The sequence below is a fragment of the Heteronotia binoei genome, chromosome 13 (genome assembly GCF_032191835.1).
Source record: "Heteronotia binoei isolate CCM8104 ecotype False Entrance Well chromosome 13, APGP_CSIRO_Hbin_v1, whole genome shotgun sequence".
Classification (NCBI taxonomy): Eukaryota; Metazoa; Chordata; class Lepidosauria; order Squamata; family Gekkonidae; genus Heteronotia; species Heteronotia binoei.
Window position 1 is genome coordinate 361,558 of NC_083235.1, and position 139,870 is coordinate 501,427.

The 139,870-nt window shown below is 54.9% G+C and overlaps 2 protein-coding genes across 2 annotated transcripts; both read right to left on the reverse strand.

Annotated features, from left to right (window-relative positions):
• Positions 1 to 26,691: 26,691 nt before the first annotated feature.
• Positions 26,692 to 116,638, reverse strand: DOCK6 (dedicator of cytokinesis 6). The gene is made up of 49 exons (XM_060253224.1): positions 116,583 to 116,638; positions 109,024 to 109,114; positions 107,445 to 107,620; positions 104,355 to 104,423; positions 103,188 to 103,320; positions 100,247 to 100,444; positions 99,738 to 99,823; positions 98,458 to 98,524; positions 97,926 to 98,075; positions 93,507 to 93,587; positions 91,753 to 91,909; positions 90,411 to 90,535; positions 89,476 to 89,569; positions 88,354 to 88,516; positions 86,254 to 86,371; positions 84,816 to 84,886; positions 84,533 to 84,671; positions 83,229 to 83,330; positions 82,466 to 82,552; positions 76,359 to 76,590; positions 73,858 to 74,016; positions 72,286 to 72,470; positions 71,223 to 71,330; positions 69,819 to 69,908; positions 68,364 to 68,459; positions 67,434 to 67,574; positions 66,977 to 67,090; positions 66,655 to 66,825; positions 65,713 to 65,852; positions 61,707 to 61,876; positions 61,281 to 61,432; positions 60,463 to 60,645; positions 59,756 to 59,882; positions 57,615 to 57,699; positions 55,439 to 55,535; positions 55,150 to 55,284; positions 53,923 to 54,075; positions 53,544 to 53,702; positions 52,637 to 52,737; positions 50,673 to 50,865; positions 50,173 to 50,316; positions 49,288 to 49,419; positions 37,852 to 37,977; positions 35,283 to 35,372; positions 34,260 to 34,496; positions 33,044 to 33,187; positions 30,930 to 31,036; positions 29,885 to 30,052; positions 26,692 to 26,742 (listed from the first exon to the last, which is right to left on the reverse strand). Exons 1-49 carry the CDS (start codon positions 116,636 to 116,638, stop codon positions 26,700 to 26,702), a joined length of 6,345 nt encoding a protein of 2,114 aa, XP_060109207.1. The 3' UTR covers positions 26,692 to 26,699.
• A 5,554-nt stretch (positions 116,639 to 122,192) lies between these two features.
• RAB3D (RAB3D, member RAS oncogene family) lies at positions 122,193 to 128,648 on the reverse strand. Its single transcript, XM_060252286.1, has 4 exons — positions 128,410 to 128,648; positions 124,039 to 124,157; positions 122,947 to 123,071; positions 122,193 to 122,816 (listed from the first exon to the last, which is right to left on the reverse strand). Exons 1-4 carry the CDS (start codon positions 128,635 to 128,637, stop codon positions 122,620 to 122,622), a joined length of 669 nt encoding a protein of 222 aa, XP_060108269.1. The 5' UTR covers positions 128,638 to 128,648; the 3' UTR covers positions 122,193 to 122,619.
• Between the last annotated feature and the right edge of the window lie 11,222 nt (positions 128,649 to 139,870).

The window sequence follows — 139,870 nt, forward strand, 5'->3', positions numbered from 1 at the left end:
GGATTCCAGCACTCCTCCCCAGCGCCTCGGAGTGAGTCACTCCTGGACCGCACTCCCCGCCCCCCACATGTCAGGGGGGCTTTTCCCACAGGCTGGATGGAGAGGACTGCCTGGGAGAGGTGGGGGGGGGGTGCAGGCAGAGCTGGACTCTTGCCTGGTCGGAAGTCAGGATTCCCAGGGGAGATTCAAGCCAGTCACATCAGGAGTGGGTAACAGCCCCCTCGGAACTGAACTTGAATTGCTCCCCCCCTCCACCCATCCACAGGGATCTGGTTCCAATGTTCTGCAAAATGTCAGTCAGCTGGCAATGGCCATTTCCCCGTGGGGTGGGGATGAAGGGACCCATCTCAAACAGCAGTTTTCTTTCCCTCCACCCTCAGACCTCGGCCTGGTCAGTTCTCCCACAGCCTTGCTGCCCATATTGGGCACAATGCAAAAGGTTAAAGTGCCTACCCAAGGAAACCCGTTGGTTTCTTGCCCATAAAACCATTAACTGGACACCACGTGTAAGGTTCACGAATGATGAAGTAAAAGGGCGATTTCTCTTTAGCAAATGCCTTTAAGTGGGGGGGGGGGGAGCCTATGGGACCCAGAATTGGCAATAGACAAAAAAAGTCTGCGGTGTTTCTAGGAGTGGCTTTTCCATTATACCTAGGGTGTAACATCTGGCCCCTTACTTAGATGCTACTGGCAGCAATCCATGCTCCCACAACTCCCACACGGGACAACTGTGACGCACTCTCTGTGGGGCCGCCTTTGAAGACATCTTGGAAGCTGCGTATGCTCCCAAAGGCTGCAGCAGGACTCCCATCTGGGGCAGCCACTCTGGAAACGCAATGCCAGGGTGGGCTCCCCGAACAGGTCGCTTGCCCACTTCCAGCCCCAGTTGCAAGCACGGGCTGCCCCCTTTCAAGGCCTCCGTGGCCCTCAGGCGCAAACAAGCCACGTCTCCCCATGCACAAGTCATAGCCCCATGCACAAGTGATGTTGCCTTAAAGTGTTTTGAGCTGGAATCTTCCATAGTGGGTGTGATACAGCAAGAAATCAGAAAGCCCATTGTAACGGGCACCCTTGCTCAGTTTAAAAGGCATAAAGACGGGCAGTTCATTGGGCTTGAAAATGCCTGTAGCATATTTCTGAATTCCACTGTCTAGCAACTTAGTAATATCCTCCCTAGAAAACGCATAACTAGAGCATGGCCTTTTATAGTTATGAAACTAACCATATACCCTATTCTTTGGCCTACAAAAACACATTAAATTGAATTCCATAAAGAAATGTTGAAACTCTCACAACACCCACATTTGGCCCAAGAATTGCTTCAGTCTTCTTTTTAGCACTCCTTGCATAAGTTTTTCCCACCTCCCTGGCTGGTACGAGGCAGCTGAAATCAGGGCCTCTGCTCTGCACTCAGTGGTGTTCTTTGGACCGAGCCAGACCAAGCAGGGGGGGGGGGGGGAGATTTCATCTCTTGGAAGCTTTGCATGGCCAAGGGATCTCGGTCAGCTGATCTCTCAGTGCCTTTTTGCAAAGCAGCTGCACAGAGCAGGAAACCTGCCTGAGGAGACCCCCCCAGGCCCAGCATCTGACTCCCCCCATGCCCCCCCCCACAGGCACATGCAGATTTAGATCAAGAGGATGGGGAATGTGGGGGGGGGGAGTGAAACCAGCTCCAGACAACGCAGCGCTGCTCTGATCCAGTTGGGAAGCCCCTCCTCCAGTTTTCGACTCTAAACAGAACCCTGCCCCTCCCCGCAGCAAGACAGGCAGAAGAACCAAGAAGGGCTGCCCTGCGTCAGTTCAGAGGAACAGGCAGTGAGGACAGGACAGGCTGGGGCAGGAAGCAGCACAAGGAGAATCAGAGAGCAGGAAGGGACCTCCAGGGTCATCTAGTCCAACCCCCCTCACAAAGACCCCTTCTCCCCCCCAAGGAGGGGCTGGGCTGACTGGAAGGTGCAACCAGCAATGCAAGCAGAGGCAGCCTGCAGAGAAGGAGATGCTCACAAGGAGGGAAATTCCTCCCTTTCTGGAATTCTCAGATTCTGGCTTGAGTACAGGTGTGTCCATCTGCTGCTGGGTAAGGAAAATTTCTACTAAATTTGAGCCTGACTGTATGACTACAAAGTTCTCTTGCCACAACAGGCAGGTTTGCCAGATGTCTTCCTGGTTTTAGAGGTTTTCTGGCTCACCTGGAGAGCATCTGCCCCCAAATTCCAAGTACTGAAGACGTCTGCTAGCAGGATATGGGAAGAGGCAAAGAAAGAAGACCTGCCAGCCCATCCCTGCGTGAGTCTGTTGACCTCCTGGAGATGTTCCAAGTTCCCGTGATCTGTATAAACTGTGATGCAGCCCTGGAACCCTTACGATGGCACCAGTTGGGAAAGGTAGCTTCTACTGTCAACATTTCCTTTCCCGGGTGGTCGCTTTTGTTCAGCAGGACTAGTTGTCAGAGAAAAACAGGAAGGGAAGCCAACGTCGCTTGGACCTGCAGCTTCTGGGCTACGCTGGGAGCCCTCGGGGTTCAGGACTGGCCAGGAGGGAGGGAGGGAGGGAGGTGGTGCCCAGTACCTTAAACGCTGTCAGGGCCTCAGGACATTATCAGACTGAGGTCTGAGTCTCTGGTCATCCCATTGGAAACTGAAGGAGGAGAAGGGGATATGAACCAGCAACAACAACTGGCAACCCCCCCCCCCTCTAAATCATGGCAGGTTGTTCACTGTTTGAGAGGAGAGACTAGTCCAGCAGTGTGTTGCTTTTACTTGGATCCATCTGAAGAGTCCGAGGAGGGAGGCTGTGTCCAGGAACTCCACCTCCCATAAGTCAAAGGCACACTTCTCTAACTTGCCCCACAGCGGCTGCAGCACCCAATGGACAAGGGAGAGGGGCCAGCCGGGGGTTTCCAAGGAAATGAGGATGCCAGCAAGACAGTCAACAACAAAGTGGCTGAGAATGTCACGTGCTGCACTGTCCATTGAATCCGGAAACACAGAGGGCTTTGCAGAGGCCAAATTGCACCATGGTCTAGTCCAAGGGATCACCTGGGTCTGGAGAGCGAGTTTCCCACTCATTCGTCTCCTCTGCAGATCCACGTTCAGTCGCAGGACCCGGGGGTCCCAATGTAATATCAACCATGGCTGTCCTCAGCCAGTCCAAGAAGTCTGGGAGGAGAGGCAGTGGGGACTGACGGGGCGGAGCCTGGTGATCACGCATCCCCTGCTGTGGCCCCCATCTTGGGGGAAGAAGAAGAAGAAGGCTCCGCCTCCCCCACGCTGCTGTCATCCCACCAAATATGGGGGCGGGGGGGGGGGCTGTGGCTACATTGCAATGGAAGGGCCTGGGAAGGACTGAGGACTATGCACTGCTGTGTGTTGTCTGTTGTTCCCCGTCACCCTGCCCTCACGGTGCCTGAGGCTGCTTTGCATGGCTCGGCCATCAGGCAGGCTGGTAAGAAAGGAAGCCTTTGTCCAGGTGGGCGGAAAGTATACCCAGTTGGCCCTGCGAGTGACAGCAAGAGGAGGAACAGGCCAGCTGCACCTTCCCCACTGAGGGGGCGCAGGGCAGCATCTTCCTTTGGTACCTGGAGGACGTGGGGGGGGGAGCTTGTGGTCCGGAGGCTGCTGGGCCATATCCTGAGGCAGAGAACCTCTGAAAGGCGGGGAGGCAACTTCAGGAAAGGCCTTGTGAGGAAGAGGCAGGATTTTTGGGGTGCACTTTGTGGAGAAACGCCATTTTAGTCAGTGGTGGTGCTTCATTTGGCAGGGGTCAGTAAATCCCTCAGCAGGCTTTGTAGCCTTCCCCTCACTCCCCCCCTCCCTTCCAGAGCCAAACCAACAACGCTAGGGGGAAAATCTCCTAGAGAGGCAGGAAGTGCTTTTGTTCTTGGCATGTGTGTTAGCAGGAAGAGAAGGGCAGTTGGAAGCCAGCGCTCGAGCGAGCATGTGGTGAGCAATGGAGGCTCCTGCCTGGGAGGCCCCCAGGCAGGCAGACTAAGTAAGTAATTCACAAGACAGGGCAAGTTTAGATCAGGGCCAGCAGGATGCGTTTATAATCAACTTTTCTTTGTTATGCTGTTTGCTGTGCTGTGCTGTGCTAATTTTGTAGATGCAACTGTTTTTGTTTTGTTTTTCTTTTCCTATCTGTTTCTCTTTTTAAATAAATATATTTTTACTGTTTAAATGCTGGCAGTCAATCTCTGTACCACATAGATCCCCAGACCGCTTTAGACCACGCTGTTTTTAGGAAGGGGGCCCCAGGAAAGGGGGAAGGCATGCAGTTGGATAAGGTGCCAATCCTCCAGGGGTGCCCCAAAGAAGTGCTGAGGTCTCTGTGAAACCCAAGTACAGGGTGGCAGAGGACCTGGAGGCCTAGCCTCACAGCTGGAGAGGGGGATTGGGAGTCCTGTTCCTCTCAATCTGAACCCCGGGACTGAGCAGGTGGTGGCAGCGCGCCCAAGGGGCAGGAGGAGAAATAGCTCCCTCCAGGAGTTGGCGACTCAATAGGGAGCTGACGGGACCGGGCCTGAAGGCAGAATCGGGCCGGTTCCGCCACACACTTAAAAGCCACCAGTCTTGAAAAGGGCAACGAAATGTTTGCGCCCAGCTAATGTGGACTGGCTTTATGTGGGTGACCTTATTCTTTATCCCACCCCTCCCTCCCTGAAGCAATAGTGGACTGAACCCACCGGACTGTGAAGTGGGGTAATTGGCTTCTGAAAGTGGAGGAGAGGATTCACTGCAGGCTCTTTTCTCATGAGTCAAAAGCAGACTCCTAACCTTTAAAAAGTGCCTGTGTGCACTTTAGGAGTGCCTGTGTGCACTCTGGTTTATTTGTGTGCAGACTGTTTGAATTCATTTTAGCGCAGACTGGTTGGGAGAAGAAGTTCTGTCCAAATGCCTCTGGGCAGTCTTGGGCTTCATAGCGCAGCTTGCTTAAGGTAGACACTTCGGAATACTAAAGTGCCTTTTGTGCACATTTATATTGTTCATCTTAGATTATTTAGGCACAGAGTCTACTCAGAAGTAGAGGCCAAAAGCATTTTCCCCATTACATACATATGTTTTGATAGAATAGTTTCACCCTGACGTTTCTTCTGTGATAGTCCTTCCAGAATAAGCAGCAGGACTGGATGGACGAAGGGCTGGATCCAGCAGGACTCCACTTCCGCCCTCAGAACTCAGAGACCGATGGCCTCTGCATCCAATGAGGAGGAGGAGGAGGAGGAAAGACTGGCTGTCTGCACTGAGGCTGCAAAAGGGTCCTCAGGGAGAGAATCCCCCCCCCACGGAATGCCACTGCTACTGATTTAGAACCAGGACTTCCCCCCCCCCCTCCGTCCTTCCCTCCCTCCGTGGGCTTCATTCAGGGGATGCACCAGCTCCCCCCACAGTAGCTGTTTGGGGAGCAGAAATGGACCAGCTCTGCCCTCCGCAGTTCCCAGCATGGGGAAGGCACAGCCTCAGAACCACAGAGTTGGAAGGGACCCCCAGGGTCATCTAACCCAGACCCCTGCACAAGGCAGGAAACTCATAAATATCCCCCCACACACACACAAACACACCCAGTGCCCCCTGCTCCAAGCACAGGAGATGGCGAAAACCCTCCAGGATCCCTGCTCAAACCAGCTTGGAGAAAAAATGCTGCCTGACCCCAAAGTGGCAAATAGCATTTCCTTTGGGCATGTGAGAAAGGGCCACAAGAACTCAGCATGGATGCAACCCTTCCTACCCTCCTCCTCATGATCTGCCAAAGTTCACAGAATCAGCATTGCTGTCAGAGGGACCTCTAGCCTCTGCTGAAAAACCTCCAAGGAAGGAGAGCCCACCACCTCCTGAGGAGGAAGCCTGTTCCACTGAGGAACCGCTCTAAACTCACAAATACCTCCCCTTAAATTCACAGGATCCTCACTGCTGTCAGATGGCCATCTAGCCTCTGTTGAAAAACCTCCAAGGAAGGAGAGCCCACCACCTCCCAAGGAGGAAGCATGTTCCACTGAGGAACCGCTCTTAACTCACAAACCCCTCCCCCTAAATTCACAGGATCCTCATTGTTGTCAGATGGCCATCTAGCCTCTGCTGAAAAACCTCCAAGGAAGGAGAGCCCACCACCTCCCGAGGAGGAAGCCTGTTCCACTGAGGAACCGCTCTAAACTCACAAGCACCTCCCCCTAAATTCACAGGATCCTCATTGCTGTCAGATGGCCATCTAGCCTCTGTTGAAAAACCTCCAAGGAAGGAGAGCCCACCACCTCCCAAGGAGGAAGCCTGTCCCACTGAGGAACCGCTCTAAACTCACAAACCCCTCCCTCTAAATTCACAGGAACCTCACTGCTGTCAGATGGCCATCCAGCCTCTGTTGAAAAACCTCCAAGGAAGGAGAGCCCAACACCTCCTGAAGAATCCTAGTATTGGAAGGGACCTCCAGGGCCATCTAGTCCAACCCCCTGCACAATGCAGGAAACTCACAAACACCTCCCCCTAGACTCACAGAATCCTCATTGTTGTCAGAGGGCCGTCTAGCCTCTGTTGCAAAACCTCCAAGGAAGGAGAGCCCACCACCTCCCAAGGAGGAAGCCTGTTCCACTGAGGAACCCCTCTAAACTCACAAACACCTCCCCCTAGACTCACAGAATCCTCATTGCTGTCAGATGGCCATCTAGCCTCTGTTGAAAAACCTCCGAGGAAGGAGAGCCCACCACCTCCCAAGGAAGAAGCCTGTTCCACTAAGGAATCGCTATAAGGGTCAGGAAGTTCTTCCTAATGTTGAGCCAGAAACTCTTTTAATTTCAACCCATTGGTTCTGGTCCTGCCTTCCAGGGCCACAGAAAACAATTCTATACCATCCTCTATAAGACAGCCCTTCAAGATGGTGATCCTATCACCTCTCAGCTGCCTCCTCTCCAGGCTAAACATCCCCAGCTCCTTCAACCTTTCCTCATAGGACGTAGTCTCCAGACCCCTCACCATCTTCGTCACCCTCCTCTGGACCCGTTCCAGCTTGTCTATATCCTTCTTAAAATGTGGTGCCCAAAACTGAACACCATACTCCAAGTGAGGTCTTACCAGAGCAGAGTAAAGCAATACCATCACTTCATGTGATCTGGACACTATACTTCTGTTAATACAGTCCAAAATTGCATCGGTCTATTTAGCCACCACATCACACTGCTGATGTATGTTCAATGTATAGTTCACTAAGACCCTATAACCATGCATTGGATTTTTCCTACCTAAATGCAGAACTTTACATTTATCCCAGTTAAAATTCATTTTATTGTCTTTAGCTCAGTTTTCCAGCCTGTCAGGGTCATCCTGTATCCTGTTTCTGTCTTCTTCTGTGTTTGCAGCCCCTCCCAATTTAGTATCATCAGCAAATTTAATGAGCATTCCCTCTATTCCTTCATCGAAATCATTGATAAAGATGTTGAACAAAACAGGCCCCAGGACAGATCCTTGAGGCACTCCACTAGTCACTCCTCTCCAAGAGGACGAGGAGCCATTCACAAGCACTCTTTGGGTGCAGTCTGTCAACCAGTTACAGATCCAGCTAACGGTAACAGGATCCAAACCACATTTTACCAACTTGTCAACAAGGATAGTATGTGGAACCTTCTCAAAAGCCTTACTGAAATCAAGCATTGCCTTGACCCAGCAAGGAAGAACTTGGAGCCCCCCAGTGATAAAGGGAGGGAGGGGGCCCAGAATGACACAAACAGGAGCCTCAGACAGCCTTATGACTCTCCTCACACCCTGGTTTCTCCTGCTGACTGTCCCTTCCATTTCACCAAGTTCTCTGGCCAGAGGCCGGTGTGCATAGGACTCAAGTGGTTTCCAGGCCACTGCTGAGGGGACCCAGTGCCCCAGAGATCCTGGCCCCACTCTCAGCCCGTCCCTATGCCAGGCAAAGCCCCTCCACTGTGCCAGTCAATCACGGCTACTCCCCCCTCATACTAGTGGCCCTTCTTCACCCGGCCTGAGAGACCCCCGCAGCCTCCCTGCCTTCTCCTCACCCCAGAGCTCCTCCTCTCTCTTTCTGAAGAGCCACAGCAGAACATTGGGGAGGGGCTGGGGGAGCCAACAGAAGACCTGGTGTGGATCCCCACTCAGCCTGGCTGCTCCTCTCTCTCAGCCTCGCCTCCTTCCCAGGACAGCCCTCAGGAGGGGGCAGGCTGCCCTCCTCTTGGAAGAGAAACCCACCTGCCCTTGGCTCCAAAGAGCTGGAGGCAGCAGTAGGACACAGAGGGGATGTGGCTGCCTGCTGGGGACATGTATGCTCCCCCCGCCCCCGCCTGCCTCACCCACCACTTCTGGCAAATGGGACTGTATGTCCTTCCCAGAAATGCAAAATCTGAAGGCCATGGAGGAAGAGTAAAACGCTGCACAGGCTGCCCCTGGAGGGATGCTCCTCTCAAGCCCCTGGCAGCTCTCGACAAGGCTGCAGTCTATTTCCAGCCGCCCAAGAATTCCGAGCTCAGGGCAGCATCAGAACACACGTACCACGAGGACAAATGCTCTTCAAAGGCACAAGGCTCTCTCTTCCGTCTGCAGCAGCTCCAAGGAATCAGGCACCTCGGACTGACAGCAGGCAAAAGGCCTCACTGTCCAGACATGGCGCAGAAGCAGGGCTCGCTCCCTTCAGCCGGGGTTCGGGTGGTGCCAGCAGCAGCAGCTCCTCCTACGCAGTCCCTGGGACGACCCCTCCTTGGCTTCACCCACAGCTGCCTTCAGTCCATAGCCGGGGAGGGGTCCCCAAGGAAGAAGGCCAGATTTCTGAGCGTGCCCACCCTACACAGCCAGCAACAATGACGCAGCGTCAGGCCCCGGAGCGGCCCATTCCTCCTGCTTTGCTGAATCCGGCCCCAGTCCTGAAGGGAAGGACGTCTGTCTGCAGAGTTCTGCCTGCTCCCTGCTCCCCTCTCCATCCCCCGGCCGGCCTCCTGGCCTAGTCCCCAGCCTGCCTCTCCTCCTCAGCCAGCTGCAGCCAGGCACACATGGGCCCAATTAGGCCCAGCCATGGGCTGGGTGGGCTCTCCTTGGCAAGCAGCCTGAGCCGGCCCTCCTGCCTCTTCGGCTCCACTCCCAGCAGCCCTCGCCTCCTCTTCAGCCCAGCCCAGCCGCCTCCATGCAGGGAGGGAGGCAGTCAGGCAGGGAGGGAGGGAAGCAGGCAGGGAGGGTGGGAGGCAGGCAGGGAGGGTGGGAGGCAGGCAGGCAGGGAGGGAAGGAGGCAGGCAGGGAAGCAGGCAGGGAGGGAGGCAGGCAGGGAGGGAGGGAGGCAGGCAGGGAAGCAGGCAGGGAGGGAGGGAGGGATGGAGGCAGGCAGGGAGGGAGGCAGGCAGGCAAGGAGGCAGGCAGGGAGGGAAGCAGGCAGGGAGGGTGGGAGGCAGGGAGGGAGGGAAGCAGGCAGGCAGGCAGGGAGGGATGGAGGCAGGCAGGGAGGCAGGCAGGAAGGGAGGGAGGAAGGGAGGCAGGGAGGGAGGGAGGCAAGGAGGGAGGGGCCCTTTCTAGGTCCAGCATGGGACGCGGAGGGGACAGCCTTGGAAGGCAAGGGCTGCTGCTGAGGAAGGACAAGGAGGAAGAGTTTTTCGGGGGGGGGCTCAACGGATGAGCCAGGGGGCCCTCGGGGGCCCATTTCCTTCCCCACTCCTCCCATCTCAGTACAAAGGGAGGGAAGCAAGCTGGGTGCCCCCAAGGGCTGGAGGGGGGTAATACTGCTGCCAGCCCCACCTTTGAATGGACTATTGTCCTCGACTGGCATGAAAGGGCCGGTTGTGGGGTCTCACCAGCACAATGAGGTCCTTCAGCAGAGAAAACAAGGCCTCCTGCGGCCACCTGCTGCCTGCCTTCCCCAGCTGGGAGCTCCGGTCCATTCAATCGTGTTGCCCTCTTCGGGCCTGGGGGTCTCAGGCCCCATCTGGGATCTCCTCTCTCTGGGCAGGGGCCGGACCGCGGGGTGAGCCCCACCCGTCTCCTTCCACGCTGTGCTCCCACTCAGGGTGAGAAATCTTGCTTGGGGGGAGCAGAAAACCTCCGTGGTGAGTCTTCATCTGGACTGCTCCGCCCACTCCCACAACACCACCAAGTCTGCTTGCTCCGCATTCAGAAAACCTCTTTCCCCCATAAACAGCCTCCAGGGAGGGCATCGAGAACCTTCTGCACTTCAGGCGGGAGCTGCGATCCTCCTGCATCCCCAGGGAAGGGAGGGCTGAGCAAGGGGCAAACCCCGGAGGATCAGGCAGGGTGGGGCCACTCCCAGGAGGCCCCAGAAGAGACCCAGCGCTAGCTGGGAGCCCTAGGGCAAGGTCCCTGACTCCTGCCCTCCAACCAGGCAGCAATGGGGGACGGGGAAGGGGACTTCATGAACTTGGCCTGGCACATCTCATTTCTGGCTGCCCTGGCCAAGGAGGCATTTGAATAGCCCTCTCCCCTGCCCCAGAGGGGGGCTAAACTCATCACCTTGGCAGCTCTCAGAGCCAGCTTCCTCTGTGACCCTCTGTGCCACCTCTCAGAGAAGATGGCGCCCATGCCTTGTCCACAGGCAATTCCACTCCCAGCAAGAGCCTCAGCCTTCCATACCCAGAAGAAGTAACTAACTGACGCGGTTGTTGTTGTTAACTATTCTGTGGGCCAGCCCTCTCCACATTTTCCTCATCTTGCACAGTTTCTTTGAGCTGTTCCAACTTCTTAACTGGCTCACTCCCCCACCCCACCCTCCACCTCGGCTGTAGACCTTCTCCACCACAAACAGCTGCTCCATTGACCCCAAAGACCCCCCCCCCATCTCCTCAAACAGAGATTAAGAAGTTTGGGAACAAGCCCAAAAATATGGGAGCCACGGCCTCACCTCCTGGCATCAGACTGTGCTCTACACAGTCATCATGGCACACTGGCATGCCACAAAGACACTCTTCCTAGCAGGAACCAGCCCCACACCTCACTGGGCTCCTTCTGCCCTGGGACACCCCCCCCCCCCCACCCAGTGACACAGACACACAACAAGGATGCAGAGGCTCTTCCCAGCCACGGGCACAAGACCCAATATGGGTCAGTCCTGCCTGGCCTCTGCTTCTTGCTCCAGCGGAGACCTCCCGCCCTGGAAGAGCCAGTGGGGCCTGACTGTCATCGCATGGGGCTGCAAATCCCACTCAGCCCAAGGAATGCGCAGTCTCTGGAAATCCTTCAGCTGGGGGGAAACTCATAGAACAAAACAAACGTTGGGAGGAAACTGAAATATATGCAATGCTTAACACTCAAACCTAAACCTATTTGCTGATTTAACACAAAATGCATAATTTATAATTAATCAGCGCACAAAATTGTACTAATTAGCATATTAGTGGAATTTAGAAGTATAAATGTCTTCATTTTCTGCCAGCAAAATTTCAAATATACCCAATGCCAGAGAAAGAGCTGCAGAAGGCGCCATCTGATGCTATTTCTGCCCTCCTCCTAGGTGGCCACATTAACATTTTATGATTTATCTTAATTTTTGCCACCTAAGAGGTTCAAAAATATAAAAGTTGATGTTTAAAAACAGTATTTTAATGAAGAAAGGGGAGTCTATTATCTGGATAGATACAGTCCAGGACAGTCACCACCAGGAGGATTCCCAGCACATCAGAATCTGCAATTAAACTTCCTCATGCCAGCCTTTTGAATAGCCTATCAGAGACATTCACATCTCCTACAGACCAAATTATTCAAATGTCAACGAGATGGCCTGTGTCCCAGGACACAGAGGAAATTCCAGTAACCAATTCTCTAAATTGCCTTAAACAACTTTTTTTTATTCTATATATTTAAAGTGTCTGAATTCTGAAAGAAAACAAATATTTCACAAGAGTTTTCTTCAGTATTTCCCCAAAGGGATTCTCTCGCCCCCCCCCCCCCCGCCCCGCTGAGCGTTCCTATTTCTCGTCTGCTGGGGAACTGGCTGTGCTTTGCGGGGAGGCGTCCTCCGCCCCTCTGGCCCACCTGGCCTGGTTGTTGTGAGGCTCAAGCGGAGGGGAGGAGAGCCACGAACTCTTGGCGGGGCTGCCGGGCTGGAAGACAGATTGGGAGGGAGCGGGGGTGGGAGGAGAAGGCCCCAGCACTAGCCCCATCTGCCTAGGGGGAAGGTGGCCAGGCCCGCCCCGTCTCCCCTGCAGCAGCAGCAGGGCCTCCATCGTAGTGGGGAATGGCCCCTTCCAGCAACAGCGGCAAGACTGCCGGCCGCATCGGGCTTCCTTCCCGCCGCCTTCCCGGCCTCTGCTGCCCTTCCTGCCGCCCCCCTTCCCACCCAGAGCCCCTTTTGAGTCTCTGCGGCCCCTGCTCCACCCCTCGCCCCCCTTCTCCTCCGGGGCCCAGACCAGGCTGGCAGGACCTGCTGCTGGAACCCCCCCCCCCCAGAAGCCCCCCAAATGCGAAGGCGGCGGCGGCGGCGGGGGTGGGGGGGGAGCCGAGAGAAGCCGCCGCCAGGAGCGCAGCCCCGAAGGAAAAGCGGGACGGCGGGGGGGGGGGGGTGCGCAAGCAGGCCAACCTACCTCCCCGGAGACGCCTTCCCCTGCTTCCCGGACGGCCAGGACTGCAGCCCCCCGCAGCAGGCAGGCAGGCAGGCAGGCGGGCGGGGAGTCCTCTTGAGCCCCGGCTCAGTCCTGTCGCTGGAGGGCTGCTTTGTGCTCCGCGCCCCACGACAGGCAGGAGGGCGAGGCGGGCAGGCCCCGCTAGCTGGCCCGTCGGAAGCCGCAGGAGGGCGGGCGGGAGGAGGGTCCCGGTCCTGCTGGCGCTCCTCCGCAGGGCGGGCGGGCGGCTCCCCTCTGGCTCCGTCCCGGCGGCGTCGAGGGCCCGGCGGGGAGTGCTGGGCTGGGCCAGCGGGTCGCGCCTCCTCCTCCTCCTCGGGCCTGGAGGGCTCCTGCCCGCCCTCCTCAGCCAAGCGAGCGGGCAGCAGCCGCCCACGGCCAGGCAGCAGCGCGGGAGGTTGGCACCCGGGGATCCACCCCCTCCCCCTCCTGCTGCGACCCACCGAGAGGCCACGCCCCCCCCCCTTGACCACCGGCAGCAGCCCCCCTCCTCGGAGGCGGCAGCAGCGTCCCGCCCGCCCCGTCGGAAGTGAGGCCGCCCCCAGCCCAGCCGGCCCCTGGACTCCCCACTCGGAGGCTACCGGTCCTTTGCGGGGCGTGGGTGGGGGGTGGGAAGGGTGCGGGACTCCTCTCGGCCGCCGGGCCAGCGCCCCCCCCCCCCCGCCACCAGAGCAAAGGTACCGCGTCCCCCTCCCAGACCTGGCTGAAGGCGCGGGGGGGGAAGGAGGGCTGCACCTCAGCTGCGCCTCGGGCAGAGGGTGGGCGGGCGCCCCGTCGGAGGGGCTTCTTCTTCCTCAAGCCCGGCCAGCCCCCCCCCCCCTCGCCTCCTCCTCCTTCTCTTCCACCATCCCCTCTCCGCCTCCACTCGCCGGAACGCTGCAGAGGGACTGGGGGGGGGGGAGTCAGAAGGGTCCAGCCTTCTCCGACATAGATGGACACCCCCCCTCCCCTCCACCAGGAGCAACCTTTCTGCTATGGGGGAGGGGAAGAGAGAGAGTCCCCCCCACCAACTAGTCCCAGGAAGGAGGAGGCCCCGCTGCCCAAAGGGGTGTCTGCCTCCCCCCTTTTTATTTTTTTAGTTTTCAAACGTTTTTATTATTTTCAAAAAAGTTTGAGAAATAGGAAACAGAAAAGAAGGGAAGGGTAGAGATACCCTACATTCTGGTATTATTGTGTAAATACTTGCCAGAGTCCAAAAGATATTTCTACCATATTTTCTTAAAAATATTCTCTCTTGTTATTATTTTAATCTAGACTATATATATATATACATTCCATTTTAAAGTTGTATAATATAAATCCTTAGTTAAATTTGATAATTTACCAATTTTTCCAGATTAAATTCAAAAGTTTGCTTATGTGTATATGATGTTATAACTAAGCACAAGAAAAAAGAAATCACACCAGAGAATCTCAAGAGTCTTGAGTGTCCAACCAAGCATAAAATTTCATCCAATTTTTTCTCGCATCTTCTTTAGATTTCCCAGCTATCAGTTGGGATAGAAAGTCAAGTTCTGCGGTTTCCAAAACTTTCCCCACTATGTCCATTTTCGAAGGGATTTCCTGACATTTCCATCTCTGCGCCAAAAGGATTCCAGCTGCAGTGCTGCAGTGTCTCATTTCTTTAGAATAATCCTCTGGAAATATATTTAATAAAAAAGTTCTGGTTTAAAATGTATCTGGGTTTTCATGATCTTCTGTAACATTCCTTGTACCATTTTCCAATAGCCTTTCACCATTTCACACGTCCACCACATATGGTAAAAAGTACCAATTTGTTTGGTGCACTTCCAACATTTATTGGACATGTTGGAATAAATCTTGCACAATTTCTGTGGAGTCAAGTACCATCTGCAAAACATTTTATAGACGTCTTTTTAAAGAAAGAAGAGCCCAATACTGGCAGCGCTGGCCCTAGACTGGCACCCTATATAATCCTAGAATTGGAAGGGACCTCCAGGGTCATCTAGTCCAACCCCCTGCACCATGTAGGAAACCCACAAACCCCTCCCCCTAAATTCACAGGATCCGCATTGCTGTAAGATGGCCATCTGTTGGAAAACCTCCAAGGAAGGAGAGCCCACCCCATCCCGAGGAGGAAGCCTCTTCCACAGAGGAATCACTCTAACGGTCAGGAACTTCTTCCTAATGTTGAGCCAGAAAAATTTCAACCCATTGGCTCTGGTCCTACCTTTTGGTGCCACAGAAAACAATTCCACCCCATCCTCTAGATGACAGCCCTTCAAGTTCTTGAAGATGGTGATCATATCACCTCTCAGCCACCTCCTCTCCAGGCTAAACATGCCCAGCTCCTTCAACCTTTCCTCATAGGACTTGGTCTCCAGAACCCTCACCATCTTCGTCGCCCTCCTCTGGACCCGTTCCAACTTGTCTATATCCTTCTTAAAATGTGGTGCCCAAAATTGAACACAAGACTCCAGGTGAGGTCTTACCAGGGCAGAGTAAAACGATACCATCACTTCATGTGATCTGTTCACTTGATACAGCCCAAAATTGCATTTGCCTTTTTAGCCACCGCATCACACTGTTGACTCATGTTCCGCGTTTGATCCACTAACACCCCTAGATCCTTTTTGCACATACCACTGCTATGCTTCCCTGTGGAAGGCTAACTTCCAGTGCCCCCCCTGCCCTGCACTGATAATGTAACCAAGTCACATGGGGGACACCTAATTCGGCACCCCCAGAAGGCCAGCGCCCTAGGCAATCACCTAGTTTGCCAAGTGCCAGGACCAGCCCTGGGTACTGCTCCCCCTCAGTCAAGGTCACAGAGGGTGGGGTGTGTGGGGGAACAACCAGGAGATCCTGAGATTGTCCGGTAGCCGGAAGCCCTAGTTCTCTTTCCGCCTTCTGCACCGCAGTGGGCCAGCCAGACGGCTTTTCTAGGGCCCAGAGGACCAAGACTGGCCAAGGGCACCCAGCGGGCTGCAGGCAGAGGAGGGGGGGCATGCAAAACAAAATCTGAAAGGGGGGGAGGCAAGGGAGTTTCTTAAAAGCCTTCAAGGAAGAGAAAAGAAAAGGGGATTTTGTGTTGTAGACTTTGGGGCTGCCTGGCAACGAGCATAAACAATGGTGTGGCCTGTTGCTGCGGGGGAGGGGGACTTGTGGGGGTGGGGGAGACCACACAGGCAGGGGGGAGAGGAAAAGATGGCTGGGAGGGCAGAAGACAGAGGATGTGGCAGCAGTGGCAGAGACAGAAGCGGCATGGGAGACTCAGAAAGTGGAGGTAGAAGCTCTCCCCCACCCATTTATTCCTGCTTTCACTCCCCCCACCCCGGTTGCTCCAAGCCTCTTTCTGAGGCCACCCATAAGAACAAAGGAGCCCCACTGCTGGGTCAGACGAGGGAGGGTCCACCTAGTCCAGCCTCCTGTCTCACACAGTGGCCAGCCAGTTCCTCTGGAGGGCCAACTACAGGGCAGAGAGGCTGAGGCCTTCCCCTGAGAAGAACATCAGAAGAGCCCTGTTGGGTCAGACCAGGGAGGGTCCATCTAGTCCAGCCTCCTGTCTCACACAGTGGCCAGCCAGTTCCTCTGGAGGGCCAACTACAGGGCTGAGAGGCTGAGGCTTTCCCCTGAGAAGAACATCAGAAGAGCCCTGTTGGGTCAGACCAGGGAGGGTCCATCTAGTCCAGCCTCCTGTCTCACACAGTGGCCAGCCAGTTCCTCTGGAGGGCCAACTACAGGGCTGAGAGGCTGAGGCCTTCCCCTGAGAAGAACATCAGAAGAGCCCTGTTGGGTCAGACCAGGGAGGGTCCATCTAGTCCAGCCTCCTGTCTCACACAGTGGCCAGCCAGTTCCTCTGGAGGGCCAACTACAGGGCAGAGAGGCTGAGGCCTTCCCCTGAGAAGAACATCAGCAGAGCCCTGCTGGGTCAGACCAGGGAGGGTCCATCTAGTCCAGCCTCCTGTCTCACACAGTGGCCAGCCATTTCCTCTGCAGGGCCAGCAATAGGGCAGAGAGGCTGAGGCCTTCGCCTGAGAAGAACATCAGCAGAGCCCTGCTGGGTCAGACCAGGGAGGGTCCATCCAGTTCAGCCTCCTGTCTCACACAGTGGACAACCAGTTCCTCTGGTAGCCATTAATAGGTCATAGGCTTCTCTTGATGAGAACAGCACAGCAGCCCTGCTGGGTCACACCACTGAGGGTCCATCTGTTATTTGTTTATTATTTCGATTTATACGCCCAGGGCTATTTTTGTAGGGAAAGCCCAGCAGGAACTCATTTGGGTATTCAGCCATACCCTCTTACACCAAGCCAGCTGGAACTGCGTTGCTGAGTGTTCCTGCTCAAAGAAAAGGCCCTGTAGATGCCACCCTTCTCCAAATGCCCAGAACTCAGGGCAGTTAAGAACAGAAAACTGTGTAATTTAAAATCCAGAAATTAAAAAGGAAAAATAACATCAGATGGTGGCAAAGCAATCGTTTAATGTGCACTACTGTCTCACAATATGCAGGAAAAACTGGGTGCTGGATGGGAAAGAAGTGTCAGGTAAGGATGTATGTCATTGCTTGTCCTCAACCAAAAACCTGGCAGAACATTTACATGCCCTGCAGAACTGCATCAGGTCCCGAAGGGCAGGGGTGTTACTTGGCGGAGACTTCTACCGGGGCGGGGGGTAGGGGGAAGTCAGGACTGAAAAAGGACAGCCGACTGTCTTTAGGACCAGGGATCAGCAGGAAGTTGTTCTCAGCGGAGAATAAAGCTCTTTGGGGGACATACCAGAAGAGAGGTGGTCCTATAGATAAGGACATGAGAACATAAGAGAAGCCATGTTGGATCAGGCCAGTGGCCCACCCAGTCCATCACTCTGTGTCACATAAGAACATAAGAGAAGCCATGTTGGATCAGGCCAGTGGCCCCTCCAGTCCAACACTCTGTGTCACATAAGAACATAAGAGAAGCCCTGTTGGATCAGGCCAATGGCCCATCCAGTCCAACACTCTGTGTCACATAAGAACATAAGAGAAGCCATGTTGGATCAGGCCAGTGGCCCACCCAGTCCATCACTCTGTGTCACATAAGAACATAAGAGAAGCCCTGTTGGATCAGGCCAATGGCCCATCCAGTCCAACACTCTGTGTCACATAAGAACATAAGAGAAGCCATGTTGGATCAGGCCAGTGGCCCCTCCAGTCCAACACTCTGTGTCACATAAGAACATAAGAGAAGCCCTGTTGGATCAGGCCAATGGCCCATCCAGTCCAACACTCTGTGTCACATAAGAACATAAGAGAAGCCATGTTGGATCAGGCCAGTGGCCCCTCCAGTCCAACACTCTGTGTCACATAAGAACATAAGAGAAGCCATGTTGGATCAGGCCAACGGCCCATCCAGTCCAACACTCTGTGTCACATAAGAACATAAGAGAAGCCATGTTGGATCAGGCCAACGGCCCATCCAGTCCAACACTCTGTGTCACATAAGAACATAAGAGAAGCCATGTTGGATCAGGCCAATGGCCCATCCAGTCCAACACTCTGTGTCACATAAGAACATAAGAGAAGCCATGTTGGATCAGGCCAACGGCCCATCCAGTCCAAAACTCTGTGTCACATAAGAACATAAGAGAAGCCCTGTTGGATCAGGCCAATGGCCCATCCAGTCCAACACTCTGTGTCACATAAGAACATAAGAGAAGCCCTGTTGGATCAGGCCAGTGGCCCCTCCAGTCCAACACTCTGTGTCACATAAGAACATAAGAGAAGCCATGTTGGATCAGGCCAACGGCCCATCCAGTCCAAAACTCTGTGTCTCATAAGAACATAAGAGAAGCCCTGTTGGATCAGGCCAGTGGCCCCTCCAGTCCAACACTCTGTGTCACATAAGAACATAAGAGAAGCCCTGTTGGATCAGGCCAGTGGCCCATCCAGTCCAACACTCTGTGTCACATAAGAACATAAGTGAAGCCCTGTTGGATCAGGCCAATGGCACATCCAGTCCAACACTCTGTGTCACATAAGAACATAAGAGAAGCCCTGTTAGATCAGGCCAATGGCACATCCAGTCCAACACTCTGTGTCACACAGGGGCCAAAAAAACCAAAACAAAACCAGGTGCCATCAGGAGGCCCAGCAGCCCTCACTGTTGTCCCTCCCAAGCACCAAGAATATAGAGCATCACTGCCCCAGACAGAGAGTTCCAACAATTCCCTGTAGCCACTGACGGATCTCTGCTCCAGACGTTGATCTAATCCCCTCTTGAAGCTGGCTATGTTTGCAGCCGCCACCACCTCCTGTGGCAGTGAATTCCACATGTTAATCACCCTTTGGGTGAAGAAGTACTTCCTTTTATCAGTTCTAACCCAACTGCTCAGCATTTTCATTGAATGTCCACAAGTTCTTGTATTGTGAGAAAGGAAGAAAAGTATTTCTTTCTCTACCTTCTGTCTCCCATGCATAATCTTGTAAACCTCTACCATGTCCAATGTTCCCTCTAAGCTGCAGAGTCTTGTGAGCAAAAATTCTACATTGTGAGCTGCTGGCATTAAAGTGGTGAGCTGCTGCATAAATTATTGTGCTCTGCGGCCATTTTTCCTGAACTAAGACAAAAATGTGTGAGCTGGAGGCTGAAAATCTGTGAGCTAGCTCACACGCACTCAGCTTAGAGGGAACACTGATCATGTCACCCCGCAGTCGACGTTTCTCTAAGCTAAAGAGCCCCAAGCTTTTCAACCTTTCTTCATAGGGAAAGTGTTCCAAACCTTTAATCATTCTAGTTGCCCTTTTCTGCACTTTTTCCAATGCTATAATATCCTTTTTGAGGTGCGACCAGAACTGTACACAGTACTCCAAACGAGGCCGCACCATCGATTTATACAGGGGCATTATGATACTGGCTGATTTGTTTTCAATTCCCTTCCTAATAATTCCCAGCATGGCGTTGGCCTTTTTTATTGCAATCACACACTGTCATGACATTTTCAGTGAGTTATCTACCACAACCCCAAGATCTCTCTCTTGGTCAGTCTCTGCCAGTTCACACCCCATCAACTTGTATTTGTAGCTGGGATTCTTGGCCCCAATGTGCATTACTTTGCACTTGGCCACATTGAACCGCATCTGCCATGTTGACGCCCAGTCACCCAGCCTCAACAGGTCCCTTTGGAGTGCCTCACAATCCTCTCTGGTTCTCACCACCCTGAACAATTTAGTGTCATCCGCAAACTTGGCCACTTCACTGCTCACTCCCAACTCCAAATCGTTAATGAACACTTACTTGAGGCCCAGACCGCTCATGGCCTCGGAGGTCCGTACCAAGACCTTGAACCTGACATGGCACTCTGTTGGAAGTCAGTGCAGCTGGCACAGCAGAGGCTGAATGTGTGCGGTCTATGGCATTCCTGCCAGCACCCACACTGCCATTCTGGATCAGCTGGGATTTCCGGACCCCTCTCAAGGGCAAGCCAGAATAGAGTGAGGTGCAGGTGACTGTTGTGTGGATTGCTGTGGCCAGGTAAGGATGCCTAGCACAGATGAGAAATTGCCAGGTAGACAATGTTTGTTATTTGGGCCTTCATAAACAACAGACCTTAGAGAGATGGGAGTACCAGACCACCTCACATGTCTCCTGAGAAACCTGTATAAGGGTCAGGAAGCAACGGTCAGAACGGGATATGGAACAATTGATTGTTTTAGAATAGGAAAAGGAGTTCGACAAGGATGTATATTGTCACCCTGCTTATTTAATTTATATGCAGAGTACATCATGCGGAATGCTGGCCTGGATGAAGCACAAGCCGGAATTAAGATTGTCGGGAAAAACATCAACGGCCTCAGATATGCAGATGACACCACTCTAATGGCAGAAAGTGAGGAGGACCTAAAGAACCTCTTGTTGAGGGTGAAAGAGGAGAATACAAAAGTAGGCTTGAAACTCAACATCAAAAAAACTAATACATGGCATCTGGCCCCATCACACCTTGGCAAATAAAAGGGGAAGACATGGAAATTGTGACAGACTTCACATTTCTGGGATCCAAGATCACTGCAAGGTGATCCAAGGTGACTGTAGCCATGAAATCAAAAGACGTTTGCTCCTTGGGAGGATAGCTATGGCAAACCTGGGCAGTATAATAAAAAGTAGAGCTATCACCCTGCCAATAAAAGTCCGTATAGTCAAAGCAATGGTATTCCCAGTAGTCATATATGGCTGTGAGAGCTGGACCATAAGGAAGGCCGAGTGCAGAAGAAGAGATGCTTTTGAGATATGGTGCTGGAGAAGAATCAAAAGTCCCTTGGACTGCAAGAAGATCCAATCAGTCAGTCTTAAGGGAAATCAACCCAGACTGTTCCCTGGAAGGTCAGAAGCTGAAGCTCAAATCCTTTGGCCACCAAATGAGAAGGGAGCCCTCACTGGAGAAGACCCTGATGCTGGGAAAGACAGAAGGCCAAAGAAGAAGGGGGCGGCAAGAGGAGATGGCTGGACAGCATTATTGATGTAACACAGACTTCGGAGGATGGTGGAAGACAGGAGGGCCTGGCGTGACTTTGTCCTTGGGGTCGCAAAGAGTCGGACTCAACTGTGTGACTGAACAACAACAAACAACAGACACCCTGTGAGGCAGGCGGGGCTGAGAGAACTCTGTCGAGAACATCTCCGAGAGAACTGAATGACGCAAGGCCACTCAGCAGCTGTGTGTGGAGGAGGAGTGGGGAATTCTTTTCTGCCCGTGTTCTGCACCACTCTGAGTCTAGCTTGCTGAGGGAGGGCAGTTGAACAATCTGATCAAATAAATAATTCTGACTGCCTGAACGGTGGTGACTATTCCTTCTGCTGGGGCTTCTCCACAGCTCTTTAAAGACAAAACGGTGAGCAGATCCCACCGCCACTATTTCCTTTGGATTCAGACCATCCTCAGAAGTGTGTTTGCTGACACCCCCTCCCACACACAAAAAAATCTTTGGCACTGTTGTCTGAATTTGCCAACATCCATTATCAGTTGCTGTCCCAGAATGGTCCTTTGCTTTCTTGCTGAGAATTCCTCTGCTGAGAGCTGGGAGAGGCAGCTCCCCCACCCCCCCAACTCTGGACAATGGTCCGGCTCCAGCAGGTGCCTCACCTCAGCCAACAAGAGCCCCTCCCAGGCAGACCAGGGGCTCTCAGCAGGCCTGAAACTCAGCCTCAGCCTCAGCACTGGCCAGCCCCAACGCAGAAGGCCCCTGCCCCAGGTGCTCCACGCTGATCTCCCTCTGCTCATCCACTGCACAGCCTACTCTCTTTCTAGAGCCCCCCCATCACCTCCTCCCCACACAACATTGGCCCACATTTTCCACCTGAGTGCTGAGAAAGGCCTTGAATGTGGCCAGTTCCCACCTCTTGAATGTGTCCCAGTTTCCTATCACAGCTGGAGAGCTGCAGGGGCAGGGTGGCCAGAGGGGGGGAAGGGGAGGGGGGAGGCTCTGTATGACTTCACAGCGTTTTGCAGGTCTGCCTGCACAATCAAAGCTGCTCCCTTCGATTTAGCCTTTGCTGCTGCTGCACAACAGGCATGAGTCCGTCCGACACGGGCTGGACTCCTTCACAGCAGCAGACTCGGCCTACAGAGCTCCTGCTCCCTCTGGGCGTCTCTCCCAGTTCAGCTTGCGGCTGCTGGGTGCCCCCTCCCCACCGGCACGCTTGGGCCTTCCCCAACACCCCCCCCCCGCCAGGCTCTCTCACACGTGTTGCTGAGACAAGAACAGCCTCCTCTCATAAGAACATCAGAGAAGCCATGCTGGATCAGGCCAATGGCCCCTCCAGTCCAACACTCTGTGTCACACAGTGGCCAATACACACACACACACACTGTGGCTAATAGCCACTGATGGACCTCTGTTCCATATTTTTATCTAACCCCCTCTTGAAGCTGGCTATGCTTGTAGCCGCCACCATCTCCTGTGGCAGTGGACCGCACCATCGATTTATACAGGGGCATTATGATACTGGCTGATTTGTTTTCAATTCCCTTCCTAATAATTCCCAGCATGGTGTTGGCCTTTTTAATTGCAAACGCACACTGTCTTGACATTTTCAGTGAGTTATCTACCATGACCCCAAGATCTCTCTTGGTCAGTCTCTGCCAGTTCACACCCCATCAACTTGTATTTGTAGCTGGGATTCTTGGCCCCAATGTGCATTACTTTGCACTTGGCCACATTGAACCTCATCTGCCACCCTGAACAATTTAGTGTCATCTGCAAACTTGGCCTCTTCACTACTCACTCCCAACTCCAAATCATTTATGAACAAGTTAAAGAGCATGGGACCCAGTACCGAGCCCTGCGGCACCCCACTGCTTACCGTCCTCCACTGCGAAGACTGCCCATTTATACTCACTCTCTGCTTCCTATTACTCAGCCAGTTTTTGATCCACAAGAGGACCTGTCCTTTTACTCCATGACTCTCGAGCTTTCTAAGGAGCCTTTGATGAGGAACTTTATCAAAAGCTTTCTGGAAGTCAAGGTAAACAACATCTATTGGGTTCCCTTTGTCCACATGCTTGTTCACCCTCTCAAAGAACTGTAACAGTTCTGTCTGCTCTGGGACTCTGCTTAGGATGACTTACTGATGACATTTAGATCCCATCTTCTTTCTTCCCGCATGGAGCCCTCCCCCCCACCAATTGGGGTTCCTGCTACTGATCCCTCTCCTCCCTAGGCACTGAAGAAGACTGCAGATTTATACCCTGCACTTCTCTCTGAATCATAGTCTCAGAGTGACTCATAATCTCCTTTACCTTCCTCCCCCACAACAGACACCCTGTGAGATGAATGGGGCTGAGAGAGCTTTCACAGCAACTGCCCTTTCAAGGACAGCTCTGTGAGAGCTATGGCTGACCCAAGGCCATTCCAGCAGGTGCAAGTGGGGAATGAAACCCGGTTCTCCCAGTGCACTTAACTGCTACACCAAACTGGCTCTGTAAACCTCAAAAGGAGGTGTTCTCGATTATGTCTTCAGCAGCTAAGCATTCTATTGCAATTAAATGGAAGACACCTGATTCACCTTTGATTAAAACGTGGCTGTTAAAGTTATGGGAATATTTCTTGCTAGACAAAATAACTGACAATAAACTTGTTTCTGACACCCCTCAAGCCCATTCTTTTTTTCTCCGCAAGTGGGAACCTTTACTTTCTTGGAATCTGGGCTCTCCAGTTCAATGTGGTTTGATATCATCTACGGACTGTCTTTCTCTACTAGCATTGCACTGATTTCCTCTGTCCTTTCATTCCTATTCCCCTCTCTCCCTAACCCCCTTCCCCCCTTTCTTTTTCTTTTTCAGTTGTGTTTGTTTGTCTCTTGTTTTGTGTGTGTGAGGTTTTTTTTAATGTGGGCACCTAGCACTATTTATATGGTCACCAGAATTGATAATATTCATTTTGTTTGAGATTTTGGAAATGTACTCTGTACTTTACTCTTACATTTGCCAATGTTTGGTATACAAATAAATACATATATATATTGGTGTTGATTTTTTAAATAAAGCTGTATTGTATTTTTTAAAAAAAACTGGCTCTGTCCTCTGCCCTTTCAAGGACAACTCCTGCCAGAGCTGTGGCTGACCCAAAGCCATTCCAGAAGCTGCAAGTGGAGGAGTTGGGAATGAAACCCAGTTCTATCCCACCCTTCTCTCTGAATCAGAGACTCAGAGCGGCTTACAATCTTCTATATCTGTTCCTTCCACAACAGACACCCTGTGAGGTGGGTGGGGCTGAGAGGACTCTCACAGCAGCTGCCCTTTCAAGAACAACCTCTGCCAGAGCTATGGCTGACCCAAGGCCATTCCAGCAGCTGCAAGTGGAGGAGTGGGGAATCAAACCCGGTTCTCCCAGATAAGAGAGCTATGGCTGACCCAAGTCCATTCCAGCAGGTGGAAGTGGAGGAGTGGGGAATCAAACCCGGTTCTCCCAGATAAGAGAGCTCTGGCTGACCCAAGGCCATTCCAGCAGGTGCAAGTGGAGGAGGGGGGAATCAAACCCGGTTCTCCCAGATAAAAGAGCTCTGGCTGAGCTAAGGCCATTCCAGCAGCTGCAAGTGGAGGGGTGGGGAATCAAACCCGGTTCTCCCAGATAAGAGAGCTCTGGCTGACCCAAGGCCATTCCAGCAGCTGCAAGTGGAGGAGTGGGGAATCAAACCCGGTTCTCCCAGATAAGAGAGCTCTGGCTGACCCAAGGCCATTCCAGCAGCTGCAAGTGAAGGAGTGGGGAATCAAACCCGGTTCCCCCAGAAGTGATGTCCTTCCTTCCCCGGTCAGCCCTTGAGGCCTGTCAAGGGAACTGCTCCACCCCACCCCTTCTGATGAAAAGCTCCACCGTCACAGCCAAGCAAGCCTCCACTCAGCCTCCTTGGAAGGACTGTGATGTGTCCCCTGCCACACCTGAGTGGGATGCACCCACCCGCCCTGAGGATCTGCTCCCCCCGCCCCGACTGCAGGCTTCGACTTCCTCTCTGTGGAGCAGCAGCAGCAGAGTGAGTCTGGATTTGGCTCTAGCTGCAGAAGCAGATTTCCTCTCCATCATCACCTCGGGGCGGGGAGAGGGAAGGTGGCGCTGTGTGCAGTGGAGGCAGCCCTTTGTGTCTGGATGCAGGGAGGTGGGCAGGGCCCCCCACTTCTCACTGCTTTGGAAGGCACTGCTGTGTTTGCATGCTGGGTCCCACCTTGGGAGGACTTCACAAGAGGCAGAAGAGGGTCTTTGGTTCAGTGCTTCAGTTGGAGAAACAGTGGAACTCAGAGTGGAATTAGCAGAAGGCCATTGGTGTGGTCCTGGTTGCAAGTGACAGAAAACCAGCAGAGAAGATCATAAGAGAAGCCATGCTGGATCAGGCCAGTGGCCCCTCCAGTCCAACACTCTGGGTCACACAGGGGCCAAAACAACCCAGGGGCCATCAGGAGGCCCAGCAGATCTGAGGAATCAGGACTCTTGACTTTCTGCCCAAAGTCAGGGCAGGACCCCAGCTGTTATCTCAAGGGCTGCCCACCCTGCGAGGCCAGGGAGAGAATGCAGCTCCCCTCTTTTTCTGCCTCAAGCTGGAGCAGGGGCCAGAGCTTAACCCAGCCCTTCTGGCTGTTCCGAGGACATCTGGGAGTTCCAGTCAGCTGGCAGCCAAGGGAGGGTCACCCGCAGAAGCAGAGAAAGGAGGAAGCCGGTGCTTTGTCTGACCCTGGCTGGGAGGCAGAGCACACAGCTTCACAATGGCCAGACCTCCAAATGCAGCCAGGACCAAAGCTCTTTGGTGAAACATGAGGAGAACATCGTGGCAGTGAGAGCTGTTCCTCGGTGGAACAGGCTTCCTCCTCAGAAGGTGGTGGGCTCTTCTTCCTTGGAGATTTCTAAGCAGAAGCTAGATGGCTCAGTGGCAGAGCATCTGCTTGGGAAGCAGAAGGCCCCAAGTTCAATCCCCGGCATCTCCAACTAAAAAGGGTCCAGGCAAGCAGGCGTAAAACACCTCAGCTTGAGACCCTGGAGAGCCTCTGCCAGTCTGAGTAGACAAGACTGACTTTGGTGGACTGAGGGGGGTCTGATTCAGTAAAAGGCAGCTTCATATATGTTCATATATATATGCTCATTTACGGCCACCTGACAGCAATGTGGACTCACTGTGAGTTTAGGCAGATCGAGGGAGGGAGGGAGGCCAGAAGGGGAGAGCTGGCTTCCTTGTCTGCCCAGGATAATACTGCTGACCACCACTTGGGGGGGGCAGTTATGGATTTCCCTCCAGGCCAGGGATCCCGGAGTCTTTCCACCTTTCTCTGGTGGGGCGGGATGGCTGCTGGACCAGATGACCCCTGAGTGTTTCTTTGCTGCCAGACTGGGCTGCTCAGTGTGGGGGTGGAGAGTCCAAGGACCATGCATACAAGGCAGCACTCTAGTTCAGTAGGGAAGAAGATTGACAGGTGTCACAGAGGAGGAGGGGAGGGGTCTGTGTGCTAGGCAAGAAGCAGCGCGTTGAAAAGCTTTCAGTAGTCTTCAGCCAGTTGACTCCCACCATCGTGTTGCAGAGATATTTTCTTTCCCTTTGTTTCCTGGAGAAAACCTGGCTGGTCCAACTCAAGGTCCTCCTCCCAGCTGAGAGCAGGGGTGGGCACAGGGGAGGGGCAGCGGATCCCTCCAGCAAGCGGCTCCTTCCAGGTGGGAGGCTGTTCCTCCACCTTTCTAGGCTTCCACCTTCCGCATACTCAGCCTGCTGAAAGAGTTTCTGGAAGAGAAATAAGGAAAGCAGAGGGGCTTTAAAGCAGGCTGTTCCCTTGGCCAGAGGACGGCAGACATGAATGACGGACAGGAAACAAAGGTGCGGTTTGTCCCCTCTTGCCTCAAGGGGAATTGATGAGGCAGAATGCCACTCGCCCAAGCCCGAGTCTTTGGAGGGACACGAAAAGACATCAGTCACAGGAATTTAAACCCACAGACAACTTCTTCAAAGAGAAGCTGCCAATTAACCCCATCAGAGACCTTTTTTACATCAATGAAATAAAAGGTCACAATTTTTTTCTGACATCAGATTATACCCATCATACTAATCAGCCATCTACTTCTATTCGTTGACTCTTTGTAAGTCCCCATTTGATCACGTTTTATATAATTACATAGAATCCACCCTAGCCAGTTAAGCCATAATCACTGCCCGAAGCCCTGTCTACAAATATAATAATAATAATAATAATGTAATCTGAATGTATCCGTCGTCTAGGGAGATAAGAAGCTATTGTTTGTGGATCTTTGTTGGGCTTCGCAACTTCCCCATTATCTGGCTGCACCCTGGATATCAGTTGTTCACAAAAGTTTAAGTAAGCAGGGAGACCCTTCTTCACAACAGAATTCTGAACAGAACCCATCAGGCTCTAGAGCTTCCCCTACTTTCATTGCACAGGTTGTGTTTTTAGCTCCATCCAAGCTAATTGAGGCATCTAACTTTTTTTTAATGTTCCTGACTTAGCTGCAGCATAAATGTTTTTGTTAGTGTTCAGATATTTCAGTCTCTTGAACATAAAAAGAGATTTAAATTGCTCTGTAATCTCTTTATAAGGATAAATTCCTTTACCTTTGTGATTTCTAATAAGGATAGGTGTTTTTGTCTACTAAGCAAGCAATCCAACCAAGGGGCTCCCATTCTTACATCTCAAACAATACCTGTCAAGCGTCCATCAAAGATTTTGCTGAAAAATAAGCAACATACAGCTTTAATTTCTCTTGTAATGATGCCTATTTCCTTTCATTCTCCGAGCTACCGGATGTTTAATGTTGTGGTGTATTTCCCAATGTTTAATATCCTCAGGCATTTCTAATCTTATCGTTTCTCTTTTTGTTTTAAAAATGTCATCCCCAATTTATGCCTTAAAGAGAAGAGAAGAAGAGATTGGATTTATATCCTGCCCTTTATTATCCAAAAGAGTCTCAGAGCAGTTTACAATCTCCTTTCTCTTCCAGAAAGAGAGCCAGTTTGGTGTAGTGGTCAAGTGTGCGGACTCTTATCTGGGAGAACCGGGTTTGATTCCTCACTCCTCCACTTGCAGCTGCTGGAATTGCCCTGGGTCAGCCATAGCTCTAGTAGGAGTTGTCCTTGAAAGGGCAGCTGCTGTGAGAGCCCCACCCACCTATCAGGGTGTCTGTTGTGGGAGGAGAAGATATAGGAATTGTAAGCTGCTCTGATTCAGAGAGAAGGGCAGCATATAAATCTGCAGTCTTCTTCCTCCCCTGCCCCCAACAGACACCGAGGTAGGTAGGGCTGAGAGAGCACTCCCAGAAGCTGCTCTTTCAAGGACAACTCCTCTGAGAGCTCTGGCTGACCCAAGGTCATTCCAGCAGCTGCAAATGGAGGAGTGGGCAATCAAACCCAGTTCTCCCAGTTAAGAATCTGCACACTTAGCCACTGTACTAAATTGGCCTCCCATACAACTGGAAATTCTACTTCTGGAGTTTCATTAATCTCAAATAAAGGTTTGAATTCTTTTTTTTTACCTGTTCCAATTTTATTAGATAGCTCTTCAGTCTCCAGCTTGGTTTGTTCTAAATTTGTTCACAAATTCTCTTTGAGCCATTACTGATGATGAAGAAGCAGATATTGGATTTATATCCTGCCCTGCACTCCGAAGAGTCTCAGAGTGGCTCACAATCTCCTTTACCTTCCTCCCCCACAACAGACACCCTGTGAGGTGGGTGGGGCTGGAGAGGGCTCTCACAGCCTGCCCTTTCAAGGACAACCTCTGCCAGAGCAATGGCTGACCCAAGGCCATTCCAGCAGCTGCAAGTGGAGGAGTGGGGAATCAAACCCGGTTCTCCCAGATAAGAGAGCTATGGCTGACCCAAGGCCATTCCAGCAGCTGCAAGTGGAGGAGTGGGGAATCAAACCCGGTTCTCCCAGATAAGAGAGCTCTGGATGACCCAAGGCCATTCCAGCAGCTGCAAGTGGAGGAGTGGGGAATCAAACCCGGTTCTCCCAGATGAGAGAACTCTGGCTGACCCAAGGCCATTCAAGCAGCTGCATGTGGAGGAGTGGGGAATCAAACCCGGTTCTCCCAGATAAGAGAGCTCTGGCTGACCCAAGGCCATTCCAGCAGCTGCAAGTGGAGGAGTGGGGAATCAAACCCGGTTCTCCCAGATAAGAGAGCTCTGGATGACCCAAGGCCATTCCAGCAGCTGCAAGTGTTGGAGTGGGGAATCAAACCTGGTTCTCCCAGATGAGAACTCTGGCTGACCCAAGGCCATTCCAGCAGCTGCAAGTGGAAGTGTGGGGAATCAAACCCCGTTCTCCCAGATAAGAGAGCTCTGGCTGACCCAAGGCCATTCCAGCAGCTGCAAGTGGAGGAGTGGGGAATCAAACCCGGTTCTCCCAGATAAGAGAGCTACGGCTGATCCAAGGCCATTCCAGCAGCTGCAAGTGGAGGAGTGGGGAATCAAACCCGGTTCTCCCAGATAAGAGAACTATGGCTGACTCAAGGCCATTCCAGCATGTGCAAGTGGAGGAGTGGGGAATCTATCCCGGTTCTCCCAGATAAGAGTTCTCTGGCTGACCCAAAGCCATTCCAGCAGGTGCAGGTGGAGGAGTGGGGAATCCAACCTGGTTCTCCCAGATAAGAGAGCTATGGCTGATGCAAGGCCATTCCAGCAGCTGCAAGTGGAGGAGTGGGGAATCAAACCCGGTTCTCCCAGATAAGAGTCTGCACACTTAACCACTACACCAAACTGGCTCTCTTGCACGATCAGCATAAACAAGCTGGTCCTACATCAACCTTGACTAACTCACTTAGACGGGTAGCAAACATTTTTTTCTGGCGTAACGTGGCGGAACAGAGTTCCGGAACCTCTCCATGGCAGCAAAATGGCCACGAGAGGAGCCTCACCTGTGCATGGAGTCGGGGGCAATGGGGGTGTAGAGCTGAGGGATTCTGCGGTTGAGGAGGGGGTGCAGGGCTTCCTTCAGGCGCTGGTAGTTCCTCTCCAGCTCTCGGTGATAGTCCCGCTGGTCTGGCCCAATCAGGGTCTTGTTCTTGCGGAGGGCGTCTTCGCACCTAAAAGGAGTAGCAGAAAAGACGCTGCTGATGAGACTGGATGGGGGGAACGTTCTCACCTCTTTTCAGGCTCACTGCCTGGAATTGTGGGCAGAACGGCCAAAAGTCTCTTGCTGAAAAAGCCCCCCCTGATGAAGCAGTCCCTTTGGATAGAGGGGGCCAGGCCTCTTCTTGGACCACCTTGCCAGGACCCTCATGCCTCCATTTTGTTGTCCTGATGAATCCAAGAAAGCCTGCCCTGCCCTGCCCTGGTGGAAGCCGCCAGCTGGACACAGGAGGCGGGTCAGATGGTTGCCTTCAGCCAGGAAAGACGAGGGGGGGCAAAGGGGCAGTCCTGCCACAGAGGCCTGGAGGGGAATGACCAGCCAGGCTCACTCAAAGCACTGAAGCCCAAGAAGCTGCAGGAGTCTGGCATGCTGGGGGGGGAGGGGCGGGGGACAGTGGCCACTGGCAGACCCACCAAGGGCTCCCAGCTCAAGCCAAGCCTGACCCCCCCCCCGAGAAGCGAAACGGACCAAGCGGAGGCTCTCCCACTTCGGCCACGTGATGAGAAGACAAGACTCCCTGGCCAAGACCAGAGGCAGGCCCAGCGTGAGAGGGAGGGTCTCCATCAGCGAAGCCACGAGGGGGCCCTCCTCAGGCTGCTCCCCAAGGTGTTTGGAGGACATGAATTAGCACGGGGGGGGGGGCACTTCACAGCCACAGCCACAAATGAACAATGAGCTTTCAGGAAAATGGTCTGTTTCATTAAAAGCACTGAAACATCCGAGCCACGTTCTCTGCCCCAAAATGGCACTCGAGGCACGCCTGTTTTGTGCCTGGGGCCCCCCCCCCGGTGGTGGAGGAGAGGGGGCTTAGTGGGCGTGTGCAGGAGTACCTTTTGGCGAAGTCCTTGAAGCAAAGCCGGAGCTTGTTGTGGTGCCGGTAGAGCTTGGGGTCGTCGGGGATCTCAGCCAGAAAGACCTGTGCCACTTCCAGAGGCCCCTGCGGCAAAGATGGGGAGAGAGAGAGCCCAGCTGGGCTCAGGAGTCCGGGCACAGCACATTCTATGAGCCACTGTGTCCATGCAAGGCCCAGCTTCTTGGGCCACAGGACTGCCAGCCCAGCAGCCTCTGCCACCCCCTACAGGCTGTTTGGGGCCACTCAACAGTTCTCCTTCCCACGTAGGAGAGAAAAGGCCCTTCTCAGGTCTGCCGAAGAGCATCAGCTCAGAGCAGCCGAGAGCAACCCAGACAGTCTGTCTTTCAAAGCCGAAGCACAGACAGGACAAGATTTATTCCACTAAACCCCCCTCCCATTATATTTTAATGGATTTTTTTTCTAACGGCAAACTAGAATGAGGTATATATTTATGTTACATGTTAAAAGGTAAATTAGCGGGACAGGAAAATCTTCCGGGAAAGAAATGCCCTCATTTTGACCCAGCAAAAGAATAATTAACAGGCATTCTCGCATTCTGACATGTGACTGTTTTATTGGTTTCCCACGCTGGTGCAACCCACATCAAAGGTTTTCTGAATTTGTTAATTTTACTCTTCTGCTATTGGGTTTTAACTTTGTACCACTTTGCATTCTAAACCCCACCAGCTCTATGTAGCTCTGCTCACTGTACCCCATTCCTTGTCTGAAGAAGTGTGCATGCACAGGAAAGCTTACGTTCTGAATAAAGGTTTGTTGGTCTTAGAGGTGCTACTGGACTCCTGCTTTGTTCTGCTGCTTCAGACCAAGACGGCTGCCCCCCTGGATCTTTCTCCCCTGTGTGGGTCCAGACTGGCTTACGTGGTTGCCTCTGTTTTACCCTCAGAACAGCCCCGTGGGGTGAGTTTGGCTGGGAGTCCGAGATCTTCACCCAGCAGAGAAGAGCCAGAGTCCGCAGCTCCTCCATGAGACTAACAACACTTAGGGCAGGGGAGGAGCTTCAGGCCTCCGAGGAGGTGAGCAGGGACTCCTCCCTGCTAGTCTTGGAGGGCTCCTGGACTTTGCCCCCCTCCACAGGGAGCTTCCTGGGCAGAGCAGAGCGGGCATCCACGCAGCCCTGGGAGGTAGGTGGGGCTGAGCGTGTGGGAACTGGGCGCCCATCCAGCTTCCCTGGTGGAGCAGAGATTTGAATCTGGGTCTCCCCGTTCCTAATCAGACATTCTAGCCACCACACCACCCAGCGTCTTTCTGCCCGTGTGCCCGCTGCCAAGGACTGGTGGTTTTGCTGGGTGGTGCCCAGCACTCCTTTGGCCTCAGCACTCACTGTGCGGACCAAGCACCAGCACGTTTCCCAGGGCTCCCGCATGGTCTGGCCAGCCCCACATCACCTGCCGTGGGAATGAGGAGGCTTCCCCAGTTCAGCCCCCGGATGCTGCTGCTGCTGCCAGGATGAGTCTCTGTTCTCACCCCACCCTCGAGATGCTGCCTCTGCAGTTCCCACAAGTTGCCCTTTGCTGATCCTTCTTTGCCCAAAGGCAGAACTTCTCTCCCTTGAGGGCTGCGAATGGCTCAGGAACTGGTGACAGATTTGTGTCCTCCAGCGGGGTGGCCTCGCAGGCAGGGAGTGCCCAGTGGCCTCTGAAGCACCAGGGGAGGCCCGCGACAGCCCTGGCAGCACCCTACTTCTTTCACGGGGCCCTCCTCAGCTATAGGGATGCATCTTCCCTGAGGCATTACGCCCTTCCTACACCTGAGGAGACCCAGGGAGTGGGAGATTTGAGGGGGGGAAAGAAGGCTGAGCCGCTCTGCTGCAGTCTTCTGGACTCGCGCATTTACATGCAGGTAACAAAAGAAACAGGGCAATCCGAAGGGTTGTTACCAACTCTACAGTGTGGCATTTTTAAAAGCCATGCAGCACGCAAGATAAATGGGGATGTTTTAGCTTCAGTTCCTTGCTGGGTAGCAAGGCTCAGCTCTTATGCTCTGAGTGCACAGGAAGGGAAGAAAAATCTCCGTGCTCTGCCATCCTTCCAACGTCAGCAAGGGGGTCACTTCTTTCCACTCCCCCAGTACCTGGTTGACTGTGGTGCCCACGCATCCCTGCAGCACCATCTGCAACATCTTGGCATCAGCCGGGTCCTGGTGGGTGGCAAAGGACAGTTCCTGCGTCTTCTTCTGCATGTCCTCAATGGCCACCTCAATTGGTATCAGAATAATCTGCCAAAACCAGAAGCCCAACAGTCAGCAGAGACCCTGAAGCCCAACAGTCAGCAGAGACCCTGAAGCCCAACAGTCAGCAGAGACCCTGAAGCCCAACAATCAGCAGAGACCCTGAAGCAAAACAGCCAGCAGAGACCTTGGCTGCTCCCACGGCAGGCGCAGCTCAACGGCGGCATCAAAAACAGCTGCCCTGTGCCTTATGTGAATTAGCCTTTTTATATCATCATCATCATTACATTTGATACACTGATGACAAAAGAATGTTGCCATTCCATTCACTCATTAGAACTATACCTATATATTACATCTACACTTATTATATGTCTATTACATATTACACGTTAAAATCAAAGAAGAAATTAATATATAAGCCCAGTTTTTTATTATAAAAATATAAAAAGGGCTTCCAGCACTTAAGGGGAGGGAGAAATATTGTTTTTGTCTCCCAACTTCATTTGGTCAGTCCGTTTTATCAGACACCTCATTATAATATTAAGCTTTCTAAAACTCTCCCTGTGCTTAGCTATTAACTATTTGGCAGCTGTCAATAAACCACAAACCATATTTCTACTGACCAAAGGAACTACATCATTCATTCAACCTTTGGAGCGAATGGAGCTGTGCACGTCATCCCTGATGTGACTTTTTGGCCAAAGGGAGTTAATTGCAGGGCAAGGCCACCACATGGGGCTAAAATCTGTAGCCCCCCCTCTCCTTCCAGCTATGGAGATCTTGTTCCGTTTCAGAGGACTATAATGCCATAAACAGAAAAGTTTACAGGAGCTCTCAATAATACCAATGCTTATTTTATAAATTATCCAACTGAATACATTTGAATGATGGCTTATTTCAAAAAAACACATTCTGAATTTTTTTCTGCTTTGGCCAGTCATTTCTGGTTTTGCCAGCCATGGGCCAGACTGCTGCCAGACACGGTTGCCTTCTCTCCCCCCTGCTTTCTGCTCCACCCCCTGACCAGTGGGAATGTTCTCCAGCCGCTCCCCAGTTTCTGAGTGGCCCCCCTTCCCCACACGGCAGGGGCATGCGACCCCCACCCACCCCGGAGTACCTCCTCCTTGCGGATGACATTGATGCGGGTTCTGATGTAGGGAAAGGCATGGGAGGTGGTGAGCAGGGTCTTGCGCTTGAACTGTTCGTGGAGGTCCCCGTGCGCTCGGCCATCCAGCGTGAAGGGAGTGCAGAACATGAAGGTGCGCAGGTTGTAGTTCTTGTCAAAATACGTGATGCGGTCCTTCAGCTCATACGTGTCAAAGAATGGCTCCACATAGGTTAGCTGGATATATGCCTGGGGTTGGGCAGATCACACCAGGAGGAGAGGTCAGGAGCAATCTTCCCTCTCAGCTATGGAGACTTGTGAGCAGAAATTCTGCTTCAAGAGCTACTGGCATTCAAGTGGTAAGCTGCTGCATCCATGAGTGTGCTCTGGGGCCATCCTTCCTGAGCTAAGACAAAAGTGTGTGAGCTGGAGGCTAAAAACCTGTGAGCTGGCTCACACTCACTCAGCTTAGAGGGAACGCTGGCCAGGAGAGAGCCCGGGGAACCTTGCCCACCCCCTCTGGGGGTCTGCTTGCCACCATGGCTGGATCCAGAGCTGAAGTAGCAAAATGCTGGGGAAGCAACTGTGGGGAAAGAGCACCTGTTGCCCATCCTACATTTAAGCTAGGTTCCAGGGCAGAGGAAGGGAATGAAGCCACTCAGATGTAAACTTCTTACAACCCTACTGGACGCTTGTAGCTCAGTGCCCCCAACTTTCACTTGCTTCTGTGGCCCTCTCTCACTCCAGCTGCCAATGGACAAGCGGAGGGGAAAATAAGAACCAGAAGCTCCTCACCATCGTGGGGTGTGGCTCAGAGGAAAGGGGTGTGGCTATTCAGCTGTCAGTCAGAATGTAGTGGAGGGCCAATCGTAAAGACTCTACCCCCTCCAACTCCACCCAGTGTATCCCTCCTGGTGATGTCATGAGGCCGCTGGAAGCAGCTGGCTCCTTTCCTTAGATCTTCCCACTCTGTACAGGTTGACTTGGCACCTTGGCTGGTCGCGCCTGGCTCGCCACGAGTGAGGAGAAGGTTACCTTGTTTGGATCTAGCTTGTTCTTGTGCACAGGGTTAGAGTCTTTGATGATTTCGACCACTTCATCCCCAAAACGCTCGGCATAGAACTCCTGTGCAGAAAGACACCGTTCCTCAGGGCAAGGCAAAATGGACAGGCAATACCTCATGAAATCATAGAGTTGGAAGGGTCATCTAGTCCATCCCTCTGCACAATGCAGGAAATTCACAAATACCTCCCCCCCACACCTACTGACCCCCTAAAAATGACCTCCACGCCCCCCTAAAAATCCCTCCAAGACCCCTGGCCAAACTACTCTGGAGAAAACTAACTATTGTTGCAACTGCATTTTCAACCAATGATGAGTGAAAATTGATCACTTCAGCAGGTTCAATGTTCCATCCTGGAAAAAGTAATGGGAAACAGACCACAGGGCGATGGATTCATTGGCCAGGACTAGAAGATCTCTTGGGTGCCTGCCTTATGGCAACTGGAAAGCATGGATTATGATTTTTGAAGGAGTTTGACCAGAGGACATACAACTGGAGTACGAAGATATTCTTCTACTAGGATCATTGCATATGAATTAATCAGTGGTTGCATAATTGAAAAAAATGTATGGGCTTTAAGGACTTATTTGTGACTTATGATCTGAAGCATTTTTATGGACTTATGATACGAAGTATAAGATAAAAGCACATTTTGGTATATGATATTGTTGGTGACATCATTAGTGATTTGTGTTTGTGACAGCCTAGCGGTTTAATTCTATTAGTAATTCACAGAGTCAGCATTGCTGTCAGATGGCCATCTAGCCTCTGCTTAAAAACCTCCAAGGAAGGAGAGCCCACCACCTCCCGAGGAGGAAGCCTGTTCCACTGAGGAACCACTCTAAACTCACAAACACCTCCCCCTAAATTCACAGGATCTTCATTGCTGTCAGATGGCCATCTAGCCTCTGTTTAAATACCTCCAAGGAAGGAGAACCCACCACCTCCCAAGGAGGAAGCCTCTTCCACTGAGGAACTGCTCTAACGGTCAGGAATCATAGAATCCTAGAGTTGGAAGGGACCTCCAGGGTCATCTAGTCCTTCATGATGCAGGAAACTCACAAACTCAATGCAGGAAACTCACAAACCCCTCCCCCTAAATTCACAGGACCTTCATTGCTGTCAGATGGCCATCTAGCCTCTGCTTAAAAACCTCCAAGGAAGGAGAGCCCACCACCTCCCAAGGAGGAAGCCTGTTCCACTGAGGAACCGCTCCAAACTCACAAACACCTCCCCCTAAATTCACAGGATCGTCATTGCTGTCAGATGGCCATCTAGCCTCTGCTTAAAAACCTCTGAGGAAGAAGAGCCCACCACCTCCCAAGGAGGAAGCCTGTTCCACTGAGGAGGAACCGCTCTGACTGTTGGGAAGTCAGAGGCCAAAGGAAACTCTCTGCAGCTCCTATGAAGTCCCAGAGTCAATGGAGGGGGAAGTCCTGAGGACCTGTACAGCTCTATGCAGAAGATGGCCCTTGTTAATAAAAGGATGCCAGAACCTTTCCCTTTATACTAGCAGTTCCCAAGCTTTGGGTCAGGGCTCAAATTCTCAGAACGACAACTGACAAGGGATTCTCATCCACCAGGTCTTGATGCTTGGCCTGCCCTTTGCCTAATCTCTTGTGATCCCCCATCTTCCCCGCACGTGATGCCTTCTATGTGTTGGAGGATGTGGAGAAACGCCATTTTAGTCAGTGGTGATGCTTCATTTGGCAGGGGTCAGTAAATCCCTCAGCAGGCTTTGTAGCCTTCCCCTCACTCCCCCCCCTCCCTTCCAGAACCAAACCAACAACGCTAGGGGGAAAATCTCCTAGAGAGGCAGGAAGTGCTTTTGTTCTTGCCATGTGTTAGGCAGGAAGAGAGTTCAGTTCTCAGCTGCAGCTCGAAGGAAGAGGTTGCCAGTGGGAGAGCTCCTGCCTGTGCATGCGGCCTATTCAAAAGAGAATGAGGCCTCCAGGCAGTAAGACAAAGTAAGTAATTCACAAGACAGGGCAAGTTTAGATCAGGGCCAGCAGGACGCGTTTATAACACATTTTGTTTGTCAGGCTGTTTGCTGTGCGTGTGCTGTGCTGTGCTAACTTTTTAAATGCAACTGTTTTTGTTTTGTTTTTCTTTTCCTATCTGTTTCTCTTTTAAATAAATGTTTTTTCTGTTTGAAATACTGGCAGTCAATCTCTGTACCACATAGATCCCCAGACCGCTTTAGACCACGCTGTGTTGAGAAGGGGGCCCCAGGGAAGGGGGAAGGCATGCAGTTGGATAAGGTGCCAATCCTCCAGGGGTGCCCCAAAGACGCGCTGAGGTCTCTGTGAAACCCAAGTGCAGGGTGGCAGAGGACCTGGAGGCCTAGCCTCACAGCTGGAGAGGGGGATTGGGAGTCCTGTTCCTCTCAATCTGAACCCCGGGACTGAGCAGGTGGTGGCAGCGAGCCCAAGGGGCAGGAGGAGAAATAGCTCCCTCCAGGAGTTGGCGACTCAATAGGGAGCTGACGGGATCGGGTCTGAAGGCAGACTCGGGCCGGTTCCGCCACAGATGACAAGTCACCTCCAGTCGGTGAGAGATCTCCGCTAACTTGGTGATGGACGGTTCCTTGTACACAAACTCCTGCTCCTCAAGGTCCCCAAACTTGGAGCCGTAGAAGCCGACCCGGAAATACGTTCCAAACATCCTCTGAGAGACACCTAGAGGGATGGAGAGAAAACAGCGACAAGAAGATTCAGGCTGGCATTTTGACTCCTGGCATGACATTTCACACCATCTCCAATAAGGTAAGTAGACCCTCCAGAAGGAGAGCCACATAAACAAACAGGATTTAAAAGGGGACTCTATATTTTTGAAAAAAGCTATAATGAAGGTAGAATGCCAGCAGGGGGCTGGGGGTCTTCTAGTGTTTTGCACTGAGTGTCACATGTATGACTGTCTGCCCACAGGACAGAAGTCTTGGGTGTGTGCTCGATGCAAAGAGCTCTTGGTCCTCAGGGAATGAGTAGTTAGGCACTCGGAGAAGACTCTCGGGGACGTGTTAGATGAGCCCCACTCTGAACATGGCAGCCTCGTTGCTGCCAGAGAGCGTGAGGGTAAAGAGGGAACAGGGCACCGTGCTGAGGACAAGGGGAATGTGCCCTCAGAAGGGACCTCTTCTTCAGTTGGTGAGCGGGAATCCTTTCGCGCCAAGGAACCATCCCTGGGCAGGAAGAGAGGGGGGAGTCTTGGTAGTTGGTGATTCAATCCTTAGGCAAATAGACAGCTGCGTGGCAAAACCGTGTACTGACCGTATGGTGACTTGCCTGCCTGGTGTGAAGGTAGCGGCCATTATGCGTGTTGTAGATAGGCTGATAGACAGTGCTGGGGAGGAGCCAGTGGTCGTGGTGCATATTGGCACCAACGATGTGGGGAAATGCAGTCGTGAGGTCCTGGAGGAAAAATTTAGGCTGCTAGGCGGGAGACTTAAGGCCAGGACCTCCAAGGTAGCCTTCTCAGAAGTGCTACCTGTTCCACGTGCAGGGCTGGAGAGACAGGCACAAATTAGGAGTCTCAATGTGTGGATGAGATGATGGTGTAGGGAGGAAGGGTTTACATTTGTTAGGCACTGGGTTGCTTTCTGGAACAAGCGGGAGCTGTACAAAGAGATGGTCTCCACTTGTCCCCAGATGGAACCAGGCTGCTGACACTTAAAATCAAAAATGTGGCAGAGCAGCTTTTAAACTAAATCTTGGGGGAAAGCCGACAGGAGATGAAATGTCTCTGGTTCAGGAGGACTCATCTCAAAGAGATGAAGGGTTAGCTGTTACTTTTCTACCGGGTAATGGATCAGAGTTGTCCACTGAGATGGTGACAAAGTAAGAACTGTCTGCCAAAGTCTCGAGGCAGCAGGAGGAAGGTTGCAGGCATAACTTGCCTGGGAAATTATAGATGTTTGTATACAAATGCTAGAAGTCTTCAAAGTAAAATTGGTGAGTTGAAATGTTTAGTGTTGGGGGGAAACATAGACATTGTGGGAATTTCAAAAACTTGGTAGAATGAGGAGAATCAGTGGGACACAGTGATTCCTGGATATAAGTTATACCGGAAGGATAGGGAGGGAAGGGTTGGAGGTGGGGTGGTTCTGTAAGTCAGAAAGGGTATACAGTCCAGTAAAACTGAGGTCAAAGAATTAGATTCCCTTCTAGAAATGTTTTGGGTCAAAATAGAGGGCCCAAAAGGAAATTTAACTATGGGATTCCGTTATCGCCCACCAAATCAAAAGATAGAGGATTATTACAATATGATGGAAGGATTAAAGATAATGGCTAAATGTAAAAACTGTGTCGTAATAGGTGATTTTAACTACCCGCAGATTGATTGGGTCAATATGTGTTCAGGTCAAGAGAAAGAGACTGAGTTTCTAGACGCTCTCAATGACTATGCTATGGAGCAGATGGTCACAGAACCTACCGGGGGTGGGGCAATCCTGGACTTGGTCGTAAGTAATGCCCAAGACTTGGTGAGAGATGTAAAAGTGATTGCACCGCTTGGGAGCAGTGACCATAACGTTATTGATTTCACCATTTGTATAAATATGGAGTTTCCCCAAAAGATCAGCACAACCACTAACTTTAAAAGGGGTAAATTCTTTGAGATGAGGAGGCATGTGAAGAGGAAACTGAAAGGAAAGGTAAATACAGTCAAAACCCTTGGGGAAGCTTGGAGGCTATTTAAAACTACAATCCTAGAAGCTCAGATAAAATATATACCACAAGTTAGGAAAGGTACAAACAGGTATAAGAAAAGGCCTGCATGGTTAACAAACAAAGTAATGGAAGCTGTAAAAGGTAAGAAGGACTCCTTTAAGTGGTGGAAAGCTAGTCCAAGTGAGATTAATAAAAGGGAACACAAGCTGTGGCAAATCAAATGCAAGACTGTGATCAGGCAGGCAAAAAGGGACTACAAGGAGCATATTGCAAAAAAACATAAAGACCAACAATAAACATTTCTTCAAATATATTAGAAGCAGGAAACCAGCCAGGGAGGCAGTGGGGCCCTTGGATGACCAAGGGGTAAAAGGATTACTGAAGGAGGATAGGGAAATGGTTGAGAAGCTGAATGCATTTTTTGCCTCTGTCTTCACTGTGGAAGACGAGAAGTGTTTACCTGCTCCAGAACCACTAATTTTGGAAGGGGTGTTGAAAGACCTGAGTCAGATTGAGGTGACAAATGAGGAGGTCCTACAACTGATAGACAAATTAAAAACTAATAAGTCACCAGGTCCGGATGGCATACATCCAAGGGTTCTGAAAGAACTCAAAGGTGAACTTGTGGATCTCCTGACAAAAATATGTAATCTTTCATTGAAATCTGCCTCTGTTCCTGAGGACTGGAAGGTAGCAAATGTCACCCCCATCCTTAAAAAGGGTTGCAGAGGAGATCCGGGAAATTACAGGCCGGTCAGTCTGACTTCAATACCGGGAAAGTTGGTAGAAAGCATTATCAAGGACAGAATGAGTAGGCACATTGATGAACACGGGTTATTGAGGAAGACTCAGCATGGGTTCTGCAAGGGAAGATCTTGCCTCACTAACCTGTTACATTTCTTTGAGGGGGTGAACAAACATGTGGACAAAGGAGACCCGATAGATGTTGTTTACCTTGACTTCCAGAAAGCTTTTGATAAAGTTCCTCATCAAAGGCTCCTTAGTAAGCTCGAGAATCATGGAGTAAAAGGACAAGTGGATCAAAAATGGCTTATTGATAGGAAGCAGAGAGTGAGTATAAATGGGCAATCTTCGCAGTGGAAGATGGTAAGCAGTGGGGTGCTGCAGGGCTCAGTACTGGGTCCCATGCTCTTTAACTTGTTCATAAATGATTTGAAGTTGACAGTAAGCAGTGAAGTGGCCAAGTCTGCAGATGACACTAAATTGTTCCGGGTGGTGAGAACCAGAGAGGATTGTGAGGCACTCCAAAGGGATCTGTTGAGGCTGGGTGAGTGGGCGTCAACATGGCAGATGAGGTTCAATGAGGCCAAGTGCAAAGTAATGCACATTGGGGCCAAGAATCTCAGCTACAAATACAAGTTGATGGAGTGTGAACTGGCAGAGACTGACCAAGAGAGAGATCTTGGTGTTGTGGTAGATAACTCACTGAAAATGTCACGACTGTGTGCGATTGCAATAAAAAAGGCCAACGCCATGCTGAGAATTATTAGGAAGGAAATTGAAAACAAATCAGCCAGTATCATAATGCCCCTGTATAAATCAATGGTGTGGTCTCATTTGGAATACTGTGTACAATTCTGGTCACCGCACCTCAAAAAGATTATAGCATTGGAAAAAGTGCAGATAAGGGCAACTAGAATGATTAAAGGTTTGGAACACTTTCCCTACGAAGAAAGGTTAAAACGCTTGGGGCTCTTTAGCTTGGAGAAACGTCGACTGCGGGTTGACAAGAGAGAGGTTTACAAGATTATGCATGGGATGGAGAAAGTAGAGAAAGAAGTACTTTTTCTCCCTTTCTCACAATACAAGAACTCGTGGGCATTCAATGAAATTTCTGAGCAGTCAGGTTAAAACAGATAAAAGGAAGTCCTTCTTCACCCAAAGGGTGATTAACATGTGGAATTCACTGCCACATGAGGTGGTGGCAGCTGCAAGCATAGCCAGCTTTAAGAGGGGATTGGATAAAAATATGGAGCAGAGGTCCATCAGTGGTTATTAGCCACAGTGTATTGTTGGAACTGTCTGGGGCAGTGATGCTCTTTATTCTTGGTGCTGGGAGGGGGGGCAAAGTGGAAAGGCTTCTAGACCCACTTGTGAACCTTCTGATGGCACTTTTTTGGGGGGGGGGGGCACTGGGTGACACAGAGTGTTGGACTGGATGGGCCACTGGCCTGATCCAACATGGCTTCTCTTATGTGACACAGAGTGTTGGACTGGATGGGCCACTGGCCTGATGCAACAGGGCTTCTCTTATGTTCTTATGTGACACAGTGTTGGACTGGATGGGCCACTGGCCTGATGCAACAGGGCTTCTCTTATGTTCTTATGTGACACAGAGTGTTGGACTGGAGGGGCCACTGGCCTGATCCAACAGGGCTTCTCTTATGTTCTTATGTGACACAGAGTGTTGGACTGGATGGGCCACTGGCCTGATGCAACAGGGCTTCTCTTATGTTCTTATGTGACACAGAGTGTTGGACTGGAGGGGCCACTGGCCTGATCCAACATGGCTTCTCTTATGTGACACAGAGTGTTGGACTAGATGGGCCACTGGCCTGATCCAACATGGCTTCTCTTATGTTCTTATGTGACACAGAGTGTTGAACTGGATGGGCCACTGGCCTGATGCAACATGGCTTCTCTTATGTTCTTATGTGACTCAGAGTGTTGGACTGGAGGGGCCACTGGCCTGATCCAACATGGCTTCTCTTATGTTCTTATGTGACACAGAGTGTTGGACTGGAGGGGCCACTGGCCTGATCCAACATGGCTTCTCTTATGTTCTTATGTGACACAGAGTGTTGGACTTGAGGGGCCACTGGCCTGATCCAACATGGCTTCTCTTATGTTCTTATGTGACACAGAATGTTGGACTGGAGGGGCCACTGGCCTGATCCAACATGGCTTCTCTTATGTTCTTATGTGACACAGAGTGTTGGACGGATTAAGACGGATAAAAGGAAGTACTTCTTCACCCAAAGGGTGATTAACATGTGGAATTCACTGCCACAGGAGGTGGTGGCGGCCACAAGTATAGCCACCTTCAAGAGGGGTTTAGATAAAAATATGGAGCACAGGTCCATCAGTGGCTATTAGCCACAGTGTATGGAGCACAGGTCCATCAGTGGCTATTAGCCACAGTGTATGGAGCACAGGTCCATCAGTGGCTATTAGCCACAGTGTATGTGTGTATATAACATTTTTTGCCACTGTGTGACACAGAGTGTTGGACTTGATGGGCCGTTGGCCTGATCCAACATGGCTTCTCTTATGTTCTTATGTTCTTATGGACTGGAGGGGCCACTGGCCTGATCCAACATGGCTTCTCTTATGTTCTTATGTGACACAGAGTGTTGGACTGGATGGGCCACTGGCCTGATCCAACATGGCTTCTCTTATGTTCTTATGTGACACAGAGTGTTGGACTAGATGGGCCACTGGCCTGATCCAACACGGCTTCTCTTATGTTCTTATGCTCCTCTGCTCCCAACTCCCTGGGGCTTTCCAGATGCAGATATGGTCCTACAAGTCAGCTGAGGGCTGGGAACAAGAGGCTCAAATTCTTAAGAATGTAAGAAAGGTCATGTTAGATCCAAGAAAGAAGGCCCATCTAGCCCATCATGCCATTCACCCAGAGGCTCACTGGCTTCCTCTAAGAGTCCACAGACAGGAGGACTGCAGCCGCCGCCGCCTCCTCCCCATCCCTGTGACTCCAAGGGGCACACGGCCTCTGGTACTGGGGGGAGGAGAGCCTTCAGGATTAGCAGCCATTGGCTGTCCCATTCTTCTAGAATCTGGAGTCTTCCAGGTGGCGGCCAGGACAACCACATCCTGCGGCAGTCATTTTTGCCAGTTAACTATAAGTTGTGGGAAGAAGCACTTTCTTTGGTCTGCCCGCCTCAGTGCAGGACCCCAGGGTCCAGTATTATGGGAGAAAAAATTCTCCCTGACCTCTCTCTCTTTGCCATGCATAATTTGATACACCTCTGTCATCATCACGTCTCCCCTTACTCACCTTTTGTCCAGGTCAAACAGCCCTCAGCATTTTAACCAATCCTCAGAGGGCAGTTGCTCAAGCCCCTCCCCCACCCCCTTTGTCTTTTCTTGTGTCCAGTGCAGGGATCAAAGGCAGACTACCCCCCCCCCCGGAAGAATCACTCCCTTCTACTCATGGCCATGGCCAGACTGCGCTGACCTGCAACTCTTAATGCCCCCTCCCCACACACACCCATGAAGCCTCTTCTCCTAAGCCTCCTCCAACCCTTCGTGAGTAGGAATCAACCAGAGGAGCGAGTGCGAAATTTCAAGAGACATGCTCCAACTTACCAGATCAGGTCAGGGCCGAGAGGAAGATGAAGAGTTAGGAAAGATGAAGGGGAAACAGAAGAAGAAAGAGAAGTTAGCAAGAGCCCAGCAGCCATTAAGACCCTATGATGGCTCAGGCCGTGGGGGCTGAAGTCCTTCTTTAACAAATCCCTGTGGGGCTGGGACCCCTCAGCCTGCAAAGCTCATCCCTCCTCCTCTGGCCTTCCAGAGACCCAGTCTGAAGAGCCCTGTGGGGCGACTGTCACTTGTGGGCCAGAGGCTGGGCTTCCTCTCTCCTGTCAGGCTCTGTAGTCAAACTCGCTGCACAGTTTTCTGTCGCAGGGTGGATCAGACCATCTCCCAGCAGCTGGAGAGGAGCCTTTCTGCAAATTGTGGCTCCCCCTCCAATGGGCAGAATGGTCCCACTTAACTTGAAGGACGTCTCCTTAGAGGGGAGGGACGCTTCCAGCTGGAGCCAAAAAAGGTGAGGCAGGGTACAAACAGCACAATAAACAAACCTAATGGATTCAGGGGAGTGGCAGGATCCAGGGAAGGGCAGCCAGTTCTGTGGTGTGTGAACGTCTCCTTGGTCAGCACTTTCAGGATGGTGCTTATGTGTCAAGGCACCTGCACACCTTGCAGGTGACACCAGGCTGCCCATTTTGCCTTTAAAGCCTCGGATTGGGGGGAGGGGCAGGTGCAGATGTTTATCATCAGGGGTATCAAATGGACACACCCAGCATTTTATTACAGAGGCCTGGATGTGCCAAATGCAATCTCATTAGATTATAGAACCACCTTTACATAGAACACAAAGTACCCTTATTTCAAATGACTACATGAATAGAAATCAGCCAATGTAACAAGAACAAGCAGCCTCAGCACATTACAGTGGAGGGAGAGCCCATTCCACCCCCCCCCCCCCGCAGACACTTGACTGCAGCTCTCTTTGCTGTTCCCCGTTGTGTGGAAAGTCAGCCAGCCCTGTCTCTGCTCACACACACCTGTTCTGCTCGCTAGCAAGAGTCAGATTCATTTGCACTACCAGGAGAGTCCACAATCAGCTCTTCTGGTGTCTCTCCAAGAGCTCCAGTCCAGGGATGACCACACAGGCAAGAGAAAGACAACCCACCCAGATGCAGTTCCATTCACCACAACTGCAAGCAAGTTGTTTGGGGCAAGGGCCTTCACGTTGTGAGTGGCTGTGAAGCCTCAGCCCCCCCACCCTCCTCCACAATTCACGGCACTCCCTTCACCCAGAATGAATCCTAGGCTAGGAGCAAGATAACTTCCACACAGTTAGAAACGCATCAAGGATCTACACCGAGGGAAGGTGCAACACTCAGTGCTTTGGGAAGGGAGCTGCTGGGAGGCCTCAGTTCACAGCTGAGGTGTCCCAAAAGTTCACCTTCATTCCAACCACAGCAACAAAAGGCATTTGTGTCAGTCTGGCTGCTCTTGTGGGAGGGAGAGAGTGGATGCTGCTGAAGTCCTGCTTCCCATTCTCATTGGCCAAGCAGTGGGGAGGCACTTTCAAATGACACCGCAAAGACAGCGCGCTGATGACGTCAGAATCGTCCCAGAACTCTGAGCTCCATCAGGGGGTGGGGGTGGCGGCAGAGGACCTGCTTTGCATCCCGAAGGCCCCCGGTTCAATCCCCGGCAGCTCCAGCTAAAAGGATCGGGGGTGAGTGACAGGGCTTCCATCTGAGACTCAGACCGCCTGTGCCAGTCAGAAGAGGTGGTCTAACGCAGCATGAGGCAGCATGACGTGTGGTTATGCATTGCTGAGGAATACGCGTGCCCACTGCAAAGTTCCATGGCCTCAACAGCTCTTGCTGAAGCAGACACTGGATGCACTCAGCAAGAGATCATGAGGATGGAGAAAAACCCACCCGGAAGCCAGGCCATCAGTGCTCTGCTTCATGAGTCATGCCAATAAGTGCTTGGCAGGCATCACGGAGAAATTGCTCTCAAATTTAATCCAGTGATTCAGGCCCTGGATTGCCCTGTACCCAGGCTGTGGGAGCCCCGCTGCAAATCTGTAGTTGGCAGAGAGGACAAGTTCTGGGAAGGCCCGTCTAATCCCCCCAAGGCTCCCAGTTAAGGACACGGCAAGCCAGAGAAAGAACAGGTTTGCTCTCTCACCCCTTGCTAAATGTCACACCTCAAAAGACAGGAGACGGCCAAAGAGCTAGAAAGTCCCTCTTCTCTGGAGACAGGAAGATCAAACTGACCAAGGGGATTCTCCGAAGGGAGCTTATAAATTCCCAGGGCATGAGAAAGGAAGTGCTCCTCAGTCTTGCTCTTCTCCTTCGATGGAGACCAGATATAACAGGCTCCATCTTCACCTAAGGACCACGTGGTGGGGGACAAAGGGGAGAAGGTCCCGCTCCGAGAGCGAAGGGAATGCTCAGCTTTAAACTGCTGCTGCTTCAGGCTCTCCTCCTCAAACATCATTTGGGAGAAGTGCCCAGTGGGGGGTGAGAGGACTCCATGCTTTTGCCTGATGCTCAAACCAACCAGCTGCCCTCTCTGGGTAGGCTGAATAAACTTCCCTATATGACTTCCCTATATGACTTCCCTGGGTAGGCTTAATAAACTTCCCTATATGTGTGTATATATATATATATATATATATATATATGTGTGTGTATATATATATATTTGGCCGCTGTGTGACACAGAATGTTGGACTGGATGGGCCATTGGCCTGATCTAACATGGCTTCTCTTATGTTCTTATGACTTTCACCAGGCTTATCTGCAGACTTTGGAATTCTGCATAGAAATGCCACCAACGACCAATGAAAATACAAACATGGACAAGTCCAGCTGGTTAAAGGCAAATACTGAGGCAGGGGAAATGTGCTGCTGGGTAGGCCCAGAAGGGCAGCCTCCATCTTGAAGCATGAAGGCCCTGCAGCTCAGAGGGTATCGTTCCCAAGGGAGGAGCTCTGCTTGTCGACATGCAGCCCTGGCGGGAGAGGGCAGCAGTGCCAAGGACTGAGGTGGCCGCTGTCCCCCTTCAAGAGACCCGCTGACTGTTCCCACGGGACTCTCCTCTGACCCCCACGCCACAGCCACGTTCCTGGCCTGGAGTCTCCCCCACAACGCAGAGGCCCCACTGCACAGGCAACAAGCCAGCCGCTTTGCTCATGTGGGGCGCAGAGATCCCCGGGCCCTCGGTCGGAGCAGGCCACTCGGACCCCTCACCTTTGCTGTGGAGAGCTGTACAAGACTGCTGAGGTGCGCAGCCAAACGGAAGCAAAGTTAACAGGGAACTGAAATCCACAGACTGCTGTCTACATTGTTTTCCAAAGGTGCAGGGAAGGAAAAAGCAAAGGTCCTTGTGCAAGCACCAGTCGTTTCCGACTCTGGGGTGATGCTGCTTTCACAATGTTTTCACCGCAGACCCCTTTATGGGGTGGTTTGCCAATGCCTTCCCCGGTCATTATACTTTCCCCCCAGTAAGCTGGGGACGCATTTTACCGACCTCGGAAGGATGGAAGGCTGAGTCAACCTCGAGCCGGCTACCTGAACCAGCTTCCGCTGGGATCGAACTCAGGTCGTGAGCAGAGGGCTCCGACTGCAGCACTGCAGCTTGACCACTCTGCGCCACGGGGCTCTTTTTAAAGGTGTAGGAGGGCCTCCTAAAGGCGACGTGTGGATGTGCATCCGTATGCACCCCTTCCCCCGTGGATTCCGCCTGCACAGGGAAGAGCTGGGACTCTGTTGGGGGGCTGGTGACTCCACAAAGAGTGCCGTGGGGAGGGAGAGGGGGAAAGCATAATGATCCACACAGAACCTACGAAGAGGAATGCAGGCGACATGCACACAACCCACAAGCAAGAAGAAGAAGAAGCAAGACATGATGTGCCTACCTCCCAGCCTGAGGCCTGACGGGAAGAACAGGGGTGGTGGGGAGGGACAGAGAAAAGAGAGATGATTAATTTTTTTTAACAACCTCAGCACCTTATCTTAAACTGACCACAGGTCCACAGCCTGACAGTGGCACAGCATAAACAGCACTGCCCCCCCTCCCTTGAGCAGGAGGAAATTCCCCTCCCCTTCTTGAGGCTCTGGAGGACGCAGGCTGACATCCAGTTCTGTCCATGAGAAGAGTCCTGTGGGGAGACTCACAGGGCCGGCCATGTCTTCTTGGGTGAGTCTGAGATGCGGCAAGCTGCCTGGTGTGTGAGTGTGGGGGGAGAAGATACATTGGATGCCATCGGCATCTGGCTAGCCTCTTCCTCACCTTCTCCCATCCCCAGCTGGCCTCACTCAAGCCTCTCTCACCTTCCAGTTCTGACACGGCCATGAAATGGCACACACACACACACACACACACAGAGTGGACTCTGTGCTCAGCTCTAGCTGCCATGGCAGGCCCCGGGCCCAGGATTCCCATCTAGCCGACAGGGCAGATAGAACCTATGGACTCCTTGCCACATCCGTTTCCCTAGGCGGGTGGGCGGGAGGGGCAGAGGGGGTGGAGGCTCATCAGCAGATGTCCTTCTGCGCCTGTCACGGAAGCTGACTTCAGGAGCTCCTAATCCGGCCTTTGTGGCAGGACAGTCAGCTGCACAAGTCATGGTACCTTCCCTGCTGTTGTGGTTAACCACAAGCCTCCTGTGGCTGCCTGCTGGAGCGGTGAGCAGGGCTGGAAAAGGAGCTCCATGCAGACCTTCCAGACAAATGAGCCTGGCGACATGTTCATCATTCAGGGGCCAGAGGGTGACGGCCGACTTTCTAGCTTCTGACTCTTGTGCGCTGAAGGCAGCTTCGTCTGGCTCCCTGTCTGATTTTAGCAGCCTCCAGTTTATCAGAGCTGCCTCACACTGATGTCTTCTTTGGACCCTGGTGGGGTTGGGCCATGCCCCCCCCCCGGATTCACACGGGCCGCCTGCTGCTGTGCGTGGAGGCCCCTCCCCCTGGTGCCTGCGCCCCCTCCTGTGAGCAAGGTGCCCGGGAGATGCTCTCACCTGGTTGGTGATCTTGCTGAAGGCATCCTGCAGTTTTCCGTGCAGCGTGGCCAACTTCTGGGAGTCCCGGTTGGCTTCATGGATGGGAATCAGGATTTTGTAGACCTCATTGACAGCCTCGTAGAGCCCGCCCTAAGGAACGAGACCCCGTCTCTCAGCAACTCACCTGGGGCCACACCCCAGAGCAGGCTCAGAGGGGCAAGAGGAAGGATGCCTGCACTCTTGAGAGCTCCCGCCCCCCAAACCCGGCTGGTCTCTACGTGCTCCTGGACTCCTCTTGAGCCCTTCCGGGGGAGGGCTCTCATCTTGATGACTTCTCTCTGGGCCCCGCTTGCAACTGGAAACGTATCGTGCAAATTGGCATCCATCTCCCCCAGCATTTGTGCGCAGTTACACCCATCTAAGGCTTTGACCACGGAGGGCTGGAATCCTGCAGCTGGGGACATGCATCTCAGCATCGGTGAAATCAGTGGGGCTGATCTGCCTATAGGGAAACTGCAAGAAGCCTTGAAGAGAGTCCAGGAAAGCGACGGTGCTTTTGCTCTCTTCTCAAGACTAAGAATGTGGCTAAACTCCTCCAAGTGCACAGCTGAAGCAAACGGTTTTGGCAAGGGCAGCAGAAACACAGCAAGGGTGAGAGAAGGATGCCGAAGGAAGGGAGGAAGTGCTGTTTCCCCCTAACCACTCAGAGCCACCCCATCACTACAAGTCCCCATTCCCTCTCTTGAAGAGAGAAGCCACCTGAGCGTGTGCTGCGCCATCTATAGGCAAGGCGTTTCCATGGCGCTGAATTCCGCCTTTGACCAAGCAGCAGCCAGACTCCACCCTCAGGAACCGCCCCGCCAAGTGTGACCCCTCCCTCGCACGCTCCATGACATTTCTCACCATCGTGAAGGAGGACGCTGCCTGCTCCAGCAGCCCCACCAGCCCCTGCTCGGTGAAGGACTTCCCAGAGCAGATGCCCTCTTCATCAGGGGACAGGACGTCATCGGAGACAGCCGACTCTTCCAGCACATTGGAGGAGATGTTCTTTGAGAGGGACAGGAGTTATTACAGGTGCAGAAACGCTGGTCCTTCTCACCCTTCCCTCCCCAAGAGCAGGAAAGAACGCTAGCTAGGCAGAGCCTCTGCAAAATGAAGCGAAGCGGCTGGAAGCATTTCTCCCTCTCCACTGGAGGAGGAGGAGTGCTGGGAGCCAGGGACTCTACCCGTTGCCAAGGCCTGCCCAGCTCTCTCGTGCAAAGGCAGGAAAGGGGGGAGAATATGCACATTAAGAACAGAGCAAAGGAAGACCTGGAAGAGAGCGGGACAATCCTTGGGTGCAGCCCTGGAGAACAGGAGCCTCTCCTTGGCTAGAGATGTGCCGCCTTGTCCCCCCCTCTCACCTGGAAAGTGACACAACCCACGGGCAGGTAGGGGCAGTCCTCCAGCATGCTCAGGTATTCGGCCACCAGGGCAGCAGAGTGGACCAGGCACTGGGCCGCCTCAGCATGGTTCCCGCGCTCCGAATGTTTGGCCGCCATGTTCTTCAGCCAGGTCAGCCGCAGGTCTGGGGATGCCTGGTAGCCCTTGGCTATCCTGAGAGACAAGCAACCGTCAGAGGCCAGCCCCCTCCTGCGCTGGGCTGGCAGAGGCCGGGAAGAGAGGGCCATCGATGCTACCAGCCACGGCAAAGTGTCAGACATTGGAGAGTATTACTGTGACATTATGCTGAATGTATTCTGTAACTTGTTCCTTGACATGACTAACTCCACTTTTGAACTCCTGTTACTAACCATGAAGCAGAAGACCTTGCATATCAAACCGTCTTAGAAATGTTACTAACCCCGGCTGTGAATTCCTCTGCATAACACTAACAAAGCAATAGCTCTTTGAAGATAGCAAGCCTCAAGGAGAGCCAGCAGGGCTCCTCAGTGAGAGAGGGCGCCGCAAGCCATAAGAAGTAGGGAGAGTGTTACTTGCAACATTAGAGTGTGAGAATGTAGGGTTGTTTATGAATGCTTTGATGTAAGGCCTTAAAACCCATGTATGTTTCAATGTTTGCTATCAGTTCCAATGACTGCCTATCAGAACTTTGAGATACCAAATAAACACTACTACTTTTGCAACAAAAGATGGTCTGTTTACTTTGAGCTCCAACATCTGACAGGAAGAGAGGGCCATCGATGGCTACCAGCTGCTGGGAAGAGAGGGCCATCAATGGCTACCAGATGCTGGGAAGAGAGGGCCATCGATGGCTACCAGCTGCTGGGAAGAGAAGGCCATCGATGGCTACCAGCCGCTGGGAAGAGAGGGCCATCGATGGCTACCAGCCACTGGGAAGAGAGGGCCATCGATGGCTACCAGCCACTGGGAAGGGAGGGCCATCGATGGCTACCAGCCGCTGGGAAGAGAGGGCCATCGATGGCTACCAGACGCTGGGAAGAGAAGGCCATCGATGGCTACCAGCCACTGGGAAGAGAGGGCCATCGATGGCTACCAGCCACTGGGAAGGGAGGGCCATCGATGGCTACCAGCCGCTGGGAAGAGAGGGCCATCGATGGCTACCAGACGCTGGGAAGAGAAGGCCATCGATGGCTACCAGCCACTGGGAAGGGAGGGCCATCGATGGCTACCAGCCGCTGGGAAGAGAAGGCCATCGATGGCTACCAGCCACTGGGAAGGGAGGGCCATCGATGGCTACCAGCCACTGGAAAGGGAGGGCCATCGATGGCTACCAGACGCTGGGAAGAGAGGGCCATCGATGGCTACCAGCCACTGGAAAGGGAGGGCCATCGATGGCTACCAGCCGCTGGGAAGAGAGGGCCATCGATGGCTACCAGACGCTGGAAAGAGAGGGCCATCGATGGCTACCAGTCACTGTGAGGAAAGGGAACCTCCACAGACAGAGGCAATAAGGCTCTGAAATCCGGTGCTGAGAGGAAGGGGAAGTGCTGGCCTTTTGGGCAACCTCTTGGCTGCTGTGTGAGACGGGAGGCTGGACTAGACTAACCACCAGCCTGAGGCAGCAGCAGGGCTCTTCTGAGGTTCTGCTGGCCAAGGATGGGGCTGAAGGGACTGAAAGCCAACGACCAAACTCAACGTTGCCCAAATGACTCCTCCTGGCTCACTGACCTTGATTCAGCCCCTGCAAGGAACTGAGGTGGGAAAGCAAACTATCCAGGTTTTGTATGTATGTCTGCACCCTTCACAAGCCCCCTTCCTAACACGCCTCCTCCCGACTTCTCCATCTCTACTCTGGTCTGATGGAGAGAGCATCTGCCTGGGCATTTTTGCGGGTCTCTGAGGTGTGGCCCTCCCGCCCCACCCCCGGCCTTCCCTGCTGCTGAGGCTCCTCCTCCCGCCCCACCTGTACATCAGGTCAATCAGCATCTCAGGGTCCTCCTGATGCTCCTTCATCTTCACCGTGTCAGTCAGAATCATGTGCAGATTGAAGACGAGGTCTTGGACCTGAGTGAAGGGAGGAGGAAGCAGCTGCTGTTGACCTCCCCTCCGTCCCCACCAAGCCCATGGGGGGCAGAAACAAGAACTCAGACCCACCCAGAAGCCCCACACACAAAAGCCAAGCAGACGCCTGAAAACCTGCCCTTCTGCAAACACCCATGGAATTCCTTCCCTTTGACCAACCCCCAGAGAAGATCCACTAACAGCACTCCGCAGAGGCCACCCATCAGGCAGGCCACAGTCCTCAGGGACATTCTGGAGGGGGCGGAGTCAAGGAGGGGAGGCGCACAAGGACCCCTGTGCCCACCTGCCTGCCAGCACACAGCCGCCAAGGGGCATTCTCCTCCCCACTCAGGGGTCTTATTGCCAGAGCATCAGCTCAGGAGGCGGAAATCTAAAGTCTTCCACGACACACACTCCACACACACAGAGCCCCCTCCCAACAGGCAGCAGGAAAGAGGAATGGTCACTGCAATGCCACAGGGAGGAGCCTGCCCAAGAGCCAGCCTCTGAGCCCCTCCAGGGCCCCCCCCCAGGCCTGAGCACCACACAGGGAATGGAGGACGTCATCTGGGAGCTGCTCAGTCCCTGCCCGAAGGAACTCCTCAGCCGTGGACTCCACAGTTGGGGTCCCTTGAGAGAGGTGGGTGTTCAGCGGCCTTGCTGGGCGATCCCCTCCCCAGGAGCAGGAATGCAGGGTGGGGGAGAAGAGGGCAAGCGGGCGATACTGACTGTCCAGCCATGCAGAGCAGGAGAGGAGGTGCACCTCCGGCCCCAACAGCTGGCCCTGCCTACCCTCTGGGCAAGGATACCTGCTCGGCAAAGGTAGTGTCCCGCAGTTCCAGGTCCTCCTCCGCGTAGGTCAGGATGGTCTTCAGAGAACGCCGCAAGTGCTCCTCATTGAAATTCGGGGACGTTCCCACCAGTGAGGAGAGAGACATGGTGACCTGCATCTTCACCCGTGCAAAGTTCTGCGTAGGGCGGGCATGAGAGGAGAAGAGTCACCCGGGCAGGCCGGGGAGGGGGCGGAGATCAAACATACAGCCAAGGAGGGCTGTGCCCAGACTCAGCCAAGCATGGCACACAAGTGATGCGGGGGGCCGTCTGGCCCCGCCTCCTCTGCTGAGCAGCCTCCTGGGAGAGGAGACGCAGCACAGCCAGGCGCCAAGTCTGACGGCCGCTCACACTTACATTGCCAATTTCAAAGTTCTGCCGCATGAGCAAGTAGAGAGAGGCGCTGGCGTGGGCGCGGATGGTGGCCACCCTACTGCTGCAGTGCCGCAAAAGCCTCAGGCACAGGTCGGCACACAGCTCCGTGTCCTCCTCGAAAAGCATCTCTGGGAACTGCAAGCAAGAGACTCCGCTCACTCCTCTGACCTCCTGCTCAGTCCAGACATGATCCATGTGGGCACCCCATGCCCCCCCAGGCACTGAAGAGACCAAAAATCTTCTTTGCTCTGTCTCGGCGGGGGGGAGGGGGGCTGCAGCATGTCCTGCAGGATGTCCCGCCCTCAGGCAACCCAAGGAGGGGGTGGAGCAAAATCCCACCTTTGAAATGGTAGAGCCAAAGAAACCACCTTCCTCCCTCTTCGCACCCGATATGTTTCTCTTGGGTTTCACTCCACTGGCACTCCGCTCGTCTCCCTCGCAGGGACCCAGAGTGGCTCATAACATTCCTTCCTCCCCCCTCCACTTTCTCCTCACAAGAGCAGCAGCAGCAGTAGCAACGGCCCTGTGAGGTGGGCTCAGGTGCAGCAGGGCTTCCTAGCTGGGAAGAGGGCAGGCAGGGCCCCCGCAGGGGCTAGTGAGGCTTTTGGTTGGTTGGCCCTGATGTGATGGGGGGGTGGGGAGAAGGGTGCTGCTTTTATACCACGTGGTGCTGCTTCTGTGGGGGAGGCACCTTGTGCCCCCTCCACACATGCTGATGGAAATTAAAGCGACAAAAGCTAGAAGCATGAAAACCAACAGCTCACCCAGATATTGAAACAGAGCGGCAAGATTTCATATTAAAACGCCTCTTGGAGCTAAACCAAATGGGAGGCTTCTAGAGGGAGTCTCCTCATGAAAATATTCCTCTCACACCTTTCCTCGTGGCTCAAAGCAGCTCACATTTAAAACATCCAAGACACAGCCCCAAATACCCACCCTCCACCAGGAGATGCAGGCAGTCGGCCCCCCACCCAGTTCTCGCATGTGCCTTGGGGGTGGGGAGACACTGGCCCTCCATAGCAGGTTAGAAAGAGACCAGGAGGTGGCAGAGAACGTTGCCCTTTCCTGCCCAGTCGACTCCGCCCCAAGGGCCAGCAGAGATGAGGAAGGCTGCCCTCCTCCGGCTCCCTCTCTTGTTCTCGGCACAAGCGGCCAAGGCCTGCTGCTCCAGAGCCCCTTTCTGCGGTGGGAGGAAGTGCAGAGCCTCACCTTGCTGACCAAGGCTCTCTGGCTGGCAAAGCAGTGCTGCAGAAAGGCGGCACTCGGGGTACACGCCATGCTGTGGAGAAGCACCCTCAGCACCCCACTCAGGACGCTCTCCTTGGCTTCCGATAAGATCACCGTCTGCAGGGGGAGAGGGAGAGAGAGAGCGCGAGGAGTGGCACCCACCACAGGGAGGACGCGCATCGACCGCGGATGGCGCAAGAGCTGCCTCTGGACCACTCTGTGTTCGGGCCTCACGGCAAGCTCTGACGGCCAGGCTGCACAATGGGCCTACCTGCACGATGACTTCCAGAGTGTCCAGCACCACCATGTTGGCCTCCGTGGCCAGATTCCCGTCCACCAGTGCCTCATGCTCCATCTCACCCTTCGACCTGGGGACAGGCAAGGGTGCTCTCAGCTTTGGCCTGACGACCAGCTCATCTGGCAGTTCTCTTCTGGACAACCTAAAGGGGGCTTCTGTCTTCCTCTCCCTACTTTTTGGCCTCCAGGAAACTCCGTGTTTCCATGGCCAGCCCTGGCCACCGGCCGCTGCAAGGGGTGAAGCATCCTCCGTAGAAGGGGACGTTTCATTTTAAAGGTGGGGTCGGGAATAGGTCCGTATAAATTAGCTCCTTATTAAGCCCTGTTTGGAGAAGGTGATTCCTCACGGGGAGGGAGGTGGGTTTGGTGAGAATCTGAAGCAGCAACGGCAGAGACTCCTGAAAGCTCCTCCCCCCGCAGCCACAAATGTTGGACTCTGGCTCTTTTCTACCGAAAAGGCTAAGACCGACTTCCCACTAGCCTCAGCTCGCTTTCGCTCTCCTCTTCTTCGGTCAGATTTCACACTCTCTGCCCCAAGTTGCTCCGCTTCTTTTGCGCAGCAAACAAGATCCTCTAAAAACCAGTTTTTGTTTGTCACATGACAAAGGTGAAGCTAGTTGCAGCCCCGGGGCAGACAGGGTGAAATCTGATGGAAGCCCCGTGGAGAAGAGGCGCGTGAGAGGGGCGGAAGGTGAGTGGGGAATCGGTCCACTTGTCTTCTACTGCTTGGGGGAAGGCGAGAGAGCCTTCCAAATGCTAGTGGGGAGAGCAGAGAAAAAGCACTTGCCACTTGCATGACTGCAGTGCAAAAAAGAAATGTGAAGCTGTCTCCTCTGTATGAGGAACAGCAAGGAGGCCCAGGCAGCTCATGGTGGGAAAGCGGAGAAAGGGGGGAAGGGGGTGCTTCCTTCCCAGAACAAGGTCTCCCTTCAGAGGAGAAGGCACAGGGAAAAGATCTTCCCAACTATACCATTCTGAGAAAGATCTTTTCACAGCTTTTTTTAAGCAGAATTTTTACTGGGACAGATGGGCTGTTCATGATTTGCGAAAGACTGGAGGGTGACACCAGATGGAAACAAATGAAGTGCAGGCCAAGAGTCGCTGGAATGGAGAAAAGCCTCCATGTGGAACCAGCCAGAAACAATTTCCTCTGGAAGAAACGAGACAAGCTCCCTGGGGGGCTTCTGATTCAGGTGTCAAGAAGCAAAGGATGGGCTGGTGGAGGGGCTATTTTAAGAGAAAATGGAGGAGGAGAGTTCAAATCTCCTCTCTCCTCACTTCACTGCACTCCTGGGCTTTCCAAATGATTCTCCCTGCCGAGCTCCAATCCCATGGCCGGGCCTGGTCAGAAAGCAAGCCCTGGAGCTCAAGCAGGAGGTGGTGGGAAAGACCAACCTCTGCTGCGACCCTAGGCAGCCACAGCCGGCCTGGGCAGATGGACCAGGCTTCCGCCTCAGCATAAAGCAGTTTCATATGGACAGGTATGTCCAAGCCAGGGGGCCGTGGTGGGGCAAGGAAGCAGTCCCCATGCTCAGCAACATGCACCATTTCCTGTTACAAAGAGACCCGCCTGGTGCCTCTCCCTGCATCTCTCCTTCCATCTGACATCAGAGCTCAGCATCCTTCAAACAAGATCAACTGGCTGCAGGAAGCACACTTGAGGTGGGCATTCAGTGCCCCCAGAGGTGGGGGCTCACAGTTCTAACGATGTTTTCTGAAGAGTTAAACATGATCACAAAGGATCAGCCCCTGAGCTCAGGCAAACAGCAGGTACATTCCGGAATACCAGCTCTGAAGGGGAGTGGCTCCCACCCACTAGGAAAATGGAAATACAGGCTTTCTGCTCTATCAGGGCAATTTTGAGATGCTTAATTAATCCTTGGCTTCCTTTCCCTTTCAAGGAATAGCTTCTGGTCTGGGGTGCACATGACTGCTCTCTTTTCAGGAGGGTAGACCAAAAAGGCACCCCGCTCTCCAACTGCACTTTCTGGACTTCTGGTGAAGGGCAGCAGTGAAGGGAAGAATCCTGCCTGCCCCACCCCCCCTGCTGAAACAATGAATATCTGGATGGCACTGGAAACAGCGGGCAGAGGCGCTGTAGGGGATTAGTGCTGTGCCCCACCCCCCGCCAGAGCTGCCCTTCAACGCACTTGTCCACTTTGTCCGAGTTTTGCCTCCAGTGGGCGATGTTCTTCCTCCAGCGGACATTCTCGTGGCTTCCGAATGGGCTGCGCTCTGAGGAGGAGGAAGAAGGAGGAGGCCAGAAAGAATCAAGCCGTTAAACCAGATGATCGATCATGGGAAGACATTTTGTCCAGGGCCAGAGGCTCACACCCTGGTTGTCTGATTTCCCCAGCTGGCAGTTTCAAGTGGGGGACACAGATCTGAGCCCCTTGGTATATCAGGAGATCTGGTGCTGGGGGGGGGGGATGGTCAACTCTGCCCCAGTCACCAAAAGCCCCCTCAGCACTTCAGAAGGACAGATCAGACCTCCCACCCCCACCCTCAGAGCCCCAAAGACCCAGCGAAGCTCAGTTCAAATGGAACAGTGAATGCAGGTTTGCCTCTCTGTGGATGAGGCTGGAAGACCCTTAGCCAAATGTGGCCAGGTGAGGCCGTTTCCTCCCCATCCAGGTGTGACAAACAAGCCCTCCTTAGAACCCTGCCTGGCCAGAAAGCACAGAGCACTTAGGAGTGCAGCACAGCTGGCCATGGAAACAAGACCCCTGCCCTATTGGACGACTTGCAAGAGAGGGAGGGAGGGAGGGAGGGAAGGAGGAAAGGAAGGAGGGAAGAAGACAGAAGGAAGGAAGGCGGGAGGGAGGAGGGAGGGAGGGAAGAGAAGGAGGGAGAAAGAGAGGGAGGGAAGGAAGGAGGGAAAATAAGAACAAGCCATGTTGGATCAGGCCAATGGCCCATCCAGTCCAATATATATATATATATATATATATATATATATGGTAAGGTAAGGTAAGGTAAGGTAAATTTATTTTTGTATATACACGTACACACACACACACACACACACACTGTGGCTAATAGCCACTGATGGACCTCTGCTCCATATTTTTATCTAACCCCCTCTTGAAGCTGGCTATGCTTGTAGCTGCCACCACCTCCTGTGGCAGTGAATTCCACATGTTAATCACCCTTTGGGTGAAGAAGTACCTCCTTTTATCCGTTCTAACCCGACTGCTCAGCAATTTCATTGAATGCCCACGAGTTCTTGTATTGTGAGAAAGGGAGAAAAGGACTTCTTTCTCTACTTTCTCCATCCCACGCATAAGCTTGTAAACCTCTATCATGTCACCCCACAGTCGATGTTTCTCCAAGCTAAAGAGCCCCAAGCGTTTTAACCTTTCTTCATAGGGAAAGTGTTCCAAACCTGTAATCATTCTAGTTGCCCTTTTCTGCACTTTTTCCAGTGCTATAATATCCTTTTTGAGGTGCGGCGACCAGAACTGCACACAGTACTCCAAATGAGACCGCACCATCGATTTATACAGGGGCATTATGATACTGGCTGATTTGTTTTCAATTCCCTTCCTAATAATTCCCAGCATGGCGTTGGCCTTTTTTATTGCAAACGCACACTGTCTTGACATTTTCAGTGAGTTCTCTACCACGACCCCAAGATCTCTCTCTTGGTCAGTCTCTGCCAGTTCACACCCCATCAACAAATGCAGGTTTGCCTCTCTGTGGATGAGGCTGGAAGACCTGAGGCTGGAAGACTCTGTGGATGAGGCTGGAGGGAGGAAGGGAAGGAAGGAGGGAGGGAGAGAGAGAGGGAGGGAAGGAGGGAGGGAAGGAGGGAGGGAAGGAGGGATGGAAGGAGGAAGGAAAGGAGGGAGGGAAGGAGGAAGGGAAGGAGGGAAGGAAGAAGGGAGGGAGGAAAGGTGGGAGGGAGAGAGAGAGTGAGGGAAGGAGGAAGGGAGGAAAAGAAGGAGGGAGGGAAGGAGGGAGGGAGAGAGGGAGGGAAGGAGGAAAGAAAGGAGGGAGGGAAGGAGGGAAGGAAGGAGGGAGGAAAGGAGGGTGGGAACGAGGGAGGGAACGAGGGAGGGGTGGGAACGAGGGAGGGAACGAGGGAGGGGTGGAAGGAGGGAGGGAGAGCACAACTGAATTGGTCTCATCCTTCATGCCACAACAAACTCTGGTTTGGTGAACTGACTAAAGGGGCAGCTCTTGCCAGCCAGAAAGAATGCCAGAGGCCACTGGTGCTGGCTCCAAAGGCCCAGGAGGCCACAGGAGGAAGGAATCTCACCAGAGGGGGCCCTTCCTTCACAGCTCTCACCTCGGCTGCGTCGAACCATCTCCTGGCGAGCTCCAATGGTGCCCAAAATGGCTTCCTCCAGCCGGGCTTTCATGTCCAGGGACTTCTTGAAGGTCAGGCTATTGATTCGCTCCAAGGTCTTCTTGCCCTGCAGGCAACAGACCAATGAGCAAGAGGCTGAAGTGGGGGGGCAGAGCAAAGTCCGGCAAACAAATGCCCAGGAGGCAGGAAGGGGAGGGGCACAAAGGCCTTTCCGGCTGGTGATCTCCCCCAGGGCTCTAGGAACGGCTGCCTCCTGGCCCCTTCTGGGCTCCGGGTCATGGGAAGCTTCCTGCTGAAGAAGCCGCCTGGCCTTGACTGATGCCATAAAGCCCCCTGAGATGCCTTTAGCCCCAGCAGAATGAAAACTCATCGCTTCCTGCCAGTGTCTCTCCGCAGTCCTACTCCGAGTTCTGCCCCCATCTGCCTGCCTGCCCCACGCCAGGGCGTTCAAAGGGCCTGAGCTCTGCAGTGCTCCTCTTGCATCCTCCTTTCTGCCTTTCCAAGCACCCCTCCCAAACATTCTGCCTGCCTGGCATCCCTGCACATTTTCAGCCCCCAGAGCCAGCTCTGCCTGAGTTCGGCAGTTCCCCTCGACCCGAGCCAGGCATCTCCGGGCTCCAGCCAGGCTTCCTACACTCCATTCCAGGGGGTGCAAGAGGACCAGGCCCTCCCCCGGCTCCACAGACCTTGTACTCGAAGCAGGAGACACAGAGGTAGAGCAGGTCGAGGAGGCGGCTCACTTGCAGGGCGGAGAGGTCAGCCAGCCAGCGATGCAGCAGAGCCCCATCGACATTCTTCAGGCTCCAGAGGAGACACACCAGGAGGGTGCGGCTCACCTCAGCTGACAGCATGCTGTACTGGCGTGGAGGCTGAGGAGGGAAGCCGGGGGGCTGCAGGGTCAGGGCTGCTTTGGCAGATACAGACACCCCCCCCCCCTGGAGTCAGCCTCACTGTGCACTGGGTCCTCCGGCAGAACTTGTTGCAAAACGCCACTCTCCTGACCGGAGGGCCCTACTGCTCTCCAGGCACAAGAGGCAGCAGCCAACACTCTGCTTTCAACAGCTGGGCTCCCCTGATTGGCCAGAGTCTCCAGGAAGCAGGACCACCAAGAGAACATGTGGGGCACAGCTGCCTGCCCCAGAGGCCGCTCCCTTTCTTGGAGACCCAGAGAGAAGCAACCCGCCCATCCCATCTGGGCCATGAGAAGGCTGGTGCCCCCCCCCCCAGTTTGCGCGTGCTCTGACTCTTTAAATGGCTGCTCAGTCTTCACTGGAGATCAAGCATGCCAGACACAAAGCCTTCCCAAATGGGTGAAGATCCAGGCACACCAGCATAGCCTTGGAGTCATTCCACTGGGGCTTGCAGAGGCCTCATTCCCATGGGATGTCTTGACCTGCTTATTCCTAGAGTGTCCTGATCCCTTGAAACCCTGGCTCTGAGCAACAAGGATTCCTGCTGCCCTGCTGCTAGCATGTGGGTTCTCCTCTCCTCCGCAAACACTCACCACAGACGGCATCTGGACCTGGCTGAGCCGCTGAGTGTGAGGCAGTGGGGAGCCTGCAATGGCCATGGCAACCGAGGGGCTAATGGTGCTGCCCTCCCCGTCTCCTTCCTCCGCCAGGACAGAGGCCAGCCGCCCCCGCTGGCTGTGGGTCTCTGCAAAGGAGAACTGGTGGAGAATGCGGGCAAATCTAGAGGCAGGCATGGCATAGGAGGGGTTGAGAATAGACCTCTTTCTAAAAGCGGAGTCTGAGGCCATTTCCTAGTTGGCAACAGCATGGGAAGGATTCCACAGCAGCGATGTCTGGTGCTGTGAGATTGCTGTCGAAGAACCTGAGGTGGGTTTATTCCTGAAGCCGGGGAATGTGACCAAACCCTTGGCTTTTCAGCCTCCACCCCCACCGGGCCAAAGGTGCGTTTGTGCTCTTACCTGTGCAATCACAGAGGCGGGGCAGGGCATCCATAACAATGCCAATCAACGGCAAGTACAACTGGGCCACTTGTGCCCGCACCGCATGGTCTGCATAGCGTGGATCTGAGTCGTGGCTGCACAAGAGGTTGTGTAGAGCACTGGCAGCCTTTTTGTGCAGGGAGAAGGCCCTGAGGCAGAGGTGAGAGTACAAGGATAGAGTCTCAGAGTGGCTCACAATCTCCTTTCCCTTCCTCCCCACAACAGAAACCCTGTGAGGTGGGTGGGGCTGAGAGGGCTCTCACAGCAGCTGCCCTTTTAAGGACAGAGTCTCAGAGTGGCCTACAATCTCCTTTCCCTTCCTCCCCTACAACAGACACCCTGTGAGGCGGGTGGGGCTGAGAGGGCTCTCACAGCAGCTGCCCTTTCAAGGACAGAGTCTCAGAGCGGCCTACAATCTCCTTTCCCTTCCTCCCCCACAACAGAACCCCCCTGTGATGTGGGTGGGGCTGAGAGGGCTCTCACAGCAGCTGCCCTTTCAAGGACAGAGTCTCAGAGCGGCCTACAATCTCCTTTCCCTTCCTCCCCCCCAAAAGACACCCTGTGAGGTGGGTGGGGCTGAGAGGGCTCTCACAATAGCTGCCCTTTCAAGGACAGAGTCTCAGAGCGGCCCACAATCTCCTTTCCCTTCCTCCCCCACAACAGACACCCTGTGAGGTGGGTGGGGTTGAGAGGGCTCTCACAATAGCTGCCCTTTCAAGGACAGAGTCTCAGAGCGGCCCACAATCTCCTTTACCTTCCCCTTCCCCCAGGTGGGTGGGGCTGAGAGGGCTCTCACAGCAGCTGCCCTTTCAAGGACAGAGTCTCAGAGCGGCTCACAGTGTCCTTTCCCTTCCTCCCCCACAACAGATGCCCTGTGAGGTGGGTGGGGCTGGAGAGGGCTCTCACAGCAGCTGCCCTTTTAAGGACAGAGTCTCAGAGTGGCCTACAATCTCCTTTCCCTTCCTCCCCCACAACAGAAGCCCTGTGAGGTGGGTGGGACTGAGAGGGCTCTCACAGCAGCTGCCCTTTTAAGGACAGAGTCTCAGAGTGGCCTACAATCTCCTTTCCCTTCCTCCCCCACAACAGAACCCCTGTGAGGTGGGTGGGGCTGAGAGGGCTCTCACAATAGCTGCCCTTTCAAGGACAGAGTCTCAGAGCAGCCCACAATCTCCTTTCCCTTCCTCCCCCCCAAAAGACACCCTGTGAGGTGGGTGGGACTGAGAGGGCTCTCACAGCAGCTGCCCTTTCAAGGACAGAGTCTCAGAGCGGCTCACAGTGTCCTTTCCCTTCCTCCCCCACAACAGATGCCCTGTGAGGTGGGTGGGGCTGGAGAGGGCTCTCACAGCAGCTGCCCTTTTAAGGACAGAGTCTCAGAGTGGCCTACAATCTCCTTTCCCTTCCTCCCCCACAACAGAACCCCTGTGAGGTGGGTGGGGCTGAGAGGGCTCTCACAATAGCTGCCCTTTTAAGGACAGAGTCTCAGAGTGGCCCACAATCTCCTTTACCTTCCCCTTCCCCCAGGTGGGTGGGGCTGAGGGGGCTCTAACAGCACCTGCCCTTTCAAGGACAATTCCTGCCAGAGCTATGGCTGACCCAAGACCATTCCAGCAGCTGCAAGTGGAGGAGTGGGGAATCAAACCCGGTTCTCCCAGATAAGAGAGCTCTGGCTGACCCAAGGCCATTCCAGCAGCTGCAAGTGGAGGAGGGGGGGAATCAAACCCGGTTCTCCCAGATAAGAGAGCTCTGGCTGACCCAAGGCCATTCCAGCAGGTGCACGTGGAGGAGGGGGGAATCAAACCCGGTTCTCCCAGACAAGAGAGCTCTGGCTGACCCAGGGCCATTCCAGTAGCTGCAAGTGGAGGAGTGGGGAATCAAACCCGGTTCTCCCAGATAAGAGAGCTCTGGCTGACCCAGGGCCATTCCAGTAGCTGCAAGTGGAGGAGGGGGGGAATCAAACCCGGTTCTCCCAGATAAGAGAGCTCTGGCTGACCCAAGGCCATTCCAGCAGCTGCAAGTGGAGAAGTGGGGAATCCAACCCGGTTCTCCCAGATAAAAGAGCTCTGGCTGACCCGAGGCCATTCCAGCAGCTGCAAGTGGAGGAGTGGGGAATCAAACCCGGTTCTCCCAGATAAGAGAGCTCTGGCTGACCCAAGGCCATTCCAGCAGCTGCAAATGGAGGAGTGGGGAATCAAACCCGGTTCTCCCAGATAAGAGAGCTTTGGCTAACCCAAGGCCATTCCAGCAGCTGCAAGTAGAGGAGTGGGGAATCAAACCCGGTTCTCCCAGATAAGAGAGCTCTGGCTGACCCAAGGCCATTCCAGCAGCTGCAAGTGGAGGAGTGGGGAATCAAACCCGGTTCTCCCAGATAAGAGAGCTCTGGCTGACCCAAGGCCATTCCAGCAGCTGCAAGTGGAGGAGTGGGGAATCAAACCCGGTTCTCCCAGATAAGAGAGCTCTGGCTGACCCAAGGCCATTCCAGCAGCTGCAAGTGGAGGAGTGGGGAATCCAACCCGGATCTCCCAGATAAGAGAGCTCTGGCTGACCCAAGGCCATGCGAGCAGGTGCAAATGGAGGAGTGGGGAATCCAACCCGGATCTCCCAGATAAGAGAACTCTGGCTGACCCAAGGCCATTCCAGCAGCTGCAAGTGGAGGAGTGGGGAATCCAACCCGGATCTCCCAGATAAGAGAGCCATGGCTGACCCAAGGCCATTCCAGCAGGTGCAAGTGAAGGAGTGGGGAATCAAACCCGGTTCTCCCAGATAAGAGAGCTCTGGCTGACCCAAGCCCATTCCAGCAGCTGCAAGTGGAGGAGTGGGGAATCCAACCCGGATCTCCCAGATAAGAGAGCTCTGGCTGACCCAAGGCCATTCCAGCAGGTGCAAGTGCAGGAGTGGGGAATCAAACCCGGTTCTCCCAGATAAGAGAGCTCTGGCTGACCCAAGGCCATTCCAGCAGCTGCAAGTGTAGGAGTGGGGAATCCAACCCGGTTCTCCCAGATAAGAGAGCTCTGGCTGACCCAAGGCCATTCCAGCAGCTGCAGGTGGAGGAGGGGGGAATCAAACCCGGTTCTCCCAGATAAGAGAGCTCTGGCTGCCCCAAGGCCATTCCAGCAGCTGCAAGTTGAGGAGTGGAGAATCAAACCCAGTTATCCCAGATAAGAGAGCTCTGGCTGACCCAAGGCCATTCCAGCAGCTGCAGGTGGAGGAGGGGGGAATCAAACCCGGTTCTCCCAGATAAGAGAGCTCTGGCTGCCCCAAGGCCATTCCAGCAGGTGCAAGTGGAGGAGTGGGGAATCAAACCCGGTTCTCCCAGATAAGAGAGCTCTGGCTGACCCAAGGCCATTCCAGCAGCTGCAAGTGTAGGAGTGGGGAATCCAACCCGGTTCTCCCAGATAAGAGAGCTCTGGCTGACCCAAGGCCATTCCAGCAGGTGCAAGTGCAGGAGTGGGGAATCAAACCCGGTTCCCCCAGATAAGAGCTCTGGCTGACCCAAGGCCATTCCAGCAGGTGCAAGTGGAGGAGTGGGGAATCAAACCCGGTTCTCCCAGATAAGAGAGCTCTGGCTGACCCAAGGCCATTCCAGCAGGTGCAAGTGCAGGAGTGGGGAATCAAACCCGGTTCCCCCAGATAAGAGAGCTCTGGCTGACCCAAGGCCATTCCAGCAGGTGCATGTGGAGGAGTGGGGAATCAAACCCGGTTCTCCCAGATAAGAGAGCTCTGGCTGAGCCAAGGCCATCCCAGCAGCTGCAAGTGGAGGAGTGGGGAATCAAACCCGGTTCTCCCAGATAAGAGAGCTCTGGCTGACCCAAGGCCATTCCAGCAGCTGCAAGTGGAGGAGTGCGAAATCAAACCCGGTTCTCCCAGCTAAGAGTCCGGGCGCTTCCCACTGGTGGTGTAAACTGGCTCACTCGTGTAGATTTCCTGCATGGCCGCTGCAGACTCCAGGCCCATCCGGGGTGCAAAGCAGCTCTGGAGCCAAACTCACCCTTCAGCCTCCGGCTCCAAGATCAGCGCCAGTTCCATCAGAACCAGCCCAGCCAGGAAGTGCTGCTGCCGGAAGGGCACTGAGAGCTCAAACATGCTGGCCACGCGTTGGTCCTGAGTGTGACTGGAGAAGGCCGAACCCTGGTCCACGAGAAGAAACCAAGCAGACGATTGTCTCTTAAAGCCAGCTGCTCCTGCCCTCCCTCCCCTCCCCTCCCCTCCCCACCACATCACAAACAGCAGCTCCAAAGGCCTTGACTGACCCCACCCAATGTCTCAGCTGCTGGGGTGCAAAGGCCTCCTTGCGGTGGAAAGGCCGCTGCCATGAACTCCCCAAGGGGAAAGACATGCAAGATTCCCCCAACGGAAGGGTGAAGGGGAAGTCCTCTCTCTCCCTCCCTTCTCCTTCCTCCAGGGCCTAGTTAACAAGGGCTGGATCTGACAGAAACGTCACTTTGTCTGGCTGGGTCGTGTGTGCCAAAAAATGTGATGCCAGCTACTGGGGACGGTTTACAAAGGACCCAGGCAAACCCAACCGATACTGTGTTTTACTCAAAATAGAAAAATGCTTGGATCATTCCCACTCTTCCATTATTTCCTGCTGGAGCTCTTCACAGTCAGCCTTGGTTTTTAATACCCTGAAGAATTCTGTGTCCCTGGCAAATGTGGCCGCTGCACTCGTCACCCCCAGGCCCAAACCTTCTCCCAAAGGATCTGGGGGCCAAACTGCCTGCTGCTTTCCAAAGGACTGACCGCAGGGGGCTGATCTGGGCTGGGACTGAGGCATGTGGGAGGAGGGACTCCTGCCTCCCCCAAACCATTTCCTTGAGCCAAAATGGCCCCGGGGGAGGTGAGTTCTTTGCCCGCCTTCTGGTCACACGAGGGCCCCCACAAAAGCCCCTCCTGCTGCAGGACGTCTCCCTTGTTCTGGCCACTTCCTTGCCTGAGAGGTTGCTGAGGAGACAGACGGCGAGGGGGAGGCCGGGGGGGAGAGGCCGCTGCAAGGCAGGTTCAGCGTGACGTAATGCTCGTGGCTGCAAACGATGCGGATGAAGTCCATCCTCAGGGCCACGAGGGTGTTGGGCGTCTGGGTGACCAGCAGACGGTTGTTGATCTAGGGCAGAGGGAGGTGGATGTCACCTTTGGGGTGCTGCAGCAACACGCAAGCAGGGCCCACCTGCAGCCACAGAACGCGCCGGGGGGGGGGGGAGGCCACTGTGGCCTGCAGAGGGTCTGTTCCCCAAGAGGACACACTTTTTTGTTACCTGCTTGTAATAGGAGCGCAGCAGGTGGAAGACAAAGCCCCGGTCCATGAGGGAGAGGAGGTCATTGAGGAAGAAGGCCAGGCTGCTGTTGAGGTGTTCCACCAGTTCCACATCCTGGGGAGGAAGGAGAAGGTGGCACCTTGAGGGGGCAGACGGGGCACGAGGAAGGGGAGGAGGCTTGGCAGAGCCTTCCGGAGGTCTCGCTGCTTGCAGGGCGGTTCTCACAGGAGCCAGCCAGTGGGGGAGGGGAGCGGGGCAGATCCACAGGAAGGAGAGGCTGCTGCTGCACAGGTGGAAGTGCCCCTCCCTCCTTGGTGTTCTGAGAGAGGAGCTCTCTTGTGGCTGGCGGGCAAGAGGGCTCGCTGGGGCCCAGCAACCACCTCTGGGCGTGGGAATGCAGCCACGGCAAGCCCTGCAGGAGGGGAAGGCAGGCAGCCCAGCGGAGCCCCACACCCACCTTCTGGCAGCGGTTGGCGATCTCCGCGCTGAGGGCACACACCAGGGCTGAGATGTCGTCCACAAAACGGCTGGGGAAGCGCGCCTTGCGAGGAGCCCCGAGCTTGTCACTCAGGAACAGGTGGTGAGCCATGCTCTTCACCTGCAAGGAGAAGATGAGGATGAGGAAGCCATCTGCGGATCTGGCCCGGGGGCTGGAAACCCATTTGGCCACCACACTTAGGGCACCACAGAAACTGCCTGCCCAGGAGAGAGGGGAGGCGTCTGAGAGCCCAGCCCCCCCAAAGCACTCAGCCGGGGGAACTTTGCCTGCCCTGCAGAAATCCACATCGGGAGGAGGCAAGGAAGGGGCACGACCCACAGAAGGGAAGAGCTGTGCTTGGGCGGGAGATGAAGGGACGGTGGGCGGGAGAGGCTGAGAAGGTGCTCAGAAGGCAGGACGGGGGCCCCAGAGGTCTTGGACAACCAGATCTGGGCACACCTGGTGCTTCTGCCCCTTGAGGCTTCAGAGGGACAAAGAAGGCAGGCCACGTCACCTGCCTGGACAGGCTCTCGGAGGGGCTCCATGGAGTCACTTTTGCTGCCCAAGGAAGTCACTGGCAATGTCCTGCTGCCCCCTGGTGGTGCAACAGGGTCGGAGATTTGTTGGAGGTTTACGTTTGTTGTGTTCTGTTGGCTGCAACTGTGGCTATGTTGACCTTCTGCATTTATTAACTCTAAAATATGAAATTCCACATCAGGCCAATCTTTTGCGGCAGCTGCCTCTAAAGAATATTCCCGCTTGTTTACCCGACAGAAGGTGTGAATGAGGAGGGGAAAGTGGAGGCAAAGAAGATGGAGGATTGATTTGTGGTTTTGCACTCAGGATCTTACAATGGATGCCAGAGGACTTCACAACAGATACTGGAGGAGGGGGGGAGGGGGGACGTACCATGAGCTGAAAGAAGAACCAAGCCTGGTGCACGGCTGCTTCTCGCACGGCACTGCTGCTCACCACCCACTGGAGGGCCAGCTCTTCATGAAGCAGCTACCAGAGACACAGAGAAGGGGGGGGGGGGTCAGCAGGAAGGCAGAGCTGGGCAACCCCTGCAGAGAACTGCAGAATCTACTCTCTGCTCAGTCACAGCCTGGCACCACTGGAGCTGCCAACATGCCATCCCAAGAGAAGGAAGAGGGGGCCTGAGTGGTGGGCAACCTCATCTGCACCTGAAGCCCCTTCCTCTCTCCTCATTCGCACCTGAAGCCCCTTCCTCTCTCCTCATCCGCACCTGAAGCCCCTACCTAGAGAAGGAGCCGCCCCGTAACCACTGCTGGGCTTGCTGGTCCCAGGAGCCACTGCAAGTGCAAAGGCAGCCCAGAAACGGCTGACACCGGCCAGGAAACGGGGCAGGTGTGTTTGGCTACAGCCCCCGCTTTGCAGCACCAGTCATCCCTCATACGGTTTTGGTGAAGTCACTCATTCCCAGCCAGCTCCCTCCTGGGTGCAACTGATGCCCCCCCACTCATCCCCTGGAGCTCTGGGCCCGACTGGCCCCAGTCCTCACCCAGCCAGATCCTGTGGAGCAAAGGCCCCTCTAGGCGGAGCTGCTGCTGCTCTGCACACAGGAAGTGGAGAGGAAACACACACATACAAAGACATCCACAATGGCTACTCTCCTTCTTAAGTCTCAAAGCACTACGGAAGAAAAGTGCATTGAGAACAGAACGGTCCATGTTGGCTTCTTCTCTGCAGTTGCTTTTACCCTTCCAAAAACCACTCCAAAGAGCACTTTGGCCTGAGCACAGCTGCTAAAGCCACCATGAATCCAGCCCTACCTGTCCTGCTGCTCAGCCATGGCAAGGAGTGTGGGCTGGCTCCCGCCTCAGCTGGGCCCAAGTGGGAAGGGATGGGCAGCCACAGCCGGCTCTTCCCCAACAGCAGTCCAGCAGGACGGCTGGGAAGAAAACCCAGGGAAGGCAGATGTTAGAGCCGGAAGAAGTCAAGGAGATCTCTGAGAACAGCTGCTGGCACCAAAGGGGTGCAGCCAAACCCTGGAACAGGAGGCCTCACAGCCAGCAAAGGCCTGGGACTCTCCAGGACAAGAGGATCCGGGCACAGAGATGAGAGCAGCGAGCAAAAGGCTCAGAGTTGCAACCTGCAGCTACCCAGCCAGCACTGGCGTTTGCCACAATGAAACGGCTCTGTGTATCCCACAGCCAGCAGGGCCTGGTTCTCCACCGCAGCTTCTAGCCCAAATATCTGATGCTTTCCCGCTGTGTACTTGGAGAGAGTTCCACGGGATTCAGCGGCAGCCTCTCCCAAGTCAGAGTTCCAAGAGGACAGCCGCTCAAACCTGCCTTCTGGGGCAAGAACTCTGCCCCCCACCCCCCGCCAGGCCCTCTCTACCTTTTTGGTCGATGGCCTCATCGGGGTGGCTGGAGCCAGAGTGGAGCTCTCAAGATAGGAGGAGAGACGGTGAGGCTTCCGCCCTGTAGCCTGCGAGGAGGAGGAAGAGCGAGAGACAGAACAGAAGAGCAGAGGAGAGGAGAGGGTGACACAGAAGCACAGAGGAGTTGCTCAGAAAGGAAGGGGGAAAGACACACCCAGCCTGGTGTCCCTCCATAGAGGAGAGAGCTCAGCACCTGAGGTCAGGAAGGAAGGAAGGAAGAGGGCAGAAGGAGCAGGCAAGGTCCCGAAGGCCAGGGCCACTCCAGCTCCACAGTCCAACAGGCCAGCAGGTTTTACTTCGCCCCTGGGAGACGCTGGCTCAGCTGATCCATGCCCAGACACTTCCAACCCACCCAAAGACATCCACGCTCAGACTCCCCTTATCAGAAGTTGGAGAGCATCTCCTGGGCCTCCTCAGGAGCTGCATTCGCACACAGGGCTGGGATGCGAAAGGGTCTCTTCACCCTCCCAGCTTAGCTCTGAATTTTCCAAACTTCCATCCCACCCCGTACTGCTGCCTGCGCCATCTTGTTGAGATTTTCGGCAGGAGCAGGGATGCGGCTGGGACCAAGACGCCCTCTAAGGAGCCTCGTGAGCAAAAGGTCTCCTTCGTGGGCTCCTGGCAGGCAGGTTGGGAGCCCCTGCACCAAGCAGTCTGCTCTGAGCAAAGACAAAAATGGGTGAGCCGGAGGCTAAAAAAGCTGTGAGCTGAGGGGGGGCACTGGCTGGGACAGGTGGAAACCCTGCCTTACGAATCACTTTCCAGGGCAGTCATGGAGACTAGTCGGCCTCCGAACAATCCCAAAGGGGCAGCCGGCTAGTCTGAAACCTTCACAAAGGAAATGTAACATTTTAAACACTTCTTGATAGAGCAGAAGACCAAACCTGTTTCCCCAGCGTCTTCATCCATGGCCTTAAAATACCAACACATTGCTCTCCTACCCTGAGAAGTAGTCAAAGGGCAAGAATTTGACACCTGAGTCCAAGAAAGCCAGCTGCTATGGATAAAGCGGATGCCAGTGGTTGTGCTCAACTCAGCCTCCCACCAGGAGCCATCTTAGGCATGAGGCATCCAGGGGAGCTGCCCACACTGGGGCCCCCCACCTGTGAAGCCCTTGCACCCCCCCCAGCACTGGGAGGAAGCCCCTACCTGAAGAGCCAGCCCAGTCCCGCAGCTGCCCCCCCCCTCCTAGGAGAACAGGCCTGGCCAGGAAGTTCTTTCTCCCACCTTCCCTCCCCAATGATTCTGGGGCCTTTCCCTCTAGCTCTGCCCAGAGCCCAGAATCTCCAAGGCCCGCCCCCGGCCGATGCAGCCCCACTGGGATGAGGAGGGAGGCCAGGGAGGGGAGGGGAGGGAGGCACCTGCTGCTTCAGGTCCGTGCTGGAGTTTGGGTGGTTTCTGCGGAGGACGTTCCTTGGACCTCCAGGGGCATAAGCCGAGTTGACCCAGGAATGCGAGCGGTCGATGCCCTGGAGGCAGAGAGCAGAAGAGGAGCACGAAGGGAAAGGGAAGCCCAGAGAGGGAGCTCCACCCAGCCCCCCCGCAAGCTCAGCCAGTTCTGCTGCATCCCACTCCAAGTGCTGGCAGAGCCCTGGAGACTGCCTCGGGGGCAGGGCTCAGAAGCCCAACAAGCTCTCCAGAAGGCAGACCCCTTTCTCCCCATCATGCCCCCTCCAGAAAGCTGCCCCTGCCTTTGGAAACAGGGGCACCTGGGCAGCTGCAGTGGGCCACAAGCAGAATTCCTCAGAAGGCTTTTGTGGGATTCCCAGTGGAAGGATCCAGAGAAAGCCCTCTAGGTTTCCTCAGAGGCTGGGAGACGCCCTCAGCTCTTCCTCGGGAGAACCCTTTTGTTTAAAAAAGAGCCCGGTTGGCCCAGCCTGTAGGAAGAGGGGCCGGGGGAGCGGCCAGTGTCCTCCCTTGACCAGCCTCCCTCCTCGGTGGCTGAAGCAGCCAGATCCTGGCGCCAGAGAGAGGAGGCTGGCCCCCAACAGGTTGCCACCTTCTGGAACTCTCTGGGGCTTCCCATGATACCACCGGGGGCTCCACGGGTGCCCTTGACTCCCAAGGCCCAGACCAACCCCCCCCAGCCCCCACTGAACCACTGGAGACCCACAAGAGCTCCCATGAATCAGCACTCCCCACGTCAGAGACTTTACTCAGAGCTTTTATTCTCGAGAGCTCGTCCCCTGAAACTCTTGCTGTTCTCTAAAGCGTTCCTGGACTCCGGTGGGGCTGTCCTCCCACAGACCAGCATGGACTCCCTCCGGACACCATCATAGCAGAGGCGGAGGAACCCTTCTCTGTCCTGTGCACTAGAGACGTCCTCTGGGGCCACTGTGCCTTCAGCAAGCACGCCAGCTGCATCCCTCACCCTCGCCTGGGGCCCAGAGAGAAGAAGGCGTCACGGACAAGAGCACTGCTCACCTTGCTGCTGTTGCTACTGCTGGTCTTCTGAGCCTGCTCCTCTGGGGAGTCTGGGGAGGTGGCCAGGTCTGGGTTGCTGTTGCTGATGCTTTTCGAACGGGAGAGATTGAGGCTGGCCGGACGCCCACTGGTGCGGGACAAAGTGGCATACTGAGCAGAGCCACTGTGCGGAGGCAGTCCAGTTTCTGCAGGAAGTACAGAGGAGCAGAGGTAGATGGCCAGTAGGGACTTTGGCCCTCACAACAGCCATTGTTCTAGGAAGGCACGTTGGCCATAACCCATCCTACAATCCCGTGGCTGCCTTTCTGCTTTCAAATCATTGTGGCTTCGTCCTGTCAGAAAGGCCTTGACTGAAGAAACAGGAAATCAGGCTCTGGGTCAAGAGAAGCACTCAGGACAGACCACTGGCCCTTCTAACAAGATGCAAGAGACTGAAAAGAAGATAACCTGAAAAATGTGCTCAGATTGGGAATGGATGGGGCATGGTTGGGGCTTATTGTGGAGGGATCCTGCTCAAATTGGAATAAAATAAATATGAAAACATTTTTGTCCTGCTGTTCTTCCTGGCTCAAGTGGCTCACAAGCATGGTTAAGAATGTTTTCAGTTCAACACCCCTCATTGGATGTTCTCCTCCAGATCAAAGAAGAAAAAGGCCCAAGGAGAGAGGGGAGGGTCTCTGGGCATTCACTCCCTGCAGAGCCTGGGAAGGCACCCCAGAAGTCACAAGAACAACTTACATGCTCTGTCCCCCCCCCCATTAGAGAACCCACATTCACTTCCTTCCAGCCAGGTGGATGCTCTACAACGAGATGCCTTCCACATCATCATCTGCACCCCCCCCCCCCAACCAGTGAGCTCCTGCCAGGCCTGTGGGGGCAGTGGCGTCTACTTCCATGTCAACCTCACCCACAGCTCCCCCCCACTTCCTCACTGAGATGTTCTGAGGATGGCCTTGTCCTGGGGAGGGTGCAAAGCAGTAAATTTTCATTCTGCAAAACCAGTAAAACTGGAATGGCGCAGGAGGAGGGCCTTGTGGCAAGGGGGGCTGGGCTGCAATAAAAGTGGGATTGTTCAGGACGGCTCTTTTGCAAAGCTTCAAAGGCTGCCTTTTATGGCACTGGGTGTTGTGGGCACTTCTTGCTGTTCCTACTTTCAGCCATCCAGTTTTTGCATTGATGGTATGCTGTTTTTATCACACTTTGTATTCCAGGCATTACAATGCTTATTGTATACCTTCTGCTGTTCCTATTGCACTGATAAATGTCTCAGGTCTCAGCAGGAAAGGTGGACTATAGATAAAGCAAGTGGCTAAAGGCAATAAAGGACGTGGCTCAAGGGTAGCTCAAAAGCAGCACATTCCTGCCCCCATTGCATCTGCTAAGCAGCCAGTGCTTAACGAGGGAGGGAAGAGGGAACTCCAGCACTTCCAGTGGGGCCACGCGGTGCCTTTCGGAGTAGCTCAGCCTTCCCACTGGCCCAGCTGCCAGCACGAGGGCCGCCTGCTCAAGCGGTCATAACCCCAGAGGTCCAAAGCCTGCACTGGCTTTCTCCCCCCACAGACCACCGGTTACCTGGCAAGCCTGGTTCCCCCACGGGCAGATGGAAGACGTAATAGACGTAGGAGGACAAGAGATGGTTCCGGCCGTGCTGGTCCTGGCTGCCCTCCAGGCTCTTGTGGATCTGGCTCACCAGCACAGCCATGGCTTCGAAGGCAGCCCGACCCATGTTCACTGCCGAGAGAGAGAGCGAGAGAGAGGAGCAAACCTCCCTCCCTCCCTTCAACGCTGCCGCTCTTCAGGGGAAGGGGCTGCTCCTCCCGCAGGGCCAAACCTTCATCCCTCCCAGCCCCCCTTTTGGATGCCGCCTCTTTAGAAATCTAGAAATGCCTTTTTTAAAAGGAAAAAACACCTTCAAAGCCAACCAGGCTCTGCTGACATGATTTGAAGGGAGAGCAGGGAAAGCGTCACCCCCAGGATCCAGGAGCCCAATTTATCCCAAAGGTAGTCAGAGCCAGCAGGCCAGGAGGCCTCCCACCCACCCACCCATGGATAAGAGACGTGGTGACATCCAGTTTTCTTTTTCCTTCAGGACAGGGGGGTATTCTGAGGGGGACATTTCATAGCGGTGTCTGAACTATAGGAGTGCCAGCTTGCTGACAAAATGCTGAACAGAAAGAACTTTCTAGAACTCCTTTCTTCCAAAAGCAGCCCTGGAAGAAACTTACTAATGTTGCAGATAGAAGGAGCCATGTCCTATGCAGTAGAGCTGTGACCAACAGCCCTTAAAACAGGCTTCAAAATGCTGCACTATTAGAGTACCAGGAGGTGAGATGGCTTAAATCTCCTCTGCGCATTTCCCCTCCAAAATTTTGTTCCCTTCCGTAACTGAGCTGCCCCAAATAATGGTGGTTTCCTTCCCTGTCACTGACCAAGACTGTTGTCTCTCCCACCCGGTCCCAGAGAGAGAGTTTGGCTTCTAGCCCAGCCCTGCTGGGACCTGAGGGGAGAAATGAGGAGCACTCTTAGGCTGAATGTCATGAGCCCTGACGAGGAGGAGCTGGAAGGGTTAACAGACCTGGGAGAGTTGCCAGCCAGTTCCTCAGCTGAACAAACAGCAGCTGGCCCATCAATCACTCTCCAGGCACCAGTGTCAGCTGTTGAGGATCAATCTCCTCCAAGCGCTCCTCCTCCCATCTCAAGAGTTTGAAGCAGGCTCCGGAAAGAACTTTCAGAGCGAAGACATGAGGCACGCTGATGCTTCAGATCTCTCAGCCCTGAGTTCAAGCAGAGTCGCTGCCACCCAGGGAGCAGGCTGATTGAGACTCCCATACAGCTCCCACCCAGGACCTGGTAACCTTGTGGACGCAACAAGTCTATTCTCTGGCTTGCATCCACGCTCCTTCCTGATCCTGACCTGCTTGATTTCCTTGGCACCCTGACCTTGTGGCTTTTGGACATTGACTTCTGATTCCGGTTTGTGATTCTGCATTGGTGGCTTGGCTCCTGCTTGACTGCCTAGGGTTGCCAAGTCCCCCCCCCCCCCCAAACTCCTGAGGCCGCTGTTGCAGGCCTCTGCCCTCCCAGGCTGAAGGACTGTGGAAAGAGATGCCACCATGGGACTTGAGGGATCTCTCTCCAGCTCTGGAGGCTTCATGAAGATCCAGCAGGACCCAGCGGCCAGAGCATCATCTGCCACCCAGGATCACTTGGGGCTTGGTCAGCCTCTCTCAGCTTCACCCACCTCCCCTCATGAGCATCAGCCAGAGGAGGGAGAAGGAGGCCAGCTCAGGGCCAGCAGGAGAACAGGGAGAGAAGGCCCTGCTGCCCACCGGCCCATGGATCTTAATCTCTCCCAAACAGGCATCAGAAGTGCTTCAGATAACAGCATGAATGATGGGAAACGAGAATTTCTTTCTTTGGGGAGGAAATAACAGCCACTCAAACATTAGCTTCATTGGCATTTTGATAAATGGGCCCTTCATAAGATATTCACCACGTGCTCCCTCCCAGCAAACCAAAGGGCATTCCGGGGCGGGGGGGGGAGGGAATGTGGAGCCCTGGAGTCCACGGCTGGGGTCACCTCTACATTCCAGCAGGAGCCCAGGGCCAAGGTGGCAGCCCGCCAGCCCTGCAGACTGGGAAGCCCCAGCTGGAGCTCCTGGGTGAGGCGGGAGGAGGCAGCCGCCCAGGGGAGGGAAGGCCACCTCTGCAGCGGAAGAAGTCACAGAATCCCGTCTAGCAATAATTCTGAACATTGATGCTCCCCGTTCAAATGGGCAGGAGATGTCTTCTCCGTAACAGCATTAGTGTGCACCTGCTCTGGAAATGTGGGGTGACCCCGAGGATGTCATAATACAAAGAATGAGTTTTAACAACAGCCTCAAGTTGTCTAAGAATCTAGAACCAGCCTCGGATGCAGAACAGTCCCGACTCTCCCAGATCCACAGGCCGACCCAATTCCCCCTCCCCCTCCCCCAGGAGCAGGCCTCAGAAGTGGGCAGACACAACGTGGACAGCAGCTCAGGAGCTGTGCTGGGAGGAGGGCCAACGGGGGCGGGGGGCTGTCTCTTTACCTGTCTGCCCTGCAATGACAGGGGGGTGGATGATCAACTGGATGAGCTTGTTGAGGACCTGGTGGCTGAAGGCGACGAGGGGCTCGAGGCTGGCCACGCGCAGGTTGCCCACACTGGATTTCAGCTCAGACTCCATGTTGCTCTCCGTCAGGATCACGTCTTTCAATCGGAAGGGAAAGGAGTATTCCTCCAGCACGTGGGTCAGGGTGAAGAACTTGTCTAGAAACGGGTCCTGTCCAGACAAAGGGCAAACAAGCTGCCAGGGCCCCCGAAACCCTCGGAAGCATCTCGGAAGCAAGCAGCACCAACCCTCTCAACAACGAAACACAACTGAAAGAGGAAATTATTCCCTGCCATGAAGCGATTTCCTCAGCCTCGTATTCTCTGGTGGGACTACAAGGGACTGTGAAAGGACCGTTGGGCTGAGCAGCTCAGGCTAAACAGCTTAAACTCCGGAGGGGGAAAAGGCTCTACAGAAGGTCCCCGTCAGACACTGTTTTAACACAGGGGTTCCTCCTCATGTGCTCCCCGCGGCCTCCATGGTGCCCACCCACCAACACCTTCCCTGGTGCCCAGAAAGTGGCCAGTTGGGGCTTTCTGATGGGCCCTGCAGAGGTTTTAAAAGCTGCTTCAGCAGCGGCTCTCCCCACAGCACAGCAGTGCGCGACTGAAGGCCTCGGCCAGTGTGACGGAACCGGCCCGATTCTGCCTTCAGACCCGGTTCCGTCAGCTCCCTATTGAGTCGCCAACTCCTGGAGGGAGCTATTTCTCCTCTTGCCCCTTGGGCGCGCTGCCACCACCTGCTCAGTCCTGGGGTTCAGATTGAGAGGAACAGGACTCCCAATCCCCCTCTCCAGCTATGAGGCCCGGCCTCAAGGTCCTCTGCCACCCTGTACTTGGGTTTCACAGAGACCTCAGCACTTCTTTGGGGCACCCCTGGAGGATTGGCACCTTATCCAACTGCATGCCTTCCCCCTTCCCTGGGGCCCCCTTCCTAAAAACAGCGTGGTCTAAAGCGGTCTGGGGATCTATGTGGTACAGAGATTGACTGCCAGCATTTAAACAGTAAAAATATATTTATTTAAAAAGAGAAACAGATAGGAAAAGAAAAACAAAACAAAAACAGTTGCATCTACAAAATTAGCACAGCACAGCACAGCACAGCAAATAGCATGACAAAGGAAAGGTGTTTATAAACGCTTTCTACTGTCCCTGGTCCAAACTTGTCCTGTCTTGAGAATTACTTACTTGGTCTGCCTGCCTGGGCCCTCCCAGGCAGGAGCCTCCATGCTCACCACATGCTTGCTCGAGCCCCCGTTCAAATCTGGCTTCTCTTCCTGCCTAACACATGCAAGGAACAACAGCACTTCCTGCCTCTCTAGGAGATTTTCCCCCTAGCGTTGTTGGTTTGGCTCTGGAAGGGAGGGGGGGAGTGAGGGGAAGGCTACAAAGCCTGCTGAGGGATTTACTGACCCCTGCCAAATGAAGCACCACCACTGACTAAAATGGTGTTTCTCCACAGCCAGGAAATAGCGGTCAGTTTTAAAAGTCATCCTGTTAAGCAGAGCTTCGTGTGGCGGAACCGGCCCGATTCTGACTTCAGACCCGGTCCCGTCAGCTCCCTATTGAGTCGCCAACTCCTGGAGGGAGCTATTCCTCCTCCTGCCCCTTGGGCGCGCTGCCACCACCTGCTCAGTCCCGGGGTTCAGATTGAGAGGAACAGGACTCCCAATCCCCCTCTCCTGCTATGAGGCTAGGCCTCAAGGTCCTCTGCCACCCTGCACTTGGGTTTCACAGAGACCTCAGCGCTTCTTTGGGGCACCCCTGGAGGATTGGCACCTTATCCAACTGCATGCCTTCCCCCTTCCTCGGGGCCCCCTTCTCAAAACAGCGTGGTCTAAAGCGGTCTGGGGATCTAGGTGGTACAGAGATTGATTGCCAGCATTTAAACAGTAAAAACATTTATTTAAAAGAGAAAAATATAGGACAAGAAAAACAAAACAAAAACAGTTGCCTTTAAAAAGTTAACACAGCCTAGTACAGCACAACACAGCTCAGCAAACAGCATAACAAAATAAAGGTGGTTTTTAAACGCATCGTATTGTCCCTGGTCTATACTTGATCTGCCTAAGAGAATGACTTACTTTGTCTTACTGCCTGGAGCCTCCCAGGCAGGAGCCCACAGGCAAGCAGCCTCCCTTCCCGAGCGCCTGCTGCAAACTGAGAAACTCTTCCTGCCTAGCACATGGCAAGAACAACAGCCCTTCCTGCCTCTCTAGGAGACTTTCCCCCTAGCGTTGTTGGTTTGGCTCTGGAAGGGAGGGGGGGAGTGAGGGGAAGGCTACAAAGCCGGCTGAATGGATTTACTGATCCCTGCCTTTTTGGATGAAGCACCAACACTCTCAGATGGCGTTTCTCCACACGTCCCCCTCCTTAAATTCTGAGCCGGAGGGGTTGCCTCCTACAGAGGTGACCCCGTAGCAGAATCCAAATAAACAAGGAGAAACCCGTTAACCAAAACATTACACAAACATTCAGGTATTTCTCCAATAATACATAAAGTCCAGCACCCTAGGTGCCCATGTCCCTTCTGGCCAACACGTCGCATTGCTGCATTCAGAAGGAATGTCCAGTCTTTAAGATGTACTCCTCCGTCTCCCAGGACCACCTCTGGAGTTTGGTGCTCTCCCTCCGTTGCTGCTGTTGCTGGGGTGAGTGGCCCATCAAAGGAGGGAATTCCTGGCCCCACATATGGGGTTGGAAACTGCCCAGTTCCCACACAGTTGCCTCTTCTTTATCCCTCATTGGTGGAATATTCCCTCTGTCCACTCTGTCCTCCCAGAAAACTACCTCTGGTGCTGCAAACAATTGCTGTCCCAGCTTCTTTTTGTCTCCTTCCTTCCTACCTATATGCAACACCATGGACCTCTCAGAGAATGGCTGTGGTATATTCACCTGCACCACTTGAACTGCCTTTCCCATTTTCTCTATAGCCCCCACACAGGTAGCATCGTCTAGATCATCCACAATCATATGGGGTCCCCCCCATTCCACTTTCCGTTCACCAGTATGAAGTGGCATGGAAACCATCACCCTATCCCCTGTCTCAGCTTCGGCGAACTCCCCTTTCTGGTCCTTTGTCACCTCACACAGTGGTTCCAGCCTAGGGTCACTTTGAACCTCTGACAGGAACATTTCTGGCTCCCCCAGACTTCCTATCACCTGCTCCTTCAAGCCACCCCTAGTCCCACTGTTTCCAGAACACTCAGCCAAAGTTTGATCTGGGTTCTCCGCCCCCTCAGTTGGTTTTTTAGTGTCAGCCAACTGAGCTCCTCCCTGCCTGGAAGGTCCCACAGCATCCTGCTGCCCTCGCGGAAATTGGCACCCCTCTTCCCATTGAGCACACCCTCCTGCAAGGTTTGAAACAGGCTGGTCCTCCCCCTCCCTGGTTAGTGGTGAGGTGGCTTCCCTAAAGTTGCCTTCCTCCCCCCACCTTCCCCTGAGGGTTTGGCTTGGGTTCTCAGTCCCCTCGGTTGGTTTTTCAGCACTACCAAACTGACCCCTTTCCTGCCTGGAAGGTCCCACAGCTTCCCAGGATTCCTGTCTGCCCTGCTTCAAGACGACCTGTTTTGAGAGCGTCTTGGACGATCCCACTTCCTGATCCACAGCTACTTGGTGAACCGGTTCCAACCTAAGGCCGCTCCGGACCCCCTTCTGGAACCGCTCCCGTCCCCCCAAGCCTTCAGCTATGTGCTCCTCTGAGCCTCCTGTGAAATCTCCACTCTCCACCTTGGTCTCTTCAGCATGCACATCCTTTATGCTAGACAGGTTCCCTTCCTCGCTAGGAACATCCACAGCCTCCTGCTGCACTTGGGGAAAGCTACACCCCTTCTCCCCTTGAGAACACCCTACTCCAGGGCTTGAGATAGGCTGGCCCTCCCCCTCCTGGGTGACTGCCCTCTCTTCGTCCTCAGTAACCTGGGTTATTTCCCCCTCCCTGGTTGGTGGTGAGGCGGCTTCCTTAAAGTTGCCTTCCTCCTCCCACTTTCCCCTGGGGGTTTGGCTGCGGGGTACAGCCTTGATAGAGTACTGGCCAACCACCAAATCCCGGCCCAATATCACTGGAACTGTTTGTTCCTTCATTACCCATTCAGGATAGGATTTACCTTCTTGTGGAGCCAAACCCCTGAACTGCTTTCGGGAGTGGTCTGGCCCCAGTTTAAGCCTTTTAAATACAGTGGCTTTATAGCCTGCAAAAGTTATCCCCCCATCTTCCATAGGCATGCTGTGATAGATGGCTGAGAGTTCTCCAGTCAGGTTGCTACAGAGGTAAGACATATAGTCTTCCTCTGCAATCCCCCACTGTTTGGCTGCCCTCTCAAAGTTGGAGAGGTATGTGGAGGGGTCTTCTCCCTCCTTGTACACTGCAAAGTCTTTGGGCGTGACTTGGATCTCTTTGCTTAGTTCAACTTCCAGACGTAGCACCTCAAGCTCATGGCGACGTTGCTCTTCTTGTTCCCGTCTGCGGATCTCTGCTTCTTCCTGTCTGCGGATCGCATCCCTCTCTGCTTGTCGTTCCTCTCTCTCTCGTTCCTCCTGTCTGCGCTCTTGGTACGCCTTGGTACGGATTCTTGCCAATTCCAACCGTAACCGCAAGAGTTCTTCTGACTGGGTGGGGAACATTTTTGCAAGTGCCCCTGCATGCTGATGATACTCCAACAGGAGGTCTTGCATATCTACTACAGTCAGGTTGTCACACTCCAGCTCGAGCTTTGCACACTCTTCCTGGAGCTGTGGCTTTGTCATCTCCAGGATTTCCAGCCTCTTAGCACGCTCCATCCTAACTAGCTAAACTTTCCCTACTCCAGTTGACCCGAAAATAAAACAAAACCGCTGTTGCTTTCTCTGGGTGCTTGCACGTATCAAAAAGCAAAAATGCCTGGCCAATCAAGTTCTCTGTTTGTTCTCATCCCACCGCTGCCGCCAAGTGTGGCGGAACCGGCCCGATTCTGACTTCAGACCCGGTCCCGTCAGCTCCCTATTGAGTCGCCAACTCCTGGAGGGAGCTATTCCTCCTCCTGCCCCTTGGGCGCGCTGCCACCACCTGCTCAGTCCCGGGGTTCAGATTGAGAGGAACAGGACTCCCAATCCCCCTCTCCTGCTATGAGGCTAGGCCTCAAGGTCCTCTGCCACCCTGCACTTGGGTTTCACAGAGACCTCAGCGCTTCTTTGGGGCACCCCTGGAGGATTGGCACCTTATCCAACTGCATGCCTTCCCCCTTCCCCGGGGCCCCCTTCTCAAAACAGCGTGGTCTAAAGCGGTCTGGGGATCTAGGTGGTACAGAGATTGATTGCCAGCATTTAAACAGTAAAAACATTTATTTAAAAGAGAAAAATATAGGACAAGAAAAACAAAACAAAAACAGTTGCCTTTAAAAAGTTAACACAGCCTAGTACAGCACAACACAGCTCAGCAAACAGCATAACAAAATAAAGGTGGTTTTTAAACGCATCGTATTGTCCCTGGTCTATACTTGATCTGCCTAAGAGAATGACTTACTTTGTCTTACTGCCTGGAGCCTCCCAGGCAGGAGCCCACAGGCAAGCAGCCTCCCTTCCCGAGTGCCTGCTGCAAACTGAGAAACTCTTCCTGCCTAGCACATGGCAAGAACAACAGCCCTTCCTGCCTCTCTAGGAGACTTTCCCCCTAGCGTTGTTGGTTTGGCTCTGGAAGGGAGGGGGGGAGTGAGGGGAAGGCTACAAAGCCGGCTGAATGGATTTACTGATCCCTGCCTTTTTGGATGAAGCACCAACACTCTCAGATGGCGTTTCTCCACACTTCTGCCTGAAATGTTGACGAGTCGCATTAGAGTTCTGTACAGCCCCAATCCCTCCCATTTTGTGGTTGGTCCCGCCTCCTGTGGTGGCCATTTTGAGGTTGTGCCTACTGCCCTGGGTCAAAATTCCAAAAAAAAAGTTGGGGACCCCTGTCCAAACATATTGGAGTAATCAAGGACACCTCATTTCCCTTCTTCAGGCACAAGCTCTGATAGAGAAGAATTCCTCCCTTGCCACCTGGAACCTCCACCGCCCCCTCCCCCTCTCACCTGCGTGTGGACGGAGGAAACGGCCACCAGCTCCACACTGAAGACCCCTTTGTGATTGTCCACCCACTTCATGCCTGGCAGCTGCACCTGCAGAGACACAGGGAGAGCCCAGGGCTGGGTGACCTGGTCAAGAGCAGCAGGCTGGGCGCAAAAACTGGGCTTCTGCATCAACAACCGGAACACGTATCAGACAGCAAGAATGGAGAGGACAGCAAAAGCTACAGGATCTCAGAGGAAGACAAAGCACAACCTCTTTGTGGTCAGAACTGGGAAGCCGCAAACATCACCCGCAAGCCGAGGGCGAGGGGCTGTCTGCTTCTGGTTCCACAACAATCCAGGCTGCTTTGACCCTGCAGCATGAAACTGTGGAAGCGGCAGCAAGAGGGCTAGAGGCATGCAGAGACAGCACAAGGCAGGCCACTGTCCCCGTGCGCCACGCCTTGCTGGCACTGCCCCTTCTCATGCCCTTCCTCCCAACAGCAAGAGCACAGAAGTGCCGGCCCAATGAGAATCTCGCTGGACCCTCCTGCACCCGGGGGCAATCCTCACTCCCCCCAGCAGCTGAGGGGTGACCCACAGCTCCACTGCCCTTCAGCTGCTAAAGGGGGAAAGCTGAAGGGGTGGAGAGAAGCAAGCTTCATTGCACCATTTTGAAGGCGGTCCTAAGCTCTGCCCCGCCCCTGCTTCATTGTAGGTGGAGCCTTCCCCAGAGGCCGTGTCTGCAGCAGGAGCCCCCAGGAAGCCCACAGGAAGCATCACTTACATCCGGGGTGAGCACAGAGTAGCTGGCCGGGGGCTTGTCCACAGACACCGGGAGGAGGAACTGGCCCGTCCGCAGCCGCCCATGCTGCATGAGAGGGATCCACTGCGCAGAGAGGAGAGAGACTGAGCAGAGCAGCACCCCCAGGCCACTTTGGCCCGCAGGAGAAAGAAAGAAAGAAAGAAAGAAAGAAAGAAAGAAAGAAAGAAAGAAAGAAAGAAAGAAAGAAAGAAAGAAAGAAAGAAAGAAAGAAAGAAAGAAAGAAAGAAAGAAAGAAAGAAAGAAAGAAAGAAAGATGGGAGTAAAAAAAGGAGGGAGGGAGGAGAAGAAGGAAGGGAGGAAGGAAGAGAGGAAGGGAGGAAGAAAGAAAGAAAGAAAGAAAGAAAGAAAGAAAGAAAGAAAGAAAGAAAGAAAGAAAGAAAGAAAGAAAGAAAGAAAGAAAGAAAGAGATGGGAGTAAAAAAAGGAGGGAGGGAGGAGGAGAAGGAAGGAAGGAAGGAAGGGAGGAAGGAAGAGAGGAAGGGAGGAAGGAAGAAAGAAAGAAAGAAAGAAAGAAAGAAAGAAAGAAAGAAAGAAAGAAAGAAAGAAAGAAAGAAAGAGATGGGAGTAAAAAAAGGAGGGAGGGAGGAGGAGAAGGAAGGGAGGAAGGAAGAGAGGAAGGGAGGAAGAAAGAAAGAAAGAAAGAAAGAAAGAAAGAAAGAAAGAAAGAAAGAAAGAAAGAAAGAAAGAAAGAAAGAAAGAAAGAAAGAAAGAGATGGGAGTAAAAAAAGGAGGGAGGGAGGAGGAGAAGGAAGGAAGGAAGGAAGGGAGGAAGGAAGAGAGGAAGGGAGGAAGGAAGAAAGAAAGAAAGAAAGAAAGAAAGAAAGAAAGAAAGAAAGAAAGAAAGAAAGAAAGAAAGAAAGAAAGAAAGAAAGAAAGAAAGAAAGAAAGAAGGCAGCTTCTGGGGGAGAACTGCCTGCTGAAAGCTCTCACATGCACTGATTTCTACGCCCCTTTGCTCCTCAGCACCAAGAATTTATTTCGATTTGTATCCTGCCCTCCCGCCCACAAAGAGGCCCAAGAGGCATCTCCCTCTTGCCCTGAGGATCTGTGTTTGCAGAGAGCCAAAGGGACTGAGGGCCAGGAGTTCCCTGCAGGCACCTGAAGGGCACCCACTCCAATGAGACTCCGGCAGACATAAGGTGGTCTGCTTGCCGAGGGCTGGCTGCCTTCTCTGACTGGCTTCAATCCCAGATGCCCAGGAGTGGGCGTGGGCCTGGGGCCTTCTGCTCTATCCCTCCCCCGCCCCCCAATCCTGCAAGCGCTCACTGTGTAGCCGACCGGGGTCTCCAGCGGCGTGTTCTGCTTCTGCTGGCAGCTCACATGGTAGAAGATGAACAGGAGGTGGTGGTTGTCTGTGAGGCTGGCTGGGATCTTCACTTTGAACTCTTCATAGAACTCGGGGGACCTATGGGGCAGAGGGAATCAAGGATGCCAAATACATTGCACAGCCCCAGCTGGGGTGGGGGAAGGCCTGGTTGGTTGCCAGGGCAACAGCTCATCCTCCCAGCCACCCCGTTTGCCACAAGGGCCCCCAACGGCTCAGACTCACTTGTTGTGGTACACCACTGCAGTGTAGGCCTCTTTCACAAACTCACTGCAACTTGATTTCCCAAAGATCACCTGAGAGGTCAGGAGAAAGAGAGAGGAAGCATTGGGCAGGGGGGGGAGGGTACAGGTGCCGAGGGAGGGGGGTCTCCAATGTGCTTGTATCACCTGCCACAAACGCCAAGTGTCTCTCAACCACTTCCCGTCCCAGCACTGCCCCAGAGGGAGGAGAGCAGCCCCATCTCGTTCCTCCCAAACCCAACCCCCCCTCCGCCTCATGGTGGGGATGCATTTCCATCCAGAAGGTCACATACGAGCCCAGCCCTCCCCCCTCCTGCAAGGCAGCTTTCACAGCACCCCTGGCTCCCAACACAATCCACACACACCCCCGCCATTAAACACGCGGAAATAGTCCAGGAAGGTTCTACAGTCCCGTCAGCCAGCAGAGAGAGAGAACTGGACAATGAACTAGATGCTGAGTGGGCTTTTGGTCCCTAAAATCCACTTAAAAAACCCCCATATTTCTGCCCTGCCCCAAAGTCCCCTCCTCCGTGGAGCCTCTGGTTCTCTTCTCCCCATTGATCCTCTCCGCTGCTCTGCATAGCAGGCCTGGGCCAGAGGCAGGGACTGGCCGTGGGTCACCCCCTGAGCGTCACGGCGGAGGAAGGATTTCAAACCTGGGTCTCCCCAGCCCAACCCCCACCCCCCAGCTTCAGTCAGCTCTCCTGAGCGACTCCACGCGCCCCCCCCCATTCCAAGCAGGGCATCCGCTGCTTTCAGCAGGAGGGACGAGGCCCAGAGGCCACATGGCCAGCCCTGAGTGGTCTGCTCTCCTGCACAACATCCGTCCTTCTTTAAAGGAGAATGTCCCCGACATCTTCTACCTGAAGAGATGTCAGACACCCAAGGGAAGGTGACGCAAGTCATTCTGCCAGTCTGAGCAGGTCTCCCCATAAACCTCCCAGGAAAGTCTTTCGCACCTCTGCACTCTCAGGGGGCTTGGGTGGAAACAGTGGCCGCCTCATCAGCATGGGGACTCCGACTCTCTCACACCCGTGCAGCTTTGAAAGGACTCTCACAGAGACACCTGAAGCTGCTGCCTTTTACTGCGCCAGCCCCTCCTGGGTCCACCAAGCGCAGTCCTGTCTACACAGACTGGCCGTGGCTCTCCAGGGTCTCAGGTGGAGGGAGGCCTTGAAGCTGGGAAAAGGAACAGGCTCCCATGAACCCCAACTGGTGGGCTGGGTAGAAAACTGTTGCCCAAAACACCTCGTTCCACAAATGGAACAGCTCCGAAAGCATAGAAGGATGGACCAGGAAGCTGAACTGACAGGTGAGACTCAGCCACTGGAGCTAAACCACATACACACTTCAGAGGTGCAGACACCTCTGGGCTCTTCCCCGGCTCTCTCAGCACCATGGAGCCTGCCCCGCCCACTCACCGGCAAGGCCTGCCCGGGCTCCTCTCCCGCCATGAACTGCAGCTTCACTGCAATGTTCCGGACGGACCCCTGGCGGCTGCTGAAATTCAGGCTTTGGGGATAAACGTAGAGCAGGTTCCTGGAAGGGGAGGAAGGGTCAGAAGACAGACTCAGGCTCTGCAGAGGAAGGAGGTCTCCAGCAGGGGCACTCCCAGCACCACCAGCAGCAGCAGGGGCACGCTCTGGCTCTCCACTCAAGCTCGTCTCAGGAATTCAGCCACACACAAGCCGCCTCTCTTCAGCGTGTGCACCAGCAGCTCCACAGATGAGGCACTGCCCCCTCCCCCCCCCTTTTTGGTGCTTAGGAAAGAAGGCTGTGAGCATCAACCTACAGACAAAAGAGGCAAGACCAGGCAGGGATCAGGTTATTCGATTAAAAGGCTCTTGGCCACTTTGAAGCCTGCTTTTAAACTCCGAGGTCCACTTGACAAGAACTGCCCAGTTGGAGCGGCCAAAGCCACCTACCTCCTTCTAGCAGCAGACCACGAGATCTGCTTCCCTGGGCAGGTACAGGAGAATTCTCCTCTCAGCAGCCAGTCTCACCTTGAAGCCTGACCAAACCCACCCTTTCAAAGCCAGAGTCGTGCAGCAGTTAGAATGGATAAAAGGAAGTCCTTCACCCAAACGGTGATTAACATGTGGAATTCACTGCCACAGGAGGTGGCGGTGGCTACAGGCATAGGCAGCTTCAAGAGGGGGTTAGATAAAAATATGGAGCAGAGGTCCATCAGTGGCTATTAGTCACAAGGTATAGATGGAACTCTCTGTCTGGGGCAGTGGTGTTCTGTAGTCTTGGTGCTTGGGGGGGGCACAGTGGGAGGGCTTCTAGTGTCCTGGCACCACTGATGGACCTCCTGATGGTGCCTGTTTTTTTTGCCACTGTGTGACATAAAGTGATGGACTGGAGGGGCCACTGGCCTGATCCAACAGGGCTTCTCTTGTGTTCTTCTGTGACACAGTGTTGGACTGGAGGGGCCACTGGCCAGATCCAACAGGGCTTCTCTTATGTTCTTATGTGACACAGAGTGTTGGACTGGAGGGGCCACTGGCCTGATCCAACATGGCTTCTCTTATGTTCTTATGTCTGGGGCAGTGATGCTCTGTATTCTTGGTGCTTGTGGGGGGAACAACAGTGGAAGGGCTTCTAGTGTCCTGGCCCCACTGGTGGACCTCTTGATGGCACCTGGGTTTTTTGGCCACTGTGTGACACAGAGTGTTGGTCTGGATGTGCCATTGGCTTGATCCAGCATGGCTTCTCTTATGTCTGGGGCAGTGATGCTCTGTATACTTGGTGCTTGGAGGGGGGCACAGTGGGAGGGCTTCTAGTGTCCTGGCCCCACTGGTGGACCTCCTGATGGCCCCTGGGTTTTTTGGCCACTGTGTGACACTGAGTATTGGACTGGATGGGCCACTGGCCTGATCCAACAGGGCTTCTCTTATGTTCTTATGTGACGCAGAGTGTTGGACTGGAGGGGCCACTGGCCTGATCCAACAGGGCTTCTCTTATGTTCTTCTGTGATACAGAGTGTTGGACTGGAAAGGCCATTGGCCTGATCCAACAGGGCTTCTCTTATGTTCTTCTGTGACACAGAGTGTTAGACTGGATGGGCCACTGGCCTGATCCAACATGGCTTCTCTTGTGTTCTTATGTGACGCAGAGTGTTGGACTGGATGGGCCACTGGCCTGATCCAACAGGGCTTCTCTGATGTTCTTATGTGACACAGAGTGTTGGACTGGAGGGGCCACTGGCCTGATCCCACATGGCTTCTCTGATGTTCTTATGTGACACAGAGTGTTGGACTGGAGGGGCCACTGGCCTGATCCAACAGGGCTTCTCTTATGTTCTTATGTGACACAGAGTGTTGGACTGGATGGGCCACTGGCCTGATCCCACAGGGCTTCTTATGTTCTTCTGTGACACAGAGTATTGGACTGGAGGGGCCACTGGCCTGATCCAACAGGGCTTCTCTTATGTTCTTAGCACAACATGAGGAGGAGCGGGGCTAGCAGAGGCAACACCCTAAGGCAAACAGCCACAAAGGCCACAGAGGCACACCCACCGATAGGTCGTGTGAGGCATGTAGACCTCCCGGACAGGGAACTCCAGGATCTCTTTGGTGGGCCGGACCCGCAGGTCGGGGTAGGGCTGGACATGCAGCAGCTCTGGAGACAGGGAGTAGTGCAGGTTCTCCGGCACGGGCGAAATGTCGATCTTGAGCAGGGCTGCAAGGAGACAGGCAGGAAATGCAGCATCTTCACCAAGGGTGTCGCACACGGCTGAGCGTGGGACGAGGCAGGAAGGGGGAGACGTCACGGAGCACTTTTCCCTTCTTCCTCCCACCAGACACTGCTGGCGGGGCCAATTGGCACCAGGGTCAGCAGCTGAACTGCTCTCTTTGAAGGGCCCCGGGGCCACACAGACCCGGCTGTGGCCCACATCATCGAGTGTTCCTTCTTCTCCTTGATGATCCCTGTGACTTCCCACACATTTGGCTCATGGAACACCTGCAGATGCCTTATCCTAACACTGCCCCCACCGGGTCCACCCAAGTCAGACTGGCAGCCGCTCTCCAGGGTCTCAGACACAGAGAAGTCTTTCCCAGCCCCTCCTGCCTGGCCCTTCCCAGCTGCGGGTTTCGGGGATTGAACCTGGGACCTTCTGCATGCCAAGCAGAGGCTCTGCCTCGGAGCTGTAGCCCCTCCCTACCAGAGCTCTTCTCTGAACCAGAGCAGGGAGCTGCAGTCTGCAGTGAGTTTCCAGTTCTGGATGGAGGGGCCCCTTTGGAAGATGTATCAAATTGTAACCTGGGCAAACCAGGAAGTGAGGAAGTGGAGAATGGGACGGACGGGCATGAAGCCCAGTTAGCAGAGCTGAGCCATGAGCAGGAGAGCCCAGCAGCAGAGCTCAGAGAGGGAGAACTGGCACCGGATCCCCCTCTCCGGTGGCAGCAGGCATGGAAAGGAGCAACAGGCCAAGTGGCAGAGAGACTGGCTGGGATTAGCTCTATGCCCCTGCTGCAGAAAGCGTATGCGTGGGCTTCTACCACAGCTGGTCAGGAAACAGCCCCCTCTGCCAGTTTGGGCTCAGCATGGAAAGGCTGCTCTCACTGTCTAGGCCCCACTGCCCCTCTGGGATCTTTAGCAGACCAGGCCAAAGGAGGGAAACAGCCACGCCCCCTGACCTGTGATCGGCCGGAGCCTGCGCAGGACAGACGAGGGACGCCTCATGTCTGCCAGGAACTTGTACAAGTCTTCGTCACTGAGACGGTCAGCCTCCTGAAATAAGGGGTGGGGACAAGAGGAGGGGAGAGAGCGGAGAAGAAGAAGGAAGAGGGAAGGAAGTGGGTTACGGAAGGCAGGAAGGCAAGAGGCCTGCAGTGCAGGCACAGAGGAAGTGTGCAAAGGCCAGAGGGCGGAGACCCCAAACAGCCTCTCTGCAAGTACCAACAGGCTCCTTCTCCCCACGCTGCCTTGGCCTGACTGGCTTCTGGAAGCATCCTCAGGAGCTCCCCCCCCCCCCTCGCCTTCAAAAGAAGCACCAGCTGAGAGGGCAGACAGGCTTCAACACTCACCCCAGACTAGAGAAAGGCGGGAGCTACACACGAAGACACGCCTCCCTCCATGCCCTTTTCCTCCTGGGGCAGCACGCAGAAGGGCATCCCCCACAGCAGAAGGGCAGAGGGAGGCGGGGGAGCAGCTCCTGGCTCCCCCCCCCTCCCGTCTTCCTTGCTCCTGTGGTCTGGCTGTGCTCGCTCACCTGAGTCACCCACATCAGCTGCACCTTCTGCAGGCAGTGGCACTCTGCAGCCTGGACTGTCTACAGCACTGGCCGGTGGGGGCAGAACTGGGTGGGGCCTTTGGGGTGCCCTGCATCACATGCGACTCCCACTCCAGCACCCTCTGCCACCCCAGGCGACCCACAAGCACAACCTGCCACTCTCCAGGCCAGCATGCAGCTTCAGACCAGGGCTGCACTTTAGCAGCAGGGAAAAGAACCCTCTTCTCATATCAGGAATCAGAAGAATCCTGGGATCTGAAGGCCCCAAACCCAAAACAACAAGGCTGTGGTTCAGTTCAGTTCTGCCTGCCCCCTCCCCCCGCCCCCTCCGAGCCCCACCTGCTTGAAGAAGTTGGTGACGGTGAGAGTCGCTGGGCGGAAGTTGCTGAAGCTGCATGCCTCCTCCCCAACACTCAGGCGCTCGTGTGCTTTCCTCTTGCGCTCGTTCCAGGTGCCTCTGCGCTCTAGGAGAAAGACACGTCCAGCAGCAGACATGGGGAACTATTCTTACAGCATGCGAGCTGTAAGAATGCGAGCCACTCTAACAGCCCCCTGGCTAAAACCCCACACAACACACATAGCTCAGGCCCTCCCCCTAAACCAGGGGTCACATCAGACAAGGAGCAGTTGTACTTCCCTATGGATTTATGGGGGGGATTAAGAAGAAGATGATACTGGATTTTTATCCTGCCCTATACTCTGAATCTCAGAGTCTCAGAGCAGTCAATCTCCTTTACCTTCCACACACACACACACACACACACAATAGACACCCTGTGAGGTGAGTGGGGCTGAGAGAGCTCTCCCAGAAGCTGCCTTTTGAGGACAACTTCTGCGAGAGCCCTGGCTGACCCAAGGCCATTCCAGCAGCTGCAAGTGGAGGAGTGGGGAATCAAACCCGGTTCTTTTAGACAAGAGTCCACACACTTAACCGCTACCAAACTGATTTATATCCCACCCTCCACTCTGAATCTCAGAGTGGCTCACTATCTCCTATATCTTCTCCCACCACAACAGACACCCTGTGAGGTTAGTGGGGCTGAGAGAGCTCTCCCAGTAGCTGCCCTTTCAAGGACAACTCTGTGAGACCTCTGGCTGACCCACGGCCATTCCAGCAGCTGCAAGTGGAGGAGTGGGGAATCAAACCTGGTTCTCCCAGATAAGAGAGCTCTGGCTGACCCAAGGCCATTCCGCCAGTTGCAAGGGTAGGAGTGGGGAATCAAATTCGATTCTCCCAGATAAGAGTCTGCACACTTCACCACTTCTCAGAGTGGCTCACTATCTCCTATATCTTCTCCCCCCACAACAGACACCCTGTGAGGTGAGTGGGGCTGAGAGAGCTCTCCCAGAAGCTGCCCTTTCAAGGACAAGTCCGCGAGAGCTCTGGCTGACCCAAAGCCATTCCAGCAGGTGCAAGGGGAGGAGTGGGGAATCAAACTCGGTTCTCCCAGATAAGAGTCTGCGCACTTCACCGCTACATCAAACTGGCTCTCTTAACCAAGGTGTTGCCTCTCCCTCTGCTTCACATCTGTGGCACAGAAAAAACTTTGCCTTAGCACATCTGTCGGTAGGTCCACAGAGACATGTCATTCCTATAAAAGCCAGCAGTGAGAGAGAGGCCCCAACAGGGAGGCAGGAAGAGGTGGACCTCTGGGCCCCTGGGCCACGGACTGTCACTCACCCCCCTCTGCCTCGGATGTCTCCCTCTCGAGCAGGCCGGCGCTGCTGATGATGTTGAGGAGGTGGATGGCCGTCCAGGCAAAGGGCATGCGGAACTGCCCCAGGCGGGTGCAGAACTGCTCGGCAGCCCCCCGGAGCCTCTCCAGCTTCTCCTTGTTCTGGCAGCATAAAGAAGAGACGTCCTCCATCACTGGGATGGACCTCCACTGCTCAACCACACCACTTCTCCCTCCCCCCGTCGGACAGGCCACATGGACCCTCCCTGCCCTCATCCAGCAGGGCTCTTCCTGGCCTCTACGCCCTCTTGCTAGCCCTCCAAAGAAAGTGGTGCGTTGGCCACAGCGTGGGGCAGGACTAGGTGGACCCTCCCTGGTTGCACCCAGCAGGGCTCTTCTGAGGTTCTTCTCAGGGGAAGGCCTCAGCCTCTCTGCCCTGTTGCTGGCCCTCCAGAGGAACTGGCTGGCCACTGTGTGAGACAAGATGCTGGACTAGATGGACCCTCACTGATCTGACCCAGCAGGGCTCTGCTGATGTTCTTCTCAGGGGAAGGCCTTGGCCTCTCTGCCCTATTGTTGGCCCTCCAGAGGAACTGGCTGGCCCCTGTGTGAGGCAGGAAACTGGACTGGATGGACCCTCCCTGGTCTGATCCATCAGGGCTCTTCTGATGTTCCTCTCAGGGAAAGGCCTCGGCCTCTCTGCCCTGTTGTTGGCCCTCCAGAGGAACTGGTTGGCCACTGTGTGAGACAGGAGGTTGGACTAGATGGACCCTCACTGGTCTGACCCAGCAGGGCTCTTCTGAGGTTCTTCTCAGGGGAAGGCCTCAGCCTCTCAGCCCTGTTGTTGGCCCTCCAGAGGAACAGGTTGGCCCCTGTGTGAGACAGGAGGCTGGACTAGATGGACCCTCCCTGGTCTGACCCAGCAGGGCTCTTCTGATGTTCTTCTCAGGGGAAGGCCTCAGCCTCTCTGCCCTGTTGTTGGCCCTCCAGAGGAACTGGCTGGCCACTGTGTGAGACAGGAGGCTGGACTAGATGGACCCTCACTGGTCTGACCCAGCAGGGTTCTTCTGGTGTTCTTCTCAGGGGGAGGGCCTCGGATTCTCTGCCCTGTTGTTGGCCCTCCAGAGGAACTGGCTGGCCACTGTGTGAGACAGGAGGCTGGACTAGATGGACCCTCCCTGGTCTGACCCAGCAGGGCTCTTCTGGTGTTCTTCTCAGGGGAAGGCCTCGGCCTCTCTGCCCTGTTGCTGGCCCTCCAGAGGAACTGGCTGGCCACTGTGTGAGACAAGATGCTGGACTAGATGGACCCTCCCTGGTTGCACCCAGCAGGGCTCTTCTGAGGTTCTTCTCAGGGGAAGGCCTCAGCCTCTCTGCCCTGTTGTTGGCCCTCCAGAGGAACTGGTTGGCCACTGTGTGAGACAGGAGGCTGGACTAGATGGACCCTTCCTGGTCTGATCCAGCAGGGCTCTTCTGAGGTTCTTCTCAGGGGAAGGACTTGGCCTCTCTGCCCTGTTGTTGGCCCTCCAGAGGAACTGGCTGGCCACTGTGTGAGACAAGAGGCTGGACTAGATGGACCCTTCCTGGTCTGACCCAGCAGGGCCTTTATGACGTTCTTATGTAAACTCCACCCCCCCCCCCCGGCCAACCCATGAATTAACAGCTTAGGTGGGATTTGAGCCTAGCATCGATCCAAGTCCTCTACCCCGCCCCCCCCCCTGTGTGACTTTCTGCCTCTCTCATCCCACCTCATCCCTTTTACCTTTGCAGCATCCGTCTCCTTCAGCACCACGTATGGCTCACAGCACTCACCGATGTCCCCTTGCTGAAGTACCTTCTCCAGCTGGGCAAGAAAGGGAGAAGCCGGTTATAGGCAAAGCAACTCCCCCCCACACACACACCCCTAGCCTGAGGCTCCTCGGGACGACTCAAAGGGTGTCCTGTCCCCCCACCAGATAGGAACAGCTGGCTCTTCAGCAGCCAGACACACCACAAGAAACAAAAGGGTCCCAGGAGAGAGGAGCAGGACGGGGCCCTGATATTTAAATATCTTTACATGGAACTACTGCTGGCCACTGCGTGATACAGAGTGTTGGGCTGGAGGGGCCACTGGCCTCATCCAACGTGACTTCTCTTATGTTCTTATGTCTGGGGAAGGGATGCTCCAGTTTGGTGTAGTGGTTAAGAGCGTGGACTCTTATCCTAGGACCTGCCTACCTGAAGAACCGTCTCTCCCCACATGTGCCCCAGAGAGTACTGAGATCAGGAACTCAGAATCTCCTGGTTATCCCTGGGCCAAAGGAAGCCCGCTTAAAATCCACAAGGGACCGGGCCTTTTCTATTACGGCCCCCTCCTGGTGGAACCAGCTGCCGGAAGAGGTGAGGGCCCTGCGAGACCTCGCCCAGTTCCGCAGGGCCTGTAAGACAACCCTCTTCCGGCTGGCCTATGACTAGCTGGTACAAGAAACAAGAAACTGAGTATAGTTACACTGAATGTCTGCTGTCCCTAATGTTTTAAATGTTTTAAATGGTCTAATATTTTAAATGGTTTAATGTTTTAAAACTTAAATGTATTATTATTCTAATGTTTTATGCTTAAATGTTATTTATGCCAGATTTCTGTGAGCCGCCCTGAGCCACTTGTTGGGAAGGGCGGGATATAAGTCATAAAATAAATAAATAAATAAATAAATCTAAGAGAACCAGGTTTGATTCCCCACTCCTCCACTTGCAGCTGCTGGAATGGCCTTGGGTCAGCCATAGCCCTCACATTGTCTTTCAAAGGGCAGCTTCTGTGAGAGCCAGTTTGGTGTAGTGGTGAAGTGTGCAGACTCTTATCTGGGAGAACAGGGTTTGATTCCCCACTCCTCCACTTGCAGCTGCTGGAATGGCCTTGGGTCAGCCAGAGCTCTCTTATCTGGGAGAACCGGGTTTGATTCCCCACTCCTCCACCTGCACCTGCTGGAATGGCCTTCGGTCAGCCAGAGCTCTCTATTTGGGAGAACCGGGTTTGATTCCCCACTCCTCCACTTGCAGCTGCTGGAATGGCCTTCGGTCAGCCAGAGCTCTCTATCTGGGAGAACCGGGTTTGATTCCCCACTCCTCCACTTGCAGCTGCTGGAATGGCCTTCGGTCAGCCAGAGCTCTCTATCTGGGAGAACCGGGTTTGATTCCCCACTCCTCCACTTGCAGCTGCTGGAATGGCCTTCGGTCAGCCAGAGCTCTCTATCTGGGAGAACCGGGTTTGATTCCCCACTCCTCCACTTGCAGCTGCTGGAATGGCCTTCGGTCAGCCAGAGCTCTCTATCTGGGAGAACCGGGTTTGATTCCCCACTCCTCCACTTGCAGCTGCTGGAATGGCCTTCGGTCAGCCAGAGCTCTCTATCTGGGAGAACCGGGTTTGATTCCCCACTCCTCCACTTGCAGCTGCTGGAATGGCCTTCGGTCAGCCACAGCTCTCTATCTGGGAGAACCGGGTTTGATTCCCCACTCCTCCACTTGCAGCTGCTGGAATGGCCTTCGGTCAGCCAGAGCTCTCTTATCTGGGAGAACCGGGTTTGATTCCCCACTCCTCCACTTGCACCTGCTGGAATGGCCTTGGGTCAGCCAGAGCTCTCTTATCTGGGAGAACCGGGTTTGATTCCCCACTCCTCCGCTTGCAGCTGCTGGAATGGCCTTGGGTCAGCCAGAGGTCTCTTATCTGGGAGAACCGGGTTTGACTCCCCACTCCTCCACTTGCATCTGCTGGGATGGCTTTGAGTCAGCCATAGCTCTCACAGGAGTGGTCCTTGAAAAAGGAGCTGCTGTAAGAGCTCTCTCAGCCCCACCTACCTCACAGGGTGTCTGTTGTGGGGAGGGGGGAAGGTAAAGGAGATTGTGACCGCTATGAGAATCTCACATTCAGAGTATATGGCATGATATAAATCCAATATCTCCTTCTTCTTCTTGGTGCCTGGGGCAATTGTGGGAGGGCTTCTGGAGTTCTGGCCCTGCTGGTGGATCTCCTGATGGCCCCTGGATTTTGGCTATGGTGTAGCACAGAGTGTTGGACTGGATGGGCCATTGGCTTGATCCACGATGACTTCTCTTATGTTCTTATGTCTGGGCCAGTGATGCTCTGTATTCTTAGTGCTTGGGAGAAGCAACAGTGGGAGGGCTTCTATTGTCCTGGCCTCACTGGTGGACCTCCTGATGCCACCTGGGTTTTTTGGCCACTGTGTGACACAGAGTGTTGGACTGGAGGGGCCACTGGCCTGATCCAACATGGCTTCTCTTATGTTCTTTTGTCTGGGGCAGAGATGTTCTGTATTCTTGGTGCTTGGAGAGGGGCACAGTGGGAAGGCTTCCAGTGTCCTGGCCCCACTGATTGCACCTGGGTTTTCTGGCCACTGTAACACAGAGTGTTGGCCTGGATGGGCCACTGGCTTGATCTCATGTTCTTAGGCAACAGCCTTCTGAACTGAAGAATATACAACCCCCCTTCCCTGGCATTTCCTATCAGCTCTTTAAACCGTAGCTGCCCACAATCAAATAAAAAGGGGGAACCATGTTTTAAACTAAAGCTTGGTAGAGTGCAGGCTCTGCGTTCCCTAAAGGTCTCTTATGTGGAGACATCTTCGACTGAGGCTGTACTTCTGTGTTAGGCCAATAGTGACCTCTGTGCCTCTGAGTTTTGACTTGATGGACAAGACACAGAGGGAGATGAAGGACAAAAGTTCGTATGACAGAAAATAAAGTACCATATTTTTCGCACCATAAGACGCACTCCCCCCCCCCAAAAAAAAAGTGAGGGGAAAAGTGTGTGCGTCTTATGGAGCGAAGGTACCGGTACCTACCTTCCTCAGGGGGGGGGGGGGGGCGATCCGCTGTCTCCGCCTCTGATCCCGGCGCTTCCCCCGTGCCTGCCTGCCTGGCTCCAGCTCTGACGCTTACAGCAAGCGCCGGGATCGGAGGGCAGAGGGAGCGATCCTGGCGCTTGCTGTAAGCGTCAGAGCTGGAGCCAGGCAGGCAGGCACGGGGGAAGCGCCGGGATCGGAGGCAGCGGATCACCCCCAGGAGGAAGGTGCGTCCTATCGTCCGGAGCGCCTTATGGTGCGAAAAATACGGTATTTAATGAGGTAAATATGATGTGTGGATAACGTAAGGAGATATATAGATCCAGGTGGGCAGCTGTCTTAGTCTGAAGCAGCAGACCAACGTTTGAGTCCAGCAGACACAAAAGCTGGTCTCCAGAATTAAACTTGTTGGCCTTAAAGATACTGCTGGGATCAAACCTTGTGAGATGCACAAAGCCCAGCCGGCTCTCGAGTAAAAGCAAGAGCTGCAGAGGGGAGAGGAGATTCCCTTTTCTCCCTTCAGGTCAGCTCAGCAGGCTCAAGGCTGCTCTTCCCCACGCACAGAGTGCCTCTTCACAGAGCCTTCGGCCACCAGCCAGGAATGAGGATGCTCGTTTGTCACACAGAAATAAGCTTTCTTCGCCCTCAGCCGACCCCCAAGTCCCAACTGGCCAAGCCGGAGCCCCCAAATCCCTGTCCAGAGAGAGAAGTTCTTCTTCCCCCCTTTTAAGGCAGAGGCCAGCTCAGCCCCTCCCTGGACTCTGGTTGGCTGATAGTCATTGGGGCTGGCAGGAGGCCTAAACCACAAGGATTGGTTTAGAGTCCTGGGGGAGAGGCGGGACTTTGCAGGAGGAGGGCCCATCTGCTCAACCCTCCTGGCGGCAGAGAGGAGAGGATGCCAAGACACTGTGCTCCTGATCGCCAGGGCTGCCTCCCTCCCCTGGCCAGAGCCAATGGGCCTGTGGCTGCCCCTGCCCCGCTGAGCCCCTGAGGCATCAGAACCACCCCTGGCCGCACATGGCAGGTGTGAGAGCAGGCTATTCCCCTCGGCCCCTCCCTCTGACACCCCACCCTCTGTTCTTACCCACCGTGCAGGACGGAACCAGCTGCAGCCCTGAGACCAACACCTGAGGAGTGTCCCAGTGGAGGACTGCAGAAGGACGGGGGTGGGGAAGGGAGCTGTCCGTGCCCATTCAGGGTGGCAAATACATGAGCCAGCCTTACCCACAAGGAACTGTTTCCTGGACGTGTATAAAAAGAGCAGCTGCCGACACCCCAACGCCAGCACAGGACGGAGCTGCTGTACCTTCCACGTGGAGGGATTTCCCAAGGACCAAGCGCCTCACCTTGATCACCAGGAATATGTCTGGAGACGGATGAGTGAGAGAAAAGACAGCCGAGCGAGCCAGTGTGGAGATGGCCGGGTGGGCACCATGGGCGCGCAGAAGACTCTTCATGTGCTCCGAATTGAGATCAAAATAAAAATTCTCAGAAATCTAGAAGGAAGGGAGAGCAGGGCGGTTGGTGGAGGCCTGTTTCCACACAGCCTTGTGGCCCGACAATAAAGACAACAGCAGCTGGTGACGGTGACACCACAACAGCACCCTCCGTGGTCCTGAAGGAAGGGCCGGTGTGCGTCTGGAGGGAGGCCGGAGCCTGCAGGAGGTGGTCTTGTCTGTGTGCACCTCAAGGGCAGCTCCAGCCATATCCAGCTAAAACAAAAGGGGGGATCCGGGCACAGCACCCTTTTTATTTTTTAGTGCATAGTTACGGTGCAGAGAGTCTCCAGGCTGTCCCTCTGCCTGGTTCCAGCAGCAAGGCCAGAAAGGCCCAGAAGCTCCGATCTGTGTCAGCTGCTGAGCAGAAACACAAAAGTACCTTTTTCTTCTCTTTCACATCATAGAGTGCCAGAGATCCGAAGATGGGTTCGATCTCGATCTCAAACCTGTTCCGGGAAAGGAGATGAAAGAGGGGGGGAGGGCGGGGGGAGAGAGGAGACGCATCTTACAAGATCCCTCAAAGAGAGAGAGAAGCAATCATTTCTGCTGCAAGCCCCCAAGTGCAACCCAGTAAATCAGAACGCTGGAACTTGGGGACTCTGTTTCCAACCGTGCCACTGGGTGGGGTGTCGTGGTTAAAATGCTGGACCAAAATGTGGAAGAACCAGGTTCGAATCCCCACTCCCCTACATTCTGGGGTTGTTATGAGAAGAAAATGGAAGAGAGAACGACCTAAGTGGCCTCGGGTTCCCACTGGAGAGAACGGGGGGGTACAAATGAAGCAAATAAAAGACATGTGCCTCCTCCATGTGTCTCCATCAGACAAGCCTCTACTCAAAATTCAAGCTGAGACACACGTGGGAAGCCAGAGATCCACAGCTCCACTAGCCAAATGGCTCCAGAACAACCGTTCCTTTCCAGCCCCAAATCAGGCCCAAGAGGTGCCTGATCAGAGCCCAGCCTCATCCTTTACGGCAGCCCCTCGTGCTCCAGAGAAGGGGGAGAAATGCTCAAAACCGGAGGAGGCAGACTTCACTTCTGGGACTGCAAGCGTAACCATCTGAGCTCAGATCAGGCTTCAGTCTCAGCACCGTTGGGCTCTCCCCTTTGCTGCAGGTTTTCCCCTGGAACCCGACGAAGACTCAGATTCCAAAGACTCTCCACCTTTCCCAGGCTTCTAGCTGCCACTGATGGGTAGATGCTGCAAGAAGATGCCAGCAAAACGCTCCAAAAGGTGGTGAGGCTCAAAGCCTGGGGGGCACCTTCTGGGCTCCCCAACAGAGTGGCCTTCCTACCGGTCAACTTTCCTTTCTCCTTCTCCCACCTTCTAGCCCGGAATGCTTGGCTCAGAACAACACAGGGGGGCAGGTCAAGGGGTCAGGCGCAGGACACCTGCTTTGCACACAGCCCTGCGCAGAATAAGCGCCTGGCTATGTCTAAGGCCGATTCAGACACAGTTTATCTTAAGCAAAGGTGCTGAGAGGCAGAACTGACTTCCCACCCTGATGAGAGACAACCTGTTGGGACGATCCACACAGTCCCCGGGCGGCCCCCATGAAGCTGCTTCGCAGCAGTCTGGCCTCCTCCCCCCAACATGGCACCAGACCCAGAAGCCTGCAGAGATGGCGCGGCTCCCCAGCCTGCCCCACCGCAACTTACTTCAGAGACAGACACCTCACCAGGATCCGCTGGCCAAAGTGCTCCTTGGGAACTTCTGGGAGGCTGCAGCGCTCCACGGCTTCATCCTGAGGGAGCCAAAAGAGAGCAGACCCCTCAGCATCCTCAGGTGCCCCATGCTGGGGAAACGCCAGGGCCAAGGCCACCTGTCTCCCCCCCCCAGCCCCACACACACCACCTCCGCTGAAATGGGGTTGCCAGAGTCCTGCATTTTGTGCCCCCCCATCACAGGCACAGGCGGCTGCTGGAGCTGGGGCTTGTGGGGGGTGGGGCTGGCTAGCCCTAAGAAGGCTTCTGGATCAAGAGTCCAGAAAAGCCGGTGGCCCCAAGCCCTGCCCTGAGATGGCCCCTCTCTGCGGGAACACCCCCCCAGCCCAGTTCCTGACACAAAGAACCCAGCCACTGACCCCCTCCCCCTCCTCCTCCCTGGGCTCAGGCTGGCTCTGCGGGGAGAGATCTTTCCCATCCCCCCCCCCCCGAGCCAGGCACACCTCCTCGGGGGCAGGGAAGAGGGCCAGGATCTCCCGGTGGCGGTTCTCCTTGCGCTGCTCCTCGTTGCTGCGGTCGGTCTCCTCCACGGCCGTGCGCGTCAGCAGAGAGGGCAGGAGGGCGTCAGCCGCACAGCTCTTCAGGTCAAAGATGCTGCAGGCCCAGCTACCGCGGGAGGCCGAGCTGCGCTTCTGCTCCTCCTGGAGGGGGCACGCAAGGGCTGCTGTTGCCATGGAACGGGATACCCCACAGCCCCCCCCCGGCAGGTCTTGACCCCTCCCTCCCTCCTCAGAGGACATCCCCCTCCCTCCCTGCCCCCCCGCTGCTCCCTCCCTCCTCCTCCTCGTCTGGCTGGCCTCTCTTCCCTTGCGGCAGATGAGCCCCACCAGTGGGGTCCAGGGCCAGCTAGGGTGGGGGGAGGATGGTCTACTATGCCTTGGGGGGGCTGCGGGCACCTTTGGGAAGCAGAAGCAAACCCAAAATGGCTACCTCAGGAGGCGGAGCCAAACAGAACTCCTCCCTCTGCCTGAGAAGAAGGAAATCCTGAAGTGGGGATGCCACACCCCCCCCCATTCCACTCAAGAGTCCGCGTCCTCCATATCCTCAAGTGGAGGAGGGAAGACAACAGCAAGCCCTGCCCATCTTCTGAGAAGCTCCGTGGGCGCCCGGGAAGTATCTGCAGGTGCCCATGAGCAGCAGCCCCACACGGGGCACATTCCTCTCTCCAGGCCACAGGCAAGAGGGGTGAAGGAGGCAGGGGGGGGATTGTCTGGCCTGCTTCGCCCTCCCCCCCCATTGGAGACAGTACAGACACTGGCCCCGCTGTGCCACTGGGGGAAGGACAGGGGTGCCTTTGATTTCCTGGGACCTTCTGCATGCCAAACAGAGGCTCTGCCACTGAGCCAGGGTCTCAAGTCAAGGTCTTTCCCATCCCCTCCTGCCTGGTCCTTTTGACTGGAGATGCTGGGGATTGAACCTGGGACCTTCTTTATGCCAAGCAGAGGCTCGCCAGTAAACCAGGGTCTCAAGTCAAGGTCTTTCCCATCCCCTCCTGCCTGGTCCTTTTGACTGGAGATGCTGGGGATTGAACCTAGGACCTTCTGCATGCCAAGCAGAGGCTCGCCAGTAAACCAGGGTCTCAGGTTAAGGTGTTTCCTATCACCTACTACCTGGTCCTTTTAACTGGAGATGCCGGGGGTTGAACCTGGGACCTTCTGCATGCCAAGCAGAGGCTCTGCCACTGAGCCAGAGTCTCAGGTCAAGGTCTTTCCCATCACCTCCTGCCTGGTCCTTCTAACTGGAGATGCCAGGGATTGGACCTGGGACCTTCTGCATGCCAAGCAGAGACTCTACCACTGAGCCAGGGTCTCAGGTCAAAGTCTTTCCCATCACCTCCTGCCTGGTCCTTTTAACTGGAGATGCTGGGGATTGAACCAGGGACCTTCTGCATGCCAAGCAGAGGCTCTGCCACTGAGCCAGGGTCTCAGGCTGAGGTATTTCCCATCACCTCCTGCCTGGTCCTTTGAACTGGAGATGCTGGGGATTGAACCTGGGACCTTCTGCATGCCAAGCAGAGGCTCGCCAGTAAACCAGGGTCTCAGGTCAAGGTGTTTCCTATCACCTACTACCTGGTCCTTTTAACTGGAGATGCCGGGGGTTGAACCTGGGACCTTCTGCATGCCAAGCAGAGGCTCTGCCACTGAGCCAGAGTCTCAGGCCAAGGTCTTTCCCATCACCTCCTGCCTGGTCCTTCTAACTGGAGATGCCGGGGATTGAACCTGGGACCTTCTGCATGCCAAGCAGAGGCTCGCCAGTAAACCAGGGTCTCAGGTCAAGGTGTTTCCTATCACCTACTACCTGGTCCTTTTAACTGGAGATGCCGGGGGTTGAACCTGGGACCTTCTGCATGCCAAGCAGAGGCTCTGCCACTGAGCCAGAGTCTCAGGTCAAGGTCTTTCCCATCACCTCCTGCCTGGTCCTTCTAACTGGAGATGCCAGGGATTGGACCTGGGACCTTCTGCATGCCAAGCAGAGACTCTACCACTGAGCCAGGGTCTCAGGTCAAAGTCTTTCCCATCACCTCCTGCCTGGTCCTTTTAACTGGAGATGCTGGGGATTGAACCAGGGACCTTCTGCATGCCAAGCAGAGGCTCTGCCACTGAGCCAGGGTCTCAGGCTGAGGTATTTCCCATCACCTCCTGCCTGGTCCTTTGAACTGGAGATGCCGGGGATTGAACCTGGGACCTTCTGCATGCCAGGCAGAGGCTCTGCCCCTAGCCACCAGGGCCCCTCCCTAGATAGCTCCGAAACCCTACGCTGGAATGCTGCAGTGAGAGATGGCTTGGCCCCTCTGCCCTGTGGTGTTTTCTTTCTTTCTTTGTTCTGGTCCTCCAGGGCCCCGTGGCTGGCTGCTGTGTGAGACCAGATGCTGAACAAGACGGACCTTGATGTGTTTGCCCCCTCATCTCCTCCCCGTGGCTTGGATTTGGATGGGGAGGGAGTGATGGTACCTCATGCCATTCAATGCAGGGTCCCCCCCCCCCCCCGTGACTGGTTGCTAATAAGAACAGAAGGGGGATTCACCCACAGGCCTCCCCAGCATCTCATCTTGATGGACCCTTGAAAAGAAACCACAGAAGGCGGCAGGTGCATGGAGATCCAGTTTCTACGTTTTCACATTCTGACCCAAGCAAAAGGAGGTGAAGGGGGCAGGAGGGGGGGATTGAAGCACAAGGCACAGCCCCCCCACCCCCCGTGATTCTATTGGGCCCTCCTCCCACCCTCCGGGCCAAAGAACGGAGCCTCCGGAGAGCCCAGAGGCAGCCCTCTCTGCCTGCAAGGCTGCGGGAGACAGAGGAGGCTGGAGGGATCCAGCTCTGGTCACGTGACTCCCCTGCCCTGCTGCTCCAACAGGCCAGCCTTTCCCAGCCTGGCCGGACTTACGGGATCCCCCTGACTGCCGCGCTGCTCCTTGGCCGCCTCGTCCAGCTCGAAGTCCTGCCTGGGCAGCTCCTTCTGCCGATCCCTTTGCCTCTCGGCCGCGCTGGGGCTGTACATGGTGCTCAGCCTTTGGTACCTGCGGCAGGGCAAAAGAGAGCGGAGAATCACTGCATGGCTGGAGGCCCAGATGCAATCAGGAAGGCAGGCCCAGCAAGTGGTTTCGGAGCGCTCCTGGCTCTGGGCCTCCGGGTGGGATCCTGCTACCTCCATCTTGTGGTGCATCCTAGAAGCTGCACCGTTCACTCCGGATGACGCTCCAGCCCTTCTGCAGCTCCTCAGGGAGGGCCTTCCTGGGCTCAATGGCAGACCTCCAGAGAGAGCAGGCCCCCTGGTCAGAAGAGCTCCGTCCCTCTCCCGGGAGCCTGGGGCTACTTCTCTGCAACACTCCGAGGTTTCCTATGACTGAGACATCTGTCGGGTTCCAGATGGTGCAGGGCATGGAGTCACCAGGGAGAAAGGCCCGACATAAATGTTTCAGGAGGCAGACAAATGCCCTTCGCAGAGAGGTGACTCAGTCCCTTGTTCGAAGCACACTGATCAAATGGATCCACACAATTAGGAAAGTAAATCATCAACCACAGACTGCTAAATGAGATGCTGAAAAGCTTCTACGGAAGCCAAGTCTTTGCAGGCTCTGTGGGAGACTCACAAGGAACGGGGTCGACATGTCCTTCTAACTCAGAGCATTGACCAAGCCCTGTTTGTGTCAGCTCAACGGAGTGACAGTCAGAGCCACAGTGGCCAAAAGGATGTTGCCAGCTTCCGTTTGGGGGATCAAGTAATCAAGAAATCATATTAACAGACAACCATGCAGGGCTTTGGAACAATGCGAAGGCAGCCTCTAGGAGCCGGCGTGCTTTCAAAGAAAGTCCCCCGAGGGTTTGCAAAGCATCCCTCCTCCTCCTCCATTGAAGCCTGGAGCCAAAGTCCTTCAGGAAGTGCAAGCCACCCTCCAAGGGCAGGTGGGGCGTTTGAAATGCAAGCACAGGTCGTGGAGTGTCCACGCTTGCAGTTCCTCTAAGGGAGACGCAACCCACAGTCCAAAACCTCAAGCCCATCATCAGCACCGAACTCTCCCCCCAAAGCCCTCTGCTCAGCCCCCAGACCTACTTCCTCTGGACGATGACCCAGTCCTCGGTGTAGAGCTGCACAGCATCTCGCACTCGGGCATCCTGCTTGCTGGAGAAGGAAGAAGCAGCAGCGTGAGGCCACCGAGCGGGTGAGGAAAACCTCCCACCAGCGAGAACCCCCCTAGGCGGCTTTGGGCAGTGGCCCTTGAGCCCCAGGCCCCTCCCCTCACAGGCCATGGGCACCCGGCAAGGGTCGAGAGGAAGCCTCCTCCGGGAGGGTCTTGCTGGTCGCTGAACCCCGCCCACCACACCCCCCAGGGGCTGCCTCCAAGAGGAGACTCCTTTGTGTCGCTCAGAGGCTGCTCCGAGGCTTTGCAGTCACAGCAGACGTCCTCTTGCCTGGCCTGGAGGCACCAGGCGAGCCCAGTCCTGACAGATCTCAGAGGCTCTGGGTTGGACAAGGAACCCCCCCCCCCCGCCCCCAGGAAGTCCCGGGTCGCTAGGCAGAGGCAGGCAAGGGCTCTGCATATCTCTTGCCTCGGAAACCCCCATGAGGGGTGCTGTAAGTCAGCGGAGACTGGGGGGCACTTCTGACCACAAAAGAGCGGGGGGGGGGGCGGGGAGGATTTCTGGAATTTCTCCTTGTGCCCCATCGGTGGAGGCTCTTCTGCGGCCTTTGGGGCAGGGGGTTGTGGGACTGCCAGCCACCAACAGGCGGAAGAACATAAGAGAAGCCATGTTGGATCAGGCCAATGGCCCATCCAGTCCAACACTCTGTGTCACACAGTGGCCAAAAAAATTATATACACACACACACACACACTGTGGCTAATAGCCACTGATGGACCTCTGCTCCATATTTTTATCTAACCCCCTCTTGAAGCTGGCTATGCTTGTAGCTGCCACCACCTCCTGTGGCAGTGAATTCCACGTGTTAATCACCCTTTGGGTGAAGAAGTACCTCCTTTTATCTGTTTTAACCTGTCTGCTCAGCAATTTCATCGAATGCCCACGAGTTCTTGTATTGTGAGAAAGGGAGAAAAGTACCTCTTTCTCTACTTTCTCCATCCCATGCATTATCTTGTAAACCTCTATCATGTCACCCCGCAGTCGACGTTTCTCCAAGCTAAAGAGTCCCAAGGAAGACTCTTGCTTGTCTCTTCCCAGACAACGTGTCATAGATATAAATTCAACCCGGAGCCTCTTCTGTGTGCCAAGTTCATCTCCGAATCTCCACCGTCACTCCTCACTTTGGGGCCCTGACCTGGGTCATAGTCCAGGCAGGCAAGCAGGATCTCCTCAGATCTTGGGAGCTCAGCAGGGCTGACCTGGTAAGGGCCTGCATGGGAGACCTCCTTGGAAGACCAGCAGTCGGGAGGGGAGGCAGGGGCAGGCTGTATCCAGCCGCTTCTCTAAACATCCTTCAGGCCCCAGCAAGGGGAGCCAGAAGTCACCAGGACTTCCTGGCATGCGCGCACACACACACACCAAAACAACACACAAAACCTCCTCATTTTTTGGAACCCACATCACACGCTGAAGATGCTTTAAACAGACATCTACAAATAGAAACCGTGAATGCAACTGTGAACATGTGTGCATCTACGCATGCCTGTCGAAGAGCTGCAGCTGGCCACGGCCACTTGTGCATCTGACACCTGGAGATGAGCTTGAGTTTGCCTCTGCCCTGCGGGGTCACCATCCCCCCCCCCGAGGATGTTTCCTATTCTGGGCTCACAGAGAGGAATAAACTTCAACAAAATGCACCGGCTGGTTCGGCAGCATTCCAAACAGTGCAATTCTGAGCCAATCACAACTTGTGCTCTGGGCATGTGCATGTGGGACTGACTCCTCAGCACCACAAACGCGCATATCCCCCCCCCCCCGCCCCACTGAAGACTGGCAGAGCTTGAGCAAAGCACACGCCCACCATCATGAAAGACTGAAGGCCGTCTGGCTGGGGGGGTGGTTTTATTTCAGATTCTGGTGGATGGAGGGTTTTTTTTAAAATCAGAACTTTCGAAAAGAAGCTGCTAAAAGAGGACTTCCCCCCTGATTTTGCATCCAATCCTACTGCACAGAGTGTGTTGGAAACCATCACCTAACAACAACTTGATTCAGTTGTGAAGTCTGCGGCTCTCTTTGGAATATGCTGTTGAAGTTCACTGCAGACTTCCTCTGCCCACAGGCTCTCCTCCAGCTCCCCTCTCTTATCCTGCCCCGACACACACAGAGACCTGAGCGTGCAGGAGATGGGGTGGGATTGGGCCCTCTGTTTTTTGTGACTGTCTTAACATCTTCTACTGCTTAGTTTCTCAACACACCACCAAAAGTACATGGCGGTCACGTTTCCTATTTATCCTCTCCTCCCCAAATGAAAATCCTCAGGCAAGACATGAAGACCCACACATTATGCAGGAGAAAGCTCTGAAGAGAAGCAGGCTGGAGGCTGCCTTACTGGGTCCAAGCAGAGTTTCAGCTGTGCCCTGCACTTCTTTGAATTCTCTTCAGCTCTCAAATTGTCACTAAACTGCAATTCCAAACAGTGTTCCAAAGTCAGACCGATTCCCCACGCGCCTTTTTCCCGTCTCACGCTCCTCTTCTCTGCAGGGCTTCCCTTGGATTTTGTACAAACTGCTCGGGGGCCGCAACTTGTTCTGCCTCTTTCCCGTGGCACGCAGGAACTGGTTTTTAGAGGATCTTGCGGCAGCTTGTGCAAAATCAGACGGAAGCCCCACAGAGAAGAGGAGTGTGAGCAGGGGTCGTTTTGTTGAAAAATAGGTGGTGGAGCTCCTCCAGGTGCACCTACTATTCAATGGACAAGGAGGTGGAACTCTCAGAAAGGTTCAGGAGCTGTGCTCCTGTGAGCTCCCACTGAATCCGAGGCCTGAGTGTGAGGCAGACAAGGCTAGCGGGGAATCGGTCTCTGTGTGTCACACTGAAGCTGTCCACGTCAAGATCTTTTGTCTCTCAAATGTTCTCACCTGCCAAAGGCCACTCAGTGTGCCAGCATAAGACCAGCAAGCCCCACGACAGAACGTGCAAGCAAATTCTCAAGTCGTGAGTCTTGGGAGTCCCTGCACAGCTCCTGTCTTCAGAGACGAAAGGGGTTCCCACAGAAAGGTCTTACCCATCGTCAGGGATGCCTGGCTCCAGTGTCCGACAGTCCCGGGGCTGATGGAGCACCTCCAGGTCATCCGCAGGAAACTCAACGAGGTCATGGAGGGGCCCAGGCTCAATATCCAACAGGTGGCTACTCAGGTACTCCTCAAAGTCCACCGGCTCCACCACTTCTGTGAGAGGCACCTGAGGAAAAGCCAGCAGGTCAGAATGGGGGATCATCAGGCTTAACTCCTTCCCTTAATTTATCCCACATTCCTCAATCCCTTCTGATCCAGACTTGTTGTGGGATTTGAAGGAGCACTTCTCCAAATATTTATCCATGTCCACCTTCTGTTTCTCCCACCAAATCCTCCTAACATGCCATTCAATTAGAGAGCTGTGAATGGCAGCAATCTGTTCCCCAGCAAGTTCTGTAAATGCTCCAACACTCTGTGGCAGGTTTCCACGATCCACACACCAAGGAGGAGGAGGAAGGCATCCATCTTGACTCCAGGAAGTAGCGACGAGCGCAGGGGGAGGGGAGGAACCACCAGACAACGGATGACCTCAAAAGGCTCACAGCTGCAAGAATTATAGTGCCTAACTTTGACTACCATCTATAGGGGAACTTAAGGGTTCAAAGAACTGGATTGTGTTCACATTTCTTTTTATTTTTGCTCAGTCTGCTGTGCTTGCAGATGCAGTTTGTGCTTTTATTTTCTTATTAAACTTCCTTTCCTTTTTAATGCAGCCAGCCTGATGTCTGTGACCCACATTAAACCTTTGTTCAGCCACACAAACCGGTAGGAGCAGCGGGGGTGGGGGGAGCAGTTCAATTCGACTCCCCGAGAGCTGAGCATGTTGGTCCCTTTGATAGTAAGCAGTGTTTCCTCTAAGCTGAGACAGTGTGAGCTAGCTCACAGTTTTTTAGCTTCTGGCTCACACATTTTTGTCTTAGCTCAAGAAGGCTGACCCCAGAGCCCACTCCTGGATGCAGAAGCCAGTTGTTTGCTCACAGCTTTAATGCCAGGAGCTCACATAATAGAGTTTTTGCTCACAAGACTGCAGCTTAGAGGGAACTTTGGTAGTGAGTGCAAAGGAAGACAAAACACTCTGCTAAGCCATGGCTTCCAGCCATGCACACACAAACACAAGGAGGTGGGATGACGGAGGGCTGAAGTGCAAATCCTTGGGTGGAATGTACCCCTAAAAATCAGTTTAATAAAAGAACAGAGAGAAAAAAGGGGCAATAAAGGATTAGTGCAGGAGCACATAGGGTGATGCCCAGAGACCCCAAAGTAGGTGCAGAGGTGGCTGAAGGCATAAATGGAGCCTGTAATTGGAACTTCAATACCCCCCCCCAAAAAAAAACTGCACCCAGGAGGGGCCCCCACTCGTGTTTCCTGGGCTGTGCGAGGAAGCCTGTATCAGTTCAACTCCTTCCTCCCCCAGATAGAGGCCACTGCAGATTTCCCATCAGTACCACTAGACACAGCAAAGTTTGTAGCGTCTGATGCTCGGAGAGTGGCTCTTTTTTGCTGAGTTCCCTGCCTCCTTCCCCTTGGAAGAGCCCCCATGCCCTGGCACAGCTGCCCTGGAGAACTCACCGATGGTGGGATGCCCCCGTGCTTCTTGGAGAGCTGCGGAGAGCTGCCATACTCTCGGGACACCTGCTTCCGCACTTCAGCCGCCACCGTCCTGGGAGGCAGGGAGGGGAGGAAGGAAGAAGACACCCATCAACAATCTCCTTCCAGAGAGGCACCTCTTGCTGTGTTTCTTGGGGGAGTCTGGCAGAAATGCAGGCAGAGTAATGCCCCCCCTCCACCCACCCACCCAGGGGACAATATCAGGTCCTCTTGGGGAGTGATCTGGCCACTGGGCTCAAAGAAGCCCGGCTTCAGCAGCCCCCTCCTTCACCTGCCCACAGGCTGAAATGGTTTGCTGCCCCCTGACTGGGAGAGGGCTGGGATCACGGGAATTCTTGAGTGGTCTCAGGCATCCCCCCCACCCCAAAAGCAGCTGGCTGCCTTCCCCTCGTCTCCACTTTATCCCCAGTGGGAGGTGTCGTGGTTAAGAGAGCCAGTTTGGATGGCCCCGGAGCAGACTCCTTCATGCAGGAGCTCCCCACTGGAATGCCGGGAGCTCCCCAAGCAGAATTTTTGCTCACCAGACTCTGCAGCTTAGAGGGAACGCTGCTCACAGGGTGTCTGTTGTGGGGAGGGGGAGGGAAAGAGACTGCCAGATGCTCTGAGACTCCAAGCAAAGGGCAGGGGAGAAATCCAATCTCTTCTTCTTCTTCTTCTTCTTCTTCTTCTTCTTCTTGGCTAAGCCGAGAGAATGAGGCTGGCTGGCCCACTGTCTCCAGGAGCATTTCAGTGGCACAAGTGGGGATCTGAATCCAGATCTTCCCAATTCTCATCTGAAACTCTTAACCACTCAGCCACACTGGCTCTCAGTTACTGCTATTTGAAAGGGGGGATCAAACAAGAGATGCGGAAGGCCTGGGGGGGGGGGCGGATTTTGTGGCTCCCCTCCCCCACCGCAACAGTCCTCTTGAGGCAGCCATTTTGTGCTCCTCAAGCTGCGTCCACATTCCAAAGTCGCCTGCAGGCTGAAAAGAGCGGTGAATCTCCCAGTTAAAGGATAAAACAAATGAGATGCACTCAAGCGCCCTGCTGAGAGGCTCCCTGGCCCAGAACCAGACAGCTCTCAAAACCCTGCAGAACTGTGCTCTTGGACAGGGATGCCCTCCTGACGTCTTCCGGGAGGCTGTTCCACAGCCATGGGCTCTCCCCCGGAGTGGCTTAGAGAGGGGGCACAGCTGCTGGGCAGGAACAAGGAGGCAGAGATGGTTCTTCAGGCAGCTCACGAGGAGCCCTGAGGGGGGGCACCAACACCTTGGTTGGGATCCTGAAAGAGACCTGCTGCCAAGGAAAGGATGAAAGCAGAAGCCCCTGGCCCCACTGAGGAGCCCCTCATGCCAGACAGGCTGCTGCTGCCTGTTGCACCGGCTGAAGTTGCCAGATTGTCTTCAAGGGCAGCACCACATAGGATACCTTGCAGTCATCTAGCCTCAGGCTTACTGAAAGGAGCCTGCTCAGTTTTCCAAAGGCCATTGTCTCCATACTTCTAACAAGGACCCTCAGAAGACTAAATTTGCACAAGGAACCTCACCCCGGTTTCCCCAGCTGCCCCAGTTCCCTCCTCAGCCTCCTTCTTCCTACGATTCACCTCCTCTCCACCTGGCTCATCCTGTCCCCCAGCCCTCCCTTCTCTGCCCTGGGCACTCTAGGAGCTGCAAACAGGGACAGAGTCCCCCTCTTTAGAGACAGGCAGCTGGGGCACTGGCATTGTGCCAGTTCAGGCCTACTCCTGGGCTTGTCCCTGGGCACTGATGGGGCCACCTTCCTCTTTCTTAGCCTCTCCCCCTTGCCTGCTGGCTGAAAAGGGTGTGTGGGCTGGCAGTGGCTATGTGGCCACCTCTGTTCTGCAGCCGGAGCCATGCATGTGCCCATTCAGTTCCACCAGGCAGGCACTGAAAGGATCTGCTTCCTTGGCTCCCCCCACCAGACAAAGGCTCTGCTCAGGCAGCTGAGAGGCAGCAAGAGGTGCCAGGCACCAGCAGGCAGAAGAAGAAACAAGGGCACTTCACTCCTGTTTGCAAGGAGGTCGAAGAAGATGGAGCAGCCTTGCCCAGGATGGGTGGGTGGGGCTCCTCTCCAGTCCAGAAAGGGGCCAAGTGCAGGGCCAAGAGAGAAGCAAAGGCGAGCTGAGAATTCTGGCTGCCGCAGGGCTTGCAAAAAGTCTTGGAAGAAACTTGCAAACCCCCAGGGACTGCCTCAGCACCACAATGTTTCCTTTCATTTCACCTTTCTCAGGGAGGCACAAAGCGGATTACAGCTAGAAGCAATCCCGGAAGAAGAGCACAGTACCCAGGGCCAGCAGAATGGGGGTCCCCAGGGGCACGCTGAGTGGGGAGGAAGGTCTTGCTGCTGCCAGCGGGGCTCAGCTTCTGGGGCTGCAGGCTCTGGGGTGGCTGCTTGCTTCATGCTTTGTGTTTACTGCCCTTCAGCTCACAGACTGGGGGTTCCGTGGATTCCCAAGGCAAGGCAAGGGGCAACCCAGCTGGCTCCTTTCCCCCACGGTGCCACCTTCCCATGTTTCAGGAAAGGGGGGGTCAGTGGGGTGCTGCTTTCCACATTGAAACCTCCAGCCCCAGCAGGACAGGGAAGCAGCAGCCTCCCCCAAGCGCAGCCCTTGTGCCAGGGAGAGAAGCCAGCGGGGCTCATTGCAGCCGTGGCTCTGGGCCACTCTTCCGGAGGCAGCTTTTAGGCACATAAGCCCTGCCCTGCCTCCCCAAGGCTCAGCCCAAAAGGGAAGAGTTGTGCTTCCCCACTCTGCCCCCATCCGCCTGCCAACAGGGGCAGCACCATCTGGGATGGCTTCTCCCCACAGCCACTCTCCTCAGCCTTTCTGCTGCATGCTGCTCTCCTCCATGTTGCAGCCAGCAGAGTCGACGAACGGACGGACGGCTGGGGCACCCAGGACCTCTGGCACCAAAGGCCATCTCAGGTGGGAACACTGCCTCGGGGAGTCTGTCAGACACCAACAAGTTGGATCCAGCCACAATGGATCACTCCTCATTGAGGGGAGGAGGGATATCACACCGGAGGGGTTCCCCCCAGAAGTGCCCTTGAGTCCCTTCCAGCCTCTGGTGAGGCTCTCGCGAGAAGATCCCAAACTGGCAGCATCAGCAAAACGTGCCAGGACCGACCATCTGTGCGATTCACAGAGCAGCAGCAGCCTTCCTCTCCCATGAGCCTCCCCAGAGATCCCTTGTGCAACTGAGCCACAACCATCTGGAAGACACACCGGAGCAACCTCCAACAACGATGCAAAAAATCAGACCTCCTCCTCCACTAGAGCACACCAAGAATCCCCATCCAGACATGGAGGGCGCAAACTCTCTCTGAGCATCTGCTGCTCCCAGGGCCTGAGCCTTGGTGGCGGGGGGAGGGGGGGCAGAACGGAAATGGCTTGAGGGGGCCTGCTGACACCATCCTCAAGGGACAGAGACAGGGAGAGCAGGCCGCCCCTCGAAATTCTCCAGCCTCCCTTGCTGTTGAGGGAGGGAAAGGGAGGTTTTGGAAATTGGCCCCACACGGCTGGTGAGACATCGAGGTGCCGCTCAAGGACCTGCACAAAACCCAAATCCCAAAGCACAACATCGACAGCATGCTGGGGACACAAAGCCACTTCCTGTCTTCAGGGCATCATTCCTCCCCCCCCCCCCCCCGCATGGGAAATCCAGCAAGGAATGTCCACAAACATTCGTCCCGTAAGGCCAGGAAGCGATGCGGCCCTGCAGAGGCTAAACTGTTTATGGCTCTTGTGGAGAGAAAGGCAGGCCAGAGGGCAAGGCTGAGATCCCATTTCCCAGAAGAAGACCACCTGTTTTCAGCCAGGGCCTCTTCCTGGATCAACACCAGTAACCCCCACCCCCCACCCAAGATTCCCACCAGGTGGCTCTTCAGAGACAGCCGACAGACAGACGTTTTCCTAATAGGATGAAGAGGGCGTTTAGAGGGGGAGGGGAAAGAGGAGGCTGGAAACAGAGAGGGTGGAGGGGCCTTGCAGAAACAGGCCAAGCTCTCCTTTCCCTGGGACTGGTCCAGGAAACTGCCTAACCCTTCCCATGAGTTCAGGAAGTTGCTTTGTCCATGAAAACCAAACACAACAATGCCCCCATTCTCTGCCAGAAAGAAACTCCCGTGAAGAGAGCAAAAGATGCTGAGGAGCAGGAAGCGTTCAAAGCGTGCCCCCCCTGCCCCCACCCCCGGGGCCAAAGCAGCAGAAGTCTGCCCACCCTGCCGGGGGCCTTCAAAGAGGATGTCAGGCACTCAAGGTAAACAGACCAGCAATTGAGGAGCCTCTTATGAGATTATCAAAGACTGCCTTTCTTTGGAAAGAAGAAACCGTGGCAAAAAATATCTCCACTGGTTGTCACAGAAATTATCTAATCTCTGCAATAAAATCATGCTATAAATATATAGATCCAGTGGCCAGCTGTGTTGGTTGGAAGCAACAGAACAAAGTTCAAGTCCACCAGCACCTTTAAGACTAACAATGTTTTATTCTGGGTTTAAGCTTTTGTGCATATGCACACTTCTTGGTATACCGAAGCGGGCATGCGCACAAAAAAGCTTCTACACAGAATTAAACTTTGTTGGTCTTAAAGGTGCCCTGGATTCAACTTTGCTCTATGAATATATAATTAGCCATCAAAGAACACAGCCGCTCACTTTCCACTGCATGCACAACACAACACTGCACAACGCTGATCTGCCTATGGCTGGATTGCAGAAGACGGAATCTGGACTGTGAACATGAAACTGGTACATAAGAACGTAAAAGAAACCCTGTTGGATCAGGCCAATGGCCCATCCAGCCCAACACTCTGTGTCACAGAAGAACATAAGAGAAGCCCTGTTGGATCAGGCCAATGGCCCCTCCAGTCCAGCACTCTGAGTCACAGAAGAACATAAGAGAAGCCCTGCTGGATCAGACCAATGGCCTCTCCAGTCCAACACTCTGTGTCACATAAGAACATAAGAGAAGCCATGTTGGATCAGGCCAGTGGCCCCTCCAGTCCAACACTCTGTGTCACAGAAGAACATAAGAGAAGCCACGTTGGATCAGGCCAGTGGCCCCTCCAGTCCAACACTCTGTGTCACATAAGAACATAAGAGAAGCCCTGTTGGATCAGGCCAGTGGCCCCTCCAGTCCAACACTTTGTGTCACATAAGAACATAAGAGAAGCCATGTTGGATCAGGCCAGTGGCCCCTCCAGTCCAACACTCTGTGTCACATAAGAACATAAGAGAAGCCATGTTGGATCAGGCCAGTGGCCCCTCCAGTCCAACACTCTGTGTCACAGAAGAACATAAGAGAAGCCCTGTTGGATCAGGCCAGTGGCCCCTCCAATCCAACACTCTGTGTCACATAAGAACATAAGAGAAGCCATGTTGGATCAGGCCAGTGGCCCCTCCAGTCCAACACTTCCTGTCACACAGTGGCCAAAACTCCACCCAGGCGCCATCAGGAGGTCCACCAGTGGGGCCAGGACACTAGAAGCCCTCCCACTGTGCCCCCCCCCCAGCACCAAGAATACAGAGCATCCCTGCCCGGGATAGAGAGTTCCAACAATAGGCTGTGGCTAATAGCCACTGATGGACCTCTGCTCCATATGATTATCCAGGGCTTTTTTGGGAGAAAAAGCCCAGCAGGAACTCATTTGCATAGTAGGCCACATCCCCTGATGTCACCATTGTTTCAGATAGGACAGGAATTCATTAGCATATTATGCTACACCCCTTGACACCAAGTCAGCCGGAACTGTGTTCCTGTGCATTCCTGCTCAAAAAGAAGCCCTGTGCTTATCCAATCCGCTCTTGAAGCTATGCCGGTAGCCGCCGCCACCTCCTGTGGCAGTGAATTCCACATGTTAATCACCCTTTGGGTGAAGAAGGACTTCCTTTTACCTGTTCTAACCCAACTGCTCAGCAATTTCATGGGGTGCCCAGGAGTTCTCGTATTGTGAGAAAGGGAGAAAAGGACTTCTTTCTCTACCTTCTCCATCCCATGCAGAATCTTGTCAACCTCTATCAACAACTTGCACCCACATTCCCAGTTGTCCTGCACAATTTCTGCCCCGGGATGGCTTCCCATGGCACTCTGGGCTGCTGACGGCAGAAAGCACTTCCTGCAACCCATGGCTTCCCTGTCACGTCTGATGTGTGTGCTGAGGCTCTCACCTGACCTGCAGGGCAACGTGGCTTGCCTCAACTGCTTTATATTGTTTAAGCAGTCGTTATGTTACGTATTACAGATGAAACATTTCTTAAAGATGTCTAATCTCAGAACGAGTTGAAATCCCAAAAGTGAAGCCAAGAGAGGGTTTTGCAAGCCGAGTGATGGGCGGGGCCCCCCGGTCACCCCGGAGACAGGCTTTGGCCAGACTGGGCTGCAGAGAGATGCTCATCCGAAAACAGCTTGCGAAAAACTGGCAGAGAAGGGAAGGCAGGGGGGCAACTCGAAAACTCCCCACGCTTGCCAGAAAGCTGCCCGCAAAGGGCTGGAAACGGTTCAGTTGCCAATGATGACAGGGGTTAGCAAACATCACCTGGAATTCCCAGCTGGAGAAGGGGAGATGGTTCTCGCTGCCCCCTCCAGCTGTTCCTGGGGGTTCACCACCCACCACATTGGGGAGGACTTTGGGGGCCGCATCAGGAGCTAGCAAAGTCTCACTTCTGTGGATGGAAGGCCTGCCCTCCGTGGCCATGGTGGGCAGGATCCAAGTGATTCTTTCATAAGATTAACCAAAACGAGCTGATTCTGTGGGCAGCTTCAAAGTTGCTAAGGGATGTTCTCCCAGGGATTCTCCATAGCAACTGTCCCAGATGGCCCAGACATTCCCTGGACACAGAGAAGAGCCTTCCTGCCAGCCTCTTCCTCATACTGGGCGGAACCAGCCGCGAAGGCCTCAGTCTCCCCCGCCCCCCCCCCGTGGCTGGGGCAAAGGAGACAAGAAGACCCCCCCCCCGGGGAGAAGAAGGGCAAGGCTGAACTGCAGCTTCTGCAGCGCCCAGTCACACCAGCCTGCTGCCGCTCGCCTTTCTTGGGGGTGGGGATCCATTACCCGGAGCAAAAGTGACACTACTGCGGGAGGTGAGGGGGGAGGCAGCTGGCCTCCAGACAACAGAGGCCACTCCCCGGGAGTCTCCCGGAGTGCCCCGACCTGGAGTGAAGGGCGGGGGCGTGTGATGTGCGGGGGCCCTTGCAAGTGCAAAGAGCCCCCCCCGCCCAGTTTGGGGCCCTTGTCCAGGGGGCTCTGGAGGGAGCGGGGGGGGGTCTTTTCTGGCTGGATCTGCGGGGGCTCCTCAGCAGCCCCCCCGCCCCCCGCCGCCACACCCCCTGGGGGGCTCTGCTGGGCAGCAAGGGCGACGCCTCCCCAGAAATGCAGGAAGCCTGGCAGGGGCCCCAGGGGCTCTGGCCGTCCTGCTCCACCCGGCTTGTCTCCGGGCCCCCCCCCACCCCGCCCGCAGGGGCCCGAGGCCAGCCAGGCTCGCCCTTAGCGTCCCACCCCCCCCCCCCCCCCCCCGCTCACCGGTTGATGCGCTGCGCGAAGGCCCGCCGCTCCGCCGCCCCCGCCGCCGCCGCCATCCTCCTCCTCCGCCTCCGGCCCCGGCCGCTCTGCAGCCCCCCCAGCCCCGCCCCGCCCCCTTGACGTCATCGCCCCGCCCCCCCGCCCCGGGACCCCGGCCGCAGCAGGGCAAGGGCGGGGGGGCAGGCAGGGGAAGGAAGAGGCGGGGGCTCCGGCCAGCCAGGCCCCCCCCCACCCCCCGGCCATTGCAGCCTGAAGCCCCTTCCGCAGCAGCCCGGCGGCGAGCCCGAGTCGCCTCGGCGCTTGTTCTGCAGTCGCCCCGGCGAGGAGTCCGGCTCTCTGCCGCCCCCTGGCCCGGGCCCCGCCGCCTCCTCCCAAGGCTGCTCAAACCCGGTTGCTTGCAGCAGCCACGCTGCCCAGCCGTCGCCTCTTTTGCCGCCCCCCCCTCTCCTTTGGCCCTCTGGCTTCCCCAGCATCAGGGGCTTCTCCAGGGAGGGCTCCCTTCTCGTTGGGTGGCCACAGGATTGGAGCTTCAGCTTCAGCATCTGACCTTCCAGGGAAAAGCCAGGGTGAATTTCCCTTAGGACTGGCTGATTGGATCTCCTTGCAGCCCAAGGGACTCTCAAGAGTCTTCTCCAGCACCACAGCTCAAAAGCATCTCTTCTTCTGTGCTCCGCCTTCCTTATGGTCCAGCTCTCACAGCCATACATGACTACTGGGAATACCATCGCTTTGTCTACAGGGACGTTTGTTTTTATGTAAAAACAATTTTTATTATTCTGCAACATATTATATCACTATTTCATTTACTTCTCTCCAATCAAAGTCACTATGTTGCATCACATTTCCACCTCCCCTCCTCCCTTTCAAGACTTCCCCAGTGTTACTTACTATATAAAAGCAATAAAGGTAATTTAACATTTTTTTAAAAAACTGTTTAAAAAGAAAAAAGGAACTTATACTTCTTTATGGTTATTACCTCATTCAATTAATGATCCAATATATTACTAAATTAAGTCATATTTTCTATCTTATTATAATCTTTTAAGAAAGAACAAAATCTTTTCTCATATTCTCATGAACATATATATGAAGCTGCCTTATACTGAATCAGACCCTCCTGGGTCCATCAAAGTCAGTCTTGTCTTCTCAGACTGGCAGCGGCTCTCCAGGGTCTCCAGCTGAGGTTTGTCACACCTATTTGCCTGCACCCTTTTTTGGAGATGCCAGGGATTGAACCTGGGACCTTCTGCTTACCAAGCAGATGCTCTACCACTGAGCCACTGTCCCTTGCCTCATTTTAACTATCATTCTTGTCTCAGTAAATTAAAAATAGCTGATAAACAAGTTATCCATTATCCAATATCACCAAGTGTCCTTTCACTCTCCAGTGTTCTTCCACATAGTTCTGACTGCAGGGACTTTTGTTGGCAGGGTGAGGTCTCTGCTTTTTGTTATACTGCCCAGGTTCGCCCTGGCTGTCCCCCCAGGAGCAAACGTCTTTTGATTTCATAGTTCCTAAAGGGATCGGGAAGGAGAAGCGTTTCGTGGGCCCGACGGTGGAGGGCGCTCTCGGGCCCCTTCCAGCACTGGACGGAGGCATCACCAGCCCAGCGCCACCTTTGCTTCCCAGCTCGACTCAGTGGCTGAGGCATCTGCCCATGGCAAGCTCTCCTACCCCCCACCCCAGCCCCACAGATGGCCTGTTCTGGGACGCCAGATCGCCAAGGGAAGGGTGGAGCCAGGGGGAGAGCCAGCCCGGGGCGGTCAGGTGGTGAAGGGCCCAGACTCGTCTCTGTCCGATTCCCCCCTCGGCCCCCACCGGCCCCCACCTGCTGATGTGACCTTGAGTCAGTCACAAGTTCTCCAGAGCACTTCCTGGCCCGTCACAGCTCTCTCAGCTCCACCCACCTCACAGGGGGTCTGTTGTGGGGAGGGGAGGGGAGGGGAAAGGAGATGCTCTAAGTCTCTGTCCTTGAAAGGGCAGCTGCTGTGAGAGCCCCCTCAGCCCCACCCACCTCACAGAGTGTCTGTTGTTGTAGGGAGAAGATATAGGAGATTGTGAACCACTCTGAGTCTCTGATTTCGAGAGAGAAGCGTGGGGTATAAATCTTCTTCCTCTATATTTTAATGTCTTCTGGGTTTTTTTTCCCCAAATGGTAAACTAGAATGATGTGTATAATGTATGCTACATGTTTAAAAGCAAATTAGGTGGACAGGAACACCTCTGGGGAAGACGTGTTCTCTGCTTAACCCAGCCTTGCAAGCAACAGAGCAATTAACAGACTGCCTTTATTGCCTTATGACACTCTCACTTTCATTCTCCCATTCTGACATGAGACTGTTTCATTGGTTTCCCACACAAAGGCTATCCAGACCAAATGGTCTTTCCATTTGTAAATTTCACTTTTTTGCCATTGGATTCTAACTTTGTACCACTTGGCATTCTTCACCGCTACTCACCAGCAATATGTAGCTCTGCTCACTGTACCCCATTCCACTGTGAAGAAGTCTGCCTGCACTCAAAAGCGTCCATTCTGAATCAAACCTGGTTGGTCTTCAAGGTGATGCTGGACTCCTGCTTTGTCCTTCTGATCTTGTAACCCACTTCTGGGCTGACTGGAATCTCCCCCCCCCCCTCCAAATACTTGAATTCACCTCAAATGAGGAAGTTGCACTTCTCTGGCATGCTTGGTGGGGTAGTGGGGGAGCCATAGAAGAACAAACCCTTGTGGGGTTTGGTGGCCACCAAAGACCAGTCTGTGTATGCAAAGAAACACCCCCTCTCCCCCCCCCAAAAAAAGTCTATTGGTTCTTTGGAAGGAATGGTCCATTCTTGAGACAGGCCCCTTGCTGAGAGCCACTGTCCTAGACTGGAACAAAACAGGAGTCAATTGCACCTTTAAGACCAACTGAGTTTTATTCAGAACATCAGCTTTCGTGTGCTCTTAAGCACACTTCTTCAGACGAGGAATGAGGGACATACAGCTGGTGCGGTTTGGAATGCCAAGTGGTACAAAGTTAAAAACCAATAGCAGAAGAGTAAAATTAACACATTCAGAAAACCTTTGATCTGGGTTGCATTAGTGTAGGAAGCCATAGAACAGTCACATGTCAGAATGTGAGAATGCCTGTTAATTATTCTATTGCTAATAAACCTGGGTCAAAAAGAAGGCATTTCTTTCCCAGAAGTTTTTCCTGTCCAACTAATTTACCTTTTAACATGTAACATAAATATATACATCATTCTAGTTTGCCATTAGCAAAAAATACATTCATATATAGTGGAAGATGGGTTTAGAATATGCAATGAGATAAACAGCCAATATCCCTTGTTTGAGGATGTCAACACAAAAGCATTATTCTGACACACTCTCCTAAAAGAGACATCCCTTGGAATACTGTGGCTGCACAAGCCCTGCTCTTCCTCCCTCTGGAGATCCCACCACTGGCCTCTCCTCCCACCTGCTGCCATTCCCCTGCCTAGAAACAGGGCGGCTCCCCCCTTGTGACTCCACAGGAAGCGCTGAAGCCGGATCGCACCTCTCTGCCGCTCAAGGGGGTCATCTAACCCCCCCCTGCACTGGAGGCAGCCTCCCTTGGGCAGCAGCAGAGCAGGAAGGGCCAGGACCCCTCCACTATGCCCAGGAGCCCTAGAGGAAGGCCTCTTCTGCTGTCTGGAAAGGGCCTCCGAGCCTCGCACAGCTCCCTCCTTCTCCTGGGCCCCCCATGACTTCCGTGGCCCTGCCGGCCGGCCGGCTGTCTCCAGAAGGGGCTGGGTCCTTCCCCAAGGCCAGTTTATTTGGTGGGGGTGTCAGTGGCAGGCATCTGAGGAGGGGTTTGGTGTGCTTCAAATATGGCTTTGTCAGCTGTCTGGAGCCATGGGGGAGGGAGGGATATTTTAATAAACTCGTTAAATGTGCCACCAAGTCCGAAGTCCTGCCACAGCCCTTGGCCCCTGCACCTCATGGGGCCACAGACGAGCTACTCTTGGCCTGCGTGGGAAAGACAGGTCCAGCGGCAGAGCACTTGCCCCCCTCCACCTGCCAGGGGGGGTCTCCTTGTAGCAGTCCTGTCAGGACCAGGGAGCCTCATGAGTTGAGGGAACCGAGGCAGACCTCCTGGCCACCTGGAAGGGCTGCAGCTGTCCTGTCCTGCAGCATTTCTTCCCCCAGGCCCTCCCTCCCATGGGGCTCCCTCCAGGGTCCAAAGAGAGGCTGGCTGCAGCTACCAGGTTCCAGCCTGTCCCTGTTTCAGCTGAACTGCTGGGGAGGCCTCAGGCCTTCATCAAAGTTGCTATGAATGGATTGTCATCAAAACTCTGAAATGAGCGCCATGGTTGGAAAAGACACCCAACTATGAACCGGCGCTGGCCTTTGCCCGGCACGTCCCTCACACTCTCGCCCCCAGTTAGATGCTCACAGAGCTCTGCCCCAGAAAGGCCCCGGTGGGCATCAGGTACTCTCGCTTGCCTGCCCTCTTCCCCTGAGCACAGGTGTGGAGATCACAAGCCGAGGAGGGCACAAGGGCTGACGTTCCTGCTGACAGTGGAAGGAGGAAGACTTTGCAAAGGAGTTTTCAAACAGCCATTTCTCAGGGCTGCCATGAGTCGGGGCTTCTTGCTGCAAGGGAGGGACTGGAGGTCACCGCTCTGCGGCCCCTCCCCACCCCTGGATTGCAATTCTCTTCCAGGGCAGCCTTGGACCCTTCCGCTGAGGGCCCTCCCCTCCCCTGCCCCCCCCCCCCAATCCCCAGGTCTTTCCCAATCCCTAGAGCACTGGAAGCCACATAGGGGTCTTAAGGCACCCTCCCCCCCCACACAAACATCCTGTCAGCCGGATTGGAGGAGGCTCTTCTCTCTTGAAATCACTTCTCCAGGCCAAGTCAGCTGGCAGCTTGGAGAAGGCATTTAAAGTTAAAGTTGCTTCCCCCTCCCTTTCCCTCCCCCATCTATTTGCCTCCCTTCCCTCCTCTCCTCCCTGCCTTGCAGCTCTCAAACATCTGACATTTCTTCCATGAAGGCCTGCAGCTAGAGGCAGAACTATTCCCCCAAGGGCAGCACAGCCTCATTCAGCTCAGGAGGCGGGGAGAGAAGGGGCTTTGTCTCTCCGCCCCACACACCAAATGGCCCCGCGGTAGTTGGGGGGATGAGCTCTCCACAGGGGACTGGGCATTTCGGGCCGGAGATGGCCACAGAGCCCTTTCTGCTCCCGCATGAGGGTCCCAGCTGCATCGGGCCTCCTGCAGCACTTCAGGAAATTGCCCCCCCCCCCCCAGCTGCTCTCATGGGGCTGCAAGGAAGGCACACCCCCTCCCCCCAACTTGTGGGCGGATATCTCAAGCAGTTTGGGCTTTTGGCTTGGTTCAGGCAGGAATGCTCCTTGGAAAAGAACAGAATGAATTCACTGGGAAAAAGCCCCAAAGAGCCCAAAAGCCACCTTCCGAAGAGCATCCGAGGCCCTCCTTGTTCTGGAAGTGGGGGCCCAACTGTCTCGCCCCCTCGAATCTCCCGTGTGCCTCCCAGGTGGCAGCCAGACTGGCATTCCCTGCCCCCCCACCTCTGCCCAGTCATCTCTTAGGAGCTCAGAGAAGGAAGACGGCCACGCCCATCACCAAACAGCCGCGGGATTTATTGGTTCAGCAGTGGAGAAGCTGGTGCCAGGCCCAGGTTGGCAGCACGAGCATCCTGGCAGGCACGGAGGGGGGCTGCCTCGCCCCAAGGCCAGGCCAGAGCAGCCGGAACGGGAACCCCACCCCCTGGCGCTCGGAAGAGAAGTCAGGGGAATTCTCTGTGGCTGCGTCCAAATCTCCTGCGTTGCCAAGTGCGCGCATGGGTGCAAGAAATCATGCTTCTCTGCCAGAAGGGTCGATCATGCTGTGGGAGAGGGCGGGGCCCTGGGCGCATGCTGGCAGAGACCAAGGAGGCATTCCCGGGGGCAGCCAGGCAGCCCCATCCCATGTCCAGCCAGCCGTGCCCCCCTTCCCTGGGGCTGGGGGCAGCAGAGGGCTGCAGCGTCCCGAGGACAGGCCCCCCCCTTCTCTAGCAAGAGCAGCTGCTGGAGGGGGCGGCAGGAGGGGCCTCGTCGAGGGCCGCGGCCTTGGAATTGCTGCCCGTCATGCCCGCACTGCCACCATCTAGGCTTTCGTTCATCTTCTCACAGATGATGTCCACCAGCCGCTCAAAGACCTGCTTGACGTTAATGTTGTCCTTGGCGCTGGCCTCAAAGAACTCAAAGCCTGAAAGAGACCAAGAAAAAATTAGCAGGGACATGGGGGGGGGGGGCTCAGGAAGAGCTGGGAAGCAAGAGGCCCGTTCGGGGAATGGGATGGCATGCGAGAGGAGCGGATCCGGAGAGGCAGGACCAACCTAGCTCCTCGGCTAGCCGCCGTCCCTCCTCCGTGGGGATTACGCGGTCCTCTTCCAGGTCACACTTGTTCCCCACCAAGATCACTTGAGCATTGTCCCAGGAGTACGTCTTGATCTGAGTTGCCCTAGGGAGGAACAGAGGAAGGGAACGGGGGGCGGGGGGGGGGTCACTCAGATCTTGCATGAAACCCAGCACAAAGGCTGCCCCCCCACCCCATGGGCATGCTCCTCCGCCTCAGCTTCTGCACAGCAGACGTTGCCCCATCTCCTGCCCCTTCCCAGGTTTTCCTCTGCCTTGCTCTGATCTTCCCCCAACCGAGTTCTGTTCAACTTTTCTGCAAAGACTGCAGTCAAAGCATTTGGGGGGCCTGGGAGGCCAGCCAGGTGTGCAGTTGGGCAGCTCCCACTCACAGGGCCAGTCTTTTCCTCACCACCGCCCCACACCCTACAATCCAGCTCAGCCATCTACTGGTTGGCTGCTATCCTGTTTTAAAGAAGTCTGTGGCCTTTTTCTTTGCAGATTTATAAAGAGAAAGGTGAAGCCCACAACACAAAAGGCTAGAAACTCACTTTTTTTAAAAAAAAGAAAGCTGGGAACTATTAGATCACAACATTCAATTGCTATGACACCTTAGTGAGTTAACAATCTGGTGGGGAGAAGGCCGTGGTGGCTGTGAAGGGCTGAAGTCACACCTGTGCCCCTGGGAATGGCTGGGCTTCCACGCACAGCACAGAGGCACAGCCTCACGTTCTCGCACAAGAGCCCTTCCGTCAGGATTGGCTCAACAGGAAAAGGGCAGTGGGGCAGCCCCTCTTCACCAGCCCAAGCAAAGCCTCACGAAGTCGCCAAGGGCAGCGCTTGAGCTCTATGGAGCAAGCGGAGTGTTTGGGCCAGGCGAGGGAAGGGGGAGCATCGGAGGGCAGTTTGCCTGGAATGAAATTTGGCAGCCCCAAGAGGAGGCAGCTGTGACTGAAGCAGGAACCGGACCCCAGCCCAAATCCTGCTTGGGAAGGGCAGCGGTCAGTCAAGGGCCTGGCCCCGCAGAGCCTCCCTCCCTCCCTCCCTCCCAGCTCCCTCGGGGCTCCTCTCACCAGTCCTGCACAGCACAGAAGGACTCCTGGCTGGAGATGTCGTACATCAGCAGGAAGCCCATGGCTCCCCGGTAGTAGGCCGTCGTGATGGTCCGGTATCGCTCTTGGCCAGCCGTGTCCTGAGAGCAGAGAGGGAGACACGCCGCGGTCAGATCCTCTCTCGGGAGGAGGAGCCACCTCAGACTCCGCCCTCTTATCACAGCTGCCCCTTCAGGTGGGGCTGGCACCAGGAGGGCAAGGGGGGCAACGCTCACCACCTCCAAAGGGGACGGGAGAGGTGCCCCCCCTCCTGGGATCTCAGGATGGCCCCTTCCAGGGTGGGCAGCTGCGTTTCCCAGAGCCTCCCCCCCCCCCAGTTTGGCCTTTTTCCTTGTGGGGGAGAGAGAGACCCTCCCCCAGCTTGGCCTGGGAAGCCCCCCCTCCATGGAACAGAAAACACAACCCCCAAACAAGGGGCCACAGTCCTCATGGGGCACAGAAGGCACACCCAGCGCCCACCCAGGGAGACCACCATGGGGGAGGGGAGAGGCTGGCCAGAAAGCGAGGGTCAGCAAAGGCAGAGGCAGAGGCCCCCAGCCCAGCCCAGGAGCTCACCATCACCATGGAAACCAAAGGAGATGGGGGGCTCCTCTGGCACCTGTCTCTGTTCGTGCTGACGGGGGTGGGGTCCTGGGAGGGCTCAGATGGGGGCCACTAAAAGCTAAAGAGGGGGCAGACTTGTGGGGGGGGGGGCGCTGACTCTGCTGCACAGCCAAGGGCTGAGTCCTGCCTTTGTTTTGCAATCATCTGAATCCCCCCCCCCCCAGGAAGGGAGGGGAGCTCAGCCCGGACCCCCCTCCACATTTGGGCCCAAGTGGAATCTTCTGCTCAGTGCTGATCCAGCTGCCATCCGCACCACACAACTGTGAGAAGAAACTGACTCTCTGCAGTCCCTCCCCCCACAGAAGAGGCACACTGTGTCCCCCCCCACCTCCCAGCAGGGAAGCCCCCTGCAAGCCAAGTGCCCCAAACTGGCTCAAGCAAGCACCAAAGGAGGGCAGCCCCTGGCCCCACAGCCCACCAGAGACCCCCTGGGAAGGCCCCTGCACCCCAGAGCGCTCCCTTCCCAGGGACACGGGTGGTCCAGCCTCTTGGCAGAGCCCCTAACCGCTGGGATCACTGGCTCCCGCCTGAAATGCACCTCATGTCCTCCTCCAGAGCGGGAATCTCCACTCTGTCCTGCCCCACCCTCAGGTGAGCAGGGACCGGCCTGAAGTCTGCCCTTGGCTTTGGGTGGGAGCAGGCAGCCTGGCACAGCTGGGCCACAGGGAGGGGGCCACTAGGGAAGGAAGCCTGCCCTCTTCTCCCTCCAGCCCCAGCCCCTCTGCTGCCACGTCAGCAGCTGCTCCTGCCTGCCCAGCAGCTTTTCCACCTGCTGTTGTTTGCACAGGATTAGGGGGCCATTCGACACACAAGCCTGGAGCCAGAGCAAGGGAACGACAGCAGGGCCCCCCTCCGCTGCCTCCTCCTCCTCTTGGCAGGGGCCACTCTGCAGCCCTGCAGCTTCTCCTCCCCCCCCCCGCCCGGAGTCTCCCAAAGGGCCCCAGCCCACAGCTGTCTCCCCCCCCCCCCCCACGTTCTGCTTCTCCACTGACCACAGAACTGCCTCCTGCCCAGCTCTCGGCTCCTGTCTGTGCCCTCTCTGCTCAAGGTGGTGGCTGGGCAAAGGACTGGAAACGTTGCTTGGGACAGGGGTACTCGAAGGACCCCCTCCTCCTGTACTGCCCTGCCCACCCACAAAAACCAGCCCTGCTCTCTGCACACACACACACACACATCCCGTCCTCAGTGGTAAGGCAGGAAGTGGCCGGAGACGGGGCCTTTCCATCAGTGGCACCTCCCCTGCAAAATGCTCTTTCCCTTGAGGCTCACCTGGCACCAGCCCTGTGCTCTTTCAGGTGCTAGCCAGAATGTTTCTATTTGCTCAGGCTCGGAAGGAAGGAAGGAAGGAAGGAAGGAAGGAAGGAAGGAAGGAAGGAAGGAAGGAAGGAAGGAAGGAAGGAAGGAAGGAAGGGAGGGAGGGAGGGAGGGAGGGAGGGAGAAAGGAAGGGAGGGAGGGAGGGAGGGAGGGAGGGAGGGAGGGAGAAAGGAAGGGAGGGAGGAAGGGAGGAAGGAAGGAAGGGAGGGAGGGAGGGAGGGAGAAAGGAAGGGAGGGAGGGAGGAAGGAAGGAAGGAAGGAAGGGAGGAAGGAAGGAAGGAAGGAAGGAAGGAAGGAAGGAAGGAAGGAAGGAAGGAAGGAAGGAAGGAAGGAAGGGAGGGAGGGAGGGAGGGAGGGAGGGAGGGAGGGCATGGTCTGTCTTATTGCCCGCCTCCTAGCCTGGACTGTTGTGAGACTTATTGAAAGCTGTTGTGATGGATGCTCGACATGGTTCCTGGGTGGCTGCATTCTCTACTAGCATCTTCTGTTTTTATTGGGATGTTTTACTCTGCAAGTCACCCCAAGCAGGTCCTCTGGAGAGGTGCCACCGAAGTCTTCTAAATAAATGAATTGTAGCAGCCAAAAAAGATGAAGGTGAGACACAATATGTGATACCTAATGGAAAGTCACCACCATCCATGGCCACTGTGTGAAACAGAGGGGCCATTGGCCTGATCCAACATGGCTTCTCTTATGTTCTTATGTGACACAGAGTGTTGGACTGGAGGGGCCATTGGCCTGATCCAACAGGGCTTCTCTTATGTGACACGGAGTGTTGGACTGGATGGGCCATTGGCCTGATCCAACAGGGCTTCTCTTATGTTCTTATGTGACACAGAGTGTTGGACTGGAGGGGCCAGTGGCCTGATCCAACATGGCTTCTCTTATGTTCTTCTGTGGCACAGAGTGTTGGACTGGAGGGGCCACTGGCCTGATCCAGCATGGCTTCTCTTCTGTTCTTATGTGACACAGAGTGTTGGACTGGAGGGGCCACTGGCCTGATCCAACATGGCTTCTCTTATATTCTTATGTCCAGGGCAGTGATGCTCTGTATTCTTGGTGCTTGGGGGCGGCAAGAGTGGGAGGGCTTCTAGTATCCTGGACCCACTGGTGGACCTCCTGATGGCCCCAAGTGAACCAGAGTGTTGGACGGGATGGGCCATTGGCCTGATCCAACATGGCTTCTCTTATGTTCTTATGTCTGGAGCAATGCTGTTCTGTATTCTTGGTGCTTGGGGGGGGGCAAAAGTGGGAGGGTTTCTAGTGTCCTGGCCCCACTGGTGGACCTCCTGATGGCACCTGGGGTTTTTTGGCCACTGTGTGACAAAGAGTGTTGGGCTGGAGGGGCCATTGGCCTGATCCAATATGGCTTCTCTTATGTGACACAGAGTATTGGGCTGGAGGGGCCATTGGCCTGATCCAAAATGGCTTCTCTTAGGTTCTGATGTTTCTCTGTCCCTTGTCATCCTTTGCACTGGCAGTCAGAGAGGAAGGCCCACTCCACTTTGCACCCTCCTCCCTCTGTTGCTCAATGGCAAGTGGGGGGGGGAGAGATGGCACCAGGGGCTCCTCCCTGTTACACCACGGGGCTCATTTCAGGCATTTAAGCCATCTGCTGCCTTGGCTTTTGGTGCAGAGTGCAGTTAGCCGCAGGCCTCCCCCAGGGCCACGGTGGAGCTCCGGGGGACATCTTGCCCTCCAGCAATGGAGCCTTCAAGGGAGGAGGAAGATCCTCTCCCTAGTCGTTCTACTGCTCTTATGTTGCCATGACACCTTTCTTTTGTAGTAAAACACACCTGCATGCCAAGTGCCACCCAGTTTCCAGGGCTACAGGCGTGTCTCAGTTCTGCAGACTTCTGCTGAGAATCACATATTTATTTTTAAGAAGATGCTTTCCAGTTAGGGCCAAGATGTGCTTGGAAGTGTATGGGCCACACATGCTGAAATCTCGGGTGCCAGGGAGACGGGCTGTGGTCTCCACTGGCTGGAAAAAGATTCCGGGGGTGGGGGGGGGTGAGGAGAGGCACATCTGAAGCAGCAGAACAAAGTCTGAGTCCAGAGGCAGCTCTAAGACCGGCAAAGTTTTATTCTGCATATCAGCTTCTGTGTGCAAGCACACGGACGGATGAAGATCACAGATATCTGAGGAAGTGTGCTTGCACACAAAAGTTACACCATGAATAAAAAATTGTTGGCCTTAAAGGTGCTGGACTGGATTCAAACTTTGCTCTACTGGTTGAAAAAGGTATTTGAAAATAAATGTAACGTCGTCCCCCAGATGCAGCAGTGGCCCCCGATGCCCCGCCCTGGCTGCCTGGCCACCGAGCTTGCAGTTGGTGTCACAGACCACTCCCCCCCCCCCCAGGCCTGGCCGGGGCCTCCACGTCTCCCTTGCCAAGAACGATGTTGCTTACCCAGATCTGCAGCTTGACTCTCTTCTCGTTCCTGTAGACGGTCTTGACCTTGAAGTCGATGCCCACGGTGCTCACAAAGGCCGAGGTGAAGGAGTCGTCGGCGTAGCGGAAGAGGAAGGAGGTCTTCCCCACACTGCTGTTGCCAATGATCAGCAGCTTAAACATGTAATCAAAGTTCTGGTCGGCGGCATCTTTGGGCGCCGGCCGGGTGTCGTTGGCGGAAGCCATCAGGGGGGCGGGGAGGGGGGGAGGTGCTGATCTGTGCGTGGCTCCAAAGGCACAGACTCTCTCCGCTTGCTCCTTCCAAATCTCACCCAGGGGGTGGCCACTCTGGAAAATAAAAACAAATCATGGTAGAAACAGAGAATCTGGGTTGCAACTTATCAGACCCCTCTAACTCCCAGCCTGCGGGGAGCAGCTATACCCCCAGTATGTGCTGTGCTGGGCGGAGGGGGAGTATCTGTGGAATAAATCCAAGCAGGTGACCTCGCTGAGGTCCGGCAGCTTGTGGCCGGGACCAGTGGAGAAAATTCTACATCCTCAGTGGAAGAATCCAAGGCTGCAGGGCTTCTTTCACAACTAACAGCCTTTCGCCGCTCCCAGAGAGCACCAAACAACTGGAAAAGCTGTCCACAATCCAGGCCCTGCCTTCTCTACGCACCACACAGAGCACTGGCCCCAGGGAAGGCCTGATTTCCCTGCCCCTGTATCTTTCACGGATTAACAGGGCAATGAAATTCTGGGAGAATATTCCATCAGAGAATATTCCATCAGTCACCGCAGGTTTTTCCTTGGTGATCCAAAATCTAGAAGTTCGACTAGACAGGCAGAATTCCTTATTGGGGCACCCGGAAAAAGCACCCGGTTTCTTCTCCAGAGTCAACTCTTCCTCCTCCAACAATGAATGACACATCCAGACACATCCTAGTTCGCAAACACTGGTGTTGGTTTTGAAAACCCTCCTCGTGGGAGCTCCACCCAACACGACGCCCATGTCTCAGCCCAAGATCTACGGGGGAGATAAGGAGGAGGACCGGGGTTGGGTACAACTTTCAAGACGGAGCACACTGGCTGACCTTTCTTGCCCCCCCCCACACCCCCAAGCAAAGATCTGGATTGGGAACTGAGCTGCATGTGCAAAACACCCACCCTGCCGAAACGACCTCTCTGGAGAGACCTCCGCAGGTCCTGGCAACTGGGCCACCCAGCTTTCTGGGGGTGGGATGGGAAGACAGTCCTTTCCCCCAAGAGCTGGGCCACTCGGAACTACAAGGCGGGATAGCCAGCAGCGTGGGCTCCTCCCCAGGTGCCCCCAAGCTCCAGAGAAAGAGGAGGCCCATCTTGCCCCCCCCCCTGCAAGCCCCTCAGGGGGTCCAAGTGCCTCACTGCAGCCTTCCGTCTCCTGACCCACCTCTCACCTCCCAAAGAGTGGGCCCTGCCAAGAACTACCCCGGGCATCACTCCCAATGGCTGCGTGCCCCCCAGTCCCTGGCAGCACTTCCTGGTCCCCTGGCAGCCAGCTGCCCCACGGCTTGGTGGTCTTCTGGACAGGAAGTGCCCACAGCCTGGTTTCTTTGGGACTCACCCCACCCCCATCACTTTCACCCAGGGTCAACTTCCCCCAATACACTTGCCAAGCATTAGATGCCAGGCTGGCAAAATGGTGACCTTTGGGAATGACCTTGAGACTTCAGATGTCGAGAGCTATGTGGAACTGTCCACTCACACTGCTCGAGTCCTGTTAAGCACCTTGAACACCAACCAAATTTAATTCCAGGTATGCGCCTTCGAGAGCCAGTTTGGTGTAGTGGTTCTCTTATCTGGGAGAACCGAGTCTGATTCCCCACTCCTCGACTTGCAGCTGCTGGAATGGCCTTGGGTCAGCCAGAGCTCTCTTATCTGGGAGAACCGGGTTTGATTCCCCACTCCTCCACTTGCAGCTGCTGGAATGGCCTTGGGTCAGCCAGAGCTCTCTTATCTGGGAGAACCAGGTTTGATTCCCCACTCCTCCACTTGCAGCTGCTGGAATGGCCTTGCGTCAGCCAGAGCTCTCTTATCTGGGAGAACCGGGTTTGATTCCCCCCTCCTCCACTTGCAGCTGCTGAAATGGCCTTGGGTCAGCCAGAGCTCTCTTATCTGGGAGAACCTGGTTTGATTCCCCACTCCTCCACTTGCAGCTGCTGGAATGGCCTTGCGTCAGCCAGAGTTCTCTTATCTGGGAGAACCGGGTTTGATTCCCCCCTCCTCCACTTGCAGCTGCTGAAATGGCCTTGGGTCAGCCAGAGCTCTCTTATCTGGGAGAACCTGGTTTGATTCCCCACTCCTCGACTTGCAGCTGCTGGAATGGCCTTGCGTCAGCCAGAGCTCTCTTATCTGGGAGAACCGGGTTTGATTCCCCCCTCCTTCACTTGCAGCTGCTGAAATGGCCTTGGGTCAGCCAGAGCTCTCTTATCTGGGAGAACCTGGTTTGATTCCCCACTCCTCCACTTGCAGCTGCTGGAATGGCCTTGCGTCAGCCAGAGCTCTCTTATCTGGGAGAACCAGGTTTGATTGCCCCCTCCTCCACTTGCAGCTGCTGAAATGGCCTTGGGTCAGCCAGAGCTCTCTTATCTGGGAGAACCTGGTTTGATTCCCCACTCCTCCACTTGCAGCTGCTGAAATGGCCTTGGGTCAGCCAGAGCTCTCTTATCTGGGAGAACCGGGTTTGATTCCCCACTCCTCCACTTGCAGCTGCTGGAATGGCCTTGGGTCAGCCAGAGCTCTCTTATCTGGGAGAACCGGGTTTGATTCCCCACTCCTCCACTGGCAACTGCTGGAATGGCCTTGGGCCAGCCATAGCTCTGGCAGAGGTTGTCCTTGAAAGGGCAGCTGCTGTGAGAGCTCTCTTAGCCCCACCCACCTCACAGAGTGTCTGTTGTGGGGTGAGAAGATAGAGGAGATTGTGAGCTGCTTGGAGACTCTGATTCAGAGCGATGGGTGGGGTATAAATCTGCAGTCTTCTTTGTATGCCTGCTTATATCCACTTTGAACTTGGATGGCCTTAAAGGTACCTGACTGGACTCAAGCTTTGTTCTGTTTGACGCCCCCCCCCAGTGTCACTATGGCCATTGGCTCCTCCCCCATAGCACAACTGACTGGCCTCTGCAGACAGCAGCCGGCGTCAACTCCCCCCGCCTCAAGCAAGCCAAGCTCCTAGTGGCCATCACAGGAGACTTTCTTGAGGATAACGCTCTTGAGGATAACGTGGCCCACGAGCATGAGCCTCACCTTCCCTCACCCTGGGAGATCCCCTCAGTGTGAGAGGGTGAGTTTGCTCAGCAGACAAATGAGCCCCATTCATAAGATCACCAGAAGATTACTGCTGGGTCAGACCAGTGAGGGTCCTTGAGAGTCCATGAGGGTCCTCATGTCTCACACAGTGGCCAGCCAGTTCCTCTGGAGGGCCAGCAACAGGGCAGAGAGGCCGAGACCTTCCCCTGAGAAGAACATCAGAACAGCCCTGCTGGGTCAGACCAGTGAGGGTCCATCCAGTCCAGCCTTCTGTCTCCCACAGTGGCCAACCAGCTCCTCTGGAGGGCCAACAACAGGGCAGAGAGGCTGAGGCCTTCCACTTAGAAAAACCTCAGAAGAGCCCTGCTGGGTCAGGCCACGGAGGGTCCATTTAGTCCAGCCTCCTGTCTCACACAGTGGCCACCCAGTTCCTCTGGAGGGCGAACAACAGGGCAGAGAGGCCGAGGCCTTCCCCTGAGAAGAACCTCAGAAGAGCCCTTCTGGGTCAGACCAGGGAGGGTCTATCCAGTCCAGCCTGCTGCCTCACACAGTGGCCAGCCAGTTCCCCTGGAGGGCCAACAACAGGGCAGAGAGGCTGAGGCCTTCCACTTAGAAAAACCTCAGAAGAGCCCTGCTGGGTCAGACCAGGGAGGGTCCATCTAGTCCAGCCTCCTGTCTCACACAGGGGCCAGCCAGTTCCTCTGGAGGGCCAACAACAGGGCAGAGAGGCCGAGGCCTTCCCTCTATAAGAATGTCAGAAGAGCCCTGCTGGATCAGACCACTGAGGGTCCATCTAGTCCAGTCTGCTGTCTCACACAGGGGCCAACCAGTCCCTCTGGAGGGCCAACAACAGGGCAGAGAGGCCGAGGCCTTCCCTCTATAAGAATGTCAGAAGAGCCCTCTGGATCAGACCACTGAGGGTCCATCTAGTCCAGCCTCCTGTCTCACACAGGGGCCAGTCAGTTCCTCTGGAGGGCCAACAACAGGGCAGAGAGGCTGAGGCCTTCCCCTGAGAAGAACATCAGAAGACCCCTGCTGGGTCAGGCCAGGGAGGGTCCATTTAGTCCAGCCTCCTGTCTCACACAGTGGCCACCCAGTTCCTCTGGAGGGCGAACAACAGGGCAGAGAGGCCGAGGCCTTCCCCTGAGAAGAACCTCAGAAGAGCCCTTCTGGGTCAGACCAGGGAGGGTCTATCCAGTCCAGCCTGCTGCCTCACACAGTGGCCAGCCAGTTCCTCTGGAGGGCCAGCAACAGGGCAGAGAGGCTGAGGCCTTCCTTTGATAAGAACCTCAGAAGAGCCCTGCTGGGTCAGACCAGGGAGGGTCCATCTAGTCCAGCCTCCTGTCTCAGACAGGGGCCAGCCAGTTCCTCTGGAGGGCCAACAACAGGGCAGAGAGGCCGAGGCCTTCCCTCTATAAGAATGTCAGAAGAGCCCTGCTGGATCAGACCACTGAGGGTCCATCTAGTCCAGCCTCCTGTCTCACACAGGGGCCAGTCAGTTCCTCTGGAGGGCCAGCAACAGGGCAGAGAGGCTGAGGCCTTCCCCTGAGAAGAACATCAGAAGAGCCCTGCTGGGTCAGACCAAGGAGGGTCCTTCTAGTCCAGCCTCCTGTCTCACACAGGGGCCAGCCGGTTCCTCTGGAGGGCCAACAACAGGGCTGAGAGGCTGAGGCCTTCCCCTGAGAAGAACATCAGAAGAGCCCTGCTGGGTCAGACCAGGGAGGGTCCTTCTAGTCCAGCCTCCTGTCTCACACAGGGGCCAGCCGGTTCCTCTGGAGGGCCAACAACAGGGCTGAGAGGCCGAGGACTATCCCTGAGAAGAACATCAGAAGAGCCCTGCTGGGTCAGACCAGGGAGGGTCCTTCTAGTCCAGCCTCCTGTCTCACCCAGTGGCCAGCCAGTTCCTCTGGAGGGCCAACAACAGGGCAGAGAGGCCGAGGCCTTCCCCTGAGAAGAACCTCAGAAGAGCCCTGCTGGGTCAGACCAGGGAGGGTCCATTCAGTCCAGCCTCCCTTCTCACACAGGGGCCACCCAGTTCCTCTGGAGGGCCAACAACAGGGCAGAGAGGCCGAGGCCTTTCCCTGAGAAGAACCTCAGAAGAGCCCTGCTGGGTCAGACCAGGGAGGGGCCATCTAGTCCAGCCTCCTGTCTCACACAGGGGCCACCCAGTTCCTCTGGAGGGCCAACAACAGGGCAGAGAGGCCGAGGCCTTTCCCTGAGAAGAACCTCAGAAGAGCCCTGCTGGGTCAGACCAGGGAGGGTCCATCCAGTCCAGCCTCCCATCTCACACAGGGGCCACCCAGTTCCTCTGGAGGGCCAACAACAGGGCAGAGAGGCCGAGGCCTTTCCCTGAGAAGAACCTCAGAAGAGCCCTGCTGGGTCAGACCAGGGAGGGTCCATCTAGTCCAGCCTCCCATCTCACACAGGGGCCACCCAGTTCCTCTGGAGGGCCAGCAACAGGGCAGAGAGGCCGAGGCCTTCCCCTGAGAAGAACCTCAGAAGAGCCCTGCTGGGTCAGACCAGGGAGGGTGCATCTAGTCCAGCCTCCTGTCTCACACAGTGGCCGACCAGTTCCTCTGGAGGGCCAACAACAGGGCAGAGAGGCCGAGGCCTTCCCCTGAGAAGAACCTCAGAAGAGCCCTGCTGGGTCAGACCAGGGAGGGTCCATCCAGTCCAGCCTCCCATCTCACACAGGGGCCACCCAGTTCCTCTGGAGGGCCAACAACAGGGCAGAGAGGCCGAGGCCTTTCCCTGAGAAGAACCTCAGAAGAGCCCTGCTGGGTCAGACCAGGGAGGGGCCATCTAGTCCAGCCTCCTGTCTCATACAGGTGCCACCCAGTTCCTCTGGAGGGCCAACAACAGGGCAGAGAGGCCGAGTCCTTTCCCTGAGAAGAACCTCAGAAGAGCCCTGCTGGGTCAGACCAGGGAGGGTCCATCTAGTCCAGCCTCCCATCTCACACAGGGGCACCCAGTTCCTCTGGAGGGCCAACAACAGGGCAGAGAGGCTGAGGCCTTCCCCTGAGAAGAACCTCAGAAGAGCCCTGCTGGATCAGACCAGGGAGGGTCCATCTAGTCCAGCCTCCTGTCTCACACAGGGGCCAACCAGTTCCTCTGGAGGGCCAGCAACAGGACATAGAGGCTGAGGCTGGTGTTGCCTCCTGGCTCTTGGATTCAGAGGATTAGTGCCTCTAAATACTGAGGTTCTCTTCAGTCACTATGGTTAGAAGCCTTTGATAGTCCTCACCTCCATGAATCTTCCAAATGCCCTTCTTAAGCCATCACAACATCCTCTGGTATTGAATTCCACCTTTGAATCACTCTCTGTGGAAAGCAGTGTCCCCTTCTGGCCACCCTGAACCACCTGCCCATCGACTACACTGGATGCCCTTGATCGTGCCGGAATAGGAGTCCTGCTATCCTGAGGCCAGAGTCGAGGGGCCCTTCAGAGACCAGCCAGGTGTTCCGGGCTTTGGAGAGTCCAAGCCGGGGGGGGGGGGGGGAGGGGGAGGGAGGAGAAGGAGGAGGTGTCTACTTTTCTTCTTTTATTTGTCTTTTAAAGTTGTGTTCCATGTACCCTTGTTTAAACATTTGTATGTAAACGGCTTGGGGCCCCCACTGGGAAGAAAAGCAGGGTCAAAATATACTCCATAAAGAGATAAAACAAGCCCTGACAGTGAAACCCTTGGGTTGGAAAAGGTGCCCCCCCCCCTGCAGCTCCTCCTGTAGATCACCTGGCCTCCCCAGCCCCTCCCAGCAGGAGCCCTCCAGCTCTTGGCGACCTTGATCTGCTGGGCTGGGCTCCTGGTTTGGGATTCCTGCACTTTCAAAGTTTTGTTCCTGTTTTGTTTTGTAAGTGGCCTCAGGCAGGTTCTTGGAAAGGGTGCAGAAAAACCTTCTGCGGAAACAAATCTCACCCACACAGAGGCAAGCGAGCACATTTCCCTTGGCGGATGTCAGTCCTCCAAGCTCACTGGACCGGTTTGGCTCCCCGTGGCAAAGGGCCATTCGTCAAAAGCCGCCCTTCCTGTTCTCCAGCCCTGACCCAGCCTGGGAGAGACCGGCTTGCTCCCCAGACGCCGACAGCAGCGCCAGCGCGGGGGGGGGGGGGGCAGGAGGGGGAGGGGGAGGAGACTGCATTGAAGCCCCACCCTTCACTTAGAATAAGGTCAAGGTAGTCCCCTGTGGAAGCACCAGTCATTTCCGACTCTGGGGTGGCGTTGCTTTCACAACGTTTTCATGGCAGATTTTTTACGGGGTGGTTTGCCATTGCCTTCCCCAGTCATCTACACTTCCCCCCCCCAGCAGGCTGGGGACTCATTTGACTGACCTCGGAAGGATGGAAGGCTGAGTCAACCTTGAGCCTTCCTGGCTACCTGAACCCAGCTTCCGTTGAGATCAAACTCAGGTCGTGAACACGGAGCTCTTGAATAACTCGGAATACCTCCTCCTTATTTTGTCCTTGCAACTGCAGCTGAATGAATTAAAGCTTCTTGCTGGAGACCCATCTTCTTGAGCTCTCCTTGTGATGTTGTTTCGCTTCTAAGTGTCCTCTGGGAGCCCCACCTGGGCCCTGAAATGCGGAAGGAGGTTTGTGCCGCTCCCTGCCCTTGGAAACCAACAGACCACTCAGTCTGAACGGCTACAAGAAAGTAAGAACCTTGGGGGATGGATCCACTGGATCCAGGGCCTAATGGATCACTGATCTAACCTCCTGTTGCATCACTCTCTGCATCCCAAGCACAGCTGTATTAGCAGAGGTGCTCAAGAGGGGGCACATTTAGCTGGGGGGGTCAGTCATCCAGAGCCCTGGAGTGGGAGTGGGAGGCGGCTCTCTGGCCTCAGCCCTTGCCTAATGCAGGACATCCCATCCAGCACACACACACCCCCGGGCGACTGGCTCCGTCAAGAATGGTGGAACTGCCCTTCCTGTGGCTACAGAGAAGGAGGACGAAAGGCCAGGCTAAGAAGCAGCCATCTCAAGAGCGTCGGGGAGCCCCTGCTCAGGGCCTGGAGCTCTGGGCCCAAAGGTTGGTGCAGCTTATCCACCTGTAAGGGCTTTCCCTGTGGCGAGGTCATGGCGTGACTGTGGGCGAGGAGCAGGAGGTGGGCCACAAACCCAGGCCTGCAGGGTAGGACTGAGAGGGCAAGCGGCAGCCTCTCCCCGCCTCCTCCCCCCAGCAGCAAAAGCCACTCTGAGCAGCTGCACGGCCTGCTCAGTCTGCAGTGTGGGCGTCCCAGGGCACCCCAGAGCTGGCCTCCCCACTGCTGCTGCCACTAGACAAACGAGGTAACTGCCTAGGGCGCCAGCCTCCTGGGGGCACCAAACTGGGCACCCCCCACCATGTGACTCGGTGAGGTCACCAGTGCAGAAGGGGTACCAAAAGTTAGCCTTGCCAGGGTGCCAGACAGAGTGAGGCTGCCCCTCAAAACGGTGCTTCCTCGTTGCGTTAGGCTGGCCCTGATTTCACCCCCTCCCCATAGAATGGAGCTCTCTTTATGTGGAAATAAAAAGGGTTCTGTTCTCCTGCCAAACGCTTCCAAACAGCTCTAAAGGGAACCCACCAACAGCGGAAGACGAAAGCCATAAATGACAAGCAGAGAGAGCAACAGAGCAGGACCAGCAGCAATACAAGGAGCAGCAGCCAGCAACACCAGCAATGGCTGAACCATCCAACAGCCAAGGGGAAGGAGCAGCCCCCCCCAACGCAGAAGAAATGGGTGCAAAAAACCCAGCTCAACTGAGGCGCTCCCTCCTGCCCCCCTCCCCACCAGCCCCCCACCTGTCCTCTGACGGGGGGGGAGGAGGGGGGATCAGCTCTCTGCTGTTGGGAGCCCCCCCCCCCCCAGTCTCCCCAGGTCCTGCCAGGCCAAGCCGAGCTTCCCCTTCAGCCAGAGACCAACCTGGAGGCAGCCCAGGCCTTTCCGGACCCAGCCGGGGGTGCAACAAGCAGTGCATTGGTCTCCCGGGGAGACAGCGGAACCATTTTCAAGGGCATCGGAGGGCCACCTGATCCAGAAGATGGGACCGAGTATGGAGAACTCTGGCCAGGCCACAGCGACCCAGGGAAGGAAGCCACCTGGACAGGGAACCCCGAACACGGAACCAGCTCTTCAGAGAGAGAGAGAGAAGGCAGCTTAGCCCAAGGCAGGAGGCGGACTGCTATCTAGTGTGCTGGTGAAGTGTGCGGACTCTTATCTGGGAGAACCAGGTGTGATTCCCCCCTCCTTCACTGGCAGCTGCTGGAATGGCCTTGGGTCAGCCAGAGCTCTCTTATCTGGGAGAACCAGGTTGGATTCCCCACTCCTCCACTTGCACCTGCTGGAATGGCCTTGGGTCAGCCAGAGCTCTCTTATCTGGGAGAACCGGGTTCGATTCCCCACTCCTCCACTTGCACCTGCTGGAATGGCCTTGGGTCAGCCAGAGCTCTCTTATCTGGGAGAACTGGGTTTGATTCCCCACTCCTCCACTTGCACCTGCTGGAATGGCCTTGGGTCAGCCAGAGCTCTCTTATCTGGGAGAACCGGGTTTGATTCCCCACTCCTCCACTTGCACCTGCTGGAATGGCCTTGGGTCAGCCAGAGCTCTCTTATCTGGGAGAACCAGGTGTGATTCCCCACTCCTCCACTTGCAGCTGCTGGAATGGCCTTGGGTCAGCCAGAGCTCTCTTATCTGGGAGAACCGGGTTTGATCCCCCACTCCTCCACTTGCAGCTGCTGGAATGGCCTTGGGTCAGACAGAGCTCTCTTATCTGGGAGAACCGGGTTGGATTCCCCACTCCTCCACTTGCACCTGCTGGAATGGCCTTGGGTCAGCCAGATCTCTCTTATCTGGGAGAACCGGGTTGGATTCCCCACTCCTCCACTTGCAGCTGCTGGAATGGCCTTGGGTCAGCCAGAGCTCTCTTATCTGGGAGAACTGGGTTGGATTCCCCACTCCTCCACTTGCAGCTGCTGGAATGGCCTTGGGTCAGCCAGAGTTCTCATCTGGGAGAACCAGGTTTGATTCCCCACTCCTCCACTTGCACCTGCTGGAATGGCCTTGAGTCAGCCATAGTTCTCTTATCTGGGAGAACGGGGTTTGATTCCGCACACTTCCATTTGCAGCTGCTGGAATGGCCTTGGGTCAGCCAGAGTTCTTATCTCGGAGAACCAGGTTTGATTCCCCACTCCAACACTTGCAGCTGCTGGAATGGCCTTGGGTCATCCAGAGCTCTCTTATCTGGGAGAACCGGGCTTGATTCCCCACTCCTCCACTTGCAGCTGCTGGAATGGCCTTGGGTCAGCCATAGCTCTCTTATCTGGGAGAACCGGGTTTGATTCCCCACTCCTTCACTTGCAGCTGTTGGAATGGCCTTGGGTCAGCCAGAGCTCTCTTATCTGGGAGAACCGGGTTTGATTCCCGACTCCTCCACTTGCACCTGCTGGAATGGCCTTGGGTCAGCCAGAGCTCTGTTATCTGAGAGAACCGGTTTTGATTCCCCACTCCTCCACTTGCACTTGCTGGAATGGCCTTGGGTCAGCCAGAGCTCTCTTATCTGGGAGAACCGAGTCTGATTCCCCACTCCTCCACTTGCAGTGGCTGGAATGGCCTTGGGTCAGCCAGAGCTCTCTTATCCGGGAGAACCGGGTTGGATTCCCCACTCCTCCACTTGCAGCTGCTGGAATGGCCTTGGGTCAGCCATAGCTCTCTTATCTGGGAGAACCGGGTTTGATTCCCCCCTCCTTCACCTGCAGCTGCTGGAATGGCCTTGGTTCAGCCAGAGCTCTCTTATCTGGGAGAACTGGGTTTGATTCCCCACTCCTCCACTTGCACCTGCTGGAATGGCCTTGGGTCAGCCAGAGCTCTCTTATCTGGGAGAACCGGGTTTGATTCCCCACTGCTCCACTTGCACTTGCTGGAATGGCCTTGGATCAGCCAGAGCTCTCTTATCTGTGTGAACCGGGTTTGATTCCCCACTGCTCCACTTGCACCTGCTGGAATGGCCTTGGGTCAGCCAGAGCTCTCTTATCTGGGAGAACTGGGTTTGATTCCCCACTGCTCCACTTGCACTTGCTGGAATGGCCTTGGGTCAGCCAGATCTCTCTTATCTGGGAGAACCGGGTTGGATTCCCCACTCCTCCACTTGCAGCTGCTGGAATGCCCTTGGGTCAGCCAGAGCTCTCTTATCTGGGAGAACCGGGTTTGATTCCC

Coding starts and splice junctions, on each gene's coding strand:
- DOCK6 (XM_060253224.1), bottom strand. CDS start 116,638: ATGGCGGCGGCGGCGGGGGCGGCGGAGCGGCGGGCCTTCGCGCAGCGC. Junction 57,700..59,755: donor GATGGTTCGACGCAGCCGAG/GTGAGAGCTGTG, acceptor CCTCCTCCTCAG/AGCGCAGCCCATTCGGAAGC. Junction 54,076..55,149: donor AGAGAGCCTTGGTCAGCAAG/GTGAGGCTCTGC, acceptor TCTTGCTTGCAG/TTCCCAGAGATGCTTTTCGA.
- RAB3D (XM_060252286.1), bottom strand. CDS start 128,637: ATGGCTTCCGCCAACGACACCCGGCCGGCGCCCAAAGATGCCGCCGAC. Junction 124,158..128,409: donor GAGTCAAGCTGCAGATCTGG/GTAAGCAACATC, acceptor CTCTGCTCTCAG/GACACGGCTGGCCAAGAGCG. Junction 122,817..122,946: donor GCGGCTAGCCGAGGAGCTAG/GTTGGTCCTGCC, acceptor GGTCTCTTTCAG/GCTTTGAGTTCTTTGAGGCC.